We start from the raw sequence: 144,179 nt of genomic DNA on the forward strand, positions 1-144,179 counted from the left end.
CCCAATTTCAATTTGGGGAAGAACACATGAACCTGATTATCTTCAATCTCAAATTCAACCTCAAAACATCAATCAGACTATTCAATTAAGAAATACCATCATGTAATTCCGTCCAACTCTTCTTAATCCTTACTCGATTTCCAATCCAACTCAGGAAACCCTAATTCTTTATTCAATCAACAGAACAACTTCAAATATCTAATTAGACGCCCACCCATGATTTTTCATCCAACCACAGCTCTAATTCCATCTCTTAAAACTTCAGAACATAATCAACTCTATAAGTCTAACTTCTTATTATTTCAGATGCAACCCTTAATCGTTTTTCTCCATATTTAACAACCACACCATCTTCTCCACTTTAAAATCAATATCAATAAGAGATTCTCTCGATTAGCTCTCACATACTCTCAGCAGAAGGACGAGCAGAGAGGGAGAAGAATAAGAAGAACGAATTCTTAGAACGGGTTTTGGTGAAGATAAGGCCGACCAAAATTGTTAAAGGAACCCTTCCAAACAATAAGACAGCCAGGCGGTTTAAGGCAAAGTGACTAATTTTCCCTTCATACAAAACTGATGATATCTTCTTCGTCCGATATCCGAATGAAATGTTCGAGTATTCTATTCCGCGTAACTTTTCGAGATTTATCGACTGGTATTAATTTCGTATATAGGTCGTTGCTAGATTAATTTCTAATAATTAACGTTCGAGTTACACTAATCGAGTTATTATCGGCTAATTTGTCACTTGACTGGTCTAATAGCGTTGACGAGCTTGAGGGTCCTTACACAGACATTCTCTGAACTTCATGAAGCTGAGAAACGGTTGGCCACAACAACACCAGCATTTTTGGAAAGAACCAGGCCAACCAGAGGCGAGAACACACACGAAACTCGAGGAAATAGACGCCTCATCGATAAGCAATACAACACTGGTACCTCCTCTGTGAGCGTGGTATACGAAGGATGGAAAAGGAAGGCTCCAGCGGAGGAACAACAATCCAAGCGCGCAGCGCCAGCACGATAGACAGTACCGCCACGGAAGACCACCGCCAAAGCTCCCATGCGACATCAGGAAGCTGGATAAAATGTCTTGGATTTCTCGTTCCCAATCGAGGAAGTGATTGAACTCTTGGAAGCGTGGATCCAAGACGACGCCATCAGGCTACCTCCTACCAGGCGCCCACCAACCGAACCGGAAATGGCAAACCCCAAATATTGTCGCTACCATAGATTTGTCCACCACCCAACCAGTGACTGCAATAAGCTAAAGCATATCTTCAAAGGATAGAAGCAGGGGAGCTTCGAATGAACAATGAAAGAGTTCACATAGATCCACTTCCAGTCAGGAGTTGCATGGTCTCTGGGGACTCTGTACACGAAATTGTGAAATCTATGATGCAACATGTGTGAGAAATTCTCTATCTCTCCAAGACACAACGTCAAGATATCTTCACATCCCTTAATCGTGTTGTATCGGGCAAGCGACTCTTTCCTACTGAAGAAACCACGCCAGAACCCCAAACTCTCTCGGGAAGCGGTGATGGAAAATACAACCGGGGACTGCTGACCACGGTTTATCTGAAGGACGCCGAGCTCGACAACACATTAATCGACGCGGCCTCCGACTTCAACATCGTTACCATCAAAACTCTGAGAGATGCGGGAGTTTCGAAGAAGGAGGCTAACCATTCCCCAACCATGGACAAAAACCTGGAAGGAGAGGCGATGGACGCATATGGATACATCAGCCTTGAAATCAAGGTGGGAGACACTCTAACACATGGAAAATTCCACATTGTCAAAGAACTCTCAAATTACGACATGATTCTGGGGCGCGCATGGGTAAACGGTAAAAAAGCAAAGTTAAGAGTATCCCCTCTGCCGATGTCGATACCCGAAAGAATTTCCAACAAGCCGTCCTACTTTGAAGATTACATGTCGTTGTATCAATAACTTATCAATGTAACTCAATTGCCTGGAGAAAGCCCGTCGACGTTCATCCGCAGATTCCAAACACAAGTAAGTCTGGTTAAACAACCCTTTCTGCATCCAGTCACCTCTCTCTCGTCCAGGCAGGGGGACTCGGTCCGATTATCAACCCAGGCGTCATTAGGAGATGTGAATAGGAAGTTGGGCCTTTCAAGTGCTTTGTCAAAAATTTGGAAGATGTCACAGTCAAAGATGACGAGTTCAAAAATCAAGTGGTTGCGCAATGCTCAAACCCTTTTTCGAATTGGAGATGTAGTACTCAAGACGACCTCGTTTCAAGTTGGAAACATAACAGTGAAGATAGCCACTCGACCCGGTCCGCCTAAAGAAAAGGAAGATAAGCCATATCTGGTGGAAGATGTTATCTTGGGTGGTTACTGCAATCTCATCAATGCCTACAAATTGGAAGGTGTGACGATTCACTCACGATGGCTCAAACCCTTCGATACCTAAAATGTTGTGCTACCTTCACCTCCAGCGTTCCCCTTTCAGCATTTCCTTCGCCATTTTCCCTTTTCATGCAATATTTGTAACTTCTCTAAAATGATTGCACTGCTTGCATTCATGAGTAGAGTTTTCGATTTCAATTAAAGGACGTCTTTCCTTAAAAGGTTTTCCCAAACCATCTTAAAGGAGAAATACCAATTAAACCCAAACTATCACAGAGTCATTACCCGTCTATTAAAAGCCAGAGAGACCAAACCACCACAAAAAAAAAATCTATTCAAAAATACTGAAGAAGGGAATATGCAAGGAAGATGATCATCAGGCGGCAGAACAGATATCTTCTTCAAAAATATCCGGCTTCAAATCTCACCTAACGCTCCTCTGGTTTCGGGATGTGTGACAACGATGCTTCTACAAGGGAGAGCCAAGAAACAGGTAGGTCGAACCATTAGCCATTAATGTTATTTCCCTTGTTTTGAGTTACTATGGGTGATGTCAGCGTTCGGAGGCATTGGCTACGAAAGCAGCAGGCCGGCTAGTACCTATGGCAAATTCAATCCACATTACTTATATACGGCGTCTATCCGTCTACTAGATGGCCAGGAGGGTCGAGCGACTTATTTTCGCATAAAGGGTTTTTTAGATCTTTTCAGTATGAAGGTATTATTGAATCATTCAGAGATGTGAAACCATAAGATACGAACAAGGGAATGTTACTTGGTGAAGCCCTAACTACGCCATGAAAACAAGAAAGCGAAAGTAAATCTTTGAAATATCAGAATAGGCTACACGCCGAGAAGAAATAGCAAAAGTGAAAAAAAAAAATTGGTCGTCAATGGCAGACACCTGGATCAATAACTTTTTCAAGCACTTTCCCGAGCACCCTCTCTGGCAGAAAACGTTCCATCCAGACGCCGCCTCGACAACAGTAATTTCAGCATCCCATCCAGAAGTCACCTCAGCAGCAGCGACCTCAGCATCCCATCCAGAAACCGATTCGGCAGCAACAATTTCCACATCCTGTCCGGCGTTTATTTCAACAGCAGTCCCAGCGTATGTTTCCATGACTTCTCCAATGGCTCCAACATATTTTGCCTACGCCTCCTCGTCCGCCTCGACGACATCCTCAGCAGTCGCTTCAACGTCCCTGACAGCAGTTTCGGCGTCCACTCCAGAAGCTACTCCAGTTTCGCAAACCGTGTCGACATTTTCCTCATGAGCTTTTCTAGCAGCTTCTTGAGGATGTCCCGATTCTTCCTCATCAAAGTCAAGGATTACGATATCATCATGGACAAGGTAATTAAACTAGCTCTCACCTAAAAGTTTTATGGACTCAGTCTTCGCCGTTTCAACCGAGAGGCGCATCGTCCAGCCCTAACACTGGGTTGTAGAGAAACTTCATTATTCTGAGATTCCCCGACACGCTGAAATGCTTAATCGTGTCTCCAATTTTCCTCCATATCCATCGAAGCCATGAGTCTGAACACACGTCCGCACTCTGCATAGATGGGCGAGAGACATGCCTTGTATAATCTCGTCAGCCTCACGAAAAATAGAAAAAATTCTGTCTAATGCCTCCTCATGAGAAGAAAACTGGGTTTTGTCGACTTCAAAATTTCTCTCCGAAGGGTCAGAGGTACGATCGTCACTGGAAGATCCCATTATATGCTACAAAAAAAAAGGTTTCACCATGTCTGCACCGGAAACCTAAATGATGAAGAAGACAAAATGGGAACTAGGAGAAGACACACAAGATAATACCTGCGAAGAGGGTGGACGCAATTTTGCGATGATCTGTATGGATGAAGGGTTCAACGTCACCTCTTATATTCAGCGGATCGATGAAGCCTGAGAAGGAAAACCCTTTTACCAGTCGTGAATTAAGGCTTCAAACGCGTGATACCAGTTGGATTAGATATTTGCATATACAAGATAATTAGGGTTTGGCATCCAAGTCAGCATCCGTCCCTATCGTTCTATGACTTAGCCCGCGCCATCCTTCCATCCCAAGCGCGCGTCCTGAGCAATGCCAACGGCTCCACGTCCTAGCCAGCGCCATCAGTCTGCGTCCCAGCCAACGCTAAACCAACGCCATCGTCTCCGCTCCTATCCAGCCAAAGCAGCGACATTCACCTTTCCATGGCCAGCAGCGCCATTGACATAGTCAGCCAAAGCAACACCATCCACCTTTCTGTAGCCTACCAGCGCCCGTCCCGCGGACCAAGTCGCAGTGCCACCTCTGCCAATCAGTAACCAAAGTTGCAGCGCTGGCGCCAACACCATATGGCCAAGACGAATTTATGCAAAGCCACCTATGAAAGGATCACAGATTTCTCATGCCTTCCACCAAAGGTTAGTTGAATTTCCTTGGAAATCTCTTCACGTCTTGCTCTTTCGATTTTACTCTCGTCCGTCACCATCTCATGCTTACCCCGAAACAATGCCACTATTACGTGCTAAGCAGGGGACTTAATGTTGATGGTGGTTTTTAGCTTAGGGTTAAAATCGTAAAACCTTGCATCTAATGTGACGTCACTCTGCAAGGAAACGATGCCGTGAGTGCTAATCTCTCCACCGGCATATTTATTGATCCATTCACTATATTTACATGAAATATTATCCAGACTGGCGAATGTAGCAACCATCCCAAACACTTTGTAAATTTCGGCATCTCGCCAATACAAGACTCACTGAGTACTTTCATGTGCTATGTTCCCCGGCAGAACCCTTAATATCGGTATGGCATGACGGATTTATGTTCACTCGTAGCGGAGTAGCATGAAACTCCAAGTACCAAAGTTAAGGTCATTGCACGAAATGCTCAGACGGAAAGCACACTGCATTCTGTAGATAAAGATTTTTATGGCAGCATACAAAATCCAGCCAATTATTATGATAACTCACAAAAAACTCATAAACCCGACTAATTTGCAAAATTAGGGTTTCACGCCCCGCGCAGTACACTAGACCCTGTTGGTCGAAAAAACTATGCTGAGCCAAACTAGACGATTAAATCCGCCGCAGCACACTGGAAGTGTGGTCACGCCCTAGCTTGCCGGCCCCACTTCCCATCGACCAATCAGGCTGCTTTAAATCTGCCACACTCACACAGAAGTGTAGTCACACCCATGCTTGGCCGACCCTCTTACATTAACCAATCAGGTTGCTTCAAACTCGCCACAACATTAAAAAGGAGGAAACCGCGCCAGATGGTCACAAAGCCAATTGGATTCCCAAAACCCGCGCCAAACACGCATGCCAGACGCACATGCCAGTCGGCATTCCAAACACGCCAAACGCGCATGCCAGACGCACATACCAATCGGCATGCCAAACATACCAAGCAACATGCCAAACTTGCCAAACGCGTATGCCAGGCGCACGTCCCAATCGGCATGACAAACATGCCAAGCAACATGCCAAACTTGCCAAACGCGCATGCCAGGCGCACATGCCGAGCAGCATACCAAACCCGCCAAACGTGCGTGCCAGGCGCACATGCAAATCGGCATGCCAAACATGCCAAGCAGCATGCCAAACTAGCCAAACGCGCATGTCAGGCGCACACAAGGTAGTTAATATCGTGTATCGGTATCATATCGGTCGGGTCCTATACACCTATAGGCAATATGTTATTAGGATTTTTTTTTAATATTTATTATTTATCAAACAAAAAAATATATTGATTTAACCGTAATAGAAAATAATTATTGTAGTAAACATACTTCAACCTTGATAAATAAGAGGTGGTTGATTAGAGCCTTATACTATCAAAAACGAAACCAAGCATTGAATGTCTGTTAGCCCATCGACATCACATTTACGGTAATTACATCCACCATAATCATATATGAAGCTAGCAAAATTAGTGGAGTTACTTTCTTGAACTAAAAGTTCAAGAAATCATAAGCAAAAAACAAAATACATTAGTGATATATCAGTGCACAAGTGAAACCTATATTATCAATGTACAAGTGAAACCGATATATCGGTCCGTATAGGACGATACACGCGTTTTTATCGTTTCTTCTTCGTATTGCCGATATTTTCAGTATCGTAAAGGCTTTTTCCGATATCCTATAAAAACCTTTAATATCGTCCTGTACAACCGATATTGACTACCTTGGGTTCACATGCCAATCGGCACGCCAAACATGCCAAACTCGACAAACGCGCATGCCAGGCGCACATGCCAATCGGCATGCCAAACTTTCCAAAAACGCGCATGCCAGGCGCACATGCCAAACAGAATGCCATATACGCTAATTAGGGTTTCGGCATGCTAAACCCTAATTTAGACAAAGTTTCCAGGCGCCGACAGAAGGTAGCCATAATCAACGGCTATCCTTCCTCATGAGATGCAATCTCAGCCATCCAAGTTCTCCACCGAGCTGACAGACTTGTGGCAACTTTCAGGCGACCAGCCGCCTAAAATTAATGGCCATGGATACGCCAAGCACCACTTGTACCACCATGCCACTGGCATGCACGAACCATGCTAGCCATGCCGCGTTGCTACTGGCGTGCACCAAAAATTCCACTGCGCCATCTTCAGGCGCCAAGACAAGGTAGCCACAATCAACGACTACTCTTATTTCATAAGATGCGATATCAGCCATCGAAGTTCGCCACCAAGCCGGCGAGCTTGTGGCAAGTTTTAAGCGACCAGCCAAAACGAGCCTAACAACATCACATGCTATTTACCTGCGGCAAGCCTCTCACTTTCAACTTGCCACAAGTCTGGGGGATACTCATCAGGGTATTGGTCTGGCGGTTTACATCGTGCGGCGTGCAATACCCCCGTTACAAGAAAGTGTCATAAAGCGGGGCGGTTAGTAATGGCAAGAAGTAATGGTAAAACGTATCCTTCATTGCGGAAACATCAATTCCAGGCGTTATCCGTTACTCCCTTCTTCCACTACTCAATTGTTTCCACTTCCTATGAGACCAGGGTACGTTTTGTTGCGACTTGTATAAATAGATCTCACATATTTCCACCAAACGACAGGTTTTGGTCAGGAGAACAATACAACATTCAGAAATCACCTGATAGATTTTTCATTCAGCTAGGCAGTCCAATTTTCTGATACAAGTTACAAAACACCCACACTTCCAGAACGATGATTCTGGTCTCAACACTTTCTTCGCTTCCCTCCCTAAGACCAAACCTTCTCCTTCACTTTGTGACCGAAGCAAGTCTGGAACGGCCATTTCTCGGTTTAGGCCAGATTTGTACAGATTGATCTCTCGAATCAAAAGTACTCCCGTGGAGTACATTGATTAGGGTTTAGACTCGTTTCTCATTCACACACATGAATTTACCAAAATCAGCAGAGACCGTTTTCACCCACAAACAATTGGTTATCAAAAATGGTGTATGGAACCCTCATGCTTAACTCTTATAGGTTGCAAGTCTTGAGAGATTTGTAAGATCCTTTCGGTTTTTCTTTTATTTGCCCGTACCTTTGTCATTTTGTGACAAAAAGGGGAAGAAATATCTGGAGTAAACAAGTGATATTGATTTATATTGATTTGGTATCACTAAGGGAAAGGAAATTGGTGCTTAAACGTTTTATCTAGCGAAAGAGTAAAACATAGACTAAGGTGGAGTAGCATACCATATTTATAAAGGTATAACAAAGACGTGCGGATTGAAAATCTACCTATCTTACCTTTAGGGGGAGTATTAGCTTTGTTATTATAATGTCAACAATGACATTTATGGATTGAATGTATACAGGTTATTGTGTTGTTGAATATAGGAATCAAGCGTATGTGTTGTTAGAGCACTGCTCGGTCGAACTCGCATGCGTTTCTATCTTAAGCATGTTTGTCAATGTTAGTGATCAAAACTATAAGTCTTGATTTCTAATCTACCATAGCTAAGTCTCGGACTAGGATAGAAAGTATAGTTGAGCTCAAGAACTCCATGGCGATCATCATATAAGACGAAGAACTACTCAAGGAACTGGTGGAACTTCATCGACTAAAAGGTATGTGGAGACTTGAACTTATCTATTACTCAAAAGTCTACCTACTCTATCTCCTATCTTGAGACAAAAGTCGTTTTGCTATATAGACTTTGATAATACACATTTTATATTTCGAGCCGAGTTTATCTCGCTTATCTATTTCTCGAAATATGTGTTGGTAAGCTTTCGATTTGGACAAGTTCATCTTTACTAGTGACGAAAGTCATCTCATGTTTCAATTACTTGAAAATTTCTTTGACGAAAAATGGTTTGTGAACAACAACTATATAACGTCCTCTAAGAATGTTTCAATGGTTGAGATGAGAGTTTAGAAAATATAACCATGGTTGGATATAAACATTATGTGATAACTCATACGTGTGTAAATTCTTATTCCTTGAACCAAAGTATGCGTACTTTGCTGCTCAGGAAAACCGAAACTAAAGTTCGCGTACCAGTACGCGCACCATCGGAAGTTCACGTCGCGTGAAAAATCTGCTGGAGTTTGTGAACTGAAAACAAACTTATTTCAGGTACTTAAGTCCGCGTACCAGTCCGCGTACTTAGGTTGGTTATTTTCTAAAAACGATTATTCGTGAACTTAAACTAATATAAACTAAGGAATGCATATTTGCAAACCGTGGCTATAAAGTTCATGAATCGATTCGAGTGAATCAAATCGTTTTTGCTTCGACTGTCTCTTGTATACTTCTTTAAGATCTAAGAAATTGAACAACTCTCTAACTAGTTCATTTGAGTCATTTGAACTAGTTATGGTGAAGAAGAATATGGTTGATATGAAAGTGATCATATGGCTAACCAATTGGTTAACTATTGTTGAACCAACAAATGTACATGTTTGGGTACGGTTACACAAACCTAAAATCGTGCATTTCATTTGTGTGTAACAAGCTAAGTTTTCGATCTAACGGTTGAAAGATATTAGCTTGAATCTAATCAGGTTTTCATCTAACGGTAAATATTGAATAATTTGTTACTAAGCTAACATTGATTGCAAACCCTGATTTGAAAGACTATATAAGGAAGAACTCTAGCAACTTGGAAACCTAATCCCCACACCTCCTGTGTGATACTAGTTATATTAACTAGAGTCGATTCTCCTTTAACTTTAGGTTTCTTCGAGACCCTGTAGGTTAACGACTTGAATACTTCATTGAGATTGTGAATCCAGACCGATACTACTTTCTTGTAGTTGTGTGATATGATCTTGCTTATTATATCGTATTGAGTACAATCGTGTTGGCTTGAGATTGATATATCCGATAGGAAAGATATAAAAGTAATCACAAACATCTTCGTCTCATCTTTTGTGATTCCACAATATCTTCTTTCGCCGCGTCGATTAAGATTATTATGAGGTGATTGATAATACTGAGCTGTTCTTCGGGAATATAAGTCTGGTTTATCAATTGGTTCACGTTCACCTTGATTTATCAAAAGACGGAACAAAAATCGTAGGTATTTCTGTGGGAGACAGATTTATCTATCACCATTTCTGTGTAATACATATTTGTTTATTAAAGTCTTCAACTTTGGGTCGGAGCAACTCTTAGTTGTGGGTGAGATCAGCTAAGGGAATCAAGTGCATCGTATCATGTTGGGATCAGAGACGTAGGAGCATAACTGTAGCTTGGATCAGTGTGAGATTGATTGGGTTCAACTACATTCCAGACCGAAGTTAGTGTGTAGTAGGCTAGTGTCTGTAGCGGCTTAATACAGTGTGTGTTCAATCTGGACTAGGTCCCCGGGTTTTTTCTGCATTTGCGGTTTCCTCGTTAACAAAACTTCTGGTGTCTATGTTATTTTTTTTCCGCATTATATTTTGTTATATAATTGAAATATCACTGGTTGTGCGTTTAAATCAATCAATTGGGAAATTTTACTTTTGGTTGTTGAATGAAATTGATTGATCCTTGAACATTGGTCTTTGGTACCGTTCAAGTGATTTCTCTTGTATTCAATTAGACTCGCAGATTTATATTTGCTTGAGTATGAATTGAATCAAGAAAGAGAGATATAACTCTTTGATATACTTTATTAAGATTGAGTCTAGTTGATTCTCTTGAAAGTATAGTGGAGTTATTCCATACAGATTTCTAATCAAAATATTTGGTGTAGTTGTTATACCCCCTCTTTTTCAATTGGTATCAGTGCAGGCAAACACGTTTAAAGACCTTATCAGTCTGTGTTTGTAGCGATCTGATTATGGACGAGTCTATCTCTGATAGCGTACATGTTCATAAATTACCAGATGATTTTCAAAGCTTGGATTCAACGAAGAGGACTGTCACATCTAGGTCAGTATCTAAACATTCTCTTAATGTAAAACCTGTTGAAGTCTGGGAATCATGCCTAGAAGGACAGCTGGATGAACATTCTGATGAAGTTGATTCAGATATTGATAGAGATGTTGATGAGAAAGTCTCTGAGTATGTGAAGGTTTTGAATTCGTTAGAAAAGAAGAAGATGACAACTTCTCATGTCACTCCTCTTCTGACTCCTCTCTGTCGAGAAAACAAGAAATTGGGAAGATGTTACGCAGGTGTTTATGTTTCAAATCGTTCTAATGAATCGATCCTCAAGGATTCTGAGGAAAACCTACATATGAAGTCACTTGAATGTGATAATCTCTATCAAAAGTATTGTTTTTTTGAAGAGAAACTTGCAGTTGCTGAATCAAGGATTACTCCTAGCAAACAAGTTTTGACGACAGAGAAAGCGCTTATCTCGCTCGATAAAAACGCATTGAGGCTGATTTAACTGCTGCTCTTGATAAAATCAAGATGTTGGAAGATGACTTGAAAATGTTCAATACTAGTTCAAGAAAATTAACCACTATGCTAGGAGCAAGTAAAAATCATCGTGATACATGAATATTGGGCTATAAGGGAATAGATGCTCCAAGTACTAGCAAAGAGGTAAAATTTGTCAAGGCTAGTGATGCTTCTCAACAAAAGGTTTCCACTGATGGAAAAAGTGAAATACCTTCACCAGCAGTTAAGGTTCGAAAGACCAAAGTATATCAACCTCCAAAGTCAGCACACACGGATAGAACATTCCTTATGTTTGTCACTATTGCGGTAATAAAGGTCACCTGGAAAGGAGATGTCGTTTCCGTATAAGGAATGAGAAACTTCATGATGTTCTTGTTTGGCATTACAAGAAGTTGTGAAACCTAGATCATATGTTAAAACTAATCCCCTTAATGCTACAAGTTGTAACTGTCCAACCTTTAGGAAAAGGAATCAATGTTGTGATAAATCTAGATTTTCCTATAAACGTCATACGAATCCTTTTCACAATCGTAATGGTTATCAAAAGGATAACTTCGTAGATACTAAGACAAGATCCTATGCTCCCAATTTGAGAAAGACTAACTTGTAAAAGAGTAGTCAATCCAATTCTATTCCGAGAAGTCTTGAAGAGAGTAATGGGAACAAGGTTCCGGTTGTTCCTAAACGCACTCAGAAGTGGGTATCAAAGTAAGCCAATGATGCTTTGAGTGTGAAAAGGAATGATCTTTCAAAAAATTCCATGACTATGGATAAGGAAGTATCCATGATGTTGGAACTTAACAATATTTTTGGAAAAATGGAATTGGATGTGAAAGGTTATAAAAGCGATCTCTTTCATGATAATTTAACGGTCACTTGTGGTGAGCAAGACATTGTTCACCCCAATGCAACTTGATTTTGTTGTAAGTGCATCCTCACCAAGGAATGCCCTGCTATGTATACGTTGAGGGAAGCACGAGAAATGGGACACACAGATTATGTTCGGTAAGGCTGTAGAATTCGAATGGATTCTTCTAAAAAGGTATGTCTATAAACCTGAGTAAGATTTACGTTTTTATTTGCTTAGAGTACTTATAATGATCTATGTACCTTGCTTATTGTTTATTTCTACCTAACTTGATCTCTGTTTAAGGTTCTTAAAAGTTTAGGTTTGAAAATAGTAGTTCGGGATGTTTGGATTTCATGGTACACCTACCTGGTATGCATAACATCATTTAAAAAGCGAGGGTCTAACAATACCACCCAATATTTCGCTTAGCAATCCGTATGGACTAACTCCAATATAATCTTCTAGAGAATCAACTAGATAGTCAGACTCAATCTAGATTAAAGTATATCGAGGAGTTAATATCTCTCTCTTGTTTTGATTTACTCGAGCTAACAGAAATCAGCGAGTCCTTAATCAAACACAAGGAATAACTTGGACGGTACCAAAGACCAATATCCAAGGATCAATCAATGACAATCAACAACCAAAAGTTGGATTACTCTAATTGATGATCTAACGCACAACCTGTATTATTTCAATTATAAAGATAAAACAATATAATGCGGAAATTGAAATAACACAGACACCAGAAATTTTGTTAAAGAGGAAACCGCAAATGCAGAAAAACCCCGGGACCTAGTCCACATTGAACACACACTGTATTAAGCCGCTACAGACACTAGCCTACTCCAAGCTAACTTCGGACTATACTATAGTTGAACCCCAATCAGTCTCCCGCTGATCCATGGTAATGTTGTACTCCCTACGCCTCTGATCCCAGCATGATACTACGCACTTGATTCCCTTAGCTGATCTCACCTACAACTAAGAGTTTCTAAGACCCAAAATCGCAGGCTTTGACAATAAACAAATTTGTCTCACACAGACAAGTCTATCAAAGGATCAATCTGTCTCCCACAGATAAACCCTAAAGGGTTTGTTCCGTATTTTCATAATAATCAAGGTGAACAGGAACTAATTGATAATCCGGTTTTATATTCCCGAAGAACAGCCTAGAGTTATCAATCACCTCACAACAATCTTAATCGTATGGTAATGAAACAAGATATTGCGGAATCACCAACAATGAGATGCAAATGTTTGTGATTACTTTTTATATCTTGCATATCGGAGATATCAATCTCAAGCCAATCAATATGATTATACTCGTACGATAGAAGATGCAAGATCAGATCACACAAGTACGATAAAAGTAGTATCGGTCTGGCTTCACAATCCCAATGAAGTCTTTAAGTCGTTAACCTGGTTTTAGAAGAAGAAAACCAAAGGTTAAAGGAGAACCGACTCTAGCATGCAAACTAGTATCACACGTAAGGCGTGGGATTAGTTTTGCACAATACTAGATGTCTCCTTTATATATTCTTTCAAATCAGGGTTTGCAATCAATGTTAGCTTAGTAACAAAGCATTCAATATTCACCTTAGATGAAAACCTGATTTAGATTCAAGATAATATTTCTCAAACGTTAAATCGAAAAATTAGCTTGTTACACACACTTAATAAAGCACGCTTCTAGGTTTGTTAACCGTACCCAAACATATGCACTTGTTGGTTCAACAATAGTTAACCAAATGGTTAGCCATATGAGCATTTCATATCAACCACGTTCTTCTTCACCATAACTAGTTCAAATGATTTCAAATGAACTAGTTAAGAGTTGTTCAATTGCAAGGAAAACTCACGTACTACACAAGACACAATTGAAGCAAAGATGATTTGATTCACTTGAATCGGTTCATGAAATTTTATAGCCACGGTTTGGAAAATGCATTCCATAGTATTTTTAAGTTTAAGTTCAGAAATCATCTTCAGATATATAACATTCTCAAGTTCGCAAACTAGGTTCGCGGACTTAAGTTACCGGGCATAGTTTACAAACTCCAGCAGAAATTCTCGGGTATGAGAACTTCGTCGGTTCGCGGACTGGGTTCGCAGACTTATCTTCACGCAAGTAGTTTTTCAACTCCAGCAGAAATTCTAGGGATTGATAACTTCGGCAGTTCGCGGACTTGGCTCACGCCGTTCTTCCGGTTCTCTTGATTAACAAAGTTCGCAAACTTTGGTTCAAAGAATAGGACTTATACATAAGTGTGTTTCCATAACAATGCTTATTTCCACCATTGATTATGTAATCTAAACTCTTATTTCAATCATTGAAACATTCTTAGAGGACGTTATATAGTTGTTAAACCATTTCTCATCAAAGCAATTTTCAAGATGATTGAAACATATCATGAGTTTCGTCACATGGTAAAGATAAACTTGATCGAAGAGAAAAGCTTACCAACACATATTTCTAGATATAAATAGGCGAGGTATACTCGGCTCGAAATACAAAATGTGTATAATCCAAGTCTATATATATATAGCATACGGCTTCTTGTCTCAAAGAGTAGGAGATAGAGTAGATAGACTTTCGAGTGATAGATAAGTTCAAGTCTTCACATACCTTTTTATCGAGAAGTTGCACCGGTTTCTTGAGTAGTTCTTCTTCTTGTATGATGAATCGCCATGAATTCCTTGATCTCAACTACACTTTCTATCCTAGTCCGAGACTTAGCTATAATAGAATAGAAATCAATACTTATAGTTTTGATCACTAACATTGACAAACATGCTAGATATAGCAAAGAATGCGAGTTCGACCGGGCAATGCTCTAACAATCTCCCCCTTTGTCAATTTTAGTGACAAAACTATCAATACATATGGAATACAAAAAAAAAAATAAAGAAACTTTAGTAGCTCCTATTCCACATGTCTAATCTTCAACATCCTCGAAATCTTCGTCACTTCCAAGTACTCCAATGATCCCAAAGGTTGTAAGTTTAGCATCACCGCTGTTGAAGATCCGTAGCTATAACAATGAGAAAACAAAGTTCTCGATCATTGTTATACAGTGTTATAGTATTATTACACAGTGTCAAAGTTCAATTGTATCATAACTTCAACAATAATACTATGGTGATATGTATCACTCCCCCTTAGTCAATACTCCATCTCACATGGAAACCACTCCCCCTTACACACTGATCCGAAAATCATATGTATTTGTAGTATGAACTACATATTAATTCTCCCCCTTTTTGTTAATAAAATTGGCAAAGGTACAAGAACGGGATCATAATGAAATTTCCGAGAGAGACATTTCATGACAAAAGGAAAAAAATACATACCAACTAATTTAGATGCAATCATAAAGCCGAAGCTAAATGCATTCATCAAGGAGTTTAAAGATACAAAATAACCCTTCTAAAATTCCACAACCGCACACCCCTCAAGATATGACCATTAAGCACAAGTTCAAAAAAGAACTCTCTCCCATTTGATGTCATTCCCGAAGGAACAACAAGAGCGACCTTAATTTCGAAAGAAAAGAAGGATTTTTATTGGACAAAAAAAACCATGAGAATGATCTCCTATATCTAAAAACTCAATCAAATTAATCACAAGTAAACACCCATGATTAATTTAATCGGAATACGCAATCAAATTAAACACAAAAACTGATCAATTCAATTGATTATGCTCAACATAAGAGGACTTACAGAGGATTGCAGTATACACATAAAATATGGATCAGGGATGATCAATACTACGGAATATATAAGGATTCATTCTATCTTCAATCATTATTTGCATAACAACAATCAATAGACATCATCCTTGTCACAAAAGATTTTAACCTATCTTCCATCAAAGATTTGACAATATAGGCTTAACTTTTGTATTTGCCAAAAGTCCATTCATTCTTTAATCAATACATGAATACCGATCATGAATGACTTTACTTCTGACAAAGTATGGGACAAACATAGTTCACGGACGTAAATACCAATATCCCATAACATATTGCAATATATAAAATCATAAAGATTAATACTGAAAAAAACATCTTCCAAACAAATTTATAATTTAAACATGAAGATGAAAACGTTGGACATAGCTATGTGAAATCACAATAATTGCTATTCCAAACTCTAGTAATCCTTCAAAAACAAGAAAAAATTCTCATAAGAAGTTTTTTAGGCTCAAGACAAACTCGTAATGCACATATAAGATGATTTGTCCTTAGAGGGTAGAATCAATATTTTTCTCCCGGATTTATACTAAGTAGCTACCAAAGGCGTATAAAAATATTTTCTTAACAAAGAAGAACATACAAACGACCATCCACAATAGTTCACATAAAATGGTTGTGAACTTTCAAGAATCCCATAGTAATCCGTACTACAGCCCATTCTTGAACTTACTTCTTTGTGATTCACCAAAAACATTCTTTTTAAATCTGCAGATGAGCATAGAAGAGTAGTACTCCAAGAATCCAAGTGCCCAAGTCCAAGAGAAGTGGAACAAGTGCAACGAAACTGAGAAAAACACTCAAAAACAAGAGACAGGTAAAATACCAATCTTAACTCATCCAAATACAATAATTCTCATATCCATTTTAAATATAATTCAAAGAGGAATAGAATGCAAAAAGAATGAGGTCATTCCGAGTTCGGACGAAGAAGTTACGGCCAAAACAAGTTTATCGGATATCGACGTCAAGTCATACGGGTTTGCAAACAAAATTTCAAGTCTGCGAACTTAAACCTCTGGATTTTGATTTTAAAAGATGTTATGTATACCTGGTAGGTGTACCATGAAGTCCAAACATCCCGAACTACTATTTTCAAACCTAAACGTTTAAGAACCTTAAACACAGATCAAGTTAGGTAGAAAAGAACGATAAGAAAGGTACGTGAATCATTATAAGTTCTCTAAACAAATAAAAGCACAAATCTTGCTCAACTTTATAGACATACATTTTTAGATGAATCCAATTGAATTCTACAGCCTTACCGAACATAATCTGTGCACCCCAATTTTCGTGCTTCCCTCGCCGTATACATAGCAGGGCATTCCTTGGTGAGGATGCACTTACAACACAATCAAGTTGTGTTGGGGTGAACAATGTCTTGTTCACCACAATTGACCTTTGGATTATCATGAAAGGGATCACTTTTAGAGCCTTTCACATCCAATTCCATTTTTCCAAAAAACTTGTTAAGTTCCAACATCATGGATACTGCCTTCTCCATAGTCATGGAATTTTCTAGAAGATCATTCCTTTTCACACTCAAAGCATCATTAGCTTTCTTTGGTACCCACTTCTGAGTGCGTTTAGGAACAACCGGATCCTTCTTCCCATTACTCTCTTCAAGATTTCTCGGAAGAAAATTGGATTGACCATTCTTTTGCAAGTTAGTCTTTCTCCAATTGGGAGCATCGGATCTTGTCTTAGTCTTTAGGAAGTTATCATTTTGATAACCATTACGATTGTGAAAAGGCTTCGTATAACGCTTATAGGCAAATCTAGGTTTATCACAGCAACGACTCCTTTGCCTAAAGGTTGGAAAGTTATAACCTGTAATGTTAAGGTGATTAACCTTAGCATATGATCTTGGTTTCACAACTTCTTGTGATGCCCAAACAAGAACATCATGAAGTTTCTTATTCCTTATACGAAAAGGACATCTCCTTTCCAGGTGACCTTTATTTCCGCAATAGTGGCAAATATAAGGAATGTTCTTACCTCGATCCGTATGTGCTGACTTTGATAGTCTTTGCTCTTTCGAACCTTAATTGCCGGTGAAGGTATTTCACTTTTGTCATCAGTGGAAACCTTTTGTTGAGAAGAATCACTAGCCTTGACAAAATTTACCTCTTTGCTAATACTTGGAGCATCTATTCCCTTGTATCCCAATCCCCGTGTATCACGATGATTTTTACTTGCTCCTAGCATAGTGGTTAATTTGCTTGAACTAGTTTTGAACTTTTTCAAGTCATCTTCCAACATCTTGATTTTATCAAGAGCAGCAGCTAAATCAGCCTCAAGGCGTTTTTCTCGAGCGAGACAAGCACTTTCTCTGTCATCAAAACTAATTTATTGAGAGTTAAACCTTGCTTCAGATTCTACAATTTTTCTCTTCCAACAAAAAGTCCTTTTGATAAAGATTATCACATTCAAGTGACTTCATACATAGGTTTTCCTCAGAATCCTTGAGGATCGATTCGTTAGAACGATTCGAAAAATAAACACCTGCGTAACATCTTCTCGATTTCTTGTTTTCTCGACAGAGAGGAGTCAGAAGAGGTGAGACATGAGAAGTGTAATCTTCATCATCTTCCACGAATCCAAATACTTAACATACTCTGAGACTTCCTCATCAACATCTCTATCAATATCTGAGTCACCTTCATCAGAAAGTTCATCCAACTGTTCTTCTAAGAGAGTTTCCCAATCAACAGTTTTTATATCAAGATAATGTTTAGATATTGACTTAGATGTGATATTTCTCTCAGGTGAATCCAAGCTTTTAGTTACATCTGGTAATTTCTGAACTGGTACGTTATTAGAGATAGACTCGTCCATAATCAGATCACTACAAACACAGACTTATAAGGTCTTTAACGTGTTTGCCTTCTCTGATACCAATTAAAAAAGTGGGGTCTAACAACACCACCCAATATTTCTCTTAGCAATCCGTATGGACTAAATCCAATATATTTTACTAGAGAATCAACTAGATAGTCAGACTCAATCTAGATTAAAGTATATCGAGGAGTTAATATCTCTCTCTTGTTTTGATTTACTCGAGCTAACATAAATCAGCGAGTCCTTAATCAAACACAAGGATTAACGTGGATGGTACCAAAGACCAATATCCAAGGATCAATCATTGACAATCAACAATCAAAGGTTGGATTACTCTAATTGATGATCTAACGCACAACCTTTATTATTTCAATTATAAAGATAAAAAAATATAATGCGGAAAATGAAATAACATAGACACCAGAAATTTTGTTAACGAGGAAACCGCAAATGCAGAAAAACCCTGGGACCTAGTCCACATTGAACACACAATGTATTAAGACGCTACAGACACTAGCCTACTCCAAGATAACTTCGGACTGGACTGTAGTTGAACCCCAATCAGTCTCCCACTGATCCAAGGTACAGTTGTACTCCCTACGCCTCTGATCCCAACAGGATACTGCGCACATGATTCCCTTAGCTGATCTCACACACAACTAAGAGTTGCTACAATCCAAAATCGCAGGCTTTGACAATGAACAAATCTTTCTCACACAGACAAGTCTATCAAAGGATCAATCTGTCTCCCACGGATAAACCCTAAAGGTTTTGTTCCGTCTTTTGATAATAATCAAGGTGAACAGGAACCAACTGATAATCCGGTCTTATATTCCCGAAGAACAGCCTAGAATTATCAATCACCTCACAACAATATTAATCGTATGGTAGCGAAATAAGATGTTGCGGAATCACAAACAACGAGATGAAGATGTTTGTGATTACTTTTTATATCTTTCCTATCGGAGATATCAATCTCAATCCAATCAATCTGATTGTACTCGTACGATAGAAGATGCAAGATCACATCACAAAACTACGATAAAAGTAGCATCGATCTGGCTTTACAATCCCAATGAAGTCTTTAAGTCGTTAACCTGGTTTTAGAAGAAGAAAACTAAAGGTTAAAGGAGAACCGACTCTAGCACGCAAACTAGTATCACACGTAAGGTGTGGGGATTAGTTTTGCACAATACTAGATGTCTCCTTTATATATTCTTTCAAATCAGGGTTTGCAATCAATGTTAGCTTAGTAACAAAGCATTCAATATTCACCGTTATATGAAAACCTGATTTAGATTCAAGTTAATGTTTCTCAACCGTTAGATCGAAAACTTAGCTTGTTACACACACTTGATAATGCACACTTCTAGGTTTGTTAACCGTACTCAAATGTATGCGCTTGTTGGTTCAACAATAGTTAACCAAATGGTTAACCATATGAGCATTTCATTTCAACCACGTTCTTTTTCACCATAACTAGTTCAAATGATTTCAAATGAACTAGTTAGAGAGTTGTTCAATTGCAAGGAAATCTCATGTACTAAACAAGACACAATTGAAGCAAAGATGATTTGATTCACTTGAATCTGTTCATGAACTATTATATCCACGGTTTGCAAACTGCATTCCTTAGTCTTTTTAAGTTTAATTTCAGAAATCATCTTCAGATATATAACCTTCTCAAGTTCGCAGACTAGGTTCGCGGACTTAAGTTACCTTGCAGAGTTTGCAAACTCCAGCAGAAATTCTCGGGTATGAGAACTTCGCCGGTTCGCAAACTGGGTTCGCGGACTGAGTTTGCGGACTTAGCTTCATGCAAGTAGTTTGTCAACTCCAGCAGAAATTCTCAGGTTTGAGAACTTTGGCAGTTCGCGGACTTGGCTCACGCCATTCTTCCGGTTCTCTTGATCAACAAAGTTCGCAAACTTTGGTTCAAGGAATAGGACTTATATATAAATGTGTTTCCACAATAATGCTTATGTCCACCATTGGTTATGTAATCTTAACTCTCATTTCAATCATTGAAACATTTTTAGAGGACGTTATATAGTTGTTACACCATTTATCGTCAAAGCAATTTTCAAGATGATTGAAACATATCATGACTTTCATCACATGGTAAAGATAAACTTGATCGAAGCGAAAATCTTACCAACACATATTTCGAGATATAGATAGGCGAGGTATACTCGGCTCGAAATACCAAATGTGTATAATCCAAGTCTATATATAAAGCATACGACTTCTTGTCTCAAAGAGTAGGAGATAGAGTAGATATAATTTTGAGTGATAGATAAGTTCAAGTCTTCACATACCTTTTTGTCGAGAAGTTCCACCGGTTCCTTGAGTAGTTCTTCTACTTGTATGATGAATCGCCATGAAGTCCTTCAGCTCAACTACACTTTCTATCCTAGTTCGAGACTTAGCTATAATATACTAGAAATAAAGACTTATAGTTTAGACCAATAACATTAACAAACATGCTTGAGATAGAAACGCATGCGAGTTCGACCGAGCAATGCTCTAACACATACTCTCCCAGGTCATGAAAATTCGTTTGCAAACCCGTATGCATCGTCGATATTCGGTAAACTTGTTTTGGCCGTAACTTGTTCGTATGAACTCGGAATGACCTCATTATTTTTGCATTCTCTTCCTCTTTGAATTTTATTCAAAATAAAGATGATAATTCCTAAATTTGAATGAGTTTAGGTTGGTCCTTGTCCCGTATCTTGTTTTTGAGTAATTTGCTCCGTTTCGTCGCACTTGTTCTACTTCTGTTGGACTTGGGCACTTGGATTATTGGAGTAATTCTATTATAAGCTCATTTTTATCTTTTACAAGAATGATGTTGGTGAATCACAAAGAAGGAAGTTTAAGAATAGGCAGTAGTACGCATTGCTATGGGATTCTTAAATGTTCACAATCATATTATGTGAACTATGGTACATGGTCTTTAATGACTCTGTATGTTCTTCTTTGTTAAGAAAATATTTTTATACGCCTTTGGTAACCACTTTAGGTGTAAATCCGGGCGAAAAAGATTGATTCTACCCTCTAAGGACAAATCATCTTATATGTGCATTACGAGTTTGTCTTGATGCCTAGGAAACTTCTTATGAGAATTTATTCTTATTTTTGAGAAGTATTACTAGAGTTTGGAATAGCCATTATTGTGATTACACATAGCTATGTCCAACGATCACGAATAGTCTGGTTGCCGTGAGTTTTTAAACTCATCCAAGCTATTCTCATTCCCATCCGACACCACCAATCTTCATCCAAATCCATAACTTACTGTTTCCGCTATTAACTTCCTAGCTTTTCATATCTTTCTAACTTCTTTATTTCCTTCTCAAACTGCTCCCTTCTCTGCTCGACAATCTCAGTCAACCAAAAGCTCGAGCTCAAAGCATCATCGTTGGAATCTTCTATAACATCAGTTTAAGCTCCTCTCTCGAGAATCAATTGCCAACACCATCTCCGTTCTTATTTAACTCTTCTCAGCTTCTCAGCCAATGTTTTATCGGATAAACCAAAACAGGTCCATTGCTTCACTGCCAAACTCGGTTTCAGATTCTTTACCACTTCCCTGTCTTGCTCGGTCCCTGTTCTTCTTCATTACTACCAGCAACAACATATAGCTCAACTTCTTGCTCGTACTCCATGTCAAACTCGAGCACCATCAGCTTCTCATGATCACTGCCATCACCTATACTGCCGATAATGGCAGCGACTCCATCAACTGGTAACAATTCTCATCTTCACCCACATTCTCGAGCTTTTTTTTTTTGATCAGACAGCTGGGGTTAAAGGTACCCCCTCCCCATTGAACAAGAAAACAAAACAAAAAAGAAAACAACTACCTACTACGACTGTACACTTTCCCTTCCTTATCCTCCTTGATAATCTTGCAAAGTTCTTCAGAAAAATCATCAACTCTCACATCCATCCATTTAGTAGGAGGATAGGAATTATCAAGAGCGTTGGCAGCCCTATTAGTCTCTCTATATACATGAGAGATTTTAACACCTCAAAAAACTCCCTTAAGAGGTTTACTCTTTTCCAAATCTGAAGCAACTGCCAGGGAGGCTTGTCTTTATGCTTCAAAAGATAATAAATGACCATAGAATCAACATCTAGATGCGCTTTCCTACAACCTCTGAGTTTAGCAAGAGAAAGACTCATCTCAACGCCTTGTAACTCGTGAGCCGCAACAGAGATGGGAGGACCACCTCCTATGGCATCAGCAATAGTATCACCTTCACTGTTTCTAACAATAGCACCCCACCCTCTTGAGTTCTCCCATTTTGAGCCATCAGTATTAATCATGGCCTCATCAGGGTCAGGGAACAACCATGAGCAAGACTGTAAAGCAGGAGAAACAAAATTGCAGGTGATCCCCCATCTATCAGCAAATTCCCTAGCCGTAGGACTATCTTTCACTTTGCTTTTCATGGATAAGGCCTTAAATCTGACATCATCAACAATAGCATAACTAACTCGTTCTGCTGAATTAAATTTACCCGCAAAGACCCTGTTGTTCCTCTCTTTCCAAATATGATACATAAAACAATTGAGAGCAATCTTATTAAATCTGGAAATAACCCCTTCACCTGTAAAATTTGCAACACACCAATGTATCTCCTGCAACCAGCAACTACTTAGCTCACTAATATAACCCATCTTAACCAGAATGGCCTTCCAGATGCCAGCAGAAAAAAGACACTTATGAAATAGATTCTCCTCTGACTCACCCATACCCTCACAAAGAATACAAGTAGCCGTTTGAAGTAAACCCCATTTAACCATATTCTCTCTTTTCTTCACTCTCATATGAAACCCCAGCCAAGCAATGAAAGAGTGCCTTGGCACATAAAATTTGAACCAAACAAGAATCTGCCAAGAAGCCTTCTCTTTAGCTCCTGCTAAGATCTTGTAAGAGTCTTTCATAGTGTAGTCACCACTAGCACTAGGTTTCCACACAATTATGTCATGTTCAGTCTCATTGAAATCCACTTCTTGAAGCTTATAAATCACATGAATAACATCAGGATTTTGATAATGGGGAAAACACCATTTAGAGTTATCAATGTAGTCACTTACCATAGAATTAGAGGTAGCACAAAGCTCGTCAATGATATCTCTACTCAGCCACTCGTTCAACCTACCGCAAGGGTGCCAGAGATCAGACATGAATTTAATATTTTCTCCATTTCTAATCAGATGCAAAATAAGTTCCTTAGCACTATTCCTTTGCTCAAGTATTCTTCGCCATCACCAAGAAGATTCATGTGGCATAGTAAGAGACCAAAAATCTCTATTTCTAATAAGGTTTTTGTGAACCCAATCAGTCCAAATATTTACCTTCCCGCTAACAAGATCCCACACATGTCTGAGGTTTGCGGCAGAATTTGTGACCTCAAGCCTTCTCACCCCCAATCCCCCTTCATCAACCGGACTACACACTATATCCCACCCAATTGGATGATATTTATTTCCCATGTCAGCACCTGCCCGTAAAAATTTCTTACAAATGGAATTTAGTTCCTTAATATCTCTCTTCGGTAAAACAAAGCAGGAAAGCCAGAAAAATATCATACCACTAATAACAATTTTAATCAATAAGAGTCTTCGCATAAGATAAAGATTTCGATTTCCAGGACTTTTCCCTTTTAATGACCTTAGATATCAAAGGAAGACAATCCTGGTAAGATAGCCTAGTAGACAAAAGCGGAACTCCAAGGTAACGAACAGGTAAATCTCCTACAGTGCAATCCAAACAATCCACAGTATGGGACAGGATGTCACTATCCAGTATCCACCGAAGGTGAGTAAAGAGCAGTTTTTTGTTTGTTCATCTCAAGCCCAGAAATATTGCTGAAAACAGTGATATCATACTTGAGAGAATTTGCGGCAGGAAGAGAGCCTTTGAAAAACACTAAAACATCATCCGCGAAACACAAGTGCGTAAGATTAGTCAAGCGACATCTAGGGTTGAGACCATAAGAACCAGCTGCAACTTGACAATTCAAAGAAATACTCAAAATTTACATAATGATTACAGACAAATACGGAGAGAGCGGACAGCCTTGACGAAGGCCTCTAAAGGATGAGAAGTAACCATACGGAGAACCATTGATAAGGATAGCAAATTTGACATAGGATATGCAAATATAAATCCGATCAATAAATTGGTTAGGAAAACCCATGCGCCGTAAGCAAAGAAAAATTGCCTCCCAACTGACTGTGTCGTATGCTTTTCTTAAATCATTCTTTAAAGAACATCTAGGTGCACCGTTACTCCTATGATAGTTTCTAACAATCTCATGTGCAAGCATGATGTTATCAATAATAGCAATAATTTTTGTGATACACTTGTAGATAACGTTACAACAAGAGATGGGTCTATAGTCAGAAACCTTTGCAGGATTATCAATCTTTGGAATCAAAGTGAGAAAAGTACTGTTTACCTCACCCAAAAGCTTCAACTTTGAGAAAAAATTATGAATTGCCTTAACGAAATCAAATTCAATAATGCTCCAGCAAACCTTGAAGAAATGGCTAGAGAAGCCATCCGGTCCTGGAGCTTTGCTAGAACCAATGCAAGAGAGCGCATAAACTATTTCATCACGAGAAATGGGAGAGATCAAATCATTAGCCTCATCAACACCAACCAAGTTAGAAAATTGAACAAAAGAAGCATCATTATCAGTAAAACTAGGAGTTTTTTTCCATTAAAAAGATCAGAGAAAAAGTGAATACACTCCAAAGAAATTTCTTTGTCATCTGAGTATTATCATTAGAAGTCTTCAAAGTTAAAATATTATTTCTAGAACGTCTCTCTTTTAAAGAATTGTGGAAAAAAGAAGCATTCGAGTCCCCCCGACTCCATCCATTGAACCCTAGATTTCTGCTTAAGCATCGACTCTTCTTGCCTTACCAATTTAGCATAAGCACTGACAGCTCTTTTCTCTTCATGAGCATCGTTAGCATCAAAAGGCCGAGATTGAACTGTAGCTTGAGATGTTACCATAACCTCCTTTGCTTGACACATTAAGTCAGAAAGATTATTCGACCTAGTTCTTCTCCGTTCCCTCAACGCCTGCTTAACCCTCTTGAGCTTAGATACAAGAACAAACATAGGGTTTCCCTTGATATTTATATTCCAAGCAGCTCGAACAATATCCAAAAAATCAGGTTCATCCGTAAGATAATTAAAAAACCTGAACGGTGGTGGACCATGTTGACGTTGTTCAAAAACGGAACAGACCATAGGGGAATGATCTGAGACTCTCGGGTTTAAAGAATCAGCCTTTGAACAATTAAATAAAGAAACCCATTCGATATTGACTAAAATTATGTCAATTTTAGAAACAATCCTTCCCGAACCTATTTTTTTATTAGACCATGTAAAGAAATCACCCGAAAAATGAAGATCAAATAAGTGGGTATCCTGAATACACTGAATGAAATCATTCATAGAAGAAACATGAACATTTGAACTACCCATTCGTTCATTAGAAGAAAGAATTTCATTAAAATACCCTAACACCACCCAAGGACCCTCATACATAGAAGCAAAAACATTAAGATCATTCCAAAAAGAAGTCCTAAGAGTACTATCGTTTTCACCATACACCATAGTAACAGCAAATTTTAGATTCCTACTTGTAATGACTTCAAAAAAAAAATAGCCTGTGAAGATAAATGGATAATTGAAATACTAACTTCAAGGGGATTCCATCCCACCCAGATTCTACCAGAACAATTATTACAGTAATTATCAATGAACTTCCGGTTCTTATTTATAGAAAACCTAATAACATCTTTATTGAGATCATGAACATGTGTTTCAACAATTCCTACAATGAAGTCAAACAAAATGAATTCAATACATCAAAATCAACACAATATAACACTGATCATCATCAAATCAAAACCAACAATGTCTATCTATACCTCCACAGCAGTCGGACCAGAATTCCCACTTCCACCTGATACCATGCTACCAACATATATAAAATGAAAATAAAATGAAAAGATTCTTAATCATTCTCGAGCTTCCTCTTTGCTAACTCCTCAGATGAACTCGAGCTCCAATTATTCACAGCTCCAAGACTCCATCGACAGCAACATCGCCTTACAGAACTTCTCCATCCATCGGTGATATCAGCCAATCATTGACCACCAACAGCCATCGTAGCTCCATGTATATACTCGAGCTCATCACCACTAGCTCTTATCGAGCAGTCTTCATCACCAGCAACCACCGAGCTACGGCAGACTTCAGTTCTTCAACCACGGGTCCACAGACTACCTTCATCTTCATTCTCAGCATAGTAACGGCATCAACTCCATCAGCTAGTAAAAAGCCAACGTACTGAAACTAATGATGGCAGTATTTCATTTTCTTGAGCTCTGTTTCGAAATATAATGAGCCATTAATCACCAGCATCACCCTTTGCCATCACTGATGTTTTGCTCGTGTTGTTGAAGAGCAAGAAGAATATTCTGGTCGTGAATTAAGAAGAAGATGGTGGTGGAGGCCCCGAGTAAAATAGTCGTATGCCTTTAACAATCGCCATTTAACTGTTTGAACTGTCAGTTCCAGAGAACGGACGAGCTTAACTTCTTATTTCGCCCATAACTTCTTCACACGGTGTCGGATTGACTTCATTCTTTCGCAGTTGGCTTCGTCTTTTCGTTCCCTTCAAGATGGTGAGAAGAAATCCTGGATTCAAACGAGTTCCACTTTATCTTTAGCCCTTCTCCACTTGTAGCTAACTTCTTTTATTGCACAATTACGTGCAAATTCACTTCTTTTGGACGATCCACCTAGCAAAACATAAACAAGAGAAAACAACAGTAATATACAATAATTCGCAAGAATATGTAGCAATTACTAGCATGGATTCGACACTATATATATGCAAAATATGCACTTAACAGCATATTGAAAACATAAATGCGAAGCTATGAATGACTATACTCTAGTTAGACGTAGTATTAAGGAATACAATACGAAGTATAATGTTTATCTTTTGAACTTCGTATATAAGACATCGACATAATCGTTTGAATGCTATTGTGATTATGTATGGGTATGAGGTGAAGATTTCATCCCAGGAAACAATATTTTACATTCGTTTAAAGGAAGTAAATTCATGAACTTGTTTTGTGAATCGAAAGGGAAATTGCTCGGCTTATTGGTATTGTTATTCATTGCAAATATTTTGAATTACCAATATGTGTGATTAGTATAACCGCTCATGACTTGCTTATGTTCTTAGTAAAACTATTCACAAGGCCTGACTTTTGTATTGGTATGACTTTTATTAGCGAAACCGATCTAAAGTAATCACCTGAGATGGTATGATCGATTTATTGTAATTGGTATGACCAACTCTAGGCAAAGAGGAACCGATCCTATTAAGAGGTGCAACCGATCACAAAAGGGGAATCGATCCTTGTAAGAGGTGCAACAAGTTTCTAGTTATTGGGAACCGAACCTATGAACATGTGCAACACGTCTTTAGTTATTGGGAACCGATCCTATGGATTTGTGCAAAAAATACAAGTTATATACCATATATATATATATATGTGGGAACCGATCCTAGTACCTAGTCAACCAAGTTTCGGTAACTAGCGTGACTAATTCTAGTACCCACATGGAGGTAGAACCGAAACTTGTTTTGGTAGAACCGTGAAACCCATTTTTGGTGATTTGATATGATAATCAATCACATAGTTCTTGGAAGCCAGATGAACCAATTCTAAACTTGTTTGGAAGTGTGGAAAATCGATTCCAATATTGTAAGTATGAAAAAGGACTTACTAAGTAAAGATGTCGAAATAAATTAAGAATCTTTTAATTAAGGTTTTTAGTTTTATATGATTTTAATTTCCAGCAATTAAAATGCATATCTTTAGAAAATAAAAATTGGTAATGTGCACTATTAATTGGAGATTTTCTAATGAGATTTTTGGTCCATATTTGGAAAAAGCATTTCCAGGAATTATGGAAACCAAATTTAGAAATATATTGCATATCTTGAGAATATTTTCGGTTTTAGAAATTCCTTGGTGTCCAAACTTCCTTGGTCTATAAATATCAAAGTTTGCATTTAGAGCAAACTAATCCCCAGAGCCAGCAAAACTACCTAGTTGTGTTGTTACTGGTGGAGCCACCTATTCGGAGAGGAAAGTAACCTAATTAGGCGAAATCTCTTATGGCCGCTCGGTTTAAAGACTTCTTTGGGATTGAGAAGCTCTATTAGTACCGTTGGTGGGAAACTAGATAATTGCGGTTTATTATTAGTTTTTGATTGATTTGATTGATTAACGGTTGTTGAACTTTGATTGTACCTAATTTGTTTATGCTTGAGAATCTTCTCTTCTGATATAAGATTCACTCAAACTAAATCGAAGTTTCGACGGGTATCTTTAGACTGTTTATAGATCTAAAGACGTCTTGTGATAATCCATTGTTAACAGACTTTGTTCTGTGTGTGATTGATCAAAGGAGATTCAAGTTGATTGTGTGCAAGTGTTTATTGAATATCTAAGAAGATTTGAAGACGAAGAAGATTTCTGATTTGGGTTCATAATTTTTGGTGTGCACAATATTTCTTTTAGATGGAAAAGGATACAATTATAATCGGTTTATCTTTGTGATAGATTTGATTGATTAGTTGAATAGCTCGACATCAATACAATTCTTTGTGATTCAAAGTATTGATTGCAAAATCTTGACAATTACTTTGGTAGTTGTTATTAGATAGATCTAAAGACCTGACAAAGGAGTTTATTGGGATAAACGGAAGAGCCTTTTGTCGAACTCATGTCACTTGATTGAAAAGAGTTGTTACTGAACATATTTGTTGTTACTTTACTGTTTGGAATACGAACCAAAGGAATTGTTCCAAGTCCGTGACTTATCAACAAGTTGGAGGCGCGGGGATACATACGGAACTAGGTGAACTATAGGTTTAGTTTCTTGGTCTCAATTATACGAAGTTGGTTTAGATTTTGTATAGCGGCTTAATCCTGAGGGTATTCGATTCTGGACAAGGTCCCGGGGTTTTTCTGCATTTGCAGTTTCCTCGTTAACAAAATCTTGCTGTGTCTTTTACTTTTCTATTTCCGCAATTATAATTGTTTTTATTATAATTAGAAGTAAAATACACAAACTTTAATTCCTATTTAATTGATAGTAATCCTATTGTGTTTGGTTAAGTCCGAACCATTCATCAAGTAAACATACTTCGTAGTTGTATTGTCTCGATCTTGTATCCATAGTCAATCACACAAGTCATCTTGTTGTCGTATTGTCTCGATCTCGTATCCATAGATGATCACACGAAGTGTGAACCGATTAGTTGTATTGTATCGACTCAGTCCATAGACAATCACTTTCGGAGGAAGGACTTATAGGTGGAAAAGTTTTAGATTGAGGTATATTTGGGTACCCTCGTCTTTTCAGAGTCAATTCCAACAAACCTTATTGATTGATATCGAACCAGGGCCTTCTGAATCTCAAGAGTCCTTAAAACAATAGCCTTTATTTGCTCAATCTCCTTCCTTGTTTCCTTCAACTCTTCAAGAACACCTGAAAACTTCTGAAGATTAGAGGGGATAGCCCTTGGTTTCTTCATATTCTTCCTTTTTCTCTTTAAAGTTGTAGAGGAAAGAGACTTATCTTTTTTCTTCATGATTGATGGCTTAACAATCATATTAACATCTTTTCTATCATAAGACATGATGCTTGGAGTCTCCATACAAGTATGGAATTGTGAAAGAAATACACAAATAAAGCTCAACAAGCAATCTTGTGATAAAAAGACTCTTTTTTTCAGGGTAGGAAAATGGAATGTTGAATTGGGGAAACTATATACAGAGTAGGATTCACATACGACTAATTCATAACACTAAAGAAGGTAGAATGGTCGATTTTAACTCCTTTTTTAATGAAAAGGGAAATTCTTTTCAATACCAATTTATGATATGAAAAGATCAACAGAATTCAAAAAAAAAAAAAAAGAACTTTCTTTTCCTAAATCCTGAATTGTGCAAACTCTTGTCTCTTTGAATTCTGGCACATGAGACAAGATGCACTTTCAACACAATTAAACTGTGTTGAGGCGAACAATAATCTGTCCACCAAACACTTCTTGTACGTAATTCTTAACACCCTTTTTCACAGAATGTTTAGACCTTGTTCTTTTTGTTAGAGCACTGCTCGGTCGAACTCGCAAGCGTTTTTATCTCAAGCTTGTTGTTAAGTTTAGTTTCCAAAACTTTAAGTCTTGATTTCTAGTCTACTTATAGCTATGTCTCGGATTAGGATAGAAAGTGTAGTTGAGCATTAGACTTCACGACGTTCATCGATTGAAAACGAAGAATTACTAAGGGTAGCTTGTGTAACTTCACCAACAAAAGGCATGTGGAGCTTGTGGATCTCTTATCTTGAGAAAAAAGTCGTATTGCTATATAGACTTTGATTATACACATTTGCTATTTCGATCCGAGTTTATCTCGCTTATCTATTTCTTGAAATATGTGTTGGTAAGATTTCGCTTTGGCCAAGTTCATCTTCATTAGTGACGAAAGTCATCTTAAGTTTCAATTACTTTAAAATTGCTTTGACGAAAAATGGTTTGTGAACAACAACTATATAACGTCCTCTAAGAATGTTTCAATGATTGAAATGAGAGTTTAGAATATATAACCATGGTTGGATATAAACATTTTTTGGTAACTCATATGTGTGTAAGTCCTTATTCTTGAACCAAAGTATGCGTTGCTGCTCAGGAAAACCGTACCTAAAGTCCGCGTACCAGTACTCGCACCATTGGAAGTTCACGTCCCGTGAAAATCTGCTGGAGTTTGTGAACTGAAAAAAACTTATCCGGGTACTTAAGTCCACGTACCAGTCCGCGTACTTAGGTTGGTTATTTTCTAAAAACGATTATTCGTGAACTTAAACTTATATAAACTAAGGAATGCATATTTGCAAATCGTGGCTATAAAGTTCATGAATCGATTCGAGTGAATCAAATCGTTTTTGCTTCGATTGTGTCTTGTATACTTCAATAAGATCTAAGCAATTGAACAACTCTCTAACTAGTTCATTTGAGTCATTTGAACTAGTTTTGGTAAATAAGAATATGGTTAATATGAAAGTGCTCATATGGCTAAGCATTTGGTTAACTACTTTTGAACCAACTAGATGTACATGTTTGGGTACGGTTACACAAACCTAAATAAAAGTGCATTTCATTTGTGTGTAACAAGCTAAGTTTTGATCTAACAGTTGAAAGATATTAGATTGAATCTAATCAGGTTTTCATCTAACGGTGAATATTGAATTCTTTGTTACTAAACTAACATTGATTGCAAACCCTGATTTGAAAGACTATATAAAGGAGAACTCTGGCAACTGGGAAACCTAATCCCCACACCTCCTTATGATACTAGTTGTATTAGATAGAGTCGATTCTCCTTTAGCCTTAGGTTTCTATCGAGACCCTGTAGGTTAACGACTTGAAGACTTCATTGGGATTGTGAAGCCAAACCGATACTACTTTTCTTGTAGTTGTGTGATCTGATCTTGTTGTTTCTATCGTATTTGAGTACAATCGCAAGATTGGCTTGATACTTATTTCTCCGATAGGCAAGATATAAAAGAAGTCGCAAACATCTTCGTCTCATCGTTTGTGATTCCGTAATATCTTCTTTCGCTAGTCGATTAAGATTATTGTGAGGCGATTGATAATTCTAGGTTGTTCTTCGAGAATATAACTCCGGGTTATCAATTGGTTCCTGTTCACCTTGATTTATCAAAATACGGAACAAAAACTCATAGGTATTTCTATGGAAGATAGATTCATCTATTACCGTAGACTTTTTTGTGTGATACATATTTGTTTATTAAAGTCTTTGGCTTTAGGTCGTAGAAACTCTTAGTTGTGGGTGATATCAGCTAAGGGAATCAAGTGTGTGGTATCATGTTGTGATCAGAGACGTAAGGAGCGCAACTGTGCCTTGGATCAGCGTGAGATTGATTGGGGTTCAACTACAGTCCAGACTGAAGTTAGTTTGTAGTAGGCTAGTGTCTGTAGCGGCTTAATACAGTGTGTTTTCAATCTGGACTAGGTCTTGGGGTTTTTCTGCATTTGCGGTTTCCTCGTTAACAAAACTTCTGGTGTCTATGTTATTTCTTTTCCACATTATATTTTGTTATATAATTGAAATATCACAGGTTGTGTATTGAATCGATCAATTGGGAAATCCAACCTTTGGTTGTTGATGGAAATTGATTGAACCTTGGTCTTTGGTACCATTCAAGTGATTTCTCTTGTATTCAATTAGACTCGCAGTTTTATATTTGCTTGAGTAAGTATTGAACCGAGAAAGTGAGATATAAACTCTTTGATATACTTTTATGAATATTGAGTATGACTGTCTAGTTGATTCTCTTAAAAGTATATTTGAGTTAGTCCATACAAATTTCTAAGCGAAACATTGGGTGTGGTTATTAGACCCCGCTTTTCAATTGGTATCAGAGCAGACAAACACGTTTGACCTTACAAGTTCGTGTTTATAGCGATCTGACTCTATGTACAAGAGTACTATCTCTAATAAACGCATCACCTGAAAAAAAAAGTTTTGTATCGACTGTATCTATTAAAGATAAAGATTCGTCAATCTCAAATATAGACGAACCTAGCGTTCCGACGAGACAGACAGACACTGACATGTGTTATTCCGATTACCCTTTAAAAGAGTCTATCTCTATTAATGAAAGGGAAATAACTAAAGAGAGTAAACTGATTCTAAATTTTGTTAGGATCCAAGCTGATAGATTTAGTCGGTTGAAAAAACATGTCAACTCTTCTTGGTATAGTAAGAGACTGTAATTTCAAAGAAAATACTGAAGATCATTCTTCATGTATGGTTCTCGAGGCAAGCCTCAAAAAGGATGCTTTGGAAATTGAACATCGCTTGAGTAAAATCTCTATTCAAGGATGCTCTAAGCAGTCTAATATACCATGTACTTCTGCTGCAACTGAAGAAGTTCCTTGTTCAGAAGTAAAATTAGAATCCCTTCCTATCAGAAAAGATATGTTAGTCACCTCCTCTAATCAAGGATGTTCCACATTACATAGAAGGAATAAATCTCCAAACGAGTCTGTTAAGACTGTACTATCTAATCACCCTTGTGATCAGAAAGTATATCTCTTCTGTGAGGCAAAAGGTTTTGTTAAACAAAATGGAAACTCTAGGTTGAATAAAAACTCCTTTGTTCAACTTGAACACACCTTAGACTTAATCCTCAAAGGTGTAACTGACATTCGTAGGTCTAAACCAATTGGTTTTCGTACTTACCCTATGTATGCTACCAGGAAGGCCAGTTTAATGAGTTCCTCGACCGCTCAGAAGCAGAATAGACTCTTAACAAAAATCGTCTAAGGAAAGATCAAGTCTTTTCTTCTGTTAACAGAGGAGATAACGCTACTTTTGATGTACAGGAGAAAGGAGCAAAAATGGTGATATGGGAAAAAACCTGAAGGAGATAATTAACGGTTATAAAGAAATTGTCGACAGGTTATCAACCTCCTCAAATCAAAATTCTTTTGGTAAAAACTCAAACTATGTCTCGTATTCTGATGACAATAAGTTTTATGATAATTTGTCACATCAAAAAGAATTTTTTCCTAGATTCGAAAGGAAAAAGAGACCTAACCATAAACACAGTTCATTTAATGATCTTAGAGCTCATACTTGTGTCAATTAATTACAAGGATTGAAAACTTACTCATAAAAATCCTGTTGAGTAAGATGTGTTAATAATCAGGTATACTTTTGGAAAAATTGTTGTCTGTTTAGTTAAGCTATTTTCTTATCGTCCATAGCTAAACTATTGTCTGCAGACAAATTTGTCTAAAGTTTTGGTTGTGTCTGATGTTGTTCTTTTTTACAGAGACAAAAAATCTTGTGACATTTTTCACATAGCAGAAATTTTGTCCTGTCGTAAAAAATACGACCGGTTGCGTACCTTTGTTGTTGGGTCAATATTGTGTTCGTACGAGTACCCGTGTTACTATCACGAATCAATGTTTAGAAACCCTAAAAGTTACCTTATCTAAGAAACCATTTAAATACCAAAACCCTTGAGACTCGTACGCATATTCTGGGAATTTTTTGTGGTTTGTCAAGAATGTACTGCTCTAACTCTAGAGGTTTTGCAAAAGGGTTTCTTGACAAAGGTATTGGTTTCGAGTCCAAGGGAAGGAAGAAAAGACCCCTAGTAGAAGATGATCATCCTAATGCCTCATGTTACTATGCCTATACACGTCAAGATGTTGAGAATGAGGATATGGTCTCTACTGAAGTGGTTCATGATTTTATTAAATATTTTGAGGAAGCAAAACTGCAGCTCGTTGATACTTTGAAGATTCTTGATGTGTTAAGAACTGCGTTGAAAAAGGTTACTTCTGACCTTGGTCTCATAAAGACACATGTTAAAGATCTTCTCAACGAGGATATATTCTCTGAAGAAGCAGTAGATGATGTCAATCACAAGCTCAAAGACCTTAAGGATCGTGAGGATTCCGAAACGTCTATTTGATTTCAGTTCGTGTTTGGTTTTGATGGTTTAAGTGTCTGTCTTTGTTCTTTAGCTTGTTAATTTTATTTTGTCTTGTAAATCTTCTTATGAGAGCAAGTCTTATGGTGGAGAAATTCCATCTTCCATCTTCCACGTCACTTCAACATTTGGAATAGTAGATGGAAGGTCAAGTTTAATGGTGGAAGATCCAAAACACCAAAAATATAGCGTTTCTATAATTTTATATTTTTAAATAATGTTAGGGGACCCACTGACCATAATGTGGCAATGCAGTAAGCATTCCAATTTTGTTTGTATTTTTAAGATTTAAGTAAACACAACTTAACCACTTAAATTTTGACACGTGTGTTGTATTTATTATATTTTATTTGAAAACAACTCATCTGTTCTAGTTTCTCCTGATTTTTCTCCCAACGCCATTCTTTTTAGCGCTTAGCGCAATTCTTTTTAGTGTTTTCGTATAGTTGAGCGCTATTTCAATTAGCGTTGGGCGCAGTTTTGATTGTCGTTTTTCTCTTGGATTCCAAGCTCCCTTCCATGATATCTTGGAATATGGCTTGGAAAAACTATGGAATCACCCTATTTGGAAGTCATTAAGCTTGACATTCCACTTTTTTTCCACACCTGAAATAGCTTGGATTCCACCATAAGACTTGCTCTGAGAATTTTATTCTTGTGTTTTAGGAAGAATAACTAGAGTTTGGAATAGCCATTATTCTGATTACACATAGCTATGTCCAACATTTTCATTGTTTTTAGGTTTATTTGTTTAAATTCTAAAAATCTGTTTGGAAGATGACTTTTGCAGTATTAATCTTTATGGTTTTATATATTGCAATTTGTTATGGGAAATGTGTGTTTGCGTCCGTGAACTATGATTTTCCCATACCTTGTCAAAAGTTAAGTCTTTCATATGTCGATATGCATGTATTGATAAAAGATTGAATGAACTTTTGACATTACAAAAGTTTTAAGCCTACTGTATGTCATTATGCAAATACTGATGGAAGATAGGATGAAATTTTGTTTACGAGGATTATGTATATTATATGCCATTGTGCAAATAGTGATGGAAAATAGAATGAATCCTTGTCTATTCTGCAGTATTCATCTTCCCTGATCCATATTCTACGTATACAATGTGTGGCTCCGTAAGTTCTCTTATGTTGAGCAATTCCGATTAAATTAATCATAGGTTTTCTTGTGGTTAATTTAATTGAGTATTTTTGGATTCAAATTCATATTCGTGTGTGATTTGTTATGTCCAAAGAAATCCTTCTTTTCTTGTGAAAGTAAGGTCGCTCTTGTTGTTCTTTCGGGAATGATATTTTATGGGGGAGACTTCTTAATTGAACTTGTGCTTAAAACCTTTGTGGGGAGTGCGGATGTGGAATATTATAGGGGTTATCTTGTATCTGTATAAACTCCTTGATGAAAGCATTTAGCTTCGGCTATATGATTGCATCTAAAAAGCTGATATGTGCTTTCTTTTGGTCATGAAATGTCTCTATGGAAATTTCATTAGGATCCCACTGGTTTTCGTACCTTTTTCAATTTTATTGACAAATATGGGGAGAATTAATGTGTAGTTCACACTACAAATACATATGGTTTTCAGATCATTATGTAAGGGGGAGTGGTTTCCATGTGAGATGGAGTATTAACTAAGGAGGAGTGATACATATCACCATAGTATTGTTGTCGAAGTTGTGATACAGTTGAACTTTGATGTTGTGTAATAATACTATGACACTGTGTAACAATGATTGAGAATTCTTATTTTCTCATTGTTATAGCTACGGATTTTCAACAACGATGATGCTAAACTTAGAACCTTCGGAATCATTGGAGTACTTGGAAGTGACGAAGATTTCGAGTAATGTTGAAGAACCAAGAAGATCAGGCATGTGGAAGAGAAGCTACGAAAGTTTATTTATTTATTTTGTATTCCATATGTATGGATAGTTTTGTCACTAAAATTGACAAAGGGGGAGATTATTAGAGCATTGCTCGGTCGAACTCGCAAGCGTTGCTATATCAATCTTGTTGTCAAGTTTAGTTGCCAAAACTATAAGTCTTGATTTCTAGTCTACTTATAGCTAAATATCGGACTAGGATAGAAAGTGTAGTTGAGCTCTAGACTCCATGGCGATCATCATACAAAGACGAAGAACTACTCAAGGAACTGGTGGAAATTCATCGACTAAAAGGTATGTGGAGACTTGAACTTATATATCACTCAAAAGTCTATCTACTCTATCTCCTATCTTGAGACAAAAGTCGTATTGCTATTTAGACTTTGATTATACACATTTGATATTTCGAGCCGAGTTTATCTCGCTTATCTATTTCTCGAAATATGTGTTGGTAAGCTTTCGATTTGGCCAAGTTCATCTTTACTAGTGACGAAAGTCATCTTAAGTTTCAATTACTTGAAAATTGCTTTGACGAAAAATGGTTTGTGAACAACAACTATATAACGTCCTCTAAGAATGTTTCAATGATTGAAATGAGAGTTTAGAATATATATCCATGGTTGGGTATAAAAATTATGTTGTAACTCATACGTGTGTAAGTCCTTATTCCTTGAACCAAAGTATGCGTACTTTGCTGCTCAGGAAAACCGGAACTAAAGTCCGCGTACCAGTACGCGCACCATCGGAAGTTCACATCGCGTGAAAATCTGCTGGAGTTTGTGAACTGAAAACAAACTTATTCCGGGTACTTAAGTCCGCGTACTTAGGTTGGTTATTTTCTAAAAACGATTATTCGTGAACTTAAACTTATATAAACTAAGGAATGCATATTTGCAAACCTTGGCTATAAAGTTGATGAATCGATTCGAGTGATTCAAATCGTTTTTGCTTCGATTGCATCATGTATACTTCTATAAGATCTTAGCAATTGAACAACTCTCTAACTAGTTCATTTGAGTCATTTGAACTAGTTGTGGTAAAGAAGAATATGATTAATATGAAAGTGCTCATATGGCTACCCATTTGGTTAACTACTGTTGAACCAACTAGATGCACATGTTTGGGTACGGTTACACAAACCTAAATAACGTGCATTTTATTTATGTGTAAAAAGCTAAGTTTTGATCTAACGGTTTAAATATATTATCTTGAATCTAATCAGGTTTTCATCTAACGGTGAATATTGAATGCTTTGTTACTAAGATAACATTGATTGCAAACCCTGATTTGAAAGACTATATAAGGGAGAACTCTAGCAACTGGGAAACCTGATCCCCACACCTCTTGTGATACTAGTTGTATTAGCTAGAGTCGATTCTCCTTTAACCTTAGGTTTCTTCGAGACCATGTAGGTTAACGACTTGAAGAATTCATTGGGATTGTGAAGCCAGACCGATACTACTTTCTTGTAGTTGTGTGATCTGATCTTGATGATTCTATCGTGTTGAGTATAATCGTAACAATTGTCTTAAGATTGATATATCCGATAGGCAAGATATAAAAGTAATCACAAACATCTTCGTCTCATCGTTTGTGATTCCACAATATCTTCTTTCGCCGCGTCGATTAAGATTATTGTGAGGTGATTGATAATACTGAGCTGTTCTTCGGGAATATAAGTATGGTTTATCAATTGGTTCCTGTTCACCTTGATTTATCAAAATACAGAACAAAACTCGTAGGTATTCTGTGGGAGACAGATTTATCTATTACCATAGAATTTTCTGTGTGATACAAATTTGTTTATTAAAGTCTTCGACTTTGGGTCGTAGAAACTCTTAGTTGTGGGTGAGATCAGCTAAGGGAATCAAGTGTGTGGTATCCTGCTGGGATCATAGATGTAAGGAGCATAAGTGTACCTTGGATCAGTGTGAGATTGATTGGGGCTCAACTGCAGTCCAGACCGAAGTTAGTTTGTAGTAGGCTAGTGTCTGTAGCGGCTTAATACAGTGTGTGTTCAATCTGGACTAGGTCCCGGGGTTAATCTGCATTTGCAGTTTCCTCGTTAACAAAATTTCTGGTGTCTGTGTTATTTCTTTTTCGCATTATATTTTGTTATATAATTGAAATATCACAGGTTGTGCGTTGAATCGATCAATTGGGAAATCCAACCTTTGGTTGTTGATTGAAATTGATTGATCCTTGAACATTGCTCTTTGGTACCATTCAAGTGATTTCTCTTGTATTGAATTAGACTTGCAGATTTCTATTTGCTTGAGTAATTATTGAATCGAGAAAGTGAGATATAAACTCTTTGATATACTTTTATTAAGATTGAGTATGAATGTCTAGTTGATTCTCTTAAAAGTATATTGGAGTTAATCCATACAGATTGCTAAGCGAAATATTGGGTGTGTTTGTTAGACCCCCGCTTTTTCAATTGGTATCAGAGCAGACAAACACGTTTAAAGACCTTACAAGTCTATGTATGTGGCGATCTGACTCTATGGACAAGAGTACTATCTCTGATAAACGCATCACCAGAAATAAAAGTTATGTCTTGACTGCATCTATTAAAGAGAAAGATTCGTCAATCTCAAATATAGACGAACCTAGCGTTCCGACGAGATAGACAGACATTGACATATATATTCCGATTACCCTTTAAAAGAGTCTATCTCTATTAATGAAAGGGAAACAGCTGAAGAGAGTGAACTGATTCTAAATCTTGTTAGGATCCAAGCTGATAGATTTGATCGGTTGAAAAAACATGTCAATGTTCTTCTTGGTGTAGTAAGAGACTGTAATTTCAAAGAAAATACTGAAGATCATTCTTCATGTATGGTTCTAGAGGCAAGCCTCATAAAGGATGCTTTGGAAATTGAACATCGCTTGAGTATACTCTCTATTCAAGGATGCTTTAAGAAGTCTAATATACCATTTACTTCTGCTGCAACTGAAGAAGTTCCTTGTTCAGAAGTAAAATCAGAATCCCTTCCTATCAGAAAAGATGTGTTAGTCACCTCCTCTAATCAAGGATGTTCCACATCACATGGAAGGAATAAATCTCCAAACGAGGCTGTTAAGACTGTACTATCTAATCATCTTTATGATCAGAAAGTATGTCTCTTCTGTGAGGCAAAAGGTTATGTTAAACAAAAGGGAAACTCTAGGTTGAATAAAAACTCTTTTGTTCAACTTCAATACACCTTGGAATTAATCCTCAAAGGTGTAACTGGCATTCGTAGGTCTAAACCAATTGGTTTTCGTACTTACCCTGTGTATGCTACCAGGAAGGTCAATCCAATGAGTTCCTCGAATGCTCAGAAGCAGAACAGACGTCTTAACAAAAATCGTCTAAGGAATAGATCAAGTCTTTTCTTCATTTAAAAGAGGAGATAACACTACTTTTGATGTGAACAAAATTCCAGGAGAAGAATTAAAAATGATGATATGAGAGAAAACCAGAAGGAGATAATTAACAGTTATAAAGAAATTATTGATAGGTTATCAACCTCCTCAAATCAAAATTCTTCTGGTAAGAACTCAAACTATGTCTCGTATTCTGATGACAGTAAGCTTTATGATAATTTCTCACATCAAAAAGAATTTTTTCCTAGATTCGAAAGGAATAAGAGACCGAACCATAAACACAGTTCATTTAATGAGGTTAGAGCTCATACTTGTGTCAATTAATCACAAGGATTGAAAACTTACTCATAAAAATCCTGTTGAGTAAGATGTGTTAATAATCAGGTATACTTTTGGCAAAATTGTTGTCTATTTAGTTAAGCTATTTTCTTATCGTCCATAGCTAAACTATTGTCTGCAGACAACTTTGCCTAAATTTTTGGTTGTGTCTGATGTTGTTCTTTTTTATAGAGCCAAAAAATCTTGTGATATTTTTCACATAGCAGATATTCGGTCCTGTCATAAAAAATACGACCGGTTGCGTACCTTTTTTGTTGGGTAAAGATTGTGTTCGTACGAGTACCCGTGTTACTGTCACGAATCAATGTTTAAAAACCCTAAAAGTTACCTTCTCTAAGAAACCATTTAAATACCAAAACCCTTGAGTCTCGTACGCATACTCTGGGAATTTTTTGTGGTTTGACAAGAATGTCTTGCTCTAACTCTAGCGGTTTTGCAAAAGGGTTTCTTGACAAAGGTATTGGTTTCGAGTCCAAGGGAAGGAAGAAAAGAACCCTAGTAGAAGATGATCATCCTACTGACTCATGTTACTATGCTTATGCACATCAGGATGTCGAGAATGAGGATATGGTCCCTGTTGAAGTGGTTCATGATTTTCTTAAATATTTTGAGGAAGCAAAACTGCAGCTCGTTGATACCTTGAAGAGTCTTGATGTGTTAAGAACTGAGTTGAAAAAGGTTAATTCTGACCTTGGTATCATAAAGACACATGTTAAAGATCTTCTCAACGAGGATATCTTCTTTGAAGAAGCAGTAAATGTTGTTAATCACAAGCTCAAAGACCTCAAGGCTCGTGAGGATTCCGAAACGTCTATTTGATTTCTAGGCTGTTCTTCGGGAATATAAGTCCGGTATATCAATTAGTTCTTGTTCACCTTGATTTATCAAAATATGGAAGAAAACTCATAGGTTTATCCGTGGGAGACATATTTATCTATACAATAGACTTTTCTGTGTGAGACAGATTGGTTTATGAAGCCTTCGACTTTGGGTCGTAGCAACTCTTAGTTGTGGGTGAGATCAGCTAAGGGAATCAAGTGCGTAGAGTCCGTCTGGGATTCAGAGACGTAAGGAGCGCAACTGTACCTTGATCAGTGTGATATTGGTTATGGATCAACTACATTCCAGTCCGAAGTTAACTTGGAGTAGGTTAGTGTCTGTAGCGGATTAATACAGTGTGGTGTCAAATATGTACTAGGTCCCGGGGTTTTTCTGCATTTTCGGTTTCCTCGTTAACAAAATTTCTTGTGTCCATGTTATTTCTTTTCTGCATTATATTTTTTTATATAATTGAAATATCATAGGTTGTGTGTTAGGATCAATCAGTTCTTGAATCCGGCCTTTGGGTTGTTGATTGAATTGATTGACACTTAGATATTGGTTGTGATACCGTCCAAGTTATTTCTCTTATTCAATCGGGCTCACAAATTCCTATTTGTTTGATTATGGATTGAATTGAGAAATAGAAACATAACTCTTTGATATACTTTTCTTATGATTGAGTCTGATTGTCTAGTTGATTCTCTTGAAAGTATACTGGAGTTATTCCATACAGATTGCTAGGAGAAATATTGGGTGTGGTTGTTAGACCCCCGCTTTTTCACTTTCCTGGAGAGGTCTAATTAGTTCTTTAGAAATTAACTTTTTCGGAGAGGAAATGAGTTTTTTACTTACCTCAGGTGAATTAGACTTTTGAACAAGTTTGAGTTTGTTTTCTAATCGATTTGCTATCCGTTGAAGTTAATTGACATATCTTATTTTATGTTTGTACTTGTAACATATAGAGATTTCATGACGCGTAAAAGTACAACAAGAACATGTCAATGTGGAGGACGGTTCAGACACCATAGCTGAACATGCTGCTAAACAAAAAGAGGTACCTGAAACATGTGAAATAGAATTTTTAGTAGACAAGGAAAAATCCATTTATCCTCCATAGTAGTTGACGAGGTTTCTCCAGGAAGAATATCAAGATTGATGTACGTATTGCTACAATTATCAAAATAAATATTTTTACCAAGGAGTGCAACACTTGATTTTTCATCTTCATCTGAATCATAGTGATCAGACATCTCATCAAGATTTGCAGCAAGACCTTTGTTTCCAGTGTATTTTCTACGATTTGGACACTTATTAGCAAAATGACCAAAACCTTTACACTTGAAGCATTGTGGTATATCCTCATCATCAGTATCGACGGTGCCCTTGTTTTTAGCAGGAGCACAGTCATGATATTTGACTGATGACCTGGGTTTATCTCTGATGAACCGTTTACTCATCTTCAAAAGAAGATTCCTAAACTGTCTTGTGATCAATGAAACTGAGTTGTCAAGATCTTCATCTGATGAGTCAGTCTCAATAGGATCAACAACAGAGTTGCCAACACTTACTTTTGTCAAGCAATTTAGTATTCTTTTATGCTTTGAAAGAAATATCCTTCCCAGATTTGGATGTGTGCTCATGATCAAAGATCTTTAACTTTCCAACTAGAGTATTTCTGGATAAAGTATTAAGGTTATTTCCTTCAACGATGGCATGCTTCTTAAAGTCGTATTTGACTGGCAACGATCTGAGAATTTTCATCACAATGTCCTTTTTCAGGAATAGTCTTACCCAACGCAAAAGATGTATCAACAATTTCAGAAACTTTGTGATTAAACTCATCAAATGAATCTTCATCATACATATGAAGGTTTTCCCAATCAGAACTTAGGTTTTCAAGCCTATCTTCTTTCTCAGAGGAATTTCCTTCGAATACAGTTTCCAAGATATCTAGGCTTATTTAGATTTAGTGCACGTAGTCACATGGTGCTGAAGATCTGGGGTAATAATATGTAGCATTTAAACCGTTAGAATTTTGCTTCGCAGCAAGAATCTCGTCAGGTTCATATCTACCAATGTCTTTTGCAACAGTTACATCGCCTTCTGTAACAACCGGAGGATCATAGCCATTAACAACACGAACCCAAGTTTGAAAATCACGAGCTTGTAGAAAAGCAAGCATATCAATTTTCCACCATGAGTAATTCGATTCATCGAATACTTGTCGTACGTTTATAGAGATAACACTTCTGTCCATATAGTCAGATTGCGACAAACACAGACTTATGAGGTCTTAAACGTGTTTGCCCGCTCTGATAACAATTGATAAAGCGGGGGTCTAACAACCGCGCCCAATATTTCGTTTAGGAAATCTGTATGGACTAACTCCAATATATTTCCAAGAGAATCAACTAGACAGTCAGACTCAACCAAGGAAAATACATCCAAGAGTTATATCTCAATTTCTCAAATCAATCTACAATCGAACAGATAGAAATCTGTGAGCCGGATTAATATGAGAAATAACTTGGATAGTACTAAAGACCAATATCCAAGCGTCAATCAATTTATATCAACAACCAAAGGTTGGATTATCTAATTGATTGAACTAGCACAACCTGTGATATTTCAATTATATAAAAATATAATGCGGAAAAGAAATAACACAGACACCAGAAATTTTGTTAACGAGGAAACCGCAAATGCAGAAAAACCCCGGGACCTAGTACAGATTTGAACACCACACTGTGTTAAGACGCTACAGACTCTAGCCTACAACAAGTTAACTTCGGATTGTAATGTAGTTGATCCCTAACCAATCTCACACTGATTAAGGTACAGTCGCGTTCACGCCTCTTAAACCACGACGGATTCTGCGTACTTGATTCCCTTAGCTGATCTTACCCGCAACTAAGAGTAGATACGACCCAAAGTCGAAGACTTGATAAACAAATATGTCTCACACAGAAAAGTCTATTGGATAGATAAATATGTTTTCCACAGAAATATCTACGATTTTTTGTTCCGTCTTTTGATAAATCAAGGTGAACAGGAACCAATTGATACACCGGTTTTATATTTTTGAAGAACATCCTAGTAATATCAATCACCTCACAATAATCTTAATCGTACGGAAGCGAAACAAGATATTGTGGAATCACAAACGATGAGGCGAAGATGTTTGTGATTATTTTTTATCTTACCTATAGGAGATTAAATCTCGATCAATTCTTAGAGAAGATAATATTCAACACGATAGAAAAAAGTAAGATCAGAACGCACAACTATAGAGAAAATAGTTGGGTCTGGCTTCAGAATCCCAATGAAGTCTTTAAGTCGTTAACCTATAATGGTTTTAGGAAAAACCTAGGTTAAAGGAGAATCGACTCTAGTCATAACTAATATCACATAGGAGGTGTGGGGATTAGGTTTTCCAGTTGCTAGAGTTCTCCCTTATATAGTCTTCAAATCAAGGTTTGTAATCGATGCTTCCTTTGTAACAAAGCATTCAATATTCACCGATAGATGAAAACCTAATTAAAGTCAAGCTAATATATTTCAACCGTTAGATCGAACTTAGCTTGTTATACACAAATGAAATGTGGCTTCATTTAGGTATAAGTAACCGTACCCAAACGTGTGCACATAGTTGGCTCAAGAATAGTTAACCGAAGTTAGCCATATGAACACTTTCATATCAACCTTATTCATCTTAATCACAAGTAGTTCAAATGACTCGAATGAAACTAGTTATGGAGTTGTTCAATTGTTTATATTATCATAGAAGTATACAAGACACAATTGAAGCAAAATCTATTTTGATGCACTTGAATCAATTCATGAACATTATAGTCACGGTTTACAAAAGATTGCATTCTTTAATATATAAATGTATTTGTTCATGAACAAACCGATTTTAGAACTTAACCTACTCAAGTATGCAAACAGGTACGCATACTGTCGTACACCACCAAACTCAGTTGAATTCCCGGACTTGAACTATTACGCCGGTACGCATACGGGTACGCATACTAAGTTCCCGGACTTTCAACTAACCAACTAGTACGCATACATGTATGCATATTATGGTTCCCGGACTTGGAATAACTCGCAACAGTTAGCATATAAGCACGCATATTGTGATATATCCAATCAATGGTTAATTGTTCTAAACTCCATATTAATCGTTGAAACATTCTTGGAAGACGGAAATAGCTGTCTCAAACAAACTATTAGCTTCAAAGAAATTTTCAAGTGATCAATAGATCAATACGAAACATTTCGAGTCTACATCAAATGACTGTTTCACAGAAATCATGTAAGATGATACCAGGCGATTTTCACATGATCATCTTTTGACTTTCGTCAAGAATAAAGATGAACTTGGTTAAAGCGAAAGCTTACCAACACATATTTCGAGAAATATGTAAGCGAGTTATACTCAGATCAAAATATCAAATGTGTATAATATAAAGTCTATATAGCTATACGACTTTTGTCTCAATAGGAGATAAAATAGAAATAGACTTTTGAGTGATAGATGAGTTCAAGTATCCACATACCTTTTGTTGATGAAGTTCCACAAGCTTCCCTTAGTAGTTCCTCGTCTTCAATCATTGAACAATGTGAATTCTAAAACTCAACTACACATTCTATCCTAATCCGAGACATAGCTATAAGCAGACTAGAAATCAAGACTTATAGTTTTGGAAACTAAACTTGACAACAAGCTTGAGATAGCAACGCTTGCGAGTTCGACCGAGCAATGCTCTAACAAATGTACATATAAAATTTGAAACCGAAAATTCAACGAGATTTCAACGGGAATCATCCCGAGACGAAGTTCTGTCAATGTCACGGATGGGACCGAGACGTACCAAGATCTGAGATTAACTACATTTGGCTCAAGCCTATCTTTCAATCCTATCTATGAGCAGGGGTGTGCTCGCAATAGTGCGACTGCCAACCACACCTTTAGTCTGTGTCCAGTACCAACACGACAGTGACACACAGTATACGGGACATTTAACACATGGTGCACTAGGATTGTTATATGTTCCCCACAATCCACACATTTCTTATACGGCCGTTACTTTTCCCTTTCTGTTTTTCCTCGGACAAACATCTCATAAACAAGTTTCTTAAGTTTCCTTGAGCGTTTTTGATAAAAGCCCTAGAAATAGAAAATGGAGGAAAAACTGATACAGAGATTAGAATCTGCAGTGCAACGTTTAGAATCACTTTCTTCTGGATTTCGTTATGGTTCAAATGGGCTACGGTTAGTAAAAGTGTGGGATTATTTAAGAAAAGCCTATGGTCGCCCCTAAAGACGTCACGAGAAACAACTATTAAATAATCATATCATTTTGTTTTAGATTGAAGGTCCGTGTAACATAATTTCTTTTGTCTCATCACTGATCTTTAATCTCTTTTGACTACCAACAACACCTAACGATAAAAAGACAATAAAAACCCAGTTGGAAATCTTGTTTATATCCGTTTTTTTTTCCTTTCTCATATCTCCTTGATCTAAAAAATTACAACCTCATCTCCAGAAGAATCAGAAGCGTTAGGGATCCTTCAAGCATCACAATGGGAAAATGAGGAAAATCTCTCAAATTTCAGTGTGGAGGGAGACTTCAAAAATATTTTTGACTATCTAAACGGGAAATCGTTTCAAATTACATGGCAGAATCAGACTATAATGGATGAAGTTAGAAGAGAGTTTAATCTTTCTAAAAAAAAATGGGTTTTTCTTATATGCCAAGAACAACGAACAATGTAGCTGATATATTGGCTAAGGAAGCTAAATCTTTCAGAACTATTCTCAACTGGAGAATGAACCTCCATTGTGTATTAAGTTTGCTTTAGAAGTATATAAATCAAATGTTCGGGTTGATTCTAATAGTCCAACATTCTATGGATCTATTCAACTTGATGTAAGAGTTACTAACTCCCAAAATTAGTCTTTTGAATATATTTTAACTTACAAAAAAAAAGTCAAGATATGAAATGGTTTAAGATCATGCTTTGGTTGATGAGTTCAGAATGACTTTTCTTTTTAATCTATGCGTCCCGTGCAATTTGAATAATAATTTGATACTGATGCCATGATTTTCGTGTTAATTGAATTGGTAGTTCCGTAGTAAGCATGTAAAGTAAATTGTGATGGAGGTGACGAAAACTAGAAATGGTAAATAACGGAGGTAAAATTAATATTCGATTCTCCGAAGATTGGAGTTAATACAATTTTAGAGAAATAATTAATTTTTGGTATACCAGTTTTAATAGTAGGAATTACAAATAGGTACTATTATGGTAGTCTTAGTTAATGGCAGGTCCACCCACTAAAGCCCAGTAAGCATAGGTCCATAATTAAAAGAAAACATGAAATTTGACCTAATTTTTTAAGCCTAGGTCATGTACACGTGCGGGACACATGTGACGTATTATCATAATTCCCAAAACACCCCGCAAGTTTTTTTAAGCTAAGAAACACGTTCGTTTCTTTTTCATTCTCTCAATTTATGTTTTCAGAGAAGAGCTATGCAAGTGAAGATTATTTGAGGTCCTTGTTCGATTCATGAGTTCGAGCTCTGCAAGTGTAATCGGTAGGTGTATTTTTTGTTCTTACGATATTAATCATCACAACGATTTTTTGTTCGAGCTCTGCAAGTTTTATTCGAAGTTTTTCCAGTTTTTTTTTTTGTTCGATCCATGGTCTAATCGTTGTGGTGTTTGATTAAGATTTTGATCTCCATGTTTGATTTCTTGATTATTTACTAGATCTAGATGAATAATCACGTTTTTGGTTCATTTCGTTATTAGATTTGATCTAACTAGTTCCATTTTGTTGTTTTTAGATTTGTTTTTTTGTATGAAACAACAATACGTATATCTTGTATTGACAGAAACCTAGCTTATTTTGAATGAAGAAGAAGAAGAAGATGCATCGTTATGACTTACGACAAGAAGATTTGTTGTGTTTCCATGTATGTTTTCTTATCATCTTCTTTGATTATTTTTTTCGTTTTTCTTCTATTGATTATATTATGAAGATGAAATCGATTTTCCTGACGTTTTTATGTTTTCAGGTTTTTTACAGTTTGTTTTTGTGTATGAATTGACAGTACATATTTGGTGTACTAATATAAATTTTTTTATGATTTACGAGGAGAATATTTGTTTTCTGTTTCCAGGTATGCTTTCTAATCATCTTGTTTGATTATTTTGTTCGGTTTTCTTCTTTTGATTTGTTTTTTTGATTGTATTCTGATAATCAAATCGATTTGATTGACGCTTTTATGGTTTTTAGGTTTGTTACAGTTGTTTTTCGTGTATGAATTGACAGTACATATATGGCGTACTGATACAAAACTCTTCTAATTTTGTTTTATTTGAAGTTTTTCCAATGTTTTTGGTTCGATCCATGAGTATGTATGTATAATACTGATAGGAAGTGCTATTTGCTGTGTTTTTGCTCCTTTTTTAGTCTTACCCTTCAGTACTTATGTGAAATACTGTAATATGTCTTTCGATTCTCTTGTTTTTCATAGATCTGTCACCTGTTGTTGTCATACTGTTGATTTGTAGTTCATGAATCTTCAGTACATATATCGCATACTGATAGGAAGTGATCCTTGTTATGTTTAAGGAGAAGTGAAGAAGATGCAGGCATACAGTGGAGCTTCAATAATGGGTGTTGCTGTACAACAACCCAATCTTTTTACTAAAGGTTCTTCAACTTTTTTTCCCAAGTTGGGTACTACTACTGCGGATAGATTACCTTCTCAAGTTAGGCAGACCCTGAAGTACGTTCAATAATTGATAGTGAGAAGAATCGTCAGTTTAACAGCTTGGAGCTCATTGCTTCAGATAATTTTACATCTCGCGCAGTGATGGAAGCTGTGGGTTCTTGTCTCACAAACAAGTATTCAGAAGGGCTTCATGGTAAAAGGTAAAGATGGTGCTTAATGTTGTATTTTTTCCCTGTATTTGTATTGAAATGCATTTGATTATTTCATTCTGCAATGTAGGTACTATGGTGGCAATGAGTACATTGATGAGCTAGAGACACCTTGTCAACAAAGGTCTTTGGCTGCATTTCACTTAGACCCAAAGAAATGGGGAGTTAATGTCCAACCTCTGTCTGGTTCTCCTGCTAACTTTGAAGTTTACACTGCACTTCTCAACCCACATGACCGTATTATGGTAAGTTGAGGCCTCTTTCTCTTTCTCTCCAATTTTTTGAAATCAGTTTTGAACCCCTAAGGGATGTAATCAACTCTCCTTTCAAAATATGGGGTTGTATTAATTTGTTCATGTAACTGGCACAGGGTCTGGATCTTCCTCATGGAGGTGACTTGTCACATGGATTTATGACTCCTAAAATACGGGTATCTGGGACTTCGATTTATTTTGAATCGATGCCCTACCTTCTTGATGAATCAACAGGTGCTGCTCTGCATTCTTATATTGTGTAATGACTATGTGGTCTATTGTTGTTCATTTATAATTCGTTGATAATTTGCATTCATTACCAAATTCACTTGCAGGCCTTATTGATTATGATATGCTTGAGAAAACTGCCACCCTCTTTCGACCAAAACTCATCATTGTTGGTGCTAGTACTTATCCTCGTGATTTCGATTATCCTCGAATGAGAAAGGTATACACATATCTTTTGATTGTCAACAGTCGTGATTCTTAGTGATCAGAGAATCAGACTAGTTAACCCATTACGTACACCTAATTCCCTTTCCTGCTATGTTTCTTGAAGATTGCAGATTCTGTTGGGGCTTTTCTCATGATGGATATGGCTCACATAAGTGGTCTCGTTGCTGCATCTGTACTTGCCGACCCATTTGAATACTGTGATGTTGTAACAACCACCACTCACAAGGTACACCTAGTACCATTCATGAAGTCTGCAAGACTGCAACTACTGACACCAACACAAGCGGCATTTGTTTTTATTGGTTTAGGTTCAAGGGTCATGTTGTTTACTATGTCTTCTGTTTCAATTTGCAGTCATTACGAGGTCCCAGAGGTGGAATGATTTTCTTCAAGAAAGATCCTGTTCTTTGGGTTGATATGGAATCTGCGATTAACAATGCTGTTTTCCCAGGGTTACAGGTAACTAAAACTATAGCGGTTATTTGTGATTTATCATTGGTTCAACATTATAACATTTTTTAGGTTTGTTACAGTTGTTTTTCGTGTATGAATTGACAGTACATATATGGTGTACTGATACAAAACTCTTCTAATTTTGTTTTATTTGAAGTTTTTCCAATTTTTTTGGTTCAATCCATGAGTATGTATGTATAATACTGATAGGAAGTGTTATTTGCTGTGTTTTTGCTCATTTTTTAGTCTTACCCTTCAGTACTTATGTGAAATACTGTAATATGTCTTTCGATTCTCTTATTTTTCATAGATCTGTCACCTGTTGTTGTCATACTGTTGATTTGTAGTTCATGAATCTTCAGTACATATATCGCATACTGATAGGAAGTGCTCCTTGTTATGTTTGATTCAGTACGTATATGAAATACTGAAATAGATGCTCTTTGTTACGTTTGATTCAGTACTGGAATTGGATATGGAGATGATCTGGAGCTGCAGTTCAGAACTTATTGCAAGAAATGACAGATTTTGAATGATAGGAACAGGAGTTGTTGTTGGTTCAGATTTGCAAGCTTGTGAAATCGGTGGTGGTCTTGATGAAGTTACAAATTGGTTGTGACGTGTGTTTGAAAGAAGGTGTGATGCAAATGGATTTGGAGGAACATAGAAGGTTGGGTTGCTACATTGTATGATCCTACAATGTATGTGATGTAATACGTCTTCTAATTTATTTATCATTGATTGTTACAGATTTGTACTCTACCTGGAAGCAGTGCAGCAAATATGTACTCGAATTTGTAAGCATTCAGATATATAATCGGATTTGTAAGCAGTACGACAGATATGTACTCAGACAGATATGTACTCAAATTTGTAAGCAGTGTAGCAAATATGTACTCGAATTTTTAAGCAGTGTACCAGATATGTATTCAAATTTGTAAGCAGTGTAGACACACACGTTTGGTAGTAATGGGCATTATGGACATTTCCATGTTTTAATTAATTTTGGACCTCCGGATAAAAAAAAATTCCGGTTGAACCCTACTATAAATAACTATATGGGCCTAGGACCAAACAAGAAATTTTCCTTTTAAATAATTAAACGATTTAAATGAAGGAGGATTAATGAAGAAGAAGAATTCTTTTAATAGAGAAGGAAATCAAAGAAGAAGAAGAAGTAGTAGTTGTTGTAGTGAAATTTTGTTTGAATTTTGTAGGTCGTAAAAAAGAAGAATTAAAAAAGTAGAATTAGCTTTAAAACTTTAGAGGAGGTGGCGAATAAGAAAAATATGGGTGGCAAATACGTGATTTATAGTTGGGTTTTGATCAGGGTTTTGTACCGCGCTCAAGCCTCTTTCAATCCTAGCTCCGTCCTGAACACGAGCCAGGGCGTGCTCGTAATAGCGTAACTGCCAACCATACCTTTAGTCTGTTCTAGTACCACTGCAACAGTGACGCACAGTATACGGGAAATTTGACGCGTGGTGCAGTAGGATTGTTTCATGTTCCCCACAACCCGCGCATTTCTTATACGGTCGTTACTATTTTCCTTTCTGGTTTTCCTCGGACAAACATTTCACAAAAAGATTTCTTAATTTTTTTTAAGCGTTTTTGATAGAAGCCCTAGAAAATGGAGGAAAAACTGATACAGAGATTAGAATCTGCAGTGCAACGTTTAGAGTCGCTTTCTTCTGGATTTCGTTATGGTTCTACGGGAATTAGTACCGATGGTGATGATCATGCACCATTAGATCCATCAATCTCTGCATATCAAGATCTAATTGATCAATTTGTTGGTAGGATCTTATCTGCTGCTGAGAACATTGGTGGGAATGTTCTTGAAGCTACTAAAGTTTTAGAAGAAGCGTTTAGTGTTCAGAAAGAACTTCTCATCAAAGTCAAGCAATGTCAGGTTGGTTTTATGCTGAATACAAATTTCTTCATTTTTTTAATTTGTTTTGGAATTTGAGTTTTTTATGGATCTATCAACTTTGCCAGAATATGTGTATTAAAGAAGTTTAGGCGTTGCTAAAAAGACAAACATCATGCCTTCATACCAATTGCAGTAAATGCAATAAATGCATACCAATTAGGCCAATGATTTATATGAGTGTATTTTTTTTTTCTTGCAGAAACCAGACCTCGAGGCTTTGGCTGGTTTTCTCAAGCCGTTGAACGAAGTAATTATGAAAGCAAATGCCTTGACAGAAGGAAAACGACCTGATAACTTTAACCACTTGAAGGCTGCAGCTGATAGTCTAACCGCTCTAGCTTGGATTGCTTATTCTGGCAAAGATTGTGGTGAGTAGGATAAAGCGTCCAGACTTGTGTGGCAAACATCTGAGATTTGTATTAGTCGTTCATTTCTCATCTTTTGCGCCTCATTTTGCTTGCCCTTCTTAGGTATGAGTCTTCCTATTGCACATGTGGAAGAAAGTTGGAATATGGCAGAATTTTATAGCAACAAGGTGCATATCTTTTCATATTTTGTAATAAGAAGTACTCTTTATGCCAACCACATCCCAATTATGGGTTGCACAGATATAAGTTGATAGAGTTACATATGTTTTCTAGACACTAGTATATTTACATAAATATTTTCGAGCAGATTCTTGTTGAGTTCAAAAGTAAGGACCCAAATCATTTGGAGTGGGCTAAAGCTCTGAAAGATCTTTACTTACCTGGCCTGAGGGACTATGTTAAGAGTTTCCATCCTTTGGGTCCAGCTTGGAATCCTACTGGTAAAGCAACTGTTTCAGCACCCACATCAGTCCCATCAAAAGCTCAGTCAAAGGGAGGCCCTGCCCCTCCACCGCCTCCTGCTGCTTCTCTCTTGAGTGCTGAACCTTCTAAGGCACCATCATCACAACCAAAAGGGATGTCGGCTGTATTTCAAGAGATCAGTTCAGGATCTGTGACTTCAGGTAAAGGCACTATTGGTTAGCAAATGAATCACTTTTTTTTTCTTTCAGTTGTTTGAATGATTAGAATGTTTCTCCTCCTATAATCCCAGGGTTGAGGAAGGTAACAGACGACATGAAGTCAAAGAACCGTGCAGATAGAAGTGGTGTTGTTAACTCTAATGAGAAGGAGTCTCGTACTAGTTCTCCTTCTGTTACCAAAGTAGGACCTGCAAAATTTGAGCTTCAAATGGGTCGCAAGTGAGTATGCTGCAAATGTTCGCTCTTTAATTTGAAAGTTGACACTGTCCTTTTGTAGTCCACTAGTATCAGGTGTCTTATGAGATGGGTTTGGTTTGTGACTCGTTGCTTATGATCAGATGGGTTGTTGAGAATCAAGTTGGAAGAAAGGACTTGGTCATTGACGAATGTGATTCTAAACAGTCTGTATATGTTTATGGGTGCAAAGATTCTGTTTTGCAGATCAAAGGTAATTGGTACTGAATTCTGTAATAAGTCTTACACTTTTAATCTTTGAGTATCATCTGTACAGGTTTTTTATATAGGAAAGGATAAGAAGCTTATTAACCCTTTAACAACGTACAGGAAAAGTGAACAACATAACGCTGGATAAATGCTCAAAGATGGGAATTGTCTTTACGGTTAGTAGACACCACAAAGTCTGATTTACATCAGCATCAGTTTGGTGGAGATATATACTCACTTACAATTTCAATATACATATCTCTTGAATACAGGATGTCGTGGCAGCTTTTGAGATTGTGAATTGCACAGGCGTAGAGGTGCAGTGTCAGGTATTTTTTACTTGTAATCGTCGGACTCCTTACCATTTCAATTCAGTTAGGCTAATGCATAACTTCCTTACACTGGTCTAGAGTGACTTCAACCGCATAGGCTATCAACTAAGTTAGATTCATGGACACAAATGATGGCATTCCTGGGCAAGATTCTCTGTTGACACTTGCTTTTTGGTGGTTACTTTTTCAGGGTTCCGCACCAACAGTTTCAGTGGACAATACTTCAGGTTGCCAACTATATTTAAGCAAAGATTCTTTAGAGACTTCTATAACGACAGCTAAGTCAAGCGAAATCAACGTTTTAGTACCTGGGGATTCACCTGATGGTGATTTGGTATGGATCCCTCTCTCTTGATTTGATCAGTTCAGTGCAGTTTTAGTACAGGATAATTTTCTGTTTCATACAGTACCCAAGACCAGGTCATCTCTTTTGTTCGAGTATATGCATCCAATATGGAGTTTATGCTCTCTGTCTACGGAACATAAACATTAGGATCCCCGTAATTTTGGTAATTTCAATGATATTCAACGATTTGTAAGGCTGGAAAAAGTAAACTCCAATTTGCAATCTTTTTCGCAGGTGGAGCACGCACTGCCACAACAGTTTGTCAATGTTTACAAGGATGGCCAGTTTACAACTACGCCAGTCTCTCACTCTGGTGCATAAATGACATGGTTTAGAAGATTTTCGGTTTCCGTTCTTTAAATTTATATCAGCCTTTCTGGAGAAGTAGAGATGCAGCTATGCTTAGTTGGTGTTTTAAGGTCAGAAATGAAAATGACCTTTTCTTTTTAACTCCATATATTCTTTTTTGTTCAGTCATTCACACAGTTGCAAGTTTTGTAATATTTTACAGTTTCCGTCAGAGCTTGGTTATTTTTAGACACCTTTAGTCCTTTAAACTGTTTCCGAACACTCCTTTGGTTTAATAAATTTGCAGTTCATAAACCTCTTGCATTTTGGTCTTATTGAAGAATATTAGCAATCCATGTAACAAGTCATTCTCATATAAAGTTTACTTGGCAAAGAATTATTCTCCCCCTTTTCACACTCCATTCTCTGTTTTGGTGATTTTGTCTCACCCTTTGGTATTGTAAGTAGGTGTCAACACATACTTTCCTTTCAACTTCTCAAGCTTACAAGCTACCGCAATGGTTGAGGTGATGCTCACTCTTGTTAGAGTTGGGGTTAAATTTTCTTTGGCAATTTCAAAGATTTGTGGATATTCTTGAATTGAATAAACAAATTTGAAACCTAACTGATTGAAGAACACTTAATGCCGTGAAATAGACTTCACACTATTATTAGTCTCAAGTCTAAGTCAAGTCTCATTTCTACGCCTTAAATGTTACGCCCAAATTCTTTTAAACTTCTCTCTATCTTCTTCATCTTTCTCTGCCTTCGTTAAGGACTTCTGTTTCCCGCCATGGAGAAGCTTCGCCATAGCTCCTTGATCTTCTTGATTCTATCTCTCTTATTTCAATCTTTCTTCTACGCAAGTAAGTTCTGAATTTTCCATTAACTTTCAGTACAATTTCTTACAGAATTTCAAGTATTTGAATTCAGTTTCCCGCTCTAATCTTGATTGAAGAACTAACCTTGTTAATGTTATGATTATTGACAGATTCAGAATCGTTCATTGGTATAAACTACGGTTTAGTTGCAGATAATCTCCCACCACCATCTGAAACAGCGAAGCTGTTAAAATCAACATCAATCGGCAAAGTCAGATTATACGGAGCAGATCCGGCGATAATAACATCCCTAGCTAATTCCGATATAGGAATCGTTATTGGTACATCGAACGCTGACATACCCGCTTTAGCAACTGATCCAAACTTCGCCAAACAATGGATTACTACAAATGTGAAACCGTATTATCCAGCAAGTAATATAATCTTGATTACAGTTGGTAATGAAGTTTTCAAATCAGGCGATCAAAATTGGATATCACAGCTTGTTCCTGCGATGCATAATGTACAAGAAGCCTTGAGTTCTGAATCTTTAGGTGGTAAGATTAAGGTTTCAACTGTTCATGCTATGTCTGTGTTGGCAAATTCTGAACCTCCTTCTGCTGGAAGTTTTGATCCTGCTTTTGGAGACACAATGAAAGGATTATTAGGGTTTTTGAAAGATACTGGTTCTCCTTTCATGGTTAATCCTTATCCATTCTTCGCTTATCAGAGTGATCCAAGACCTGAAACTTTGGCGTTTTGTCTGTTTCAACCTAACTCGGGACGACCCGACTCGGGTACTCAAATCACCTACATGAATATGTTCGACGCTCAGGTAAATTGTTCAACTTGGTCTTGAATTTGTTTAGTTGGGCTTGTAGATTTCATATTGCTGGACTGAGAAGATGGGTGCATGACTGCATACTGATCATGACACACCTTGCAAAGGATTGTGTATAGAGATATTGCACTGAGTTCCTTGATAGTGCATCTAATAGGTTATTTTGAGTTTTTTTCTTTATATTGATTAGGCTCATTGTAGAAGTATTTTGGTGCAGGTTGATGCAGTACGATCAGCGTTGAATGCAATGGACTCCAAGGATGTGGAGATTGTTGTGGCAGAAACAGGATAAGCATACAAGGGAGATACTGATGAAGTTAGAGCAAGTATAGAAAATGCAAAAGCTTATAATGCTAATTTGATTGCACACCTTAGATCAATGGTTGGGACTCCACTGATGCCTGGTAAATCGGTCGATACATATCTTTTTGCGTTGTTCGATGAGAATTTGAAACCAGGGAAAGGCTCAGAGAGAGCGTTTGGGCTTTTCAATCCTGATTTAACTATGACATATGATGTTGGTCTTACAATGAGCAGCCAGGTGAGAACTGAATTCAGTATGCTTATTGCATTTTCCTTTTTTTTTTTCTATTGTGCTTCACTTAAGTAACTCTGAAGGTTTGCATTGGTAGGTCATAAGTTCAGGTTCAGTCTACTTCGCCGTTAAATTCATTGTTGTGTACCTGTGTTAGTTCTGCATTGAACATTTTATGAACTGTTTGTGAGCAATCTTTTTCTTTTGATTGATATGAACTGCGAATAATCATATATAGTGAATATGAAATTGAACTTTTAACTGCTGAACTATCTGTAATAGTGCCGTGTTCTTGACCCCTACAAAATCGTGTTTGCTGGGTCTTTTGAATGAGTAACATTTGATTTTGAGACACAGGTTTATCAGATTATTTGCATTGTATATTTTACATAAATGCGGTGCTACATTCATTTCTTGTCATGTTTCTAGTTCTTTTGCGAGTATGCCAATTGAATAACATGGATTTTGTTTTCTCACAGAGTCCAAAAACTCCGCCAACTCCACCACCAGCTCCGCCAACTCGAACTCCTGTATTGGCTCCGGGTACACCATATCCAACAACATTCCCAGGAGGTGGATGTGGACCCCAGGATAGCGTTTCTCTTGCTGATGGTGGCTGCAAAGGTAGCAACTGCAGTCCACCAGGTAGCGCTTGTGTTGAACCAAAAACATCACATGGACAACATATGAATGACTACACTTTTCCATGTATCATATCATCCCTCCTCTCTTTTTTGCTTTATTTCTCTTCCTTGCATTTGTAAATTCTTCACATCTCTCTGTTCAATTCATCCTGCAATGCATGAGCCATCCAGTTAAAAGCTTCGGAAACAAAACATGAGAAGCTGAGATTTTCTTCTCTCTCAAGTATGAAGAACAATGAAGTTTCCAGCTTGGGTTTTCATCCATTAATGTCAAAGCATAAATGTTCTTTCATCTCTTCAGTTGGTTGCTTTTTTTCCCCCCAGTCATACTCGTGTATGTTCTGTATAGTTTTTCTTTGAATACTATGTAACCGAGTGCTTCTGTAATTGTACATTTTGTCTTAAATTTGAAGTTTATGGATATTTTGTTACTTGGCTCTTAGCCTCTCTTTTAAACTGATTAGAAAAAAAGAACTACATAAGAGCAGATGCACAGGATTTCTTGTTTTCCAGATGGAGGGCCAGAGTTTATAGTAAAAACTTGATTGCAAGTAAGACCTGACAATTAGCGTTGTCGGCGTGATCCTAGGGTAACAATTTCTTGTTTTGAGTATGAGAAAGTGTCAATTTTTACTTTTGTGAAATCATGAACTATCATAACCATAGTAAGATGATGAAGATAGATTCTTCTTGTCTCTAAATGTAAACACGGGTAAAATAAAGTCTATAAAGATGCAATCTAATGGTTTGTGATCGCGCAACAACTCAAGAAGTTTGTTTTAGAAACTTTGTAAAGTTGATCTCTAAAGATGAAATATGTTGCAGATATCCAATTTGAAATCAATATTTCAGGAGAGTGGAACATTTGGCATCTCAGATTTTACTTGATGATAGAGTTATTCACTTATTCTGTTCCCTTTACTTAAAGTTACTTAAGACCATACCAAATGTTGGGAATATTACTTAAACGAGTGATTATGGAAAAACGACTTTTGGATTGGGAAACCGTGGGAAAGAAGAAGTGTTTTTTCTTAGTAAAGAAGGAAAACAAAAATTATCTTAGTATAATTAAAAGATATAAATCTCTAAAGCATACTCTTAAAGTGAGAAAAGAGTCGTAAGGTTGATGTTGTGTTTTTCCACGATCCAAGAATTTTGAACCAGATGGGGGAATTCAAGCTTTTTTCTCCATAAAGAAGTTGGTGGTGCTTTACTTGTTGGGTCACTGGGATGACGATACTTTACCCAGAAACTGCCACATATTCCAACACCACGTACATAAACCACGTATGCCTCTAAGAAAATATACGTAATTAAAAATGTACATAATCTTTGAGAACAAACTAGGAAATGCAAAAGCAAAAATGAGATCTATGTGCCCTCCCTGTAATTTGAATTGCAGTTTAACTGCCTCCCGGTCAATTGAGCTAGCTAGTAGTCAGAACTCGGTTAATTAGGTGGGTAAATACGTCCTACTGTTAGATGTTGAATTTCGAGGAAGACAACAAAGTGACTTCTTCTGGTTCATTTCACTTTCTACTGGAAAAAGTACTCCCCATTTGTTTCGGTTTCTCTTATAAATCTTCTCTTGTTACTCTGATTTCTTTCTGTGGCAGAGACAACTTCTAGAGAGTGAAAGGATCTTCTTCTTCCTCCATGGCCAAGTTTCTTCAAACCTTCTTCCTTCTCTCTATCCTTTTTCAGTCTCTCTTCTCTGCAAGTAAGTTCCTTTAACTCTTCACCAAATTTCATTTATTTGGTAGTTTTTCATGTTAACTTTTAATTTTAGCTAAATTTCTTACATGGGGTTCCTTCAATTTTCCATTTTGTATGTAATCCAATGCTCTCCAGATACAACTGGAATTCTAAGTACTGTAATTCAATCACTGGGTTCACTTCAATTCATCTAAATTTCAAACTCTCAAATTTCATGTTTTTGATTCAAATATTTTCAAATTTTGAGTTGCATTAATTAGTACATATTTCTTCTCGGAGATGCCACTTCTTTTTCTTTTTTTAAAAAGAAACCCAGGAGGAATCGTCTTGGAACTGGTAGCCGCATCGTAGTGTATGATTTTCTACAAACTAAAACAAAACAAAACAGCAACTCCAATGAAAATGACCCAACCGAGTTAACTCAGTTACCTCAGTTTTAAAGTACTAGTTTTATTTCTGACTGAAACACAGAAAATGTTCTGATAATTTTTTGTTTTTTTAATTTTTCATACAGAATCAGAATCATTTATTGGTATAAATTATGGACAAGTTGCAGACAATTTACCACCACCATCTGAAACAGCAAAGCTGTTAAAATCAACAGCAATTGGTAAAGTTAGATTATACGGTGCAGATCCAGCTATTATAAGTGCCTTGGCTAATACTGGAATTGGAATTGTTGTTGGTACATCTAACGGCGATATACCAGCTTTAGCGAATGATCCAAACTTTGCCAAACAGTGGGTCAATGCAAATGTTAAACCTTATTATCCAGCTAGTAATATAATCTTGATTACAGTTGGTAATGAAGTAATGACTTCTGGTGATCAAGGTTTAGCATCACAACTTGTTCCTGCAATGCATAATGTACAAGAGGCCTTGAATTCTGAATCTCTTGGTGATAAGATTAAGGTTTCAACTGTCCATGCCATGTCAGTGTTGGCAAATTCTGAACCCCCTTCTGCTGGAAGTTTTAATCCTGCATTTGGAGACACAATGAAAGGATTGTTAGGATTCCTGAGAGATACTGGTTCACCGTTTACGATTAATCCATACCCATTTTTCGCTTACCAGAGTGATCCTAGACCTGAAACTCTGGCTTTCTGTTTGTTTCAACCCAATGCGGGGAGATTTGACGCCGGTACTAAGATCACATACATGAATATGTTCGACGCTCAGGTAACTAGGCTTTGGAATTTGGATGGTTCTCTGTGGTGGATAAAATAGTTCAATTGAAGCATTTTTGTTACTATGGTTTATTCAAGAACGATAAGTTCGAATTATCAGTTTGTAATGCACAAACAACCTTCTGGTTAGTATGACCAACATTGCAGATGCCTCAGTGAGAGTATCTTGAAGCCTACTTAGCACCATTTTGATCCAGTATTTGAAATTGTCCTCTAACGTGTTTTGATTTAAACTCATTGATAATCTTTTTTTGCTTGTGCAGGTTGATGCAATCCGATCTGCCTTAAATGCAATGGATGCAAGGAGTGTAGAGATTGTGGTGGCTGAGACAGGGTGGCCTTACAAGGGAGGTGACAAAGAGGTTGGAACTAGTGTAGAAAATGCAAAAGCTTATAATGGTAATTTGGTTGCACACCTTCGATCAATGGTCGGGACCCCATTGATGCCTGGTAAATCTGTTGATACATATCTTTTTGCCTTATACGATGAGGATCTAAAACCTGGAGCTGGCTCAGAGCGGGCATTTGGACTTTTCAAACTTGATCGAACCATAGCATATGACGCTGGTCTTACAAAGAGTAGCCAGGTATCAACTTGAATTCAGTTACACTCACCATTCAATATACGTATTGTTGGTTATAATGCACTCCCTTAGTTTCAGTAGGTAGAAGGTTGCACACTAGCATCTATCTTATTAAGCTTGAGTTGTTGTATCTTTTGAAACTGTAGCTCAATGGCCATGTAGAGTCTTAAATTTAAAATGTTGGGTCACTGTCTCTGTGGAAGATGTTCATATTTGGATCATCCACTTAATGTTATCTGTCGAAAATTTCTGGAAACCTGAAATAGAGCTGACTACATGGTTATCATGGATTTAAGTCTGCAATAGCAGGCTTTTTGAAGGTGCATCTGGAAGTGGGAGAACAGAAACACCTCCCCCTTCCCTCTTCTCAAAGATGATGATCCTTTCTGTCAGTGTTTAAGATAGAACGCGGTCATTATCCGCAGGGTTCAGTCATTTGCCATTTATTCTGGCGCAAGTGTTGTTGTTCTGTTTCCTAGTGATATTTGAATAACATGTATTTTATTGCTGTAAGACTCCAACTCCAACACCAACAACTCCCACAACTCCTACGACAACACCCACGACTCCAACAACTCCTACAACTCCCACAACTCCAGCAGGAAAGACAAAAGGATGGTGCATTCCAAAGGGTGGTCTTTCGGATGCTCAATTGCAGACAAATATTGACTACGCCTGTGGCCAACCAGGTATGAACTGCGGTCCAATCCAACCCAACGGTGCTTGTTTCGAACCAAACACTTTAGCATCACATGCTGCTTTTGCAATGAATCTGCTTTACCAAACTCTTGGTCGGAATCCATGGAATTGTGATTTCTCACAGACAGCAATGATAACTTCCACGAATCCCAGTAAGTCCACTTCCCACCTATACCAATCTGCGAACAAAAGGTCTGAACTGTTTTGAGGTTCCATTGTTTATAGCATCTTAGTGTTTATGGTGCATAACTGCATGTATGCGCAAATTTACTCACGTGCTGTGTTCTTAAGACTAATTCTTGTGTTGCAGGTTATAAAAACTGCAATTATCCTGGTGGAAGTACTTAAAAAATGTGGGGACAAAGCTTTTGCCTAATTAAGGCAGAAGACAAGGAAAAAGAGATGTGTTGCAATAAGTGTTCTACAATTATTCTTAGCTTTGATGGATGGGATTGAAATATCCTCCACATTTTCATCTTCCTTTAGATGGGTGGAGGAGAAATCTCTGTACTATTGTGATAATAAGTTATAATTATATGGCAAGTACTGGAGTGAAACAAGTAGGGTAAGAAAAGTCCAATAATTTGTATTAAGAGATTGTGATGTTGTGGTAGGAAGTTCAAAATGAATGTAAATCTGTGCTTAATCAGAAACAGAAATACATCAATTCAAGACATAACTAACTCCTGTGCTGCCAACTTATTTAATCTGACATATTAAACTCTTACTAGTAGTCAAGTGCTACTGAAATATGAAATCTCTCCTTCACTTTCACTTGCTCTGACATAAAAACTATGCTTTACTTGTTTATCACTTGAAGACCCAACAACTAATGTGTGTTTACCTAGTATGATTTTCCTCTTTCCTTCCGAATCAGCAACACTCAATTCCTTACAAACATCAACTTTGATTTTCACACTTTCTTCTTTGCCTGTCAGTAGTTGCACCCTTTCAAAACCTATCAACTGCATTTTTGGCAACCCAGTCACCTTTTCCGAGGTTGGTGGTACCCAAAAGATTAACACTACATGGCTTCCATTTCTTTCGTCGCGATTCTTCACTCGAATCTCGATGTTGAACTGTAGGTTTTGGCAATCTACATTTGAGATGTCAATAGCTTCTCCTGAGCTGAATTCAGATAGGTTAGTGTTGGGTGCAAGGATGCTCTGAGATTTCTGCAGTGGTATTTGTATTCCCGAAGGAGCTGATTTAACAATGCTAGAGAAAGTAGAGTAACTAAGTCCATGCCCGAAGTTGTATAAGGCTGGACCAGTGTAAAATCTGTAAGTTCGTCCAGGGAGGTTCTGGGTTGTGTTTGCCCTCATGTTCATATCTGTCATTGGTACTTGATCGACGTATTCTTGTGGGTACCACGTAAATGGTGACCTTCCAGCTGAAAAGTTGCACGACTTGTTTAGTAAAACTTACCAGCATGCCGATGGACTAGTTTGATAGAAACCAAATCAAAGAAAGATGGAAACAAATAAATAAAGAAAGAGAACTACCTGGATTGTAGTCTCCAAATATGACTTGAGCTATGGCCTCTCCTCCAGATTGACCAGGATAACCAACCCACAAAATCCCTACTACTTTACTCAAATTTTTCGCAAATGATACATCAATTGGACCCCCTGACATGATAACAAGAACCACTGGACCACTTGCTGAATTAGCCACATCCGTAACAAGTTTCTCTTGCAATCCTGGCAATGTCAAGTTCACTCTATCCCAGCCTTCCCTTTCCATAGACTGATCAAGTCCCACTACTATCACGACTGCATCAGTTTTTGCTGCAGCATGCACAGCATTTTCTATAAAATTTCCATCAGTACAGCTAACACCGACGCACCCTGGTTCGTAAGTCACTGCCGCATACTTTTCAAGCCCTTGAAGAGGACTAATGTACTTACAAGGGATACCCGCATAATTACTTATCATAACTTCCGTAGCATTAGCATTTGGACCTATAACGGCTAGAGTTTTTGTGGTTTTAGGATTCAAAGGAAGGATTCCATTATTGTCCAACAAGACTATCCCTTGTTTAGCTGCTTCAAGGGCTAAATTTTGATGATCCTGGGTACATACATCAGACGGTCCTAGTTTACCAAAAGGTTGTTTAGCAGGATCTCCATTAAAGAAACCTAATCTCATCAACACCACGTAGTTGTTGACCAGAGCTTGGTCCACAATTGATTCTGAAACTTTGCCTTGTTTAACTGAATTTTCTGTATAGTCACCTAAGTATTTACCACAATTCATATCTAAACCTGCAGGAAATAGTAAGAAAAACCAAAATGTTATTCATTAAGTCGACTCAAATTCATTTTAAATTCGGCCGAGTAGGGCCTAACCTGCTGTTAGAGCCAACACAACAGCATCTTCAGGAGTTGCAGTGTAATGGGTTCGGTTGTGGTAGACCTCAAGTGAGTCACAGTCAGAAACAATATATCTGCAAAATGAGATCAATTGCTTTTTTATACATTCCAATTAAATTCTTTTGAGAAATCTATTTTTTGTAGGCAACTTACCCGTCAAGACCCCATTGATCTCTTACGATTCCTTTAAGAAGATCGGGATCAGCACAACTAGGAACACCATTCACCTTATTGTATGAACACATCACACTGCTAACATGTCCTTCAATAACACAGCTCTTAAATGGTGGCTGATACGTATCCTCCATATCTTGCAATGTGACCTGCAAAAGTCCCACTCTTATCAACAAACAAGAAAAAATACCAACCCCATTCAGATGAGTACGCTGGGTCTAATTTATCCGCAGTAAGTAGAGTTCCACATAACTAACTAACTAACTAACTGGTTTAAGAAATAGATTAGATTGGCCTTGCAACAAATGGTCTCTATATCAGAACCAAGTTAATTACCTTTGCATCAAAGTAAAAGCGATCAACTTCTTTCCAATGATCAACATCATAGGCAGTATAGTGCTTGCAACAACTCGACACCTTAAGTGCATTACTTGTGACATTCCCGTCTGGACCTATCTCTTGAAGTCCACGAACATAATTCACGCCATACTTGGACACAATAAAGGGGTCCTCACCTGGAGTCTCTTGCCCTCTACCCCATCTAGGATCCCTAAAAACGTTAACATTAGGACTCCAGTATGTTAACCCTGCAAGACCCACATTATACATAGCCCTAGCTTCAGTGGAAACCACACTCCCCATTTCATACCATAGTGTGGAATTGAAACTTGCTGCAGATAAAATGACCGCCGGGAAACTTGTTGCACCTGGAACAGTTGAATTGAAGGACACTCCCGAGCTACTGGCAACACCGTGAAGTGCTTCATTCCACCACTGGTATGCAGGAACACCAAGCCTTGATACACCGGAAGCCTTATTTACGAGTTGTTGAACCTTCTCTTGAAGGGTAAGGCGTGCAACTAGGTCATTGGCTCTGTCTTTGTGAGCCAAAGACGTATTACAAAATGGTAAGTTTCTTACAGCTTCATTGGTGCAAGCATACTGGTGAGAGACATTGGAAAAACTTAGTAAGAGAACCAAAAAGAATGAAAAATATCTTAACTTTATGTTCATGGCTAACTTAATGGGATATTTTGATCATAGACAAGGTTTCGTTGAAATTGGTTCAGTTTGTAGAGAAAATGTGAAACAAGTATGCATTTTATACTTGAGAAATCAACATTATACTTGTTACGGATAAACAAAGATGAGCGAGGACATTAATGATCAGTGGAAAAATGAAGGACCATGGCTTGTGGTGGTTAATTACTTTTTGGCATGACTGTTCCTTCAAGCATAAGTTTAAGTCCTAACATAGTAGCTTTGTGGGATAATGTTGTTTTATCTCAGCGTCCATACTTGACGCATGACTTCCAACTCATAATAACTGAACCTAATCTAGCTAGTGGAGTCCTATAATTTTTGATTGATAAGTACTAGAGAGATATGGAGGAATTTATTATGGAGAGATAAGTACTAGCTAGAGGGCTTCTGTAAGTACTAATAATAACATTTTTTCTTGTTGGGCTAATTTATTATGGAGGAAAATGCTGTCTTTTTGCTTTAATTGGCTAGGATCTGTGACAAATTAAGTTTTCCTCTTCTAATGACGGAGATAGATAACAAACCCACTCAGGAAGTGTGTTTCTAAAGAATATTTGAGTACATTGAACATGCTTGAAAAAAATACATGAAACAATAAGTGCAGGACTTTCTCCATAATTAAGATCTATACTTGTATGCAGTTCTTCAGTTTTTCTATGCTCAGCACTATCACCAAACATCAGAAACAAATACGATATGTTAAGGAAGCAAATGATATGTTAAGGAAGCATATCCTGAGTGGAAGCAAACAGGATATGTTAACATTGAACAGGATATCCTGAGTGGAAGCAAACAAGATAACAAACAGGATAATAACATTGAACAGGATATGTTAACAAATACGATATGTTAAGGAAGCAAACATCAGAAACAAATACGATATGTTAAGGAAGCAAACGATTATGAAACTGCAAAACAGACCAAATTTGACCACGTAATGGCAAGAGAAGCTTACACTGTTTTCCAATTGTTTCACTTTTGTTACGGAAAATGATATGTCCACATAAATCTCATTGAAAGACAAATCCCTGTCATGATAAATTGATAATCAATTAGTCAATACAAGGAAGAAAATGCGAGATCGAATAGTAGATGTCTAGCCACCCCACAACCAACCAGTACTTACAGGGCATGCAGAAATGAACATTCATCAATCTCATCCGGAATTTGTCCTCAAAGATGCTTCCCTCGCAAGTCACTGTACATACAAGAATCCATAATCAAGACAATTGAAAGAGCTCATGACAAAACAACTCATACATTAAAATTCACAAAGACTGTATTCTCAAGTTAACTGCAAGTATTTTGTTTGAGCAAGTAGAAATGCCATTCCTCAAAGCTGATCTGCACCCCATGAGCCTTTGTAACGGTGTAAGCGAAGGTTTGCGAATATTTTCAAAGGTGAAACCGTTTGAGAAAGCTAGCTAAATTTTGAAATATAATAGCTAGATATACTTACAAAAATCGCATCCAAATAAACTTAAGAACATCTTATAAATCTCACTTAATCCCAATCAAATTCTAGATAAAGTCAAAGCCCACCTTTAAAACATCACTCCTTTAAGTGTAACTCATCACATTAAGCCATTAACTAAAATAATAAAATATCCTAAAATCGAACACCTTCTGAGCATTCAAATACAACTTACAAAGAAGCTCAAAGATCTCACCTTTTCCTTCACTGACTAAAACCCAGATTCAAAAACTAATTCATCTTGCCATAGCTACTGAAAAATCTAACTTCCTGGTCCAGAGAACTCAATAAGATAAACTCCGAAAAAAGTTTATCTTTTTACCTTAAAAAACCATCAGTGTTCTTGCTAAAAAGACTGACCCAGGTTCTAAATACTGCTCAATAAACTAATACCATAAGTCATAGACAGGTGGTGCTGTGGGTGTCAAGAGTCAAGACTAAAAAAAAAACATATTTTGAAAATCCCACTTTTGGCAATATTTTAAATCTCTGTGCGCACCATTTTTGAAGATTTTATCGGACAAAGCACTTGCAGTGCAGAAGAAGATTCCATTTGTTTATTAACAAATGGAATCATTCAGGAATCCATATATGGCTCCTTTTTTACTTATTCAGTCATCTTTGTCTCCATTGTTCTTTGCTACGACTATACTTTATGTATTCTGCTCTGTTTGTTTTTCAAATGCTCAACCTACGTCTTCATCTCGGCCTCAAGGGCTCGTCCTTCCTGTAACTAAAGATGGTTCAACTCTTCAATATCTGACTTCCATTATGCAAAGAACACCTCTAGTCTCTGAAAGCCTAGTTGTTGATCTAGCAGGTGAATACCTATGGGTTGATTGTGAGAAAGGCTATGTTTCCTCATCTAACTGCACTCTTAATTGCTTCGGAAGAGAGTGCTCCAAGCTTCAGTTGAGCTCTAGAGCATGTCTGCACAAACCAGCACAGCCGAGGTACAAATCCTTTATGGGATGCCTTGTTTTTCCTAGCAACAAGTTGCCAGGTGGGAATTTCACCTCCAGTTATCTGACTTCAGATGTTGTATCCACAGTCATGTATAAATGGTTCTACCACAGGTCCATATGTAACGGCTCGTAAGTTTTCATTTGGCTGTGGATCAACTTCTCTGTTAAAGGGGCTCGCCAATGGTGTTAAAGGAATGGCTGGTTTTGGACCTTTTGGAGTTTCAGTACCTTCTCAGCTTTCATTGGCCTTTCGTATCCCAAGAGTATTTGCAATGTGCTTACCATAGTCAGCATCATCCAAAGGTGTCATATTTATTGGCGGGGGACCTTACAAAATGCAACCAGGAATTGATCTCTCAACTTCATTTACCTACACTCCATTCTATACCAATGCTACTGGTATTATTCATCTGAGTATCACATTCGGGTAAAATCAATCACTGTCGGCGGCAAGAAAGTTCCGGTTGATAGTGATTCTTTGGACAATGGGTTCATTAACTCAGCAAATATTAACACCATGATTCCCTGCACTGTTTTGCGCACATCAATTTATAATGCGTTCTCCAGCATCTTTATCGAGAAAGCTAAATCTTTGAATATTACGAGGGTGGCTTCGGTTGCACCTTTCGGTGTTTGTTTTGATTCAAAGAACATGATAAGTACACGGCTGGGAGCTCTTGTGCCGGAGATCAATCTTGTCTTGCATACCGACAGAGTAGTTTGGAGGATATTCGGATCAAATTCTATGGTGCGGGTTAGTGACAAAGTATCGTGTTTGGGATTTGTTGATGGAGGTAATGAGGCATGCCTTGTTATTGGTGGGTATCAGTTGGAAAACAATCTATTGGAGTTTAATCTTGCTAAAATGAGGTTAGGGTTTACTACAACACTCGGTAGACAAACAACTTGTTCGAACTTCATTTTCAAAAATTAAGGTGTAACACTAGAGTAGTAGTTGTTACTTGCTAGTTCCAATTGATAATTAAGGTGTAATGCTTGAGCAGTAGTTGCTAGTTGCTATTGATACTCATCACTTTTTATTATTTTCTTAACGGTCTTAAAGCTTCCTTTCTCACCAGGAAAATGCACATTGATTTGTTTCCAAACATGCTTTGTAAGTATGACGCCTTAAACGTAGTTTTCATACGTAGCTCCTCGCTAGTCCAACTTACCCTTGTTCTACGAAGGGTGCAAGGCCATAAAGGTTAATGTTGATGTATTTTGCATGCATGATTTAAGGCATGCCTTAGATTTTTACATAGATCTGAGGCCTCTTGCGAATCCGTAAATCTGAGGAGCATGTCGCACGCCTATTCCCAATTTTCTTACTTAGTTTCGGCATTGAGCTGAAAGCATGCACTGGTCTTGCTCGTGACATAGGTGCATCTGCCAAGCTCATGTTATTCTTTCCTTGCATCATCCTTGTGATGTTATTAGCTTATGCAAGCTCCCCTAACTCGCGTACCGCCTACCTTTCCTGGCAATGCCCAATTCGCAATTGATGCATGGCTTGATATGAAATATGAGAAATTAAGGAATGGTCTGCAACTACCTCATCAAGTATAGAAACAGTCATTTCTTCCCTCGCATTGACGAGCCAAATGATACGAGTTACATCGCGATTAAATTGTATAAGCGATAAAGTGATGGACCGCAAATGTTGCAACTCATTGTGGCTGCCTACGTACCCTACTATACTATATCTTGAAAGGATCAAGCATAATCATTGTTCATCCGTGTCGGGACTAACAACTAAATACAAATCGTATTGCAAGGATATAGGACACAAAGCAACTCATCGACGAACTATCATCGTCAATCAGTGTAGAATTTCTTCTTAGATTCACGATTTTTGGTTGATGTCAAGAAAAAATCGGGTAATCTTAATAAAAAAAATATGTCATTAGTAGAAAAGTATTTTTCATCATCCCTTCCGAGATTTCTTCCACTAGAACTTTCTCCATGGTGATTTTGTTTCCTTCCAAACATGTTTTGAATCAAAGAAAAGACCAAGAACAAGTAGAAAAACTCACCAAGTATCCGAACTGTTGAGAATGGTAAAGCTCCGGAACTGTGATGAAAGAGAAAATGATTGGTCACACGTTGAATGAAATTTCACAAGGAATCGAACAAAATCAAAAGATCAAAATTTCATAAAGAAATGATTTTTTAATGGTGAAGGTTACAAAACCCTTTTTGGTTTTTCTCTCTAGTTCTCGAACTGTTCAGAAGAAAAAACGGAATGAAGAGGAAAAGATAAAAACAAGAATTTGTTCTATCTTTTTACGTGAAGGTCCGGATAGTTCATGAACTGGATATACTAGTTCTGGAACTAGATTTACACATACTCTTCATGGTGCATGAACCGCACATGCACCAATCAAGAAATTGAAAGAAACCAAAAGATTTGGTTCCCGAAAAACTTAATATTAAATGACACAAAATGACTCCATGAGAGGACTTCCTTCCAACTGCTTCCAACAATAATAAGATTGAGTATATAATTAATTACCTATATACGGAAAAAAATTCCCAAAACACCAATAATTCTCTTTTGCATACGCTAAGAGTAATATGAAGGACTGAATAACCTATATGCCTTGTCTTACACTTCTTTAGTAAAAGCGCTTGGAGATAGCGCTTGGTACTATGTAAGCCACTCCTTTTGTTACAAAGAATTTTCTTGAAGTTTTCGTCATGGAAAACAATTTTAACTTTATCTTGATAATTCTGTTTCGCACCATTTTTGTGAACAGACAAGATGTAGTCATTATGATGTATCGGATCATTACTCGGAGAATATTATAAGGCATAAGGTTCAGTCTATACCTTTGGAATGAAAAAGGAATTGTTAAGTTATTTTATATCACAGGGATAGGGAGTATAACACTCGCTTATTAACTTATCAATATCCACCCAATTTTTTTTTTATCCGTCATGATATTATTCATTATGTCAAAAGAATCTTGTTCCTTCTGCAGATATAAGTCCACATCAAGAGTAAGATTTTCTAATTGTTTCCCAAGATCAGTGAATTCTTCAAGGGATTTTTGACCAGGAGGTAGTCTTGTCAGAATTTCTTCTACAAATTTTAAGAAATCAATCGAAGAAGATTCTGAATCCCTTGGGTATGGTGGTACATTAATTGAGATTGCACTCTTGTCCATAATACTGATTGCTTCAAACATAAAATTATTAGGTATAAAGGTGTTTTCCTGTTCAGATACCCATTGAAAACACCGAGGTACCAAGTACACCACAAAATATTTCTTTCAACAACCTGTATGGACAAAACCTAATACAATTGGAAGTAGACCAACTTAATGATCCTTGACAATAAGTATATAGAGTTTATTCTACCTCTTCTCAATCAGTATGTATAAGACAATGAGTCTGTGAACCTGATTATTAAGAAGAGTACTTGGATGATCTCAAAAATTAATATCCAAGATCAATCTAATCGTATCCAATAAATCCAATCGTAATTATGCCAAGTAACTAAACTTGTTATATCTTTCAAGATACGAATTCTACAAGAACAAGTCTCGTAATAGATCAAAATTAGATGGATGTATCTACTAAGATTGAATATGTAAAACTTGCATAAATCCAATTATAAAGATAAACAATATAATGCAGAAAAGGAAAAACACAAGACACCAGAAGTATTGTTAACGAGAAAACTGCAACTGCAGAAAAAACCCCAGAAATTTGAACAAGAAATTGTATTAACGAACTACAAACATTATCCTGTTATCATACTTCGGACTAAAACATGGATGAGACCGGATCAACCCTCCAAGAAATTCAGTTACAACCGCGCTTCTTACGTCTCTTGAATCTCGTAAGGTTTTACGCACTTGATTCCCTTAATTGACGTCCTTTACAGCCTAAGAGTTTCTTCAGCCGCAGTGAAGACTTTTGATACCAATATGCCTCTAATATATAAACCTATTTGAATTATTTTTATATCAAAGATCAAGGCTTAGAAATATGTTTGCAACAGATAAATCTAGCAAACCACACAATCCGGAACACTTTCACTCGCTTAGATGAGAAGCATGGATCTTTTACCACCTCTCAAGAACAATCTTCAATAGATCACTTAAGATCAATTTTCAGATATCTATCTTGAGGAATCGCAAAATCTGAGACGAAGAGAACTTTGCGATTTCTACCTATCTTGCCTGAAAGAGATTACAAAAACCTCAATAACAGAAAAGCAAGATCAGGATACATGAATTATCAAGGTAAAGATAGTCGGATCTGGATTCATAAATCCCCAAAGCGAAGTCTTTTAGTCGTAAACCTAATTATGTTTCTCAGTGGGACCTAGGTTCATAAAGGACGACTCTAGATCAACTTAGACACAAAGTGTCAGGGATTAATTTTCCCAGTTTGAAATACTAGGGTTGCATAGAATTCAAGCTAAGGTAACTTGAGAATCAAGAAAACAATTTTAGGTCTTAAAAATACAATAGAAGAATATACATAGTGGTCCGGTTCTGGAACCTTGTGTAATGACTTGTTCGGTTTGGCAAATATGCCATGTAAACAATAAGCAAATCGGTATTCATTAAAACACCTAAGAGTTTGATCATGATGCACACACATAAGTGTGTAAGTGATCAATGAAGTATTATTTCTAAATATATTTAATAAAAATAAGTCTTTTAGCATCTTCTATATTTTACTGGGACAGTTGGTGAAATAGTTCGTGAAACGTAAGGCTAGTTCACGAGTCAGCGCACTACGATTCGTGAACCGAGTTCGCCAACCCTACTCGGCTCGAGAACTCAGATGTACACTTTTTAAAACTGTGTTTGCCAACCGTACTTGATTTGTGAACTCAGATGGTCACGGTTCGTGAACTGAATTCGCCAACCTTAAGCCATTTATACCAGCACCAAAAATTCAGATCACAGTTGTTCGTGAACTGTTCCCAACTGAACTTGCGGTTTGCGAACTGGTTCGCCAACCTTCCCTGTATTTCTAAAATCAAATATCTATAGTTTGAAAATTGGTTTTCCAACCTACCCTAAGAATAAATATCATAAGTTCATGAATTTCTCTCTTATGATGGTTGAAACATTCCCAAACGATAAAATCAATTGTATGGGATATTTTCAATTGATCCACAAATTAATTCTCAAACAATTAATTTGTTAGAGCATAGCTCGGTTGAACCCACCAAGCGTTGCTATGTCAAGTTTGGTTGTCATATTTTAGTGAACCAAAACTCATTTAAAAAGTCGCTTGATTATGTACTAGAGTCAACTTCATATAAGTTAGCTTGAATGTATTAGGATATGAGACAATACAAGTATTACATGAAGACTTGAAGAATATGAATAAGTACGGAGCTACAACGACGACATCATCCTTCCACTTGAGGTTAGTAATATTTGATTTGAACTGTTTCATTCCCTAACGTATCTTTCAAGTCATGCATATTGAAAACATAACTGCCAAGCTATGAATGATTATACTCTAGTTAGACATAGTATTAAGGAATACAATACGAAGTATAACGCTTATCTTTTGAACTTCGTATATAAGACATCGCTATTGTGATTATGTATGGGTATGAGGTGAAGATTTCATCCTAGGAAACAATGTTTTACATTCGTTTAAAGGAAGTAAAATCATGAACTTGTTTTGTGAGTCGAAAGGAAAGCCTCTAGGCTTATTGGTATATTCATTGCATATTTTTTGAACTACCAATATGTGTGGTTAGTATAACCGCTCATGACTTGCTTATGTTCTTGGTAAAACTATTCACAAGGCATGGCTTTTGTATTGGTATGACTCAATGTAGTTAATATTTGATATCGTTTTATCTCGTCCAGGACCGATGCACTGGCACGACTTTATATCGGGGATATTATCGTTCAAATATCGGTATAATATCGGTTCCAAATTTAGAGACTATAATTTTATAGTTACCATAAATTTTATCAAAAACACAAGAGTAACTTCAATAACTTTAAAGGTTACTACCTAAAATGATAAATAAACAAGATAAAACTAGAAATAAGAGAGTAACTTCAACAACTTTAAAGATTACTGCCTAAAATGGTAATTAAACAAGTACAAAGTTCAAACTAGAAACAAAAGAGGAACTTAAACAACTTTAAAGTTTACTACCTAAAATGGTAATTAAACAAGGATATTATAATCTTATTCAAAATCATACGAGCCACTATAGATATCATCATCTTCAGTAACTCCATTAGCTCCATTAAGTAGTCCATAATCAGTTTTTAACATCAATTGATCAGTATCATATCCATCATACTCAGAGTCGGTTGGGTAAGTAGACTTACTTCGAGAACTACATGCACCTATACTACCAACTGGTCTACTTTCTTCACCAAGAATATCTTGCAAATCATCCAAAGTTCCATCAAGAATATCTTGAAATACCCCCGATATATCGGCCGATACGACCGATATTGACTACATTGGAAGATATTATCGCCAAGATATCGTATGCCGATACAATGCTTATCCTAACGCTCCAAGGACGATATCCGAAATATCCCCGATATATCGGCCGATACGGCCGATATTGACTACATTGGTATGACTTTTATTAGTGAAACCAATCTTAAGTAATCATCTGAGATGGTATGATCGATTTAGTGTTATTGGTATGACCAACTCTAGGCAAAGGGGAACCGATCCTAGTAAGAGGTGCAACCGATCACAAGAGGGTAATCGATCCTTGTAAGAGGTGCAACGAGTTTCTAGTTATTGGGAACCGATCCTATGAACATGGCAACATGTTTTTAGATATTGGGAACCGATCCTATGGACATGTGCAACAAATACAAGTTAGATACCATATATATGTGGGAACCGATCCTAGTACCTAGTCAACCAAGTTTTGGTAACTAGCGTGACTAATTCTAGTACCCACATGGAGGTAGAACCGAAACTTATTTTGGTAGAACCGTGAAACCCGTGTTTGGTGATTTGATAGGATAATCAATCACATAGTTCTTGGAAGTCAGACGAACCATTTCTAAACTTGTTTGGAAGTGTGGAAAATCGATTCCAAGATTGTAAGTATGAAAAATGACTTACAAAGTAAAGATGCCGACATACTTTGAACATGTGCAGTAACGCTTATCTTTTATTGTTCAAATATATTCCTTAATAGCTAAAGGAGAATCCCGGATCGAAAATAAATTGAGAATCTTTTAATTAAGGTTTTTAATTTTATATTTGAAAAATAAAAATTAGTACCGTGCATTTACTAATTGGAGATTTTCTTAGAGACTTCGGTCAATATTTGGACAAAGCATTTCCAGGAATTATGATAGGTGCTTAATTTACATGTTTAGAGTGTCAATTCCATACTTGTTTTAGGTATAATTCTTGTATAATACTTGTTATGATTATTTTCTAGTTTATGTGTCATATCAGGTGAATCATCTAAAAAGGAGCTACGAAGTGCTTAAATGAGCAAGGAAGTGGAGGCTATCAATGAAGGAAGGCCAAAGTCCAAATTCAACTCATTCAAATCTAGGAGTTCTTAATACCATCTTTAAGAGAACGAGAATACGAAAATAACACAAAAAGAATGAGGTCATTCCGAGTTCGGACGAAGAAGTTATAGGCAATACAAGATTGAAATTTGAAGATACAGAGAGAGGTTCGGCTGATAACCTCATCAGCTCGAGTCAGCCAAACCTGGAGCTTAAAAATCAATATTTTCGAAGGGTATCCAGGAGAGTTTTTGGCTCAAAAGTAATTTAATCAAGTGAGCTGAACCTAACACTCGCGTGAAGTAATTTTCACTTTTCAGGTTCGTCCGCGAAAGGTCGGTATGTTATGAGCCGAACCTGACAACTTCCTGGGATATATTTGGACGCGAAATTGACTTCTAACTCAAGGAAACACGTTCCCGGAAGGATTCTAAAGCCTAACTTTGAGAGTTCTATATAAGAAGACATCTAGATCCTTAAGAATCTATCTTTTAATATCTTTTATCTTTTATTATATTTTTATCATCTTTCATATCAGACCTAGGGTTTACCCCTTTAGGGGGAACCCATTCTTCTTGTAACTATGAGTATCTAAACTTTTGTTGATTGAGGATGAATTCAATGTTGTAGCGTGAAGCTTTATTATTATACAAGTTTGTTCGTAGTTTTAATCATCATCGATTGTATTTACCATATCTAATGTTTATGAGTGATTTTAGATTGATTTGGATGCATACTAGATTAGTCTATTGATTTTTCTAAAGCTAGTAGAAGTTATGAGATAAGTAATCTACAATTGAATCTCTACACAAGTAGACATCGCGAGACCTTGCAGAGGGATTATGTGTATCTATTGCGAGTGAAGGTGACATCAGTAAGTGGACCTTGATCTAAGAGTTCAACTACTGGGATCAACCTAAATTCACAAAGCTTAAAGCGTTCGATTGTATTACACCTTGAGTGATATACTACTTGGTGATTCGTTGAACAGAATCCGGTAGTCGGGAACTTCCGTATCCAGTGATAGAAGGAGTTTTGGGAATGACACTGATCTAGCTGTTATTCTATGGTTGGTGATGAATGGTTCTAACGTAAGATAGATAAGTATTCTAATCCAGTTATCGCTTGGTAACGGCGAAGGATTCCTTGATCATCTCTTTTCTTTTTTTTTTGTCTTTTTATCCATCTTACAATCAACCCCTCTTTTGTCTTTTATTATTTTGCTGAGCTAAATAGCCTGTCAATTAAACAGCTCTATATGGGAACGATCTCTTACTGCCGCTATACTACCAGTTAATTAGTGGGAAATATCTTAATTAATTTGTTGTGGTTACGACGCGCATCAAATTTTGGCGCCGTTACCGGGGAGCAAACACTAATTGATTTGTTATTTGTTTAGCTTGTTTTTGTTTTTGTTTTTAGATTTTCTTTTTATTTTGATTTTATCTTTCTTGTGAGTCGTCATGTTTCCTTACGGAAATAACATGTGCGGAGCACAAGACCAATCAACCTACAACAATGGTAATCAATATGGTTTTCAATCTCATTCTTATGACACCTACCAACCATCTTATGGGTATAATCAAAACCAATCTTTTGGATATGATCAATATCCCACGGAACCTTATGGATATTCTCATACATATCAACAACCTTATGACGGGCATGCAAGTGAACAATCACGAGGATGGAAGGATAGTTATGTTTCTGATCAATTGTTTTCTAGTAATGTGCAGATGACCGAGAGTTTTGAACTCAAAACTTATGATAGTGTAACCAAACCCACTCATATTGCTCATATTTCACCCATTCAAAGGGAAGAGTTGCGGTCTAGGTACTCTATTGTGAGTAATGATAGAAAACGTGTAAATATCAGAAAACTTATTAAGAGATATAATCAACAGGAAGAAGATGGAGCATCATAGGAGACTCTTCAAGAAATTGGAAGGGCTATCAAATTTTGGCGCCGTTACCGGGGAGCAAACACTAATTGATTTGTTATTTGTTTAGCTTGTTTTTGTTTTTGTTTTTAGATTTTCTTTTTATTTTGATTTTATCTTTCTTGTGAGTCGTCATGTTTCCTTACGGAAATAACATGTGCGGATCACAAGACCAATCAACCTACAACAATGGTAATCAATATGGTTTTCAATCTCATTCTTATGACACCTACCAACCATCTTATGGGTATAATCAAAACCAATCTTTTGGATATGATCAATATCCCACGGAACCTTATGGATATTCTCATACATATCAACAACCTTATGACGGGCATGCAAGTGAACAATCATGAGGATGGAAGGATAGTTATGTTTCTGATCAATTGTTTTCTAGTAATGTGCAGATGACCGAGAGTTTTGAACTCAAAACTTATGATAGTATAACCAAACCCACTCATATTGCTCATATTTTACCCATTCAAAGGGAAGAGTTGCGGTCTAGGTACTCTATTGTGAGTAATGATAGAAAACGTGTAAATATCAGAAAACTTATTAAGAGATATAATCAACAGGAAGAAGATGGAGCATCAGAGGAGACTCTTCAAGAAATTGAAAGGGCTATACAAATGGAATTCCAGTATCGTTGGGATAGGGAAGATTACGAGGTTGACGAAGACTCTGATGAAGATGAGCAACCTTTGGAAAATCCTTGCAATAGTGGTAATGCTATTTCAACTCCGGATCATAATAACGATCACTCGCCTATTCAAAAGTTGGAGGATGAATATGACATAACCGTTGTTATAAATGGTGTAACGTGCTCAAGCGAAGATTTTAGGAGTTGCACCGAAGAAATTTTTCTTGAAGAGGATTCTGATGACGAAAGTGTTGAAAATATTGATATTGAGAATGAAACCAAATTGATTAAAGTCGTGGAAGACCCAATTGAGATTGTCAAGGATTATAATGATGCTAAGATTTCGGTTGAAGCAGACGAAGAATGGCTAAATAGTTTGATAGAGGACTGCGATACAAATGAGGTAAATAATTCATTGCAATTCTTTAAGAATGATGAGGATCATGTAATACACGAGATTGTGGAAGGTTTATCTAATCCTTTGCATATTTTAGATCTTTTGATTCACATTACTTAGGATTGGAGTTATGTGCTTCCAAAGTTTTAACAGATTATTTTGTTTCTAAGTGTCCACCACTTGATGTGTTTGATTCGAGCATTGTGCAGGTTCACCAAGTTGAAGAACCTTTTGAAGTTCCCGAATTCTATGTTCTCTATCCACTTTCGAGTGTAGAAATGACTAAGTGTGGGGGAAACTTCAATAAAGTGATAGCTTTAATATTTATATCTTGTGCTAATGTTTTCATGAAGCTTTTACTAGAATTGCAGATTTTTTCCTGGGCGGACTACCATATTTTCAGATTGTTGGTGTATGGACGATAATCAGAGGGTCAGGCTGAGGATGTTAAACTAAGATCTGAATGGAAGGCAACCCATATCATTTTGTTTTTAGTTTTCTTCTTTCGCATAACATATTAGGATTTCCCACCTTGACTTAGGACGAGTCAATTACATAAAGGACAATGTAGAGTTTAAATGTGGGGGAGTGTTTGGATATTTTGCATATAGAGTTTTTATCCTTTTTGAGTCGATTTTTCAAAAATTTTGCATAAAAACCTTCAACTTGTAGAGATTTTAGAGTCACTACCATACTTCTAGGTATGTTTACATAGAGAATTCTGACTGACATAACTGAACTTGGAAGTTTTAGGGAACTACATTCAGATTTCTTGCTTGTTAGAGTGTTAAATAATGGATTTAATCATGTCGGTGATGCAAATGAGGAGCAGGGAGAAATGCATTATTAGATTTGTTGATCAATCATTAGTGGAGACTACCTATTTTCAAATCAACAGAGGCACCAGATCAAATTTTCTTTGTAGCTGACTAAAGAGCTTTATTTTGAGTGTCTGTCACCGTGCGTTAATTCCGGGTAGAATGGTGAGCTACCCAACCTCCCACCAATAGAAGCACTACTCTTTGATCTCTTGAGTACTAATTTTGTCAATCATGAGGGTGACGTCTCTAGATGAAAGCCACCTTCTTGTAGTTTGATTTTCAGTTAGCACCATTCTCTCTCTCGCCAATAACAGATCCATAGAAACACCATCATCATCAACAAGGGAGCGACATCAAAATCTACAAGGAAAAGTTGAAGATGTTTAAGGTTTACAAGCAATAGTACGAGTAAGAGCAAATTTCATATCCAAGTAAAGCAACATACAATGAGCATATTTTTATATACATGTTGAAGACTTACATATAAGGGGAGGAATTCTATATCAAAGTGGAAGACTAAGTACAAGAGCGAAGAAAATCAAAAAAATGAGAGTTATTGAAGTTTATGATACGAGACGATACAAGTTGTGAAGAATAAAGCGGTGAAGTACTTCACCATGGCCATTTTCATTGTTATTTTTGTATTATTTTCTTGTCTTCAAAAAAAAAAAAAAAGACGAGAAAAATTTGTTATTTTGTTTTTTTTTATTTATTCAATAAGGCCATGGGGAAGAAAAATCTATAAGGAAGTTTCAAGCAACAAGGAAATTGAGGAAAAGAGTTACAAATTGTCAAAGTTTTACGAAGTTCAAGAGTTTATAATCAACAGTTGAAGACCGAAGACCAAGACCAATAAGATGAAGAAGACGAGCCTAAGGAAGACGTTTCTATTGGATGCTGTGAGAGTGGTGATTTCATCATTGCAATCGGATGTGAAGGTGGTAAGTACTCTCATCCTCGCAATAATGGTTGATTTCCTTTCTTAGAGATCATCAGAAAAAAAGTCTTTTATTTTCCACGATTATGTGGAGTCTCCAGAAATAATTCAGAAGGTTTCCTTCCCACCATTCCACGTATGTAGGATTTATCTCATTCCTACCTACACATATGTGAGACCCATAAAAAAAGCCGTCTTATTGAGTGCAATTATCATAAAATCCTTTTAAGTGAGGCAGAAGTCGAGGCGAAATACTTATTGATCGCTCTCAAACACACATTCTCTCATTATGGTGTGGTTATTTCTCACTCAACACCTAATAATGAGAATATTTTCCTTGGTATTTCTAACTTCTTATTACTAGCATGCAGAAACTCTATGTCCTCATAGCTCTTTGGATGCTTGGGAAGCTGGAACGCTTTGAAGTTGGAGTAGGTTTTGTGGGTATATCTCTTGTAAGCCCTCACGAGACTATAACTCATCCACTAGGGACACCTAGGGATTTAAAGGCTTGTTGCACATGCTAAGTGCATCTGTACCCTCGACGACATGGAGTTGTTGTATTTTCGGTAGTTTGATCGAGGACTAACAAAAGCTAAGTGTGTGAGAATTTGATAGGTGCTTAATTTACATGTTTAGAGTGTCAATTCCATACTTGTTTTAGCTATAATTCTTGCATATTACTTGTTATTATGATTATTTTCTAGTTTATGTGTCATACCAGGTGAATCATCTAAAAAGGAGCTACGAAATGCTTAAATGAGTAAGGAAGTGGAGTCTATCAATGAAGGAAGGCCAAAGTCCAAATTTAACTCATTCGAATCTAGGAGTTCTTAACACCATCTTGAAGACAACGAGAATACGAAAATAACGCAAAAATAATGAGGTCATTCTGAGTTCGGACGAAGAAGTTATAGGCAAAACAAGATTGAAATTTGAAGATATAGAGAGAGGTTCGACTGATAACTTCATCAGCTCGAGTCAGCCGAACCTGGAGCTTAAAAATCAAGATTTTCGAAGAGTGTTCGGCTCAAAAGTAATTTAATCAAGTGAGCCGAACCTAACACTCGCCTAGAGTAATTTTCACTTGTCAGGTTCGTCCGGGAAAGGTCGGCATGTTATGAGACGAACCTGACAACTTCCTGGGACATATTTGGACGCGAAATTGACTTCTAACTCAAGGAAACACGGTAGAGGAAGGATTCTAAAGCCTAACTTTGAGAGTTCTATATAAGAAGACATCCAGAGCCTTAAGAATCTATCTTTAATATCTTTTATCTTTTATTATCTTTTTTATCATCTTTCATATCAAACCTAGGGTTTACCCCTTTAGGGGGAACCCACTCTTCTTGTAATTATGAGTAGATAAATGTTTGTTGATTGAGGATGATTTCAATGTTCTAGCGTGAAGCTTTATTATTATACAAGTTTGTTCGTAGTTTTAATCATCATCGATTGTCTTTACCATATATAATGTTTATGAGTGATTCTTAGATTGATTTGGGATGCATACTAGATTAGTCTATTGATTGTTCTAAAGCTAGTAGAAGTTACGAGATAAGTAATCGTCGATTGACTCTCTACACAAGTAGACATCACGAGACCTTGCAGAGGGATTCTGTGGCGCTATTGCGAGTGAAGATAACATCAGCAGCTAGACCTTGATCTAAGAGTTCAACTATTGGGATCAACCTAAATTCACAAAGCTTAAAGCGTTCAATTGGATTACACCTTGAGTGATCTACTACTTGGTGGTTCGTTGAATAGAATCTGGTAGTCGAGAACTTCCGTATCCAGTGATAGAAGGAGTTTTGGGAATGACACTGATCTAGCTGTTATTCTACGGTTGGTGATGAATGGTTCTAACGGAAGATAGATAAGTATTCTAATCCAGTTATCGCTTGGTAACGACGAAGGATTCCTTGATCATCTCTTTTTTTTTTGTCTTTTTATCCATCTTACAATCAACCCCCTTTTATCTTTTATTATTTTGCTGAACTAAATAACCTATCAATTACACAGCTCTCTGTGGGAGCGATCTCTTACTACCGCTATATTACCAGTTAATTAATGGGAAATATCTTAATTAATTTGTTGTGATTACGACGCGCATCAAATTATGGAAACCAAATTTGGAATTTATTGCATATCTTGAGAATATTTTCGGTTTTGGAAATTCCTTGGTGTCTAAACTTGCTTGGTCTATAAATATCAAAGTTTGCATTTCGAGCAAACTAATCCTCAGAGCCAACAAAACTACCTAGTTGTGTTGTTACTAGTAGAGCCGCCTATTCGGAGAGGAAAGTAACCTAATTAGGCGAAATCTCTTACGACCGCTCGGTTTAAAGACTTCTTTGGGATTAAGAAGCTCTGTTAGTACCGTTGGTGGGAAACTAGATAATTGCGGTTTATCTTTTGTTTTCGATTGATTTGATTGACTAACGGTTGTTGAACTTTGATTGCACCTAGTTTGTTTATGCTTGAGAATCTTCTCTTCTGATATAAGATTCACTCAAACTAGATCGAAGTTTCGACGGGGATCTTTAGACTGTTTGTAGATCTAAAGACACCTTGTGATAATCCATTGTTAACAGACTCCGTTATGTGTGTGATTGATCACAAGAGATTCAGGTTGATTGTGTGCAGGTGTTTATTGAAGATCTAAGAAGATTTTAAAACGAAGAAGATTTCTGATTTGGGTTCATAATCTTTGGTGTACACAATACTTGCTTCGGTTAAAGAGGATCCAACTATAATCGGTTTATCTTTGTGATAGATTTGATTGATTAGTTGAGTAGATCGGCATCAATACAATTCGTTGTGATTAAAAGTATCGATTATAAAATCTTGACAATTACTTTGGTAGTTTTCATTGGATAGATCTAGGGACCTGACAAATGAGTTTATTGGGATAGACAGAAGAGCCTTTTGTCGAACTCATATCACTTGATTGAAAAGAGTTGTTACCGAACAGATTTGTTGTTACTTTACTGTTTGGAATACGAACCAAAGGAATTGTTCCAAGTACGCGACTTATTACAAGTTGGAGGCGTGGGAATACAGACGGAACTAGGTGAACTATAGGTTTAGTTGCTTGGTATCAACTATACGAAGTTGGTTTGATTTTGTATAGCGGCTTAATCCTGAGAGTATTCTATTCTGGACAAGGTCCTGGGGTTTTACCTGCATGTGCGGTTTCCTCGTTAACAAAATCTTGTTGTGTCATTTACTTTTATTTTCCGCAATTATAATTGTTGTTATTATAATTTAAAGTAAATTACACAAACGTTAATTCCTATTTACTTGATAGCAATCCTATTGTGTTTGGTTAAGTCCGAACATATTATCAAGTAAACATACTTCGTTGTTGTATTGTCTCGATCTTGTATCCATAGTCAATCACACAAGTTATCTTGTTGTCGTATTGTCTTGATCTCGTATCCATAGACGATCACACGAAGTGTGAACCGATTAGTTGTATTGTCTCGACTCGGTCTATAGACAATCACTTTCAGAGAAAGGACTTATAAGTGGAAAAGTTTTAGATTGAGGTATATTTCGGTACCCTCGTCTTTTCAAAAATTATTTTGAACTAATATTGTTAAGGACCTTTAAACATATATGCTAGAATCATATTTCGAGATTTTTAACAAGACAAGCTTGACTCGAAATTTCTTCTTTGCTAATCTACTAGAATTCATACGACATAGTCTCAACAGATAAAATGATAATATAGTGAGTAAAGTAGAATGGTTCAGTCTTCAAATTCCTAGTACATAAGTTCTTCAAATGTATTCTCCGATTTTCAATCTTCGATGGTGATGTCTAATATTCAACTACCAAATTCTAACCTAGTCTGAGACTTGACTTAGTAGACATGAAGATATCGTTTTGATCATCTAACATTGACAACAATCTTGAGATAGCAAAACTTGTGGGTTCAACCGATCATTGCTATAACAAAGGTCATGCTAACGATTTGTGTTAGAGCATTGCTCGGTTGAACTCACAAGTGTTGCTATCTCAAGCTTGTTGTCAAATTTAGTTGTCAAAACTATATCTTGATTCCTAGTCTATATTTAATTAAGTCTCGATTAGGATAGAGGATGTAGTTGAGAAACGGACATTATGACATTCATCATTGCGTTCTATTGTTTGAAGGCAAAGATCAACCGAAGCTTTTGGAGAATTTCTTCAACAAAAGGTAAGTGAAGACTGAACCACCTATTTATCAAGTTAGTTGCATAACTAATTAGACTATCGTAATCATATCAAGAATTTCGAGTCAAGTTTATCTTGTAATTAGTCCTCGAAATATGATTAATCTTAATGAATGTTTCATACTTGATGAATTTCGGTTAAGAAAAATTTATTGTTCGCAATCAAAATCATGATTCAAGAATTATCATTCGAAAATAGCCTGGAATAGTTATATGTGTCACTGATGTTATTCGGGAATGTTTCGAATCGATTTATAGAGAAATATATAACTACTGTAAATTCAGATACAAGACAGTGTACTTAACAGTCTTACAAAATGGGAAGACTGTTAAGGTCTGAAGTCGTAATACGTGTACTCATACACGTATCAAAGTAGCTATATGTCGACAACACATTTTTGGTACGCATACCCGTATGCACGCCTTAAAAAGTATGTGAACTTGTGAACCTGGATCGGTACGCAAACCAGTACGCGCACTAGAAAAGAACTGTTGGTCCCTGAACCGGTTTGGTATCCATACCGGTACACGTACCAGAAAAGTTTTGTGAACTCCGGAACTGGTTAATTTCTTAAGGTATCCATACCAGTACATGTACCTGAAAAGTTCTGTGAACTCCGGAACTCGATCATGTCATAAGGTATACATACCGGTACACGTATTTTGACTTAATTGTTCACGAACATGTTAATTATTTGTACCTTGTACATCTACTTACCATGTCGATTAAATTCATATGCACTTAAATTATTTCTCCGAGATAATTAACATTTGAATAATCTCTAAAAACACCATACTCATATTTAATCACATAATTGTGACTCGAGTTAAGTCTTAAGCGTTTTATGAAAATGCTCAAGCTTATAGTTCAGTTGGCTAGTTTCGACTAACCATTCATGAGCGTGGTCTTTTGTACATAGATCGGTTACGGTTCATCCTAACCAAAGTGTATATCTTTTTATGTAAATCATATTCAAAGATTCAATTAACGGTGGATATTATTTGCTTGGTTCCAAAGATATCTTAGCTTCAACCTAAAGCAACCTATGCTTTGAATGTCTATAAAAGGGGAACCTCAAGCAACTGGTAGCTTTGAATCCCGACACTACTTTTCTTGGTATGTCCTAGTTGTAAAACTAGAGTCATCATCTTCCTAAAACCCTTCTAGGGTTTAGCGACTACAAAGACTTCATAGGAATTCGTGAAGCGAGGTCCATCTATTGTTTATCAGATAGATCGAGTATCCTGGTCTTGTTCAATTATTGAGCTTCTCCCTTGAACAAGATAGATAGAAATCTTCAAAGTTCTGTTTGTCTCAGACTTTGTTGATTCCACAAGTTTAATACTTGTAAGGTGAATAATAATCTAGGATGCACTTCGGGTTGCATCAATTCGGGTTTTGAGGTTAGCTAGACTTTGTCTATTGCTATTTATTTCCAACCACCTTCATCTACGATCAAAAATAAAATCACACATATAAGCTTATCTATGGAGGGGAGATTGGTTTAAAGTCTTAAATTGAGTTGAAGTAACACTTAGGCTATAATGAACGTCAGCTAAGAGAATCAATTACGCAGAGCCCTACTGGGATTCAAGAGGCGTAAGGAACGCGACTGTAACTGAATTGTTGTGAGGGTTTAATTCGGTCTCAACTACATTCTAGTCCGAAGTTAACTGGTCGTAGGCTGGTGTCTGTGGTGGCTTAATACATTTTGGTGTTCAATATGGACTAGGTCCCGGGGTTTTTCTGCATTTGCGGTTCTTCGTTAACAAAATTATGGTGTCTGTGTTATTTCTTTTTCCGCATTATATTGTTATCTTTATAATTGAAATATCACAGGTTGTGCGTAGTTCAATCAATTAGATAATCCAACCTTTGGTTGTTGGTATAAATTGATTGACACTTGAACATTGGTCTTTGGTATCGTTCAAGTTATTTCTCTTATTAATCATGCTCACAGATTCTTATCTGTTCGATTGCATATTGATTTAAGAAATAGAGATATAACTCTTGGAAGTATTTCCCTTGATTGAGTCCGACTGTTTAGTTGATTCTCTTGGAAATATATTGGAGTTAGTCCATACAGATTGCCTAAAACGAAATATCGGGTATGGTTGTTAGACCCCCGCTTTTTCAATTGGTATCAGAGCAGGCAAACATGATAAACCTAATAAGTTTGTGTTTGATTATTCCTAAAGTCTATTCCTATGGGAAATCTCATTGGGAAACTTGTTCTGGGCATCTGTGGCACATACCAGAAATCTTCAAAGATTGTTCAGAGTTTATTCTTGTCTAGAGTGCTGGTTGTTGAGGGGTGATTTTAGGTTTGAGGTTCTACTCGTCCTAGCTAGACAAGTGACCCCACTTTACCAAGAATAGTAAGAGAGAAAGTTGCCTTTTCATTGTACCTTGTCCTTCTTTATATGACTTTTCAAAAGCCCCTTCCTTTCATGACATGTGCCCTAAACCTCTTTAATTATTTCTAATGCCACTCCTTCTTTAATATAATCTCTTTCTTATTCACTAAGCCCTTCCTTATCATTCCTTCCAATGGGCACTTTCTTGTTGGACTTGGGCTTAAACCCCAAGTCCCCATGTTTTCTACTTGACATAGCCACCTCCTCGAGGGTACCCCGAACCCGTTAAGGGGTACTATTTTTCATGTATCAACACTGGTCTCTCAAGATAATCTCACATAATCTAAGACATTAGAAATCCTAGATGATGGAAAATAATCTAAAGGAAAAATTAAAGATTCCTTTAAACAAGTTCGTTGCAGGAAACGTGTGAATAAAATCTCAAGGATATGGAACCTCACTAGACTTCTTATTAATATTTTTGAGGAATACTATCGAGATGGATCAATTAACAAAGATCTGTTTATGACTTTTGAAAACGTTTTTAAATCTCTGGAATGATTTGTCTTGATTAAGGAAAAGGCTTGTGGTGGTAAAAAATATAATTCTGTCAATTTTTGGCACACATTCGAGTTTTGGCAACAACTCGGTCAAAATCGATAAAAAGATTTTTACAGGTGCTGTTGCAAGTTCCAGCCATTGGAAAAATCCTTCCTTTAACTATAAGAAAAGGAGTCAAAAATTTCAAATAACCCTGAGTATCATCATTACTATGATTATACTTCTGGTAAATTTCACAAATATCGACCGCAGAAAATGCATTAGGATTCCTCTGCTCATCTTACCGCTTGGTAACAAGATTGGCGTCACCCCACGTGTATATAACTTGGAATGGGGCAAGTAACGGTCTGATTTGTTTAGTGGCTTTGTATTATAGGTTAGTTTTATTTTTGAAATTTATTTTTCCTTGAAGAAAAACTCGTTCAACAGAATTTTTATGTCCACCTGAGGTTAAATAAAGTGATGTAGTTCTACTATTATCCTTTTACTGCACTATGTTGATTCTTTTCACAGTGTGCAAACCTTGTTGGTTGAACGATGTAAAGATCTCACTTTCCTTTTATGGGTCGCGGTTCATGATCGGGTCCAATCCCATCAATGGGTATATAAGAGTTGTGGTACGCGTACCCTTCTTTTTCCTTCTCTCATCCGTGTACGTGAACTAAGTCTTTTATAGGGTTCACGTTTCAACTCCATTTTCTTCTTCCTTGGAGGAACAAGAGAGGCAAAGGGTTGTCGTCATCCTGAAGAATCTTTTCAAGTAAGTTTTTCCTTCTTCTTGTTCTCTCAATTTTTAGTTCTCATGGGAAATTTCAAAGGGTTCAAAGAAGGTTTCAAAAACTTGGATTCATCCTCTTCTAGCATGACCGTACCTAAAAATCAAGATCCTATTAAAATTAGATTTGTTAATGATTCTAGTAGTAAGATCTTTGAAAGGATTTCTTCTAATGGTTTCATTCTATAAAAGAAATTGGATATGGTTAGTGGTCATAAAGAAGATTTTGTTTGTTTTGAGAAATTTAATCTTGGAAACATCTTTAATGGTCTTGGTGAAGATTTTGACACTCTCACAAGAATCTTCTATGCTAACATCCCTGATGTTGATCTTAGTGACATGGAATTCAAGACCATGATAAATAGAGAGAGGATTATTGTTAATAGAGAGTTGATTTCAAGGATTACCGAAATTCCTTTGGGAAATTTTCGCCTTCCTAGACCAAAGGAAGAAATACCATCTCATGAAACAATTTCTAATGTCTTTGTAGCAAGAGTGTTGATTGGATTGAAGGGAAATTTCCTACTAATTATCTTAGTCTTGCCTTGATGTCTTTCAGAAAACTTGGTATATCAAATATTTGTCCCTCCATAATTGATAACTCTTATGGAGTCGTGAGTTTGCGGAGTTAGTCTATTTCCTTGAATTGGGTTCTCGAAGTCTTGATATTTGTGGATTCATCATTCTTCAAATGCTCTCAATGACGTCATCCAACAAGAAGTTAGGCTTTCCTTGCTTAATTGAGCAAATTTGTCCAGCATATTCTATCGATCCTATTGGCAACTTCATTGGAACTCCTAACTTGTTCGTCCTTGTACTTTCAAACGTATGAAGGATAATGCTTACAAAAGACAAAGATGTGATTCCCTTGACGGTTCTTGTGATCCTACCACCTTGAGTCTTATTCATCAAATTCACAAGGGTGTGTGTAAGATAAATTCCAAGGTAAAATGTGTGCAAGAACAATTGTTTGTAATTGCCACTAAGTTTCCCGAAATCAAGGAAGATATGGATATTGTTCAAGCCTCTTGTGGTTTCCGATGATGAAGATGTAAATTCCTTATCTCTTGTTGTTTTGATAATGTGTAGGAAACTTCTTACGAGAAATTATTCTTGTGTTTTAAGAAGGATAACTAGCTAGGGTTTGGAATAGCTTATATGGTGATTACACATTGCTATTGCCAACTATTTTTCATCTTTCAATGTTTTTAAATTTATTTATTTAAATTCAAAAGTTTATTTGGAAGATGATTTTGCAGTATTAATCTTTATTGGTTTCATATATTGCAAATAATGTTATGGGATATGTTTTTTTACGTCCGTGAACTATGATTGTCCCATATATGTCAAAAGTTAAGTCTATTGTGTCATTATGCAAATATTGCTGGAAAATAGAATGAACTTTTGATTTGCAAAGATTAAGTTTATGATGTCATTATGCAAATATTGATGAAAAATAGAATGAATCTTTGAATATTCCGCAGTATTGATCTTTCCCTGATCCACTTCTATATGAAAGTATTGTACGGCTCCGTAAGTTCTCTTATGTAGAGCGTGTTAGATTAAATTAATCATGGTATCTCTTGTGGTTAATTTAATTGAGTATTATGGATACAAATTCATGTTTCATGTAATTTTTTAATGTCCAAATAAATCCTTCTTTTTGTGCAAAAGTAAGGTCGCTCTTGTCGTTTTTTCGGGAATGGCATTCTATGGGGGAGAGATCTTAATTGAACTTGTGCTTAATTGCCAAATCTTTGTGGGGAGTGCGGATGTGGAATATTGTAGGATTTTTCTTGTATCTTTATAAACTCCTTGATGAGTACACTAAGTTTCGACTATGTGAAATCATCGAAACAAAGTTGATATGTTCTCTTTTAGTCATGAAGTATCTCTATGATAATTTCACTATGATCCCACTAGTTTTTGTACCTTTGCCAATTTATATTGACAAAAAAGGGGAGAATTATTGTGTAGTTCACACTACAAATACATATGGTTTACGAATCATTATGTAAGGAGGAGTGTTTTTCATTGTGATATGAAGTATTGACTAGGGGGGGGGGGGGTGATACATATCACCGTAGTATTATTGCAAAAGTTGTGATACAATTGAACTTTGATGTTGTGTAATAATACTATGACACTGTATAACAATAATTGAGAACAATTGTTTTCTTATTGCTATGGCTACGGATCTTCAACAACTATGATGCTGAGTTGAACACGTTCAGAATCACTAGAGTACTTGGAAGTTACAAAGATTTCGATTAGTGTTGAAGAACTAAGGAAATCAAGCATTTGGATGAGAAGCTACAAAGTTTATTTATTTTCTAATCTATATGTATTGATAGTTTTGTCACTAAAATTGACAAAGGGAGAGATTGTTAGAGCACTGCCCGGTCGAACTCGCTAGCGTTTCTATCTCAAGCTTGTTTGGCCAAAACTATAAGTCTTGATTTCTAGTATACTTATAGTTATGTCTCGGATTAGGATAAAATGTGTAGTTGAGCGTTAGACTTCATAGCGTTCATTGATTGAAGACGAAGAACTACTAAGGGGAGCTTGTGGAACTTCATCAAGAAAATGTATGTGGAGACTTGAACTCATCTATCACTCAGAAGTCTATTTATATTCTATCTCCCATTGAGACAAAAGTCGTATAGCTATATAGACTTTATTTTATACACATTTGATATTTCGAGCTGAGTTTAACTCGCTTACATATTTCTATAAATATGTGTTGGTAAGATTTCGCATTAACCAAGTTCATCTTTTATTCTTGATGAAAGTCAAAAGATGATCATGTGAAAATCGCCTGGTAACATCTTACATGATTTGTGTGAGACAGTCGTTTGATGTAGACTCGGAATGTTTCATATTGATCTATGATCACTTGAAAATTGTTTTGAATCTAATAGTTTTTGTGAGACAGCTATTCCCATATTATAAGTATGTTTCAATGATTAAGATGGAGCTTAGAACGATTAACCATTGATTGGATATAGCACAATATGCGTACTTGTATGATAACTTTTGCAAGTTATTCCAAGTCCGGGAACTATTATATGCATACCCATATGCGTACTGGTTTGATAGTTGAAGTCTAGGAACTAGTATGAATACCCGTATGTGTACCGGCTTAACAGTTCAAGTACGGGAATTCAACTGAGTTTGGTCATACACGATGGTATGCGTACCCGTTCGCATACTGGCGAACCCAGACCAAGTCCGGCTACTTAGGTGCGTACCCGCTTGCATACTTGAGTGGGTTAAGTTATAAAATCGGTTTTTTCATGAATAAATACATTTATATAATAAGGAATGCAATCTTTTGCAAACCGTGTGTATAATGTTCATGAATTGATTCGAGTGAATCAAAATCGATTTTGCTTCAATTGTTTCTTGTATACTTCTACGAGAATCTAAACAATTGAACAACCCCATAACTAGTTTCATTTGAGTCATCTGAAATAGTTATGATAAAGATGAACAAGGTTGATATGAAAGTGTTCATATGGATCACTTCGGTTAACTATTGTTGAGCCAACCAAGTGTACACGTTTAGGTACGGTTACCCATATCTAAATGAAGGCACATTTCATTTGTGTATAACAAGCTAAGTTCGATCTAACGGTTGAAAGATATTAGCTTGACTCTAATCAGGTTTTCATCTGACGGTGAATATTTAATGCTTTGTTACTAAGCTAACATTGATTGCAAACCCTGATTTGAAGAATATATAAGGGAGAACTCTAGCAACTGCGAAACCTAATCCCCACACCTCATGTGTGATACTAGTTGCGGCTAGAGTCGATTCTCCTTTATCCTAGGTTTTTCCTAAAACCATTATAGGTTAACGACTTGAAGACTTCATTGGAATTCTGAATCCAGACCCAACTATTTTCCCCGTAGTTGCGTGTCCTGATCTTCTTTGTTCTATCGTATTGAGCACTATCTTCTCTAAGATTTGCTCGAGATTTAATCTCCGATAGGCAAGATAAAAAGTAGTCACAAACATCTTCTTCTCTTCGTTTGTGATTCCACAATATCTTGTTTCTCTACCATACTATTAAGATTATTGTGAGGTAATTGATATTACTGGGCTGATCTTTGGGAATATAAGTCTGATGTATCAATTGGTTCCTGTTCACCTTGATTTATCAAGAGACGGAACAAAAAAAATCGTAGGTATTTCTGTAGGAGACATATTTATCTATTCAATAGACTTTTCTGTATGAGACAGATTTGTTTATCAAGTCTTCAATTTTGGGTCGTCGCAACTCTTGGTTGTGGGTGAGATCATCTAAGGGGATCAAGTGCGTAGAGTCATGTTAGGATTCAGAGGCATAAGGAACGCGACTGTACCTTAATCAGTGTGGGATTGGTTAGGGCTCAACTACATTCCAGTTCGAAGTTAACTTGTAGTATGATAGAGTCTGTAGCGGCTTAATACAGTGTGGTGTTTAAATCTGGACTAGGTCCCGGGGTTTTTCTGCATTTGCTGTTTCCTCGTTAACAAAATTTATGGTGTCTGTGTTATTTATTTTCCGTATTATATCTTTATATAATTGAAATATCACAGGTTGTGTGTAGTTCAATCAATTAGATAATCCAACCTTTGGTTGTTGATATAAATTTATTGACACTTGAACATTGGTCTTTGGTACCATTCAAGTTATTTCTCTTATTAATCAGGCTCACAGATTCCTATATGTTCTATTGCAGATTGATTTGTGAAATAGAGATATAACTCTTGGATGTATTTTCCTTAATTGAGTCTGACTGGCTAGTTGATTCTCTTGGAAATATATTGGAGTTAGTCCATACATATTGCCTAAACGAAATATTGGGTGTGGTTTTTAGACTCCCGTTTTTTGACGATCCTAACTAGCTTTGGGAAGCAAGGTGTAACTGATCACAACCTTCACTGAGAAGAATGGCGTAACCGATCATGTACAACTTACTTTGGGAAGCAAGGTGTAACCGGTCACAACCTATATTTTGAGTCATGGTATAACCGGTCCCAAGAGCAAAACCAATTTTCCAATATTTACATATTAATTTCTTTATGTTTTGTATGATCTTGATATTAGGGTTTGCTAAGATAGGAAACTTCTATATGTCGACATTATTTGAACATGTGCATAACTCTTACAGATCTCGCACATTCTCAGCTTCCCTCCTACAGATCGACCCGCATCCCTCTTTGTGACCTATTGACTCTGAGATGACCATTTTCTTGGTTTAGTCTAGAGTCTTACTGATTGATCTCTCGAATTTAAGTACTCCCGTGCAGCACATCTTTTAAAGGTTTAGACAATTTTCTTAAATGAGGATCCTCCTATCACATAACTCTCCAATTTTACTTGAAAACTAGCAAATCCTTTTTACCCATCAATAGGTTTAAAGACCATTTTTTTTTCTTCATGAAATTATTGTCTTGATGATTCTCCACTCTATATATGTTACTCAAACTCCCTGTAAGAAGGTAGAGAATAACGACTCCGATAACTAGAGGTGTTACAAAGAAGGATACGGTAGAAGCAGTCAATGTTCTTCTTTGTGAATGAATCAAATCATCAAGAACCAAAAAGGAAAAATCTTCAGGAGGAGCAGAATCTTCCTCAGCTACATGTCTGTTATCAACATGTTATCGTGACAATGATTTTATTGCTAAGGTGGAGGAGTTCGTAAAAAGAGAAATGATATGATGTTCAATAGGTAACTCACGACAAACATAAGCTTAATATGTCGAAAAATACCTTATGTAGTCTTGAAGCATAACTTAGTGAGGTAACATACATCTCTGAAGATGAGAGATAAATGAATGATCCAATCATCGATGAATTCTTCAACAATGAGAAGGAATTCTCTGCACAAACTCTCAGGAATGAATTGATGCGTTGCTAGTTAACTCCTTGTAGGAATCCATTCTTATTGTTTAAGGAGGAACGCTAGCTTTCAGAGTAGTTTTTATGTGTGACATTAGCTATTCCAAATACTATCATCTTGCATGTTTAAAGTTCATTTAATTAAATTTTGTTTTGTAAGATGACTCGCTATACCTAATCTTCATGGATTATGTATATATATGTATTGCTTATTTTGTGAGATTTGTTCTGTGCCATCATATTTTTGATGATTAGAACATATATATCATATGTTCTCATAGGTTAATCTCTTAACTCTTGATAAAATAGGAGTAAAATATTTTAAGAATTGCAATATTGATCTCTCCACGATTACACTTTGTAAATATATCGCTACAGGATTCCATACGATGTTCTCTATGAATCTTCTTTCCTTCTTGATTGCATAATCGCCAGGGAATAAGTGGTGAACTTTAATCTCTACGTCCGTACATATGGCTTGGGAAGTCATAATTCTTATGTTGAGTCACATCACATGAATTGCTCTCTTTGTTCGTAACCGGCCTAGAGAATGTTGATGATTATTTTTCTCACAAAATCTTGTATCTTAGTGCCTCTAATATTAAGATCGTTATTTTCAACTTCTTTGTTCGTAACCGGCGAGAAGAGAGAAAAATATTAGATAGAAATCTACTTTGTCCGTAACTAAAAGTAAATTTGTTAATGTCCAAGAAAATCTTTCTCTTGTGATTAGAGTAAGGTCGCTCATGTTTTTCTTTCATGAATGGCATCAAATGGGGGAGAGTTCTTTTGAACTTGTGCTTAATTGGCATATCCTTGTGGGGAGAGCGGATGTGGAATTGAAGGAGATGCTTGTACCTATATATCTTCTTGATGAAGACACCGAGTTTTCTTGGTGAAATCGTCTAAACTAAAAGTTGGTACATGTTCTCTAGTCTTGGAACTTTTTTCTTTAATTCATTATGATCCCTAATTTTCTCATTTTCCAATTTTGTTGACAAAAAGGGAGAGGATTATTAATTAGTATCTTACTACAACATATGGATTTTCAGAACATTATGTAAGGGGGAGTGGATTATGATCTACAGGTTTTTCCTATTTTTCAAAATATGTATGTATTGATTATAGGGGAGAACATATCACCGTAGTATTGCTTCAAAGTTGTGGTGAAATTGAACTCCGAGGAAGGTAACAATACTATAACCACCATTGAGTAAAGTGATTTTTCATTCTAACAAAGCTCTTTGTGAGTATTCTCATAAGTTGTTATCGCTACGGATCTTCTAAAACAAAGGTGTTGAACGAAGACATGCAGAACCATAAAAGAACTTGAAGTACGAAGAATTCAAGAGCTTGTTGAAGGACCAAGGAAATCAAGCATAGCGGATTTTGAGCTGAAATATCATTTTATTCTAAATCCATATGTATTGAATAGTTTTGTCACTAAAATTGATAAAGCAGGAGATTGTTATAGCACTGCTCGGTTGAACCCACAAGTTTTGCTATCTCAAGATTTTTGTCAGTGTTAGTCAATTAAAACTATATCTTGATTTCTAGTATGCTAAGTCAAGTCCCATACAAGGTTAGAAGTTAGTAGTTGGTATCAGACATCACCTTCGAAGACTGAAGCTCGACGAAAACATTTGGAGAACTTTATCAATAAGGTATGTGAAGACATAACCATTCTATTTACTCACATGCATCACCATTCTATCGATTTGAGTCTATGTCGTATGAGTTCTAGTAGATTTATTGCAAAGAAGAAACTTCGAGTCAAGCTTGTCTTGTTAAACATCTCGAAATATGATTCAAGCATTGGATGTTCAAAGTTCATTAACATCATTAGATCGAAAAAATTTATTGTTCAAGAATTAATTTGTGGATGAATTGAAAATTGCTCAAGCAATGATTTTACTTCGAAGGGACTAACAACTTAAGCCCACTCATATTGCAAGGTCAAATCCAAGCAAAGCCTAGTCTGTGCAGGCCAAAGGGTCTTTCGCAAACGATGCACAAGATAGTGCATCACAATCCTTTCCGTCGGAATGCGTCAATTTGATGTATTCTTGGTTCGCAGCACAACAATAATGATGCTTACGCATCATATGCTCCATCGACCAGGCTACACAACAGTGCTTTCACATCATATATGCTTTACCGGCTATGTTTGATTGGTGTATTTTTCCTTAATGAACTTTCAACCAATACCCTTCTTTATAAATGTTTTATTAAAATTTTAATAACTATAAAAAGGGGAGAGGATGGTCATGTACCAAGTTCACCCGATTTCGAGACAACGAGTTTTGGATATTGCATCATAGTGGTGCAGTTTCAATTCTCTTATAATGCTCAACTTGTGAATTGTACCATAGTGGTGCGATTTCACTCTTGACCAGCATCCCACTAGCGTGATGCACCATGATGGTATAATTTTTGTTCTGGGACACATGCCCCAAACGCGCAACACAAGCTTGAAGTTAAACTTCAGCTCGTTCAATGACGCATCCTTGAGCACGTTTAATGCGAAAAATGCGGGTGTTACATCATATATATTCAATACCTTTGTCGTATAATTTTTTTTAGCCCATGAGTGTTTGTATCCAAACAACACTTTTTCTCCATATATCAGCCCACCATAAGGTTTAGTACGTGGAGATAAGCACAACCTTGGAGGAGGAATGTGTGCACATCTAGTACAAGGCTTCTTCTTCTCTTGAAGGTAAATACTACTACTAACAACAAGGATTATTTATTCTTCCTCGTCTTGTTCATGTTTTGTTCTTCCTCTTATTTTTCTTGTTACTCATGTGTTTGTGTTCGTCCTCAAATTTCTCCTATATTTATTGGATCACATCACGGGTTAAAATTCCTGGTAATGACCCCCATTTTCTTAGTAGTTTTAGTACCACGTTTACCTCCCCTTAAGTGTTATCGTGGCGAGGGGTGGGGCTTCTAAAACCTGCTATTAAAGTTTCCTTAACTTTCAAATTGCCCCTAAGAAAAAACTAAAATTCGGCTAGGAAATCATAAAACCCAGTTAAGAAACATATAGTTCAACTAAGAAAGATATTAAACACGAGACACAAAGAAATGTGCGGCTATGAAAGACTTAGATGAACCCAGTGTATTGTTTTTAAACTTAAAAGTTCGGCTAGGAAAAATCAACAATCGACTTAGACAAAATCAATATAATGCTTAATTATAACTACAAGATTCTGCTAGGAGAAAACTATTTCTTCCTAGCTAAACTGTTCTTCGTGTTCTTCATAGATGCAAGGTTCGGCTACTTCGACTAGGGTTTTTTCACAAATCTTCTAGCTGAACATCACTATGCAACTTTCATATAAAACCCTATTTTGATGATGCTACTTGATTTATCAACCAAAAACATATAAAAATTAAGCGGGTTGTCGAAAAATACCTTATAATATACATGTTGGAACAATCATGATTTGGTTCTCGCGCTAAACGTCCGATTTTGGCTTCAACTTATGGTGAAACTTGTGGTTGATTTTCTTGATTAATAATTGTTAGAATCCTCGGATTCGGTACCCTATCTCTATTACAATGCTTAAAACGACTCACTTTTAGACGAGATGAATCGACGATAAAAATTATTTATGAATCGATGATTGATAATGACGAGTAAAGGTTATGGAAGTGGAAAAGGAAAGAAGAGGAGTCACCTAGGTTATAAAGTCGGGTTTTTATTTTCTTTTCATATGAATTAGATTTATAGTGTTAGGTTTAGCTTGTTATAAGTTTAGTTTTGAATTAGATTAGGTTAATTTAAATAACGGATAACTTAGTCATTTCTTTAGATAAGTACACCTCTTGGATTTATAGGATGGATGGTCTAAGCACATCATAGTCCCCTTAAAATTGGGATGGTCCTCAAAAATTCATTCTTATAATCAGGAATGAATTATCAGTATAAAGTAAAAACCAACTAACGAGCTTCTCCATTAACTCACCGGAAGAATCTCAAGTGAGACCTAAAATCCTTTAAGGATTATTAGCGTAAAGTAAAAACAAACAAATGGGCCTCTCCATTCACTCAATTGTCTTTTTTAGTTTAGTTTAGTTTATATATGTCGGGGCTCAACCTTTTTGTAGTTTTAGGGTTAGTCGAGGCTTAATTAGGGAAAGGATAGTCTATTGGCACTTGGTCTCTAATACCTTTAGATTCTCAAAATATTGTGGGTTGTAAGCGGGTGTATAGAGTCAAGCAGAAAGATAATGGTACTAATTTGGGAAGGTTTTAAACCTAGATTAGGTGTTAAGGAATTTCAGTCCAACCGCTAACTCCACTACAAGTATACTAATAATTACTCTGAATATTCAATACAATTTCAAATTACTCAACTTGATGTCAGTGATGCTTTCTTGCATGGTGAGTTGCAAAAAGTAGGTGTTTATGTCTCAACCTCAAGGCCTTTTTGATGATGTTCATCCGATTTTTTTTTGCAACCTTTATCAGTCCATTTATGGTATGTTAAACCAGCACCAAGGGCTTGGTATGACAATTATCTCTTGATTTCAAATCTTCCGTTGCTGGCACTTCCTTATTTGTCTAGAGTTCAGATACTTTTATTACCATTGTGCTTGTTTATGTGGATGATGTTTTAGTCATTGCAATTCTGCTTCCCATTGTGTCACTCTAAATCAAACTTTGAGTACTCATTTGGGGAACTTGCATTTTTTTTTTCATGGGAATTAAGGTAAGAGAAATGCTCCTGGTTTATGTGTCAATCAAATATGCTCTTGATATTTTTTCTAAGTTTCACATGGAGAGTCCTAAGCCTTGATCTATACCAGTTTCCACTTTTCAGAAACTTAGTTTTATTGATAGTGATGTTCTTGAGAATCCTACTAAGTTTAGATCATTGGTAAAGGTTTTGCAATATATTGCTTAGACTAAACCCGAGTTGTGTTATTCCGTCAATCAAGTTTGTTAGTTCATAAACCCACTATTTCCGATTTGGCGACAACTAAGAAGATTCTCATATTTGTGAAGAGAAGGGTACATTAAATCTTTATTTTTGTCCACATGTTTACAAGTCTTGTAAGGATTTATTAATGTAGTTGGGGTTGGTTTTCCAGATGATAGAAAGTCCATTTATGATTTTTGCATTTTTTCTAGGAAATAATCCATTTTTCTGATCTTCAGAAAACATGCTATCATTGCTGGAATCTATGAAGCAGAGTACAGAGCTATTGCACAGGCTACAATAAAGATATTTGGACATGTCATTTATTGCAAGATATGAAGATTTTTCCTTCCTATGCCTCATCATTCGGCTTGTGACAACATTAGTTCCCTTTTTTTGAGTTTAAATCCCGTGTTTCATAGTAAGACGACACATAAGACTCTTGGCTTTTACTTTGTCAGAGAGCTGATTCAAGTTAAAAGTTTGAAGGTCTCTTATATCTCTACTTTAGACTGGGTTGCTGATATTTTCATACGCTTGCATAGTTCCGGATTCTTACCGCTCAAGAACAAGCTACATGCGTTTAATCTATCTTCTCATCTCATACAACTCAACTTGAGGGGTGTAGTAGTGATTAATTACACCACTGTTACACCTGTCCTGCTAATAATAAGTTTTCTTTGTGTTTGTGTTTGTTTATTAGTGGTCTAATACGTATTTGACTTTTTTTGGTACATGTATAAATACCTGTGAGATCTTATTCATTTGGTGTAATAATCTTTCTATTCTCAATTTAGTTGGTTCAAGTTATTATCTATATCGAGGTATTATTCATGTCTTGTGATCCGAAAACTGCATTGTGGTACAAAATATTTTACTTGACCCAATACTTGTCTATTGGCCCAAAAATTACAGAATGGCTAAAAACCTACCACGTGGCCTTACATTTACATTGTGATTCAAAATCTGATTGGCGACACTTAACATGCACCATAACTCAAAAAATGTTATTATAAAAAAAACATGTTACATGGTCCATAGAGTTGCAACCCTAACTTAAAATATCTAGTATGACAATAATAACTCTGAATCTGCATCCTAACAAAAAATTTACCATTGTGATTTGAAATCTGCACCGTGATATATAATCTACTCGGTCACTAGAACAGAGAACAAATTGCACCTTGTTGGCAAAAAAAAAAAAAAAAAATGCTTTGTAACCTATAGTTTTGTCCCGGGACTAAAATTTGTGGCGAGAACAAAAATTTCCCAATGCCTCAAATATGCCTTGTAACTCCGTTGGCCGGTGTTAACCCAAACATTGCCATGTGATCCAAAATCTCTGTTTTTAATTAAACCGGTTTGGAAATTTTGGATCAATCTAATCCAACAAATTAATTGGATCGGTTTCATAGTATTTGAATAAGATTGGATCGGTGGGTTTGAAACGTTTCATGAGCCAATTCGCCAGATTTGTGTATGTTTTAGCGCCAAATAGTTAACGAGGGTCCAATGCTATAGAGTTGGAAAAATGGCAACAGCAAGAGAAAGAGAAAGAGATCGAGAGCTTCTGATTCCAGTTTCAGGAGTAGCATTACAAGATGATGATGACGGTAGTGGTGGATCAAAATCATCATCTCCTGTTTCTTTATCTCACCATCATTCAGGAAGAGAGGTTTTCCGTTCTTCCCTTTTTTTTTTTCAAATTACGTCTAGGGTTCCTAAACCATTAGATAAAATGGTTGTCAACTGTGTAATGGGTAAAATTGTTCATAGTAGTATCTTTATGTATGTTGATATTATATAACTACTTTGAAGTTTTATCAATCTAGTTGATTAGAAGATGATTCTAAGTGGAAACTGTCGTTTTTGTTTAGGCATTTTTTTTTGTGAAATTAATCGTAGCTGCGCAGCAGAAAAGATCATGGTAGAATGGTAGGTTCTTTGATGTTAACTAATTGATTCTCTGTTCGATTTCAATGCGCTGTTCTTTTAGCTTGGGAATTTTGAATTTTAATAAAATCATCACGCATAGTAACCATTTGAGAAAATTCTTTTTAAAGCTAGGTAATCTTATCACGGCATCCTATCACTGTTCTTGACAATTTTGGGTGTTGTTTTCGTAGTAATATTGTTCAAATTGGATTTTAGGTTGTGTGTCGTGGTAAAGATGCCTCTAGTAGAGTGTTAAGCTGTCAGGTGTTGATATCTAAGAACCGAGCTCAAAAACTTAACTTGTGCAGCCTGTAATGTTTGATTTAGAGTTAACATGTGATGTTTGATTTAGAGTTAACATATATAGTATCTCTAGGGTAACGAGGTCGGAACAAAATTACAAAACTACAAAATGACTTGGTTGATCTCACTGTCGTGCCAGTAGAAATTGTTTTTATATCTCTTAGGTCGGAACAAAATACAAAATTTCAAAACAACAAAAAAGACTGTCTATCTTTTATTGCTTTCACTTTCTACCCAGGAGAAATCTGTTTTAACACCCCTACCGTGTTTCAGTTTCTCTTATTTAAGCTTCTACTTCCTCTGCTTTTTGTGCCAAAAATAGGTTTTAGACTGAGAAAGATCTTCCACCATGGTAAAGTTTTGGCAGAGTTCAATCTTCTTCTTGCTCCTCCCTATCCTCTTTCACATTGGACTAGATGGAATTGTGGCATATGACGCTGGTCTTTCAAAGAATATCCAGGTAAAGACTTAGACTCTTGTAGGTTATACTATTTTTCTGTAGTTTCAATAGGTGGTATAAGGTTGCAGCATACTAGTATAACAAACTAACAATGCTCTTATTTAGTTTTAGCTGTTGTACCCTATCTGTTAAGTTATGTCGTTTAAATGGCGCATGCATGGTCTTGAATGTAGAATGATCTTCATTGGGTCACCAGCTATATTGACTAGGCTTGTTGTTCTAACCTTCTAAATAAACTATTTTGCAACTTTATCAAATTATTTGGATCATCCAACTGATGTAATCAGGTAAAGCATATTAGGGATCTGAAAACCAGAAGTAGAAACCAGTAGATGGTTATTACGGATTTAATGTCTGCAGTAGCAGGCTTGAACCCCCAACCCTCTTTGCAAAGATGATGACTCGTTCGTCAATGTTTAAAATAGAAATTATAGATAGTGGTCATTGTTCATAAGGTTCAGTCATTTACCATTGTATTGTTTCTCATGTTCTCTTTAACAATGATATTTGAATAACATGGATTTTTTTGCTCTTAGACTCAAACCCCAAGAACACCCAGGACTATAGCAACTCCTGGAACTCCAAGAACACCTAAGACTCCGTCAGATCCTAGAATTCCTACACCTCCAACAACACCCATTACCACACCAGCAACTCAAACTTGACGAACACCTAGGACTCCAACAACTCCTTCGTCTCCCAAAACTCCAAGAACCCCCAGGACTCCATCAGATCCTAGAATTCCCACACCTCCAACAACACCCACCACTCCGACACCTCCAACAACACCAACACCTCCCACTACTACGCCAACAACTCAAACTCGACGGACACCTAGGACTCCAACAACTCCTTCAACTCCGAAAACTCCAAGAACCCCCAGGACTCCGTCAGATCCTAGAATTCCCACACCTCCAACAACACCCACGACTCCAACACCTCCAACAACACCAACACCTCCCACTACTCAAACTCGACGAACACCTAGGACTCCCACAACTCCTTCAACTCCCAAAACTCCAAGAACCCCCAGGACTCCATCAGATCCTAGAATTCCCACACCTCCAACAACACCCACGACTCCAACACCTCCAACAACACCAACACCTCCCACCACTACACCAGAAATTCAAGCAGGGAAGGCAAAAGGAACTGTGATTATTCACAGACAGCAACATTAACTTCCACGAATCCCAGTAAGTCCACTTCACTCTTATACCTAATCATCAAAAGTAGTATATCATCCATATCACTGTCTGGCTTCAATTAATGGAAGCAACCTATGTGTAAAAGAGCCTAAACATCTTGAGTTTTCATTATTAAGAATTTTAGTGTTGACAATTCATATAAACTCGAATTTCCTCATCTGCTGTGTTTCTAAGAGCAACCACTATGGGAGGCACTTCTCACTCTACATGGGTCTTAGTTAGGGAAAGGCCAAGTGCTATGGCAAGGAAAAGCCAAGGAAATCTGGCATGTCCTTTGCGGATACTTGAGTAAACGCAAATTTGGGTCCACTATGTATTTTCGATTTGAGGGGTTGGCATCGGCCAAAACTCTAGTCGCACACTCGGACCAAAATAGGGATCCCCCCCATAGTAGAGTAGTTGCTTTTTAAGCCAAAAAAAACTTTTCCTGGTATGCAGGGTTTCAGGAGAAAGTTTGGGCAGTGGTGCTTGCTCTAATACATGTACTATTCTTCTGGGTTTTCTGCTTGTACAGGTTATAAAAGTTGTGATTATCCTGGTGGAAGTACTTAAAGAAGAAGAGGAAAAAGAAGATGGATAAAGAATAACTGTTTAAAAATCTCTTTACTATTGTGATAAGTTAATAATTATAAGGCAAGTACTTGAGTGAAACAAGTATGGTAAGAAGAGTCCAATAAGAAATTGTATTGTGTTGTAATAATTCAGTGAAGGTCACTGCCCCTCTCTTTCTACCTGTGAATAAGAGAGGGGGAGTTTGATAAATAAAAATGAAAAACTGTGTTTGATTAACCAGAACATCATCTAGGCAAAGAACTGAAGCCACCAATTCAATGGTGCTCACGACTGCCACTAGATTATCTCTGTGAGAGGTTTCGATACCAATTTTCTACAGTGTAACGTTAAAATTAGTTCCGGGTAACATGGAAAAAAAGTGAGCCACGTCTGTTTCTCTGGTTTCCTATGTACAAGTTAACTAATAGTTGTGCAAGCACCTGGTTCTTTAGAGAACAGAAATTACGATCCAAGCTTTGAATTTTGCAGAGAATGCAGTACCCTATAGTGGTAAAATATCAAATTTGGAGTTGAATCATTAGCACTTGGCAGTGCCTTTTGTGTCTACTAAAAAGTGAACTCAATCAAATGTGACTAATAACTATCACGATTCGACTCACCGATTTTGTTTACCGATTTTATTTTTAGCACGATGGATTCCGGTTATGAAGGGGTCCCATACTATAGAGTTGGTTACATTTCACAGGAGAGAGAAGGAAAAGAAAATGGCAACAGCAAGAGAAAGAGAAAGAGATCGAGAGCTTCTGATTCCAGTTTCAGGAGTAGCATTACAAGATGATGATGACGGTAGTGGTGGATCAAAATCATCATCTCCTGTTTCTTTATCTCACCATCATTCAGGAAGAGAGGTTTTCCATTCTTCCCTTTTTCTTTTCTTTTTTTCCGATACATCATATCTTAGGTTAGGGTTTCTTATCAGAAAGAAAAAAATCCCATGTTATTAGTAATTCATTGTTACTACTATCAACCGATTCAACCCATTAAATTGGAAAATTATAATTGCCCAGACCGTGTGCATGTTATTTCCATGCATAACTTTCTTGGATCTTCTTTATATGCATTTATTAGAGTATTTTATGTTACTTGATTTTATCTCACTAGAAAGTTCTTTGGGCCCTAGATGCCCTCTTAGTAGAGTAGTAAGGTAACTGGTGTTTGTAGCACGATACAGGCGAATTGAGACATTTTCATAGATATTGAGCTATACCTAAACTGAATTAATTCATTGGCCGGCTGGGTTACTCCCAGTTGGTTCAAAGTTGGCAAAATGTTAATTGTGTATTGCGGCCTTGATATTTATCAGGAGCCTGGGTAGTTAATTTCTGAATAGATACCGTTTCATTCTTGTAGGCATTTTCTAAAGTTATCAGGAGCTGGGCATCAAAAAAGTTCATGGCAGGATGGTAAGTTTTTTGACGTTTCGACAGTCAATTCTTTGTTTCTCTCGATTGAAATTAACACTCTTTGTTTCACCTCAAATAAACTGCCTGTAACTCTTAGTAATAATTAAACGAAAGTTCTTGGTAACACTATAATCTTTTTACAGTGTCTTATATAACTTGATGTTTTCCTTCATTCCAGTGTTATTCTTCTGCCAATAGCCATCACAGTCTACATAACATGGGGGGTCATCCGTTTTATTGACGGGTTTTTTTCACCAGTTTATTCGCATTTAGGGATCAATATCTTCGGTAAAGTACTATATCTTGTTCCAATCCTCTAAAATGTTATTAGGAGCAACCTGTTCGGTGGGAAAAACAAACAAACTTTGAAGTTATACTTTCGTCTGAACCATCTGCATCTACCTCTTACTAATTTGCCATTTGTATTAGGCCTTGGATTTGTCACATCTATCACATTCATCTTCTTAGTTGGTGTGTTCATGTCGTCATGGTGGGGAGCTTCTGTTCTTGGTCTAGGGGAATTGTTTATCAAGAAGATGCCGCTAGTAAGCTATATTTACTCGGCGTCAAAGCAAATAAGCGCTGCAATATCACCAGGTGCGTACCTTCAAACCACTTTTCTTGCGTGAAGTTCTGTAATAGTTACTAAAGTAGTATTGCGCACCCTTACATATATAATTCTTCATGTAGAGCAAAATTCTCAGGCATTTAAGGAAGTAGCTATCATACAACATCCACGTGTTGGAGAGTACGCATTTGGATTCATAACATCGTCTGTGATTCTTCGGAGAGGTGTAGGAGAAGAGGAGCTTTGTTGTGTCTATGTACCCTCCAACCATCTCTACGTTGGGGATATTTTCCTCATCAGTTCTAAGGATATTATGAGACCCAACTTATCTGTTCGAGAAGGGATAGGTGAGGTCTAGCTAATTTGTACCGAATCTACAATTCTCGTACTCCAACATACTCGATCATTTGATTCTGGCTTTCCTCTTTGTTGCAGAAATTGTCATTTCCCTGGGAATGTCTGTACCTCCAATATTAACAGCAGTGGATGCGCAAGCTGCTGTTCCGGCCACAAGAGTTGTTGGCAGAAGCCCAAAATTTGCTATTCCACCGGTATAAGTTGAGGACGATTTCTATCTGTCAATTGATTCAATGTCACACCAAGATGCGACGAAGTTTCTCGGAGCCAAACACTGGGAGGGAGCGATTAGATGAAAATGCACGCACTTGGAGATGCAAAAATCTATACCATCACGCTCCGCTTCTTATCCTTGTTCTAGTAGTGAAAAGTGTGCTCCACTCAAAAAAAATTTTGTGATAGAAACGCTACCCTCAAATAAGTAGATGTTGTTTAAGAAAATTGTATCCACGTTTTGGATACAAATCTGCTTCTCCAAAAAGCTGACCAAAAAGTTAACTATTCAATTTTTAAAAGTTGCTCTCAAATTTAACAGCCAAACTTACTTCTAAAAATTACTTTATCCAAACGAGCTATAAGTCATGAGTCATGACCACACACATGTGACTACCAGCTAACACGTACGTACTTACAAAGCAAAAACTAAGCTGTTGAAGCAATAAGACCAGACCACGTACTTACGGAGCATCAGTTAATCACGACCATCCAATTTCTTAACAAGATTATATCTACCGACCAACACCGCAGATTTTGTCCTAAAAAAACCTAGGGGCGTGGAAAGTACCATTAACAGTGTCCCACAGAAACGAAGCACTAAAAATAGAATATTATTTTCTTATTCCCTAATCCAACAATATTAATAATCATCTAAAAAAATGTTTTGAGGAATATAATTTTTGCAGTTTCCAAGAGAATTCACGAAATAACTTATTGAGCTGAAAGAAAAATCAATTTATCCGGTTTGAAGCAAACATTCATCATCATCCACAGAACAAGATAGAGATATTCTCCTGATTTCAGGTATACTATACACGATTCCCGTATCTATTTTCTCTCTGTCTCTAAGATTTAATCTAATCTAAACTTTTCCACCAAGAAATTTGAGCTGTTCTTGTTCTTGAAGGTGGTTTTTACATACAGAAATTTGAGCTATATTGATTTTGAGAAGTTCACCTGTTTTTCATTGTTTGCAAGAAGATTTATATGTCAATCAAGTTTTGGTGTTTCTAATTGTAACTAAGTAATTTATTTGTTTTTGTGTTAAAATTTGCAGATTCTAATAATGGCTTCTTCAACTCTTATTTGTGAAACCCAACCTTGGAAAGCTTTAAAGGTATGTACATTTTGATCATATTTAACTTATATATTTGGATTTTATTAAGATGGGTATTGGAAGGTTGGCTTTACTTATACTTATGCAATTTTATCCGTTCTTCTGCATAGGCTCATGTTGATGACATTAAAAAGACTCATTTGCGTGATTTGATGGGTGACTCGGAACGCTGCAAATCCATGATGCTGTATGGCATTCCTTATTTGCAATTTTACTCTTGTTATTGGTGATTCTATTGATTGTTTGGTTTAATGGTGAGGTTAACGGTTGGGTTCTATTTGGTATTGTAGTGAGTTTGATGGGTTGTTTTTGGATTACTCGCGGCAATGTGGTAATCAGGACACCATGGCAAAACTGTTGGAGCTGGCTGAGGTGGGTTTAAGCTCATCCTCTTACCGATTGTTCTTTTCTTTTGAGGAGACGTATTGGTAGTTTGCAGTAGTTTTGATGGTACTGCTCTATGTTTACACTGTAGGCAGCACATCTCAAAGAAAAAATTGGCAAAATGTATAGCGGAGAACATGTAAGTTGACATCCATACTGGCTATTCAAATCCAGTTGAGAATATTGAAGTTTAGTTGGATTATTGGCAACCTCAAGCTTGTAATGCTATTTCAGTTCTGACTTTTGGATGGTGCCAACAGATAAACAGCACCGAGGATAGATCTGTTCTCCACGTGGCTCTACGTGCTCCAAGAGATGCGGTTATATCCAGTGATGGTATAAATGTAGTTCCAGAGGTTCGGAAGGTTTTGGACAAGATCAACGAATTCAGTGAAAAAATTCGCAGTGGCTCTTGGGTAATACTAATTTATATCTGTTTCAATACGACTTGATTTTAATCTTACACTTACAGATATTGATAGGAAAGTTTGACAGATTGGAGCTACGGGGAAGGCATTGAAAGATGTTGTAGCTGTTGGTATTGGAGGCAGCTTTTTGGGTCCCCTCTTTGTACACACTGCACTTCAGACAGGTTTGTTTGTGTTGTGCACTCTTATCTATTGAAGTTGTGTGATATCTTGTTGTGCAACTTGTTGATAATCAATTTGTTTTTCTTACATCGTACATTTGTAGATTCGGAGGCTGTGGCCTGTGGAAAAGGACGCCAGTTGCGTTTGTAAGTAGTCGAATTGTGATTCCCGTACTGTGTGTTTTCATTTTCACGAACATCGTGCGTAGGGGGATTCATATTCTTGGGAAAAGATTTGATTGTACAGATCCGATGTTACTTTGTGGCTTTGCCTTCTGATTAACCAGAAGACTTATAAGTTTTCTGTGTTCCTGATTTTATCAACTTTTCTGCAGTCTCGCAAATGTGGATCCAGTTGATGTTGCAAAGAGTATCGCAGGGTTGAACCCTGAGACCACCTTGGGTTAGCATCAATCTTTTTAACTTATATGGTAGTACTTTTGTTTTTTTTGCAACATGTCCTCTCTTCTTACCGTCTCGGTTCTTATCCTATGTGTTGCTGTTTCTTGTGGTAAATTTCAGTTGTGGTGGTCTCAAAGACATTTACAACCGCTGAGACCATGTTGAATGCTCGTACACTGAGGGAGTGGATTTCAGCTGCTCTTGGGTTAGTGCTGCAATAGTATAACTCACTAGTGGCAGAGATGCAGTCTTAGACTAATATAAATATTTTGCTTGCACCTTGTCACTAGATATTAAGCAGTTATGTCTAAATATTTTCAGGCCTCAGGCTGTTGCAAAGCATATGGTGGCAGTCAGCACCAATCTTGCGGTATGTCCACATTGATCCCGGCCCTTCTTTTTGACATACTGTTTCTTGCAATTTTCTGTGTTTATTCTCCTTACTAGTGAAAAAACATGCCTTTTAATTATCTGATATAGTAATGTTTGTCTACCTCAGATTTTTAATTAATGACTCTCGTCTTATATCCTTTTCAGTTTATTCTTTATAATTTATATGACGAGAAATATGGATTTCAGTCCTTAATAATGCTTTATTTGGTGTTCTCTATATTCTTTCTGCGCTCATTAAATTTCTTTCTGATGCAGTTTGTTGAGCAGTTCGGTATTGACCCTAATAATGCTTTTGCTTTCTGGGATTGGGTTGGAGGCCGATATAGTGGTAACGTCATACATTACATCTTCTAAATACCATGTTTTACTTGCTGTTAGAGTTATTTGCTTATCTGTCTAGGGAGTTTTGCTGAAACACAGGAATCTTATAGGTTACTTTTTTTTATTGCAGTTTGTAGTGCTGTTGGAGTATTACCTCTGTCTCTCCAATACGGATTCCCTCTTGTTGAAAAGTATGTTGCCCCTATCTTTAAATTATCCTGTGCTGGTTTTGCTATTTGTTGGGGTACAAGCTCAAATTCAGTTGCCTCTGAAAGTTTGGATTTTTTTGACATGACTCTTGGTCCATCCTTTTCATTTCTTCAATGAGACTAAATCGCACTGTTGATCAGGCATAGTTTTGGCCTTCTTGTTACTTTTGTGTCAGACTTGTAGTTAATCTGTAACAATTAGTATAACTCTACAAGGATAAAACTATCTCGAATCGAAGTATCAAATTAATATTTTTAGTGGATTTGTGGCTTCTTCTTGAAGGTTTTTAAAAGGAGCTTCCAGCATCGATAAGCATTTCAATTCAGCACCTTTTGAGAAAAACATACCTGTAAGTTTGCCCAAGTAGTCATTATTAATGTTATTTTTATTTGGATTTGGGTGGCTAATCAAGGTAACCATTCATATAGAACAGTAAAAAAGGTACCCTCTTACGGTTATTTTTATGTTACTCATGCTTGATTCTGGAACAGGTACTTTTAGGTTTATTGAGTGTATGGAATGTTTCGTTTCTTGGATACCCTGCAAGAGTAAGTGGATCTTTTTTTTACTGGTTTAACTAACCCATAGGTTTTGTTTGACACTCCTAACTTCTTCGTGTTCCTCCAGGCCATCTTGCCTTACTGTCAAGCACTAGAGAAGTTCGCTCCCCATATCCAACAGGCATGTGTTAACAGTGTTATGGCTATTAACATTGCTCTCCAGAGGGTTTTTCTCCAGGTATTAAATGTGATGGCGTGACTGCTCTTGCAGGTTAGCATGGAGAGCAATGGGAAGGGTGTATCAATTGATGGTGTTCCTCTTCCTTTCGAGGCAGGCGAAATTGATTTTGGTGAGCCAGGTACAAACGGCCAGCACAGCTTTTACCAGCTAATTCATCAGGTAAAGTTGGATGTTTTCTATCCACAGTTCTCGAAATGCTACTTCTGGATTCTTATGCTTGCTTGAGTTTATTCTCAAGGCCAAACTAGAGTTGTATCTCAGATCAAGTTTTCTTGAAACTTTCAGGGCCGCGTGATTCCTTGTGATTTTATTGGTGTTGTTAAGAGTCAGCAACCTGTGTACCTGAAAGGTACTACCCTAACAACAGTTCCCTTAAGAGTAAATGTCTTATCAAAAGGCTTATCTTAAAGAGTGTAGAAGTGATACTGTTAGATATATATTATGGGTGATAATTATTTATATAGTTGAGTTGCTTTGCTTTGCAGGGGAAGTGGTGAGCAACCACGATGAATTGATGTCTAACTTCTTTGCACAGCCAGATGCTCTTGCTTATGGGAAAGTAAGCTATTGCCTCAGACATGTATTCATGATATAGTTTTGTAAACTTGATTTGTTTAGGTTTTCCGTTTAAAAGTCTTTGCTCTACAGAATTATACAACATCTGTTTTATGTTCAATTTTAGCCATGGTTTGTGTTCTAAGTGCCTGGAAATTTGACACAAGTTGCTTTACTGTAGACTGCCGAGCAATTGCTGGCAGAAAAGGTCCCTCAGCATCTTGTTCCTCACAAGGTGATACTTTCAATCTATAGCATTCTGAATTCTTTCATTTGCGTTTCAAACTAAACAAGCTCTACTGTTCATAACACTTCATTCTTTTTTCGTTATGCAGACCTTCTCTGGCAACCGTCCATCACTCAGCCTTCTACTTCCTTCTCTGAACGCGTACAATGTTGGACAGGTTTGTCACCGATCGAGCGTTAGGCTATCTAATTCTTAGTTTTTTGCATTTTTTTCCTTTCTGCATAATCTCTTTATTGTAAGAAGTTTGAAGTTATGTAATGTTTGCTTTCATCTGTATGTGTAACATAGCTTCTTATTTTTGTGTTACTTTCAGTTGTTGGCTATCTGTGAGTTGTAATATTTGCTTTCATCTGCATTGTGTAACATAACTTCTCATTTTTGTGTTACTTTCAGTTGTTGGCTATCTATGAACACAGAGTTGCAGTGGAAGGTTTCTTATGGGGGATTAATTCTTTTGATCAATGGGGAGTCGAACTAGGAAAGGTATGATGTTTCCAGTCATGCTGAGATTGTTTGTCTGCTTCTTTTTTCAATTGATAACATTAAGTTTGTTTATCTATGTTCTGCAGTCACTTGCTTCCCAAGTTAGGAAACAACTTAACAAGGCACGTACCGACGGAGAACCAGTCGAGGGATTCAATTACAGTACCACAACATTGCTAACAAAATATCTCGAGGTAAGGAAGGGCTAGTGCGCAGTGCTTGTTATTATGAACTTGCACTAGGACAAAATATTTCTTCCATTTTTTGTTGATTGTATCATGGAAATTCAGGAACTATGTGATGCGGCTTTTGACTAAAAATCATTTATGCTCCATAACTTGCAGGGAAATTCAGATGTTCCTTCCGAGCCAGTCACTCTGCTACCAAAAATATAGAGACAGTTTAAGGACAGAATTCCCAAAGATGGGATGATATATAGAATATATGCTGAGGTTCACCACATATGCTCCAGTTTATGAGAAATCTTGAAACTTTTTTCATGCGTCTCACTGATACAATTAATCAGAAAATAATTTACATACAGTTTTGGAACTCATTTTCCAGTTGGTTTTTTCCCAAACATGAGTCCAGAATTATAATGTTAATAGAATGCTAAAGTTTCCAAGTGAGACTTTTCCTTTGTTAAATCAGAATCGAAAACTGCTTTTAGATGTGCATGTTTTGGTTAGTTACTTTATTAAAGCATACTGGGTCAGTCTGTTTGAGATTTTTCATTTTTCAGCTGGAAAAGCAAAAAAAATGCACCAGCCGGGAATCGAACCCGGGTCTGTACAGTGGCAGGGTACTATTCTACCACTAGACCACTGGTGCTGGTGATACAGATTTTATTAGCTGATTGTTGGAACTTTAATAGTTCGAAAAAAATGGAATCTTTTGTGGGGATTTCGGTACGTATACAGTTCGGATCATCTTTTGTTAATGTTGTTTGATTGTGACACAGACAGCAGCAGGTCTGGGGTAGGTAGCATTGAATGACCCTCCATAGACTGGGTTTGTATCTTCATTTCTTAATTTCCGGAAAAGAATCTAAAAAGAAGAATGGGTCTGATGTGATAATACTATCCAACCATGTCAGTAGTATTCTGAGTAAATGAATGATTTACTATCCAACCATTTCGTTTAGATAGTCATCACGTCAAGTTTTCTCTGCAAATTTTGTCTGCTTCCCGGCTTTCATGATTTTGTTTTATTATTTTTTATTTTTAATATGTTGTCTCGTATGGGGCAGATTAGAAGCCCAGTAATAATTTCAACCACGAGTTACTAGTTGCCTTCCATTTACAGAATAAGGCAAGATTGCCAATAGGGGCACAAATCCAATGTAAAACCAGAACTCCTTCACACCAAAACCCAGCACCAACCACCGAAAGTACGGCGGCACGACTAACCCCAATAACGTGGGGTCCAACGACAGCAGTAATTCAATCTGGTCTGGATTGTGGGTCCACAACTAGTCTTCTTCTGTCTGTCAACCGTCAGATCGCTTGATCATTGTACATAAGGTCTTCTCCTTTCTCTCTCTCTCTCTGAAACTATTTCCTGGTTCCGTCCTCCATCATCACCATTACCATTACCATTAATCATCATCATCGTTTACTTCTTCTTCTCCTCAAAGCCTAAACCCCCTTTTAACAATTTCCTCTTCATTTCTTGAATATTTTGTTTATCTCTCCTTCTCAGAAAATTTAGGTTATAATTGATTTTGATTGGAAGGTTCCTTTGTGATGATTACCTTGTAGAATTTTTGGTATCTCTCTTGTGGAGTAGCTGTTTTTGGTGTTTGGTTTTAGGTTTTTTTTGAGAGATGTCAGTTGCAGAACTTAAAGAGCGGCATGTAGCTGCAGCAGCAACTGTAAATTCACTTAGAGAACGATTGAAGCAGAAAAGACTTCTTCTACTTGATACAGATGGTACTTTATTACTTCAAACTTTCAAACTTTAGACTTATATTTTTTGAATTTTGGGGGTTTTTTTTTTATCTGAGTGTGGGTTTTTGATCTTTCGCAGTTGCTGGGTATTCGAGATTACAAGGAAGAAGTGCGATTAGCTTTGGACCTACTGATCTGGTGTGTTGCAGAACATTGCAAGGACACACTGGGAAGGTATGTGCTAGTTTTCATTTTTAGAATTTCTTTTCCATGGATAGGTGTTTTCTGCAAAGTTATGCCTAAATTGTGAAACCTTATTTTATCAATTGGGCAGAAAGGGAAAATCAGTATCAGACATGTACTCTTGAAATTAAACCCTGTACGATTGTTTAGGTTGATCCTGGTTTATCTTGTACACTACCCCGACAAATACATAACTGGGAAAATTGCAAACTGTAGTTAATAGAGACATCATTTTGGTCAGATGAATTACTTTGTTTAAGGGGCTTTGTTTTTTTAGGATTTAGAAAACATAGATTCAAGTGACCAACTAGTTCGATTGCTTAAGCCTACACGATAAGCAAAAGTCTTCCTAATTTGCCATAGTGGAGTTTCACCTGGCTTGCTTGTTGAAGGAAACAATAATTCTGTGATATTAAGCAGGTAGTTTAGCAATTTCACTCTGATGGGTTATTTTCATCTGGACACTTGTGCTGATTAGAATAGTTTTTGAACTCCATTATTTTTCTTTCTCGAAACGGCGGAAAGAGATCTAGGGACTTTTAAACAGGTGCCCATAGGAGGTGTAATCTCTCACTGTTTTGGGGGAATCATTTTCCTTAATAGTAACAGTAACCTTCAGATTTGATATGCTTCAAACTTTGTATCCTTATCTCCCTTTATACTATTTACTTTGTTAGGTGTTAAAACTTGAACTTGCATATTTACTTTTTGCTCTGGTTTTTTACGTGACACGAACTTCTGATTGTTAAGCATGCATCGAGTTCCAATGTTGTTTGGTTTACTTCTACTAGGTTTATTCATTGGATTGGACTCCTGAGAAGAACAGAATTGTCAGTGCATCTCAAGATGGAAGGTTAATCGTATGGAATGCTCTTACTAGCCAGAAAATACATGCAATAAAGCTACCCTGTGCATGGGTCATGGCATGCGCCTTCTCATCCAGCGGACAGACTGTTGCGAGTGGTGGCCTTGATAGTGTCTGCACTATCTTCAATCTTAATTCTCCAATTGACAAGGATGGGAATCTTCCGGTATCAAGAATACTTAGTGGACACAAGGGTTATGTATCATCATGTCAGTATGTTCCGGATGATGACACACACTTAATAACAAGCTCTGGTGATCAGACATGTGTTTTGTGGGATGTTACTACAGGACAGAGAATTTCTGTCTTCGGAGGTGAATTCCCATCCGGGCACACTGGTGACGTATTGAGGTATGCTTTAATTGGTATCGACGTGCTGCTTATCTTCCAATTCCTGAGAGTACTCGAATTTTATTTGATGTTTGCATTCAGATCTAGTAGTTTGCTATCATACTCGGTGAATTAATCATTCTTTTGTTTGTGGCAAGGAATGCCTTTGTTTATTGTTGGTGACCGGTAAATTCTTCTCCAATTCGGATTTTGTTTAGGTTGCAGTTTAGTTATAAGAAACTTTTATTCTAGTAGGTCCATAAAAGTTTATAACACCTTTTTAATTGATTTGTAAATATGATTAGAGATGGGTTATCGAACTCATGGGTTAGCATGAATGCCAATCCAGAGTTTTACTCAAATATGTTTTAGTTAAGAATATATCAGTAGTTTCCTTCTTATTCAAAATTCATTCTTATGTAGGGTGATGGTAACTATCCATTTTATTTAAATTACGTTGTTGATCTGGATTGTCCATGCATATCTCCTGATTAGACTGTTTTGGACTGTATTTTTTCTCAGTGTTTCGATAAATGGATCAAACTCAAAGATGTTTGTCTCTGGTTCATGTGACGCAACTGCTCGATTGTGGGACACACGTATTGCAAGTCGAGCTGTACGGACATATCATGGTCACGATGGAGATGTGAATACTGTTAAATTTTTCCCGGATGGGCAGAGATTCGGAACTGGCTCGGACGATGGTACATGCAGGTTGTTTGACATGAGGACCGGACACCAGCTCCAGGTTTATCAACAACCTGGAGGTATTGATGTTCCTACGGTGACTTCTATTGCTTTCTCATCATCAGGCAGGCTCTTGTTTGCTGGATATTCCAATGGGGATTGCTTCGTGTGGGATACTTTATTAGCAAAGGTACGAGTTTTTGAATACTTCAGATCTCCCAAGGGTTGTAATCATTCTTCTATTCAGTGTACATTTCAGATCCTTTCTAGTGAATTGTGTAGGTAAATAGCATTTGTTAGCAAATAAGAAAGTTCATGTTTTCGTATGTTTTTGTCTTTTTAGGTTGTTCATAACTTGGGTTCTCTGCAAACCTCACACGAGGGTCGGATAACCTGTTTGGGGTTGTCAGCTGATGGGAGCGCATTGTGTACAGGAGGTTGGGATAGGAATCTCAAGGTAAAATAGTCTGTTCATCTACTGAAGCAACTATTTTGCACATCCAACCTACTTCATGTGCAGAAACTTACTGACAAAAGTTGCTGATATTATTCACTTTGTTTGGCTGTCCTTCGTGTAGATTTGGGCTTTTGGAGGGCTGCGAAAGGTGAGTTAAATTTGCCAAATAGGAAACAAGTGCTATGCTTATAACCAACCGGCAAGCAGGTCTCGCACTCCCCACAATTAATTATCTTAACTTATAGAAGGATCCTCCATTTGTTTATTGGGAGTGTGATTAAAAGTATTTGTTGAGTTTTTGTAACAATTCCCCATATTGGTAGGGGAAGCGTTTTGAGAGAGGAAAAAGCAGAGAAGTTCTTCTTGCTGTTGTTGTCTGTTGTATCAGCACAGGGGCTTGTTTGTTAAACTTTGTTCCTTTACTAGCTACAAATGTTATCCGATTAGTGAGACAAATCCATGTGAAAATGTTCAGCACAAAGCATCCTGGTACGAAAATAAGTACAAGTGGTCTAGCCTCATTGTGAAGATACCAGAAGGCTTGCTTTCTTATATCCACCCAAAAGTTGTGGTGCCTTTCTCTTGCCCATGATATTTTTTCGGCTGAAGAAATTTCAGCCTTGGTTTGCATTTTGATGAATAACGACTGCTGGGCTAGTCAGCTATAGCACACAGCTGCGAGACACTAAAGTGTTTGTTGTTTGCTGACTCGGCTCGAGTCAGATGTCAGATGGTTTGTTTTCTTATTTTGAGTCAGATATGACCGGCGATCTGATTCAATTCTAACTCCTGACTTTGACCATTTGAGTCCGGACATAAAATACCCCTGACTTATAGGACTAAACCACTGACTCAAATAAGTCGGATCTGAACTCAGATGAGTCTGGAAAAACCAAACAAGGTGACTTCAGTTATGGAGAATAGACATGGAGCTGAAGTTGACACTGACGAGGTGTTTCAAAGTGCGGTTTTAGTTTTTTTACCATGTAGTCCACAAATATTCAAATAATAATAATAAAATGTTGTCCACAAAGACGTTAGATTTCCCGCTGCCTTATGAATACTAGAAGAGCTGGTTAGATCAGGCTTACCATATCCATTAAAATTGTTGTCTATATAAATGAATATGCACATATATTTTACCTCCATTGTTTTCCACAAAAACGTAGATCACTCTTTTGTTCTGGATAAGTACAATTTTTGCTCCACATGTTGTCCAATACATCAATAAGCATTTTGGTGAACGTAGGTGCTTGGGTATCTCTTATAGCCGTCTTCTATATCACATTTTTTCACTGCACACGTTGGTGGTGTTGTGGTGGTGGGCGAAGATATGATATTGAGAACCCACCACCACCACCACCTTCGCATACAAGCCAACAGCAACAACGTTCTATTTCTCATCATCATGATCATCGCCATGGTTCAAATCCGGCGCGTATTAATCCTTGTGATTTTCCACAACATATCACGATAGTAGTTAACAAGAGTGTTAACGATGATCATCTTGATGTATCAAACAGAGAGATTACCACCACAGAACCTCATCCTAGAAGCAGCAGCAGTTTGCAATTGGCTTCTTTGCAGGCTTCTCAACAGAGAGCTCCACCTTCGGGATATCGACAGTCAGTAACTGGCGGGTCGTCAGACTGCCCAATTTGCTGGGAAGCTTTACAGCATCAAGGTGACTTAGGAGGGATCGACAGTGACAGTACTTGTAATGAACCATGTATAATCAATAAGTGTAAGCACATGTTTCATGTTAGTTGCATCTACCAGTGGATGATATCTCCTGTTTGCAGAGTTGTTATAGCATTCGAATGATCAAACTTTGTCAACTAGGTACTGGTTGATGATCTTTTCATTTCTGTTGTACAGTAATTTTGACCAACTATAAATTGAATCAAGTTCCAATTAGTACGTTTGCTATTCCTAAATGTTCGCACGGAATAAATCATATCCCCCCAACAAAGGCTAGCATGTTAGCTTGGATTTCTGCCTTTCAAAGAGAATTCCATTTTACTCTAGGCTGGTGCATCTCATCATGGGAAAGTACTTTTCATTAACTAGTTTCCGTACGTTGAAGGAATTTAACAAAAAGATAATCATGGATGGATGAAAAAGCAAGACATTCGAACCAAAACAGCATGCGAAATTTGCAGAGTTAAATCACCATGTTTAATAATTCATCATCAATAGTATTGATCTTTGCTTTGTCGATCATTGATCTTTTTACGAGGTTTTATGTAGTTTATGGCATAGTAACTTTATGAAATTTTAATTAACACGTCGTCGAGTCTTTCTGTTTAGTAGGAAAGGTACGAGCTTTTTAAGAAAAACAAAAACTTCTAAAGTTTTGATAGTGCCTGAATTTTGTAGACGTAGGGTTTCTTGTTGCCTTATGAATACTGGAAGACCTGGTTAGATCAGGATTCTGTTAACCATATCCATTAAAATTGTTGTCTTCTATATATGTATGAGCACATACATCTCCTCTCCATTATTTTTGAAATTTTGCTCCACATATGTTGTCAGATACATCAATAAGTATTTTGTGGAACATAGGTGCTTGGGTATCTCTTATAGCGGTCGTCTATATCACATTTTGGCACTGCACACGTTGTTGTTGTTGTGGTGGAGGGCCAAGCTATGATATCGAGAACCCACCACCGCCACCACCTTCACATACACGCCAACAGCAACAACGTTCGATTTCTCATCATCATCGCAATGGTTCAAATCCAGCACATGTTAATCCTTGTGATATGCAACAACATATCACGATAGTAGCTAACGAGGGTGTTAACGATGATCATCTCGAAGTATCAAGCAGAGAGATTACCACTACAGAACCTCATCCTAGAAGCAGCAGCAGTTTGCAATTAGCTTCCTTGCAGGATTCTCAACACAGAGCACCGCTTTCCTACCGTCAACATTCAGGATAAGACTACACTAGCTGCTTGAGGATTTACGCATCATTGAAACATAGGTAATTAGCTAGAGGTTTTTTCTTTTTGTAAATAATCAATAGGGGATAGGTGTAAGAACACAGGTTTCATGTCAATTATGTCTATGTACGGATGAATGCTAGACATTCGAACAAAAAATTCGAAGCATCTATGATTTTCATGCTGCTTTTTACTATGTTTACGTGGGTAGTTGTCTTTTATTTTATTTTTTGAAGCATGTTATAGTTTAAATGTTCCTTAAAATTGCAAAAAAAATAAAATAAATAACACGGCCAAATAGGAGGAAGCGTGATTGGTCCAGGGGACCAGGGCACAGCCAAGCGTCGTCAGTATGGAGGACAAATATACAGCGCCCCTCAAAGATAATGATAAGAATAAAAAATAGGATCAACTAAACTTCCTCCTAGAAAGATGGAAGTCCAAAAGATATGATATCAAGATTCGGTGCAGTTTGTTTGCTTTGCTACTGCATCATCTCTATATGTACTGTATTAGGGAATACTAACACTAGCTAGTTTCTAGGTATGCTTATTGACTTAGCCATAAGCTTTCCACGTATATGTTTTAATCACCAAAACTCTCACAAAAACAGATCACAAATCTCACAAACTTGATTTCCAAAATACAAAAAAACTCTCAAATTTTTCAATCAAATCCAACCTGTTCAATTCCCGTACGATTGAAACTCGACTGATCTTTCCATTCCATGACACCAATACGTCTAGGTTTTTTTTTAAGAAGCTGAATTCATTCTCTCTTTCTAGATTATGATCATGTCTACTGACGGAAGAGCTCCATCACCCTCTCCTCTTCTTTCTCCTCTTCCTCCTCCTCCTCCTCCTCCTCCTCTTCCACATGCTAGCAACGCTCTCAGCACCTTGGCAATCATTGTAATATTCATACTATGCCCGTGTTGTTGTTGCTACTGGTGTAACAAGAACAAAGGACCACAACAACAACAAGCAGAACAACAATCTATCACAGAGCTACAACAACAATATCGAAGTAATATTAGTGATGATCATCATATTGTCATTAGTACTGCAACTGTAGAGTTAGCTCCACGGCAAAGGAAAACTCTACCATCTGATCAGAGTAGATTCATCGAGATTGGGACGTCTTTGCCATCTGAATGCGCTATATGCTTAGAAGATATACGAGGAGATAATAAAGCCAAGCAGGGTCAAGGGAATCGTAAAATATGTATGATGCCTCAGTGCAAACATATGTTTCATGTTGATTGCACTCAAAATTGGGTGACATCTGAAGAAGATAATAATGCCATTCATACTTGCCCTATTTGTAGAGCTTCCATATGATTACTATCACTAGCCAGCTAATTAGATAGATCACGTCACCATTGATTTGTTAGAGTTATATATTTCACTTAGAAACCTATATATATCTAACCTAATTTAATTTACCCAATTAGCTGTTTTCTTATTTACTATTAATTACAAAATTAGTTCTAATTTAACTTACAAATTTTGAGATTAGCTAATTAATTTTTATTTTTATTTGTTAATTTTAACATCAGAGTCCATACATTTTGTTTGGGTGGTTATGTTGTGTTTTGTTTCTTAGTTCGTGTGTTTCCCAGCACCATTTGTTTTTGAAAGAACGCACAATTGCCGATATCAAAACTAATTGGGGATATGAATTACTTCTCCAACCAATAATGTTTGTTAAGGGGTGTTTTTTGGGGAAAAAATACTAAAATACCCTTCCCTCAAAATAAAAATCTAAAAATTTAAAATCAAAAAACAAAAACATATCCTCCCCTTTTCCATCTTCACCTCTTATTAATCTCTTTTAGGGTTAGGGCTTTGAAACTTAAATATTCCCCACTCTCTTTCAAATTTTAAATTTTCCCCACTCCCTTTCAAATTCTCTTCTTCTTCTCTGCCGGTTTCTCACTTTGAAACCGATTTTTTTTTTAACATTCGGAAGTGACGAAGACCATGCCGGAAGTGATGAAGACAGTTCCAGAAGTGATGAATACCATGTCGGAAGTGATGAATACCATGCCGGTATTGATGAAAATCCCATGCCGGAAGTGATGAAGACCATGCCGGTAGTGATGAATACCAAGTCGGAAATATTTTTTTTTGACATCGCCGGAAGTTATGAAGACTATGCCGGAAAATGGTGCCGGCATGCTTGGTAACTAACATTCAACGTCGTGACTTAATGCCGGCATGCTCGATAGAAATCTATCAATGCCGGTATTCAGGTGAAAAAAAATTCAAATTTCTGGATACTTTACATCATGTGCCGTCATAGAAATTTAGGCATCATACCATGCCGGTAGCGTGCCGACATAGTTTTTTGGTTGAATACCATGCCGACTTCAATTTCAAAATGGGGGATAAGCTCGGTGCCGGCATGGACGTGGTATGAATACAATGCCGGTATGGATGCTTCCTACACGGTATTCAAACCACGTCCATACCAGTACCGAGCTTTTTCAGCTGCAAAAATGGTGGATTTAAAGAAAAAAAATCAAATTTTCAACCTCTTAGCAGCAATTCTCTCTTCACAATCATCCTCCATTTTCATTAAAAAAAGTTCCCTCTCAATTATTTTTTCCCTCCTTCTACTCTCACCTCACTCACCCAAATTCAAATAAAAATACACACTAATCATTTAACAAAAAATCTTAAGATTTTACTAATTCTAAGTAACCATTAAACCTAATTAGTGAGGGGTAGATTAGGAATTAAAAAAATAATTAGATAATGGGTGACCCTGATTTGATATTTGGATCCAGTTTTTGTCTTTTTCCTCTATCCCCCAATTAGTTTTGATATCCCCCAATTGAGCGTTCTTTTGAAATTGTGCCTTTTGCGTAATTGTTTTTTTCCTGAACGAAAAGACGATGTTTCATAATTTTCGTTAGTGTAAAATTTTGATCACATCATAATCAACTACATCAGAAAACGAAAAAAAAATTATTTAAAACTAGATTGCTAATTTAGAGAAATGAAAAATGAAAATTGTACTACCAATTTGCATTTCACCGAAAGAATTGACATTTTGTTAATGCTCTCAAACCATTTTGTTTCTTGATCATTTGAATCTTGACATCATATATGTCAGATGCTTCCATAAAAAAAGAAGTAATATGTCCAAATTGATATCATAACAATTAATATCGGTCTTTCGATTAAATCTTCTTCTTTCAAAACATACTTGGTAATAATACAAAACCATCACCACAGAACGCCATTAAGGCTATTATATAACAAGTCTTGATAGCATAGATGAGCCATCAAACCAATCAGAAAAATAAAATAAAAAACTTAAACTCACAAAAATTATGATTTTTGTATTAAAAGCATTAAATACTAATTACACAAACCCAAATCTAATCGAAAAATATGATACTTCAGATTAAAACCTAGCAAATCTAGGTTCGGAAATGAAGAAAACGGTAAAGGAAGTTTTGGATAATTATTTGTGTTAGAGCATTGCTCAGTCGAACCTATTGGCATTGGTATGTCAAGTCAGTTGCCAAGTTTATATGCCAAAACACATTCTTGATTTAGTATACTAAAGTAAGTTTTGGACAGATTAGGTTTAAGTAGTAGGGTATGAATCAAAGTTATCCTTGAACACTGAAGACAGAAGACTGCATGAGTACATTGATGTGATTTTCAATTGAGTTGTAGTAATAAGTTCGTTGAGACTTGTGAAAACAAAAGATTCTAGATTTAATAAAAATAAAGAAAACTTAACTCAAAATTTGATTTCAAGATATTAAAGATAACCAAGACACTAGAATCCACTATTACACATGAATGAATGACGTCAAATATTTCATAACTCTAATTAGCCTTTAAATCCTTTATTTCTTAATCCACAAATAATCAAACATATTCTCAAATATTAATTGTATTCCCTAAGCATAGACTATCAATTGATTAAACAAAGTATAATCTATCAAATTGAATCACAAGTAAGGGTTATTTGGTTTTTGGTACTTAGGTTTTGATCAAAACCTGGGTTTGGTATAACATTTGTCCAGCCTTTGCTTTTGGTCTAAAGACCACACGTTGACCCGCGTTGACTAGTTAAATGATGACCTGTCTAATTGTTTGATTTGGTTTATTTTTTATGTACCCCTAAAATAATTTTGTATTCACTATTAGGGGCCCCAAAAATGAGAACTCGTTTTTTGCAGCACCCGTGTCTAAGACTATATCTCCCCTTCTAAAATTAAACCCCATTGATTTTTTTCATCGCATCTCTCCCGTCTTACACACAGAGAAACATCAAAATCTCTCCCATTGATTACCATTCTTTTTGTCTTTCAATCATTGCATACAGACTTCATCAGATATCAACAAATTGAATTTAACAGTAGTGAAGAAAGATTGATGTGAAGGTTTTTCTTAATTACAAGTGTTATAATGGAACAAAATTGAAGTTAGATTTTTGCTGAGATCGATTCGATTTTGGGGTTTGATCCGAATCTGTGAAATAGATGGAAGAAATTCAAGTTCTGTGTTGAAATAATAACTGACATGTTGTCTTATGAAGAATGGTAATCAATTGGTGATTGAGTGAAATGAAGTGAAGGATTGAGTTGAAGCAGAAATAAAATAGTTAGATGAGAGTCTGTTGAAGTTGAGAAGAATGGGTTTTGTTTGCAATTGATTTTTAACAGAGAAAGAAGATGATTGCTGCTGTTAATAATGGAAATTAGGGTTTGACAATGTCTAAGTTCAATGAAGAATTAGGGCTTGTGGTTGTTCAATTCGGGGTTTTAAATGAAGAATTACAAATAACTGGTTAAAGAAGAAGATAAGTGTTGGCTCCTGCTGTTATATGGAAGAGAATCAGGATGGAGTTCATTGTGCAGTGGTGCAGTTGACAAGGTCTTTGGCGAGTATTGCTGTGAAGATAGTATTGATGTTCAAGGTTATGTATGACAGTGTGATTGTGGTTATGTTGTGTGTGTTGAATTGATTACAAGTAAATAAGCATTACAAATGCATTGGCATAATTGTAGATGAACAAGTGATGTTGCATTGGGACTAAAACTGAGATTGCAATGGTGGAATTGAATCCGTAAGGGAGTAAGAAGTGTTGCTGTTGGAGTGAAGCCTTGAACATAATTGCAATCGAGTCTGGGTTGAATACAAGCAGAAGCAGTGATACAAGGGAACTGCCGGTGTTTTGTGTATGCAGGTGTATGCAAATAGGGTTGGTGCTGAGCTACAAAATGTAATGGAAATGGTGTTGCCATTAGGGAGATAATGTTGTGAGTTTGAGTACAACAACAAACTAAATTGAATGTGTGAATTTATGTCCAGAGGCAGAGCTGTAAATGGGTGTTGCAGCAGTCCAGATTGTGTTGGCAGACTTGTGGCGGTAGGTAAATGATGCAGGTGCAATATCGAGAAAGAATGGTGAGTTTCTGGGCAGGTATTGAAGTAGCAAGTAGTTGTAGCTGGTGACAGTACAAGATGAGTTGTGCTAGAGGTTATCTGTGGAGTTTAAGTTTAAATGATCCACAGGCCTAATGAGTGAGCTATGGGTGCTACAGTGATGTAAAAGAGGATTACGGTGCTGCTGATGGATTAAATGAATGAGATTGTACGGAATGAATGAATGTGGTTGTGTTAGAATGAACTATAGAGAAGGAGATTGAGTTGTCCGTGGTTGTATTTGTCACAGGGTGAGAATTTTTGGGGCCCCTGGTAGCGAATACATAATTATTTGAGGGGTGCAGAAAAAATAAACCAAGTCAAACAGTTAGACACATCAATTTAGAGCTGCACAAGATCCGGTCCATTTTACCTGTACCTGTCCGGAACCGAAAGAACCGGAGTTGAACCGAACCGGATCCGGAGTTACCGGTACATGTACCGGTTCTGAAAGTTGATATCCGGAATAGGCCGGTACAGGTATTGGTTCTTGGGGTAGTCCCGGCCTGTACCGGACCCAAAGTCCCGGTAAATTAAAGTCGTTGATATTTTCTATGATATTAGATCCTAACCGTCCCTCCTAGATTTAGTCTATCTACTATCTTCGACTTCACTTCGAGCCAATTTCATTTATTTTTTTCTTTCTCTGTCTAAAAGAGAACAACAACAGACAGTCTCACTTAGGGTTTTCAGTTTTCACTCAATCTCCACAGATCGTCAAATCTCTTTGTTCATAGGTATCAATTTTTACTCCCCCACAGATTCAAGGTTAGTCCTGGTTTGAATCTCAATTTTGGTTCTCTTTGTTTACATAATCTGGTGATTAGAAAATTTAGAAATTTTCTTTGCTTTTTTTTCTTCTACTGAATCTCTACAAAGTGATAGATCTTTTCTGGATTTCTTATGGTTTCTATAATTACGTAGTTTGAATGAAAGAATTAACAAGAATGATGAAACCCTAACTGAATCTTGGGTTCTTGTTTAATCATGAATGCTTTATGAATCAATTGGAGTTTTAAGATTGATTGGATTGTTGCTTGTTAGTGTAATATTTACGGAATTTTTTGTAAGTTGTTTGCTCTGTATATTTATATTTAGTTGATATGGAATTATGAATTAATGAAATGAATTTTGCTTGAATTTGGATTTCTTTTGTTGTTTCTGTTGTTTAGATGTCTTGTTTTGTTAATACTACTAGTAGAGAATAGTGAAGAAAATCTCTCTTGCATTTTAATTTTCTTATTGCAAGTAATTCACTCTTGTTCTGCACCTTTCACTCTTGTAAGGAACTAGTGCTTGAAGTCTATAAGGCTAATATACATATACTGCATATAATGTTCTTTACTTCTCTTGCAGGCCTTTGAGGTGCTAAATGGGGAAGCGCAAAGCACCAGATGATTCCAGTAATAACATTGCTGTTTGTGTAAGACCTAAAGAAACTGTTCCTACACCAAGTTCAACTCAAACTCCAAATACAACTGAAGTTGGATCATCCTCTCAAGCTGCATCTAGCACAGACGGAACTGAACCTACGCCAACAAGTACAACTGAAGTTGGTGACAGCAAAAAGAAGCATGGTAAAGTGAGATCTAAAGTTTGGTTGGAGATGACCAGGATAAGTGACGTTCAAGCTGAATGTCATCATTGCAAGGGATTGTATGCTGCTGACAATGACGTACATGGAACTTCTGGATTACATAAGCATTTGAAGAGATGCCTTAAAAATCCAAACAGGAAGGTAGAGAAAGACAAGGGACAACAAACTCTGTTGATGCCACCCCCAAAACCAGGTGAAGATGGTAAACTTGTTGCTCATTCTTACAGCTATAAAAAGTTAAGAAGGGCTCTTGTTGAGTGGATAATCAGGGATGAAATAGCTTTTAGAGCAGTAGAAGGGTCAGGTTTTGTGGCAATGATGCAGGTGGCAGAGCCTAGATTCAAGGTTCTAGGGCGTATGACAATTTATAGGGATGTATTGAAGATGTATGTAGAAGAGAAGAATAGCCTAAAAACTTATTTCTTGACACCTAAGCAGAGGGTATCTTTGACAACGGACACATGGACACAACCAAATAATTATAACTATATTTGTGTAACCGTTCATTATGTTGATCAGAACTGGAAGCTACAAAAGAAAATACTCATGTTCTGCCAAGTTGAAGGTCATACTGGTAATGCAATCGGTGAGAAGCTGGTGGATTGTTTGAAGGATTGGGGTCTACAAGATGTATTTGGTGTCACTCTAGACAATGTCAGCGCAAACAAAGTGGCTATTGAGCATTTGAAGAATGTTGTCATTAAATGGACAGGATCACCAATTAGAGCCAAATATTTACATGTAAGTCCATGTTACGTTCTATCATGTTCTGCATTCCATGTTACATTCTTATCATGTTCTGCACTTGTTATTCATGTAATGTCTTGCTTTAGATAAAATGCACTGAAATCATGTTAAGTTTGAGTTTCTCAGTTTTAGTTTGTTGTCAACTGAGCTACTGAAATATAGATATAAATGCTGACAGTTTCATGAACATAGCTTCCCTGAGTATCTTTTTGTGTTGCATTTTTAAGCATTGAATTTGACAGTATCCTTTTTGTTTTGTTCTTTCTCTAGGTGAGGTGTGCAGCCCATGTTCTTGCTCTTGTCATAAAAGATGCAGTAAGGCTCTTTAATGTATCAGTTAGAAGAATAAGGTCAGTTGTAAAATACGTTCTTAGTTCTCCTTCTAGGCACGAAAAATTTAAACAATGTGCTTCTCTGGCAAAGTAGATTGTAAGAAATCTCTGATTTTAGATGTGTATACTAGATGGAATAGCACTTACTTGATGTTAGATGTTGCTGAAAAATATGAAAAAGTTTTTGCAATGTTAGCACAGATTGATAAGGACTTTCAACAGAGGTTTATCTTTGAGCAAGAAAAAGAATCTTTTTTACCTACTGATGCTGATATTGAAGAAGCTATAGCTAGTAATGTTGTCATAGAAGACGTGTTTGAGGATATGGAAGAAGAGGAAGAGGTTGAGGATATGGAAGAAGAGGTTGAGGAGTTGGATCCAACAAGCAAGAACAAGGCAAAGCAGAATAAGAAGAAAAAGATTCCTCGTCAACATGCTCCTTATCAAGAAGATTGGAAATATGCTAGAGGTCTTGTGAAGTGTCTAAAGGTATTCTTCGATGCTACTGTCAACTTTTCTGCATCTATACAAGTCACTACTCATATGTTCTTATGGCAATTGTTACTCATCAATGAACAATTAGTAGAATTTAGAAACAATGTAGCATCAGATCCTTTTATTGCTCGTATGTCTCGTCTAATGTGTGCTAAGTACCATAAGTATTGGGGTGTGTATGAATCAATGAATTCTGTAATGTTTATTGATCATCTGTTAGATCCAAGAGAGAAACAAAAGGGTTTGGAATTTACTCTTAATTGTTTGTATGAGAATAATACATGGGAGGTTCAAAGAGTTATGAGAAAGGTGAAATTAGAGGAACTCTTTGAAGATTATAAGTCCTTGTATTCAGTTCATGAGGAGGGGTCAAGTAGTGATGCTCATACTGTTGCTTATCCAGTTAGTGTGCAATCTGTTGGTCTGTTTGCTAGAATTCAATCAAGGAGGAAACAACATTGGGACACCCCAAGTTGTGTTGAAGAGGCAAGAACAACTGAGCTCGACAGGTATTTGACAGATGTGATTGAAGGTGGAATGCGTGAAATAGGTCAACCTGACCATTTTGACATATTGGCTTGGTGGAAGGATAATGCAAGCAGGTATAAGATACTTTCATACATGGCAAGAGATATATTAGCCATGCATGTGTCTTCAGTGGCCTCTGAATCAGCTTTTAACACCGGGAAGCGCGTGCTGACTCCATGGAGAGCTTCTATGTCTACAAGGACAGTCGAAGCATTGCTCTGTACACAAAGCTTTCTTCAAAAGCCCATTGATCTTGATCTTCTATGTGACTATATACCTGATGATGCTGTTGAAGATGAGGCAGGTAATATATTAGGTTTTCTTCTATTTAATAGAACTTACTTTTCAAGTTTTCTTGTATTGCTTGCTTACTTTGTTTTACTTTTTTGTTCCATGTTGCAACCATATGGGATTCTCTGCTAAAAGAAGCTTGATGTAAATTCTGTGTCAGTGCAGCCAGTGCCATTGTTCGAGAAGTCCCCCATCCTTTGCAAGGATTGCATTTCATTTCTTATCGCAGACTTATGGAAATGTTGTTTTTAGTACTATGTTTTAATGTTGAACTTTGAACTTAAAGTGTGATACACTGATACTGTGATGTTTTAAACCTTTGTTATTTTGAACTTTGTAATATTGAACTTAGTCTTAGACTCTTAGGTTGTTACTTTACTGTCATACATACTATATTACTGTGTGTTTCAAAATTCAGGTAAAAAACCGGTACCGGAGTGGAACCGGACCGGTCTTACCGGGACAGGTACAAGTCCAGGTACAGGTACAGGTCCTCAAATTGAAGAACCGGTCAACTCCGTGTACAGGTACCGGTTCCAACAGAAAACCGGACTGTACCGGCTCATGTGCAGCTCTAATCATCATTTAACTAGTCAATGCGAGTCAACGTTGGTCTTTAGACCAAACGCAAAGGCTGGACAAATGTTAGACCAAACCCAAATTTTGGTCTAAACCTGAGTACCAAAATACAAATAACCCCACAAGTAATTAAGAAAATTATGTAAACATTTAAAACTCTGTAAAAGCATTGATTGAGTGAATTATAATTAAAAATTAGAGAAAATGAAATAGTTACCAATTATTCATGTATAAATAGTTTCATCCATTGCCTTGGTTACGCGAGAATTTAGCCTCTCATCATGTTGGAAACACGCTCAAAAGTGTCAGAATGATTAAAATTACAGAGAACGATATATGTTTACTGTCGTTGTTACTGTAGCAAATAAGACTGTCGCCAGACAGTCGCTGAAACTGTAGCTTCTAAGAATGTGCTAGAACCGTCGTAATCACTGTAGCATCAACGACAGAGGGGTGTGCGTCTTATGCTCTTCGTGTTCTTCACAACAGCAGCAATGGTGACTCTCTGAATTTTAACTCTCCGGCTCTGTTGATGTGCCGTAACTCCCCCAAACTCTCTATATCCCTATGTGATTCCCCAGAACCCTATATATACTCTACAAGACCAAGAATTACTCCTCGTAACTCCAAAAGATCTCGGGTAACTCGACAGTGAAGATAATTATTCTCCATGCAGTTACGGGAATATCTTTCCATTTTCACCTCCATCACGCGTCTTCCTGCCATATGCACACTCCAAACATGCCATAAGCTCTCCTATAATTGAGTTAAGATCGTGAAAGGGGAATATCTACACACTCCAAACACGTAATCTTCACAAACTCGTTCAACAAGAATCTCGAGAATATCTCGTGCTCTGTTTACTCCAAAAGATACGTTACATGCATGTTTTCTTGATTCCGCAAGATTTACCATCCCTGTTTCAACGTTACAGAGTGGTATTGAATGATTGGAACGAAAAAGTCTCACCGAATATTTCCGGGAATCAAACCAGATATCTTCGTGCTCGGGTATTCTCGTGTTCCCTGTTTTCTTGATTATCCAGCCAATTTTAGCTGAGTCCAAAGCCCATAACATCCCTGTCTAGCTGAATTAAGCCTACGCAATAAAAATCAGCCACTGAGTCTCATGGAATCACGTCCAATTCGCGAATCTAAACTCTGCCAGTTTAGTGCTCCATTTTCCTGCCAAAAACCATTTTGAACGATGAAGATGGGTAGCCCCCTATCCAGAGTAGGGGTGCGAATAGTGACTGGCGCCCTGGGTGCAAATAGTAAATAAGGTTCCCCTTAGTAATTGAGGTGCCCCTTATCCAAACTGAGAGTCTGAATAACAAATCTCCTCCGGGGTTCCAAATAACACTTTTTGAGCAACTTTTTCCACACAAGTGTATTTCTCCAAAAACACCTACACAAACATAAAAACACCATAATAAGCACAAAATCAAGCATCAACAATAGAGACACTGAGGACGATTCGACACAAAGTGTGTCTATCAAATACCCCCAAACTTATTGTTTGCAGTTCTCGAGCAAATCTAATCTAGAAAATAAAATCTTAACTCACTAGGTGGCCCTAGTGACCGAGTTAATCTCTGGTGGGTTTATCAGAGGTGTACCCACAAAAACCTTTTACTCCAAATCCTAACTATCTGTGCATAACGTTGGAAGGCACTAAAGAATCTCCTTGGTTGGCATACAATCATTGAGTATAGGAGGAAATACCCTGATGCGAAATTTCAATTGTTGTACACGAGTTTGCACTCAAGCATATATAAGTGACAGAGATCTACTCAGATAGTTTCTGGACATCATAACCAGAGTCAACCTATCACATGGAAAGATTAAGAAGATGGATGTAGAGAAAAAAATGTAGATGGTTTTGATGTTGACTAAGGTGAAAAGTGTTTCCCATATCTGTCTAAAAGCCTATGCCAAGGTGAACCTATCCTAATGGACTGAGATACCGGTCAGACTAATATCAACACAATTGGCATATACAAGGGGACCAGCGGTCGATAATCCTAACTCTAGGTCAACACAACTGGCATATACAAGGGGACCAGTGGTCGACTTTATTGAATTTATTCCGGTTGGTCTGATGGTCTGGTCTATTTTTTTTTTTTTTTTTTTGTATCTCAATCACTCTATTTCACCTAGCAATGGTAACAACTTGAATCGTGTGCCCCAAAAAATCATTTAGTAACATATTTAAAAGAAAAGAAAATAAAAACAGAAGTGAAAAGGATTCAACGAGATATGGCGAAACTACCGTGTTTTTTTTAATTCTAACACCTGAGCTCTGTGCTTTTATGAATAGACTCTTTAGATGTTTCCATCTAATCAGATTGGTTCCTCAACTCCTACAACCAAGATGTTCCCATACACTTAGATTGGTTAGTGCCAACCTTAATAAGCATAAATTCCTAGGCTCTGGAGTTTATTTATTGCAACTAAAAGCTAACAAAAGGTTTCTTCCCCACCCCCAAACTTAAATCTAACATTGTCCTCAATGTTTCTAATGAAAGAGCAATACCAAAAAGTAAAGTAACATGAGGAATCAGTAAAGAGAGAAGTCGTAAAGATAGTACCTGGGTGAAGAGAGAAATCAAAAACAAACATACAACTTACAATCGCCTCGATGGTCAATCAAAGGTAAACAGGGTCCTCCAGAGGGACCTCCTCAACATCACCTGTAGGAAAGAGCTCTAAAAAGGGTTTCAATCTCTGACCGTTAACCTTCAAAGAGATACTACCATCCGGTATCTCGATCTCAACAGCTCCATGAGGAAAGATAGTGCGAACAATAAAAGGACCCGTCCACCGAGAGCGTAACTTCCCGCGGAATAGATGCAAACGGGTATCATACAGAAGAACTTTATGACCTGGAGAAAATGACTTTCTTAAAATATTTCTATCATGCACAAGTTTCATTTTGTTCTTATACTCCTTAGAACTATCGTATGCATCTCTAGGAATCTCTTCCAACTCATTAAAATGGAGTTTCCTACGGGCTCCTGCCTTGTAAAGTGAAAAATTTAGCTGCTTAACATCCCAATAAGCTCTATGTTCTAACTCAACAGGTAAATAACATTCCTTGCCATACACAAGCCGATAAGGCGACATTCCAATGGGGGTTTTAAACGCAGCACGGTAAGCCCATAAGGCATCAGTAAGCCTAGACGACCAGTCTTTCCGATTAGGATTAACTGTTTTCTCTAATATACGTTTTATCTCCCTATTGGAAACCTCTACCTGACCACTAGTCTGCGGATGATACGGGGTAGCTACCTTATGTGTAATACCATATTTCTTCATCACAAGCCTAAAAGGTCCATTAAAAAAGTGCGACCCTCCATCACTAATTATATCTCGCGGTGTACTAAAATGTGTAAGTATATTATTTTTCCAGAACTCAATCACAACCCTATGGTCATTGGTTTTACACGCAACCGCCTCAATCCACTTAGAGACATAGTCTACAACGACAAGGATGTAAAGGTTACCAAAAGAATTAGGAAACAAACCCATAAAGTTAATACCCCACACATCAAAGACCTCAACAATTAAAATCGGGTTCAAGGGAATCATGTTCCTATGGGAAATGGTTTCTAATTTCTGACAACGCTCACAAGTAACACAGTAACTATGAGAGTCTTTAAACAACGAAGGCCAATAGAATCCACACTGCAATATCTTAGCAGCAGTCTTCTTAGCACTAAAGTGACCCCCACAAGCATGATCATGAAAAAAGGAAATAATACTAGACTAGTCACTCTCAGGTATACATCTCCTAATAATCTGGTCTGTACAATACTTAAACAAATAAGGATCATCCCAAAATAAGTGCATAACCTCGACTAAAAACCTAGAACGATCTTGTTTACCCCAATGTTGGGGCATTCGACCAGTAACAAGATAATTCACTATATTCGCAGTAGCAAAGAATAGTTGTTCATCAGGAAAACTATCCCTAACAGGAGGAGAATCATTAAGGGTATCCACAACAAGCCTAGACAAGTGGTCTGCTACTACATTTTCTGCACCTTTTTTTTATCTCTAATGTCTAAGGAAAATTCCTGCAATAATAGGATCCATCTAATCAATCTAGGTTTATTATCCTTCTTGGAAAGAAGATACTTCAAAGCAGCATGATCAGTAAAGATTATAACCTTAGAACCTAAGAGGTAATGTCTAAACTTGTCTAAAGCAAACACAATAGCTAAGTTCCTTCTCCGTAGTGGTATAGTTCAACTGGGCATCATTCAGAGTTTTGCTAGCATAGTAAATCACATGAAGTAACTTATTTTCTCGCTGACCTAGCACAACACCAATAGCATAAAATGAAGCATCACACATGATCTGAAAGGGTTGGTTCCAGTTGGGTTCCTGGACTACGGGGGAGGTAGTGAGTAAAGTCTTAAGCTTCTCAAAAGCCTCTAAACAAGCATCATCAAAGACAAAATTAACATCTTTTGCAAGCAAATTGCAAATAGGTCTAGAAATCAAACTAAAATCCTTAATGAATCGACGATGAAAACCTGCATGCCATAAGAATGACCTAATATCTCTTACGGTTTTGGGACATGTAAAATTTTAATAAGGTCAACTTTGGCTCTATCTACCTCTATACTCTTCGAAGATACGATATGCCCTAGAACAATTCCTGAACGAACCATGAAGTGACATTTCTCCCAATTAGGCACTAAATTCTTTTCCTTACACCTAGTCAAAACTAATGACAAATGATGCAAGCACTCATCGAAAGACGAACCAAATACTGAAAAATCATCCATAAAGACCTCTAAGAACCGTTCTACCATGTCAGAAAATATGCTCAGTGATGTGATTTGTAGATAGTGGTAAAAGTGGTTCGATTCTCAGACTTGTGAAGGATATTAATTATACTTAAATTCTAATACTAAAATAAAAAAAAGTCACTAAATTTTTTAGCAAACTCAATCAAAGATGATATAAATATTAAAAGAAACACTGAGGCTAAGATTCCACTATTTTCCAAGTTCAAAGTGATTAAACCAATACTTATATTTATGCAATTTTCTCGTTTAATTTGATTCTAAATTATTGCAACAAGTCGATTTTCAAAAGTAATAATTGTAAATACCAAGTATGAAGCATCAAAAGTCTTAAAACTAAGCATACTCCATCAAAATAGATCACAATCACTCAAATAAAAATCATATTCAATAATAGTTCAAGGCAAATAATCATATAATTATTGCAAATAAAAAGATAAAATAGAATATACCACTTTTTGTTGGAAAAATAGCTTCCTCTATCGCCTCAGCAATGGGGTTTAGCTCCTCATATTAATCATGATCTCAAAATATGTGTTTGTTGCTCAAAAGATGATTAAAAGAGTGAAAAGTAATAACACATACTGTTTGCAACAGTGTATTGGTGTTGCAAAACAGCTGTTACAATGGAACTGTTATAGAAAGCTGTTGTAAATAGTGTTGCTTTGTCGCTGATTTTAAGACCCTAGAATACGACTGTCCTGCATAGCTTAATGTTCTTCAGCTGTTAAATAACGACACTGTTCTGCGACTGTTTCCTGTGCGTCAATGTTCTTCGCGTTCTTCCTCTTCAGCAGCAGCAGCAGCAGAAACAGAGTGTGGTAAAGCTCTGATTTCTTCTTCTCTGGCTCTCCTTAGGTTCCCAAACTCTCGATACCTCTTCTATATGACCCAAGACATCTATTTATGTCAAAAATACCGATTAAATCTCTCCCAAATCTTCCATCAGATAGTTGCACTATGGACATCAATATCCGGAGTCAAAACTAATCACATGGATAGATCAAGAAGATGGATATAGAAAAACATAGATGGTTTTGATGTTTACTAGGTGAACGGTGTTTCTCATATCTTTCTAAAGGCCTCCGCCAAAATGAACCTATCCTAATGGACTGAGATACCAGTCTGACTAATATCAACACACTGGCATATACAAGGGTACTAGTGGTCGATAATCCTAACTCTAGGTCAACACAACTGGCATATACAAGGGTACCAGTGATCGACTTTATTGAATTTATTCCAGTTGGTCTGATGGTCTGGTCTTTTTTATTTTTCCTCTTTTTTTTGTATCTCAATCACTCTAATTCACCCTAGCATTGGTAACAACTTGAATCGTGAGCCCCACCTAATCACTTAGAGAAACATAGTTTAAAAACAAAACAAAATAAAAACAGAAGTGAAAAGGACTCAACGAGATATGGTGAAACTATCATGTTATTTCTAACACCTGAGCTCTGTGCTTTTATGAATATACTCTTTAGATGTTGCCATCTAGTCAGATTGGTTCCTCAACTCCTACAAACCAAAATGCTTCCATCCACTTAGATTGGTTAGTGCCATCCTTAATAGGGATAAATTTCTAGGCTCTGGAGTTTATTTATTGCAACGAAAAGGTAACAAAAAGTTCTACCCCACCCCCAAACTTAAATCTAACATTGTCCTCAATGTGTCTAATCAAAGAACAGTACCAAAAATATAAGTAACATGAGGAAATAGTAAAGAGAGAAGTCGGAAAGATAGTACCTTGGTGAAGTGTAACCAAAAACCTACAAAAATATTATACAACATACAAAATTGCCTCGATGGTCAATCAAGGTAAACAGGGTCCTCCAAAGGGACCTCCTCAATATCACCTGTAGGAAAAGGATCTAAAAAGGGCTTCAATCGCTGACCGTTAACCTTCGAAGAACTACTACCATCTGGTGTCTCAATCTCAACAGCGCCATGAGGAAAATCAGTACGGACCACAAAAGGACCGGTCCACCGAGAGCGCAACTTCCCGGGGAATAGATGCAAACGAGTGTCATACAAAAGAACTTTTTGACCTGGAGAAAATGACTTTCGTAAAATATTCCTATCATGCACAAGTTTCATTTGTTCTTATACTCCTTAGCACTATCGTATGCATCTCTACGAATCTCGTCCAACTCATTAAGATGGAGCTTTCTTTGAGCTCCTGCCTTGTCAAGTGAAAAGTTTAAGTTATTAATAGCCCAATAGGATCGATGCTCTAACTCAACAGGCAGGTGACATGCCTTTCCAAACACTAAATGATAAGGTGACATTCCAATGGGTGTCTTAAACGCAGTACGGTAAGCCCATAGGGCATCAGTAAGCCTCGACGACCAGTCTTTCCTATTTGGATTAACTGTTTTCTCTAGAATACGTTTAATTTCCCTATTGGAAACCTCTACCTGACCACTAGTCTGAGGGTGATATGGGGTTGCTACTTTATGGGTAATACCGTATTGTTTCATTAAAAGAGCAAACGGTCTATTACAAAAGTGTGAACCTCCATCACTAATTATAGCTCGCGGCGTACCAAAACGTGTAAGTATATTCTGTTTCAAAAACTGGACTATGACCCTGTGGTCATTCGTTTTACACGGAATCGCCTCAACCCACTTAGACACATAGTCTACAGCGACAAGTATGTAAAGATAACCAAACGAAATAGGAAATGGACCCATAAAATCAATGCCCCACACATCAAAGACCTCAATCACTAAAATAGGGTTCAAAGGCATAATATTTCTACGGGAAATGGTTCCTAACTTCTGGCAATGCTCACAAGAAACACAATGAATATGGGGATCTTTAAACAACGAAGGCCAGTAAAATCCACACTGCAAAATCTTAGCAGCAGTCTTCTTAGCACTAAAATGACCCCCACATGCATGTTCATGACAAAGAGAGATAACACTAGACTGGTCACTCTCAGATACACATCTCCTAATAATCTTGTCCGGACAATACTTAAACAAATAAGGATCGTCCCAAAAGAAATGCTTAACCTCGGCTAAAAACTTAGAACGATCTTGCTTACCCCAATGTTGAGGGGTTCGACCAGTAACAAGATAATTCACTATATTTTCATACCAAGGTGATTGGAAAACATAGAACAATTGTTCATCAGGAAATCTATCCCTTATAGGAAGGGAATCACTAGGGGAACTAACAACTAGCCTAGACAAGTGGTCTGCTGCTACATTTTCTGCACCCTTTTTGTCTCTAATGTCTGGGGAAAATTCCTGTAACAATAGGGTCATCTAATCAATCTAGCTTTGGTATCCTTCTTAGATAAAAGGTATTTCAAAGCAACATGATCTGTATAGATTATGATCTTAGAACCTAATAGGTAGGACCTAAACTTATCCAAGGCAAACACGATGGCTAAAAGTTCCTTCTCGGTAGTTGTGTAGTTCATTTGGGCATCATTCAGAGTTTTGCTAGCATAATAAATCACACGAAGTAATTTGTTTTCTCGTTGTCCTAAAACGACGCCTGTAACATAATCTGAAGAATCACACATAATCTCAAAGGGTAGGTTCCAGTTAGGTGCCTGGACTATCAGGGCAGTAGTGAGTAAAGTTTTAAGCTTCTCAAAAGCCTCTAAACAATCATCATCAAAGACAAACTTAACATCTTTTGCAAGAAAATTGCAAAGAGGTCTAGAAATAAAGCTAAAATCCTTAATGAATCGACGGTAAAAACCTGCATGCCCTAAGAACGACCTAATATCTTTTACGGTTTTTGGGACCTGTAAAGTATTAATAAGGTCAACTTTGGCTTTGTCTACCTCTATACCCTTTGAAGAGACAATGTGCCCTAACACAATTCCTGATTTAACCATGAAATGACATTTTTCCCAATTAAGCACTAAATTTTTTTCCTTACACCTAGTCAACACTAATGTCAAATGATGCAAGCACTCATCGAAAGATGAACCAAACACTGAAAAATCATCCATAAAGACCTCTAAGAACCGTTCTACCATATCAGAAAATATGCTCATCATACAACGCTGAAAAGTTGCTGGGGCATTACATAGCCCGAAAGGCATGCGTCTATACGCAAAGGTACCAAATGGACAAGTAAAAGTGGTTTTCTCTTGGTCTTCTGGGGCAATAACGATCTGATTATAACTGGAGTATCCATCTAAGAAGCAATAGTGACTATGTCCAGCTAATCGCTCTAGCATTTGGTCGATAAAAGGAAGGGGAAAGTGATCCTTCCTTGTGACCTTGTTTAATTTCCTATAGTCAATATACACACGCCATCCCGTGATCACTCGGGTTGGAATTAATTCATTATTATCATTCTGGACTACAGTGATACCTGATTTCTTGGGGATAACCTGAACAGGGCTGACCCACTTACTGTATGAAATTGGGTAAATAATACCCGCATCTAACAACTTAAGCACCTCTTTTCGAACTACCTCTTTCATGTTAGAGTTCAGTCGACGTTTCATCTCCTTAGAAGGTTTGGAGTCTTCCTCTAAATGAATCTGATGCATACACACAGTAGGACTTATACCCTTAATGTCTGCTATAGTCCACCCTAAAGCTTCCTTATTGTCTTGAAGTACATTTATTAGCCTACTTTCCTGATCACTATCCAAATTGGAAGCTACAATCATAGGTAAAGTCTCAGATGGGCCTAAAAACACATACTTTAGAGTATCGGGTAGTGGTTTAAGGTCCAACTTTGGGGGCTCTTCTAAAGAAGAAATTAGGGTAGTCTCAGAAACTGGTAACGGTTCGAACCTAGCTTTCCATCTATTAGTGTCTAATACAGGGGTAGAATCTAATAGAGCATTCACCTGTTCAATAGTGCTATCATCGTCAAAATCTAAACCAAAATGGGATAGACAACTTTCTAATGGGTCTTCAGACAAGATGTTTGGTAATGACTCCTGAACTAAGGCTTCTATCATGTTCACCTCCTCAACACATGTGTCATCTAGCTCATGAGGTTACTTACTGACATTAAAAATGTTCATCTCCATAGTCATATTACCAAAAGATAAACTCATCACACCATTTCGACAGTTAATGATCGCATTAGACGTAGCTAAAAATGGGCGACCTAAAATCACAGGTATCTGGTTCTCTGGGTCAGGGACAGGTTGGGTATCTAGGACCACGAAATCCACTGGATAAATAAACTTGTCGACCTCAATAAGAACATCCTCGATAACACCTCGAGGGATTTTAACAGACCTATCAGCTAACTGCAGTGTCATCTGAGTAGGTTTCATTTCACCAAGTACTAGCTGTAAGTATACATGGAATGGCAGTAAGTTCACACTGGCTCCTAAGTAAAGTAAAGATTTTTCTACTCGGAAGTTACCTATTTTGCAAGCAATGGTAGGAGAACCTGGGTCTTTGTACTTTGGAGTTGTGGTGTTCTGAATGATTGAACTTACGTGACTAGATAAAAAGGCTTTCTTATGGATGCTAAGTTTTCGATTTCGCGTACACATATCCTTAAGGAACTTGGCATAAGCAGGAATTTGCCTAATTGCATCTAATAAGGGAAGGTTTATGGTAACTTGCTTAAAAACCTCCACTATGTCATTAAAGTTCGATTCCTTCTTTATTGGTACTAATAGCTGAGGAAATGGGGGTCTAGGCCTAAAATCAGACCTTTCAGGAACCGAATTCACATCATCAGAAACTTTATCAGTCTCTTCAGCTACTGGTCCTGAGAGGTGAGATCCTGAGGGGTGAAATACAGTATGTTCATTATCGGGCATGGTTACCTTATTTTCTACAACTCTACCACTTCTAAGGGTTCTAACAGCATTCAATTGATTCGATGGTTTTGCACCTAATTCATGAACTCCTCTAGGGTTGGGTGGTGTTTGACTAGGAAACTTACCTTTTTCTCTCAAAGAATCACTTATCAGACCAACCTGGGTTTTTAACTCGGAAATAGCCTGAATATTTTCTTGTCCTATCCTGTTACTGTCTTGTAGACTCTGTTCTACAGATAACTGGAATTTTGCCGTTTTCTGAGTTTACAAGGCGAGCGATTCCTCTAAACTTAGGATTTTCTTATCTGACTGATTCCGAAACTGAGCTAGTCCTGAAGGATTCTTAGTATAGCCAAAACCTGCGGGAGCATTAGAATTACTACCTTGACTTTGGTCCTTAGACCACGAAAGGTTCGGATGGTTTCTCCAACCAGGATTATAGGTTTCTGAATATGGGTCAATCTTTTGACGGTTATCAAATATAGTATTATTATAAAGAGCATTGGCATGCTCTTCAATATTCTGGCCTTCCCAAAAAGGATCCACTCTACCACTAGTCTGGCCCACTTCTAAAGCTTCTAACCTTTTTGCTATAGCAGCAATTTTGGCATCTGATTCATAGCCTCCTTCTACCCTATTAACGTTTCTTCTAATTAAAAGAATTGTTTTCTGGGGTGCCCTACTATTTTCCCATTGCTGGGTTTTTTCGGCGATTTCATTAAAACATTCCATCGCCGCATCAACAGTTTGGTTATCAAATCCACCAGTGCATAGAGACTCAACCATGGTCGTTGTGGAATAATCTAAACCCTCATAAAGGATCTGAACTAGCCTAACCTTTTCTAAACCATGATGAGGACACTGGGATAATAAATCATTGAACCTTTCCAAATACCTATATAAAGATTCTCCCTCTTGTTGTGAAAATGTGCATATTTGCGTCCTAATAGACGATGTTTTGTGCCTAGGGAAAAAATTATTGAAAAAGGCAGATGTAAGTTGTTCATATGTCTCAATTGACTCGGAGTCCAAACTATACAACCACGACTTGGCCTTATCTTTCTGGGAAAATGGGAATAACCTAAGTTTCAAAGCATCATCATCTAAGCCTCTAATTCTTAGAGTACTACAAATTTCCTCAAAATCCCTAACATGGTAATAAGGGTTTTCATTTTCTTTCCCTAAAAAGATTGGGAGCATCTGTAAGGTCCCAGGTTTCAGTTCATAGGGTGCCTCCGTTTCAGCTAACTTAATACACGAAGGACGGGTAGTCCTAGTTGGATTCACAAAGCTTTCAAAGTTTCCATTTCTGGCGCTATCGGAGCAACATGGATTCTCTCCTCAGTCAAAGGACGTTCAAAAACAGACTCTTCAAAAGTCGTACTTTCTAGATTAAGGTAATCGAGACGCTTCGAACTACTAAGTTTCTCTTTAACAAATCTACCAAGCGCGTCTCTTTTACGTTCAGGCATACAATAGAATTTTCTAAATTGTAAGGGTAAGCAAACACAGATCAAGGCCCACTCAACCAAATCAAACCTATTGATTTCTAGCAAACAAAAAGCATGATGGCTCCACTTAGATTGTTTTTAGACCAGCTTCTAATCCTTCGAACGGGAATTCGTTACAATTTAAGCAAACCCCTCTGGAATCAATCCGAGTTAACGTAAGTTGAATAGAGGCGAGGGAAGCTCGGTGGAGTTTTGATACCCAAGGCCTCATCGGTATTACAAGGCGGCGCAGTCACACATTCAACTTACAGAAACCGTCTAGAACTTCGAAGTATGCTTAAAAGAGTAACCAATATTTTTCGAATGACTTTCCTGTTAAGCTCGTTACCCTATCAGTCTCGTTCTAGTCAAAATTTTAGGCTTAGGTTCGCGTAGATTACATGTTCCTAAAGCGGGCAAGAAGAGAATGGTGATGAAATCCGAACCCTTATCTTGTATGGCCAGGCCTTGCCCTTTACTAGAAAAATAAATGTCCGTATTCAGTCCTCAACATATATGCATACGAAGGAGTCCAGTAACTCGCTGACAGGGGATTCGCGAGTGTTTATAATCTTACCTCCCGTTCCAGACGGGGGATGAATCGGTTGTAGTCGACTCGGGCCACTGACTCCGATGTCTAGTATACGAACCCAAGGTGCAGAGACAATATCTTAATTGTCCTCCTTCTCTGCAAAAAATTTATATTTAAAGTACCCTTCCGTAGGGTAATAAAAAAAATAATGTCCCACAATCCAAAAGTCCAAAAGTCCAAAAAAATAAAGAAAAATTACAAAAATAATAAACCCTAATACAATTTTTTTTTAAATAAAATAAAATAAACAAACCCTAAACTAAAATTGTCCAAAATAAAATTGTCTTCTTTTCTGTTCTTTTTGCTTTAATCTTTAGCGCCAAGTCTTTATGAAATCACCAAACTCCTTGGCTCAATTTTCTTTATGATCCAGAACCTGTAGACACAAGATAAATACCCAAAAACATAAAAAAGGACAATAATAATAATAATAAAATAAAATAAAATAAAATAAATCTAAAACCCTAAAAACAAGTCCGCATCGGCGGCGCCAAAAATTGATGTGATTTGTAGATAGTGGTAAAAGTGGTTCGATTCTCAGACTTGTGAAGGATATTAATTAGACTTAAATTCTAATATTAAAATAAAAAAAACTCACTAAAATTTTTAGCAAACTCAATCAAAGATGATATCAATATTAAAAGAAACACCGAGGCTAAGATTCCACTATTTTCCAAGTTCAAAGTGATTAAACCAATACTTATATTTATGCAATTTTCTCGTTTAATTTGATTCTAAAATATTGCAACAAGTAGATTTTCAAAAGTAATAATTGTAAATACCAAGTATGAAGCATCAAAAGTCTTAAAACTAAGCATACTCCATCAAAATAGATCACAACCACTCAAATAAAAATCATATTCAATAATAGTTCAAGGAAAATAATCATATAATTATTGCAAATAAAAAGATAAAATAGAATATACCACTTTTTGTTGGAAAATTAGCTTCCTCTATCGCCTCAGCAATGGGGTTTAGCTCCTCATATTAATCATGATCTCAAAATATGTGTTTGTTGCTCAAAAGATGATTAAAAGAGTGAAAAGTAATAACACAGACTGTTTGCAACAGTGTATTTGTGTAGCAAAACAGCTGTTACAATGGAACTGTTACAGAAAGCTGTTGTAAATAGTGTTGCTTTATCGCTGATTTTAAGACCCTAGAATACGACTGTCCTGCACAGCTTAATGTTCTTCAGCTGTTAAACAACGACACTGTTCTGTGACTGTTTCCTGTGCGTCAATGTTCTTCGCTTTCTTCCTCTTCAGCAGCAGCAACAGCAGAAACAGAGTTTGGTAAAGCTCTGATTTCTTCTTCCCTGGCTCTCCTTAGGTTCCCAAACTCTCGACACCTCTTCTATATGACCCAAGAAATCTATTTATGTCAAAAATACCGATTAAATCTCTCCCAAATCTTCCAAAATCTCTTTCCTTCTCTTCACGGCCAAGTTGCGGCAATTTCTTGTGTTTAGAATTTCTACGCGTTTCTGAGCTTTCCTTTTTATTCTAAACTCTTTCTTAGATAGATACAAATCTTTGGGAAGGTTTACAACACTTTAATCTCTCTAAAATTCCCTAAAACAGGTCACACACGTGACTTTCCATATTTTCTGTTGTGAGAAAAATCCGTCGATTGAGCCCAGTCTAATCGATTTAAACACCCATATCAGATTCCTAGACCCATAAGGAGTCTATTCTATGAAAATCATAGGTTTAATCGACCTCAAACTCCTCCAAATCACGATTGCCAAAACTGTTCTTCATTGCACCTATTTTCCCGACAAAACCTGGTTTTTGAAATGTTGAAGATGGTTGCCCCTTATCCAGGGTAGGGGTGCGATTAGAAACTTCCTGGAAATGGGATTTCCTTAGTAATTAGGTTACCCCTTATCCAAAATGAGAGTCCGAATAGCAAATGTCCTCCGGGTGCTTTCCGAACTCTTTTCGAGCCAATTTTTTTCCAAAAATGTTTATTGGCCAAAAATACCTACAAATAAATAAAACACCATAATAAGTACAAAAATGAGCCCTAAAAATATATATAATCGAGACAAATCGGACACAAAAATGTGTCTATCACTCAGCATACAACGCTGAAAGGTCACATGGGCATTACATAGCCCGAAAGGCATGCGTCTATACGCAAAGGTACCAAAGGGACGGGCAAAAGTGGTTTTTTCTTGGTCTTCTGGGGCTATGACAACCTGATTATAACTGCAGTATCCATCTAAAAAGCAATAATGTCTACGTCCAGCTAATCTCTCTAGCATTTGGTCGATGAAGGGAAAGGGATAGTGGTCCTTCCTAGTGACCTTGTTAAATTTCCTATAGTCAATACAGACACGCCAACCCATGGTCACCC

At 37.0% G+C, this 144,179-nt stretch overlaps 9 protein-coding genes, 1 long non-coding RNA gene, 1 other non-coding gene and 2 pseudogenes across 16 annotated transcripts; 10 read left to right on the forward strand and 3 right to left on the reverse strand.

Annotated features, from left to right (window-relative positions):
• Positions 1-24,708: 24,708 nt before the first annotated feature.
• LOC113291472 lies at positions 24,709-26,870 on the reverse strand. Its single transcript, XM_026541001.1, has 5 exons — positions 26,806-26,870; positions 26,621-26,655; positions 26,437-26,523; positions 25,597-26,338; positions 24,709-25,378 (listed from the first exon to the last, which is right to left on the reverse strand). Exons 1-5 carry the CDS (start codon positions 26,868-26,870, stop codon positions 24,709-24,711), a joined length of 1,599 nt encoding a protein of 532 aa, XP_026396786.1.
• Positions 26,871-49,548: 22,678 nt separating this feature from the next.
• Positions 49,549-50,872, forward strand: LOC113286604 (serine hydroxymethyltransferase 3, chloroplastic-like; the record flags this gene model as incomplete). The annotated part of the gene is made up of 6 exons (XM_026535167.1): positions 49,549-49,700; positions 49,780-49,954; positions 50,080-50,197; positions 50,299-50,411; positions 50,523-50,645; positions 50,774-50,872. Coding segments are annotated over 6 exons (780 nt in total), but the record flags the coding sequence as incomplete, so codon positions are not given.
• Positions 50,873-52,430: 1,558 nt separating this feature from the next.
• LOC113289237 (cyclase-associated protein 1-like) lies at positions 52,431-55,504 on the forward strand. Its single transcript, XM_026538437.1, has 10 exons — positions 52,431-52,784; positions 53,005-53,173; positions 53,276-53,340; positions 53,481-53,796; positions 53,886-54,033; positions 54,153-54,262; positions 54,379-54,434; positions 54,531-54,587; positions 54,781-54,924; positions 55,171-55,504. The coding sequence occupies exons 1-10, from the start codon at positions 52,503-52,505 to the stop codon at positions 55,255-55,257; spliced, it is 1,434 nt and encodes a 477-aa protein (XP_026394222.1). The 5' UTR covers positions 52,431-52,502; the 3' UTR covers positions 55,258-55,504.
• A 121-nt stretch (positions 55,505-55,625) lies between these two features.
• LOC113289238 (glucan endo-1,3-beta-glucosidase 7-like) lies at positions 55,626-58,496 on the forward strand. Of its 2 annotated transcripts, none has more exons than XM_026538439.1 (4): positions 55,626-56,090; positions 56,216-56,880; positions 57,088-57,427; positions 57,901-58,496. In XM_026538439.1, the coding sequence occupies exons 1-3, from the start codon at positions 56,018-56,020 to the stop codon at positions 57,106-57,108; spliced, it is 759 nt and encodes a 252-aa protein (XP_026394224.1). In that variant the 5' UTR covers positions 55,626-56,017; the 3' UTR covers positions 57,109-57,427; positions 57,901-58,496. The 2 variants fall into 2 exon arrangements, with proteins under 2 accessions (XP_026394224.1, XP_026394223.1); XM_026538438.1 differs by having other exon boundaries at positions 57,104-57,427.
• A 1,007-nt stretch (positions 58,497-59,503) lies between these two features.
• Positions 59,504-62,931, forward strand: LOC113289240 (glucan endo-1,3-beta-D-glucosidase-like). Of its 2 annotated transcripts, XM_026538444.1 has the most exons (6): positions 59,504-59,522; positions 59,682-59,785; positions 60,296-60,960; positions 61,232-61,555; positions 62,067-62,403; positions 62,562-62,931. In XM_026538444.1, exons 2-6 carry the CDS (start codon positions 59,722-59,724, stop codon positions 62,597-62,599), a joined length of 1,428 nt encoding a protein of 475 aa, XP_026394229.1. In that variant the 5' UTR covers positions 59,504-59,522; positions 59,682-59,721; the 3' UTR covers positions 62,600-62,931. The 2 variants fall into 2 exon arrangements, with proteins under 2 accessions (XP_026394229.1, XP_026394228.1); XM_026538443.1 differs by lacking the exon at positions 59,504-59,522 and having other exon boundaries at positions 59,551-59,785.
• On the reverse strand, positions 62,818-66,999 carry LOC113289239 (probable beta-D-xylosidase 5). 3 transcript variants are annotated; one of them, XM_026538442.1, is made up of 7 exons: positions 66,971-66,999; positions 66,800-66,872; positions 65,137-65,742; positions 64,780-64,949; positions 64,603-64,700; positions 63,757-64,518; positions 62,818-63,644 (listed from the first exon to the last, which is right to left on the reverse strand). In XM_026538442.1, the coding sequence occupies exons 3-7, from the start codon at positions 65,440-65,442 to the stop codon at positions 62,986-62,988; spliced, it is 1,995 nt and encodes a 664-aa protein (XP_026394227.1). In that variant the 5' UTR covers positions 65,443-65,742; positions 66,800-66,872; positions 66,971-66,999; the 3' UTR covers positions 62,818-62,985. The 3 variants fall into 3 exon arrangements, with proteins under 3 accessions (XP_026394227.1, XP_026394226.1, XP_026394225.1); XM_026538441.1 differs by lacking the exons at positions 66,800-66,872; positions 66,971-66,999 and having other exon boundaries at positions 65,137-65,350; positions 65,450-65,894; XM_026538440.1 differs by lacking the exons at positions 66,800-66,872; positions 66,971-66,999 and having other exon boundaries at positions 65,137-65,894.
• Positions 67,000-67,885: 886 nt separating this feature from the next.
• On the forward strand, positions 67,886-69,217 carry LOC113291473 (annotated as a pseudogene).
• A 33,315-nt stretch (positions 69,218-102,532) lies between these two features.
• Positions 102,533-103,941, forward strand: LOC113286161. The gene is made up of 2 exons (XR_003329141.1): positions 102,533-103,144; positions 103,671-103,941. It is a non-coding gene; the product is annotated as an uncharacterized LOC113286161 (long non-coding RNA).
• A 480-nt stretch (positions 103,942-104,421) lies between these two features.
• On the forward strand, positions 104,422-106,538 carry LOC113286160 (protein LIKE COV 1-like). The gene is made up of 6 exons (XM_026534858.1): positions 104,422-104,577; positions 105,080-105,132; positions 105,311-105,420; positions 105,562-105,729; positions 105,823-106,047; positions 106,136-106,538. Exons 1-6 carry the CDS (start codon positions 104,434-104,436, stop codon positions 106,255-106,257), a joined length of 822 nt encoding a protein of 273 aa, XP_026390643.1. The 5' UTR covers positions 104,422-104,433; the 3' UTR covers positions 106,258-106,538.
• Positions 106,539-106,900: 362 nt separating this feature from the next.
• LOC113289242 (glucose-6-phosphate isomerase, cytosolic-like) lies at positions 106,901-112,386 on the forward strand. 2 transcript variants are annotated; one of them, XM_026538445.1, is made up of 24 exons: positions 106,904-107,077; positions 107,331-107,390; positions 107,501-107,577; positions 107,681-107,762; positions 107,866-107,913; positions 108,035-108,190; positions 108,270-108,366; positions 108,468-108,510; positions 108,699-108,766; positions 108,886-108,970; positions 109,087-109,135; positions 109,414-109,486; positions 109,610-109,670; positions 109,972-110,038; positions 110,181-110,237; positions 110,317-110,370; positions 110,461-110,589; positions 110,716-110,779; positions 110,916-110,989; positions 111,167-111,220; positions 111,321-111,389; positions 111,626-111,715; positions 111,802-111,909; positions 112,060-112,386. In XM_026538445.1, the coding sequence occupies exons 2-24, from the start codon at positions 107,340-107,342 to the stop codon at positions 112,108-112,110; spliced, it is 1,707 nt and encodes a 568-aa protein (XP_026394230.1). In that variant the 5' UTR covers positions 106,904-107,077; positions 107,331-107,339; the 3' UTR covers positions 112,111-112,386. The 2 variants fall into 2 exon arrangements, with proteins under 2 accessions (XP_026394231.1, XP_026394230.1); XM_026538446.1 differs by lacking the exons at positions 111,321-111,389; positions 111,626-111,715; positions 111,802-111,909; positions 112,060-112,386 and having other exon boundaries at positions 106,901-107,077; positions 111,113-111,220.
• Positions 112,387-112,475: 89 nt separating this feature from the next.
• TRNAG-GCC lies at positions 112,476-112,546 on the reverse strand. The gene has a single exon. It is a non-coding gene; the product is annotated as a tRNA-Gly (tRNA).
• Positions 112,532-116,642, forward strand: LOC113289243 (guanine nucleotide-binding protein subunit beta-like). The gene is made up of 6 exons (XM_026538447.1): positions 112,532-113,646; positions 113,744-113,838; positions 114,639-115,063; positions 115,565-115,919; positions 116,073-116,186; positions 116,308-116,642. The coding sequence occupies exons 1-6, from the start codon at positions 113,541-113,543 to the stop codon at positions 116,341-116,343; spliced, it is 1,131 nt and encodes a 376-aa protein (XP_026394232.1). The 5' UTR covers positions 112,532-113,540; the 3' UTR covers positions 116,344-116,642.
• A 23,938-nt stretch (positions 116,643-140,580) lies between these two features.
• On the forward strand, positions 140,581-140,680 carry LOC113292137 (annotated as a pseudogene).
• Positions 140,681-144,179: the final 3,499 nt, after the last annotated feature.

Source organism: Papaver somniferum, chromosome 6, assembly GCF_003573695.1.
Source record: "Papaver somniferum cultivar HN1 chromosome 6, ASM357369v1, whole genome shotgun sequence".
Lineage (NCBI taxonomy): Eukaryota > Viridiplantae > Streptophyta > Magnoliopsida > Ranunculales > Papaveraceae > Papaver > Papaver somniferum.

Excerpts from the sequence above, each read along its gene's own strand:
- LOC113291472 (XM_026541001.1), bottom strand. The coding sequence starts at position 26,870 with ATGGAGCTACGATGGCTGTTGGTGGTCAATGATTGGCTGATATCACCG. Across the intron at positions 26,656-26,805 it reads CCGATGGATGGAGAAGTTCT|GTGGAAGTGGGAATTCTGGT; the intron begins GTAAGGCGATGT and ends GCATGGTATCAG. Across the intron at positions 26,524-26,620 it reads CTGGTCCGACTGCTGTGGAG|GAATTGTTGAAACACATGTT; the intron begins GTATAGATAGAC and ends ACTTCATTGTAG.
- LOC113289237 (XM_026538437.1), top strand. The coding sequence starts at position 52,503 with ATGGAGGAAAAACTGATACAGAGATTAGAATCTGCAGTGCAACGTTTA. Across the intron at positions 53,341-53,480 it reads CAGAATTTTATAGCAACAAG|ATTCTTGTTGAGTTCAAAAG; the intron begins GTGCATATCTTT and ends ATTTTCGAGCAG. Across the intron at positions 54,034-54,152 it reads GAGCTTCAAATGGGTCGCAA|ATGGGTTGTTGAGAATCAAG; the intron begins GTGAGTATGCTG and ends GCTTATGATCAG.
- LOC113289238 (XM_026538438.1), top strand. The coding sequence starts at position 56,018 with ATGGAGAAGCTTCGCCATAGCTCCTTGATCTTCTTGATTCTATCTCTC. Across the intron at positions 56,091-56,215 it reads TCAATCTTTCTTCTACGCAA|ATTCAGAATCGTTCATTGGT; the intron begins GTAAGTTCTGAA and ends GATTATTGACAG. Across the intron at positions 56,881-57,103 it reads TGAATATGTTCGACGCTCAG|GTTGATGCAGTACGATCAGC; the intron begins GTAAATTGTTCA and ends ATTTTGGTGCAG.
- LOC113289240 (XM_026538444.1), top strand. The coding sequence starts at position 59,722 with ATGGCCAAGTTTCTTCAAACCTTCTTCCTTCTCTCTATCCTTTTTCAG. Across the intron at positions 61,556-62,066 it reads GTCTTACAAAGAGTAGCCAG|ACTCCAACTCCAACACCAAC; the intron begins GTATCAACTTGA and ends TATTGCTGTAAG. Across the intron at positions 62,404-62,561 it reads GATAACTTCCACGAATCCCA|GTTATAAAAACTGCAATTAT; the intron begins GTAAGTCCACTT and ends CTTGTGTTGCAG.
- LOC113289239 (XM_026538440.1), bottom strand. The coding sequence starts at position 65,814 with ATGAACATAAAGTTAAGATATTTTTCATTCTTTTTGGTTCTCTTACTA. Across the intron at positions 64,701-64,779 it reads GATCAATGGGGTCTTGACGG|ATATATTGTTTCTGACTGTG; the intron begins GTAAGTTGCCTA and ends CTCATTTTGCAG. Across the intron at positions 64,519-64,602 it reads TGTGTTGGCTCTAACAGCAG|GTTTAGATATGAATTGTGGT; the intron begins GTTAGGCCCTAC and ends TATTTCCTGCAG.
- LOC113286160 (XM_026534858.1), top strand. The coding sequence starts at position 104,434 with ATGGCAACAGCAAGAGAAAGAGAAAGAGATCGAGAGCTTCTGATTCCA. Across the intron at positions 104,578-105,079 it reads ACCATCATTCAGGAAGAGAG|GCATTTTCTAAAGTTATCAG; the intron begins GTTTTCCATTCT and ends TCATTCTTGTAG. Across the intron at positions 105,133-105,310 it reads AAAAAGTTCATGGCAGGATG|TGTTATTCTTCTGCCAATAG; the intron begins GTAAGTTTTTTG and ends CCTTCATTCCAG.
- LOC113289242 (XM_026538445.1), top strand. The coding sequence starts at position 107,340 with ATGGCTTCTTCAACTCTTATTTGTGAAACCCAACCTTGGAAAGCTTTA. Across the intron at positions 108,511-108,698 it reads AAAGGACGCCAGTTGCGTTT|TCTCGCAAATGTGGATCCAG; the intron begins GTAAGTAGTCGA and ends ACTTTTCTGCAG. Across the intron at positions 109,136-109,413 it reads CAGTCAGCACCAATCTTGCG|TTTGTTGAGCAGTTCGGTAT; the intron begins GTATGTCCACAT and ends TTTCTGATGCAG.
- LOC113289243 (XM_026538447.1), top strand. The coding sequence starts at position 113,541 with ATGTCAGTTGCAGAACTTAAAGAGCGGCATGTAGCTGCAGCAGCAACT. Across the intron at positions 113,839-114,638 it reads TGCAAGGACACACTGGGAAG|GTTTATTCATTGGATTGGAC; the intron begins GTATGTGCTAGT and ends TACTTCTACTAG. Across the intron at positions 115,064-115,564 it reads CACACTGGTGACGTATTGAG|TGTTTCGATAAATGGATCAA; the intron begins GTATGCTTTAAT and ends ATTTTTTCTCAG.